A 144,179-nucleotide genomic window follows, 5' to 3' on the forward strand; every position below is an offset into this window, starting at 1 on the left:
CTGCACTTAGTCTAATATTAGGGCAATAGATGTTGTCTGAATCAAAATATAATTCATTATAAATAGGCGATGTTACCATAGTGGACAGTATAGTGGATATATATAGTAAGGAATAGATATGAAATAAGTTTGAATGTATGAGGTAATGTTTAGCTGATTTAAGAAATTAGGTTTGTGTATGTGTTTATATAGATATACTGTATATTTGTGTTTTACTGCAAGATGGTAAAAAAATAGTGTAGGGAACAGGTTTATTCTGCTCTAGTCATAAATAAGGCCAGAGAGGTTACAGTAAGATCAAGAGTCATTGTAGAGAAAAGGTATTAGGCCATAAATGATAATAGGTATGTGACAGAGCTCTGTTGGTCATTGGAATTCACAGGTGTGCTTACAGTAGATCAGAATTTACTGGTTTGTCTATTGTCCAGTGAAGGTTAAAAGCTAGGGAGTATAAATTAACTACTATGAAAAGAGATCACATCCATTGATAAAACATTGTGTAACCGACCCCAGGAAAACTTGTCAATACAACAGAACTTTGGATGAAAAGACATTCCAGATTTTACAATACTATACTTGCTTAAGGCAGTGTGGACACCACACTTTTATGACACCATGCCTCCGTGAACAGGACACGACAGCCCAGTTCAATGTTTGTTTTATTACACCTTGGAATCTGACAAACCTATAATTACCAATTCCATTGGAAACTATGAGAATATGATAGTTTGAATTGGTAAAATATGAGATAAAAGGACCAGACTTGTAGTTAGGAGAAGAAGGAAGAGGGAGAGGGAGAAGAAGAAGGAGAAGGAAGGAAGTCAGTCAGGAGGAGAAGTCATGGAGAACATGCAGAAGGAATGATTCTTGGGATGGCAATCTTTAACTTGCAAGTATAAATATGATAATAATTGAAACTGTTTGTGAAACTTATGTCATGTTGTTTTATGTTATGTAACGAAGGAAACATAGCATAGCTTAATATAATTATAATTAGTATATATATCACTACTGTGTATATCTTATTCTGTACGATTTGATCTGCCTGTAAATAAAGAATCATATAAAAAGAGCGGTAATATTCAAGCTTGAACTCTCTTTAAGGAATCTTAACTTCATAATTTCACAAGTCATATATATATATAAGGACTGCATATATTTATCAGCCACTTAGTAAGCCTGACATAATATATTTGCAGATATATATGATAAACGCATATTAATTAAAATATATCCATATATTAAATACCATATATGATATAATAAATATTAATATTCATAAATATGATTCCATAAAGCAATACCACTTCCTGTCAATCACACTCCGATCACCAGAACGAAGAAAAAACCTCGTAATGCCGTGAGTAAAATACCTAACTGCATAGCAAATTTACTTGGCGCAGTCGCACTGCGGACATTGCGCATGAGCGACTAATCGCTCCGTTGCGAGAAAAAAATAACGAGCGAACAACTCGGAATGACCCCCTATATCATTAACACAGTTACTTCAAATGTATATAGCAACACAGATGTATCCGGTTTCACACAAACCTATAAATGACCATTATAACCTATGGCAACAATATGTGGGATGGAAACAAAGTATGGGTACGCTGTGTGCGCCTTTACGCAAGGTTACATGTGCAAAAGAAAAAAAAGAAAAAACTTTTAAATGGCTTTTTTCCCCCTTTGTCCTTGCGGTTCACGCCAGCATCCCTATCCAATGCAGTACAGGCGCGGTTCAGCAGCACAAGATAGCTCAACACAATATAATAATGCTAATCCACCCTTTGCTGCTGGCAAGCGCCTGTAATGTTGTGCAAAAGCCGGGTATGAGATGAGCCAGACGATGCCCTCAACTGAGAAGTTCAATAGACTTCTTGGAAAGCAGCCACTAACCCCTATTGCACACTGTAACTGAAGCCGCTGCGGCCGCTGTAATAAATCCTTTACCTACGTACTCTGTCCCCAGTTAGCGTACACAGTCCCGTACTGTGCACGCACTTTGCGTACACACGCCGGAATAGCCGTGCAGCTTACACTCAGTGCATACACACAGACCGACACGCTGAGAGCACGAGGCAGCTCTAGGTGTGGCAATTACACTATACAAACGCTCAACAGAAACTGAATGCGACACCAGTATTTGATTGTATGTTGTGGTCCAAAGCAGCAACAAGTAATAATATATTTGTAAAAGGGGATTACAATAAGTTAAAATATAAATGGTACAACACAATACAATTCAATCACAGAGAGTCACACCCAATGATACATACGTTTGTTCGCCTGTGCAACCCGGATCCGGTCCTCTAGTCGATCTGGCAAGATGACCTTAGAGCAAGAGAGAGAGAGTGACCGGCCCAGGAGCAAGGTTTATATACCCTTGCCCAAAATACAATACAATGGGGTTGTATGCTCTCCACCGATTGGTTGGAGGGATGGTCGTTTACAGTACAGGAGAGGTCATTGGTCGGTTTGAAGAGATGGGCGATGCCTTGATCCAGGGGTGTGTACTGCTGGTTAGCTCTGGATTCCCACCGCATACCAAGTACATAATAAACACAAATATACCTTTAATCTGCCTTTGCGAATAACTATTCGCAACGACATGTGATCTTCTCCAAACCAACACCGGATTATTACTCATAATTATCCGAACACGTAGATACCATGCATGATGCTCTGATCAGTTACTGTCCACTCGCATACTGTAAAGGTGTATAATTCCCTTGTTGTGCCTTGTAAATAAGTAAAAGTTGCATGAGGGGAAAGGGGAGACTGTGTAATGTGTGTACTAAGTTTGGGAAATATGTAATGTGTGACATATATTTCCATGTTCATTAGGTTACTTTGTTATGTTATCTCCAAGCAACATGATCCTACACATGAAATGACCAACCATTCTCAAGATACACACAAATAAATATATATATATATATATAATTCCAAGAGTTTTGACTATAAATGTTATACCTCTGATCTATAAATGTAAGTTGTCAGCTGTTATTGATTTGTATCAGCAAGGCTTGTGTTCTTTGTATAGTATATTTGTCTCCTATTGTCCTGGTTTCTATTAAACAATGACAGTCTGGTTTTGGTTGTCATCAGTATACACTCTGAAACAATAAGGATAACTAGAGATATTTACTTTCCTCACAGATCAGGGTGCCTGTTTCTTTGCGTAAACAAGACATGTCTTGATATATTCAAGACATTGTTTTAGAAGAATGTGTATGTGTGGTTTGATTAGCGTGTGTGTGAACAGTAACTTGCCTTTGAAGATTACACAGTCTGTACAAATTCTGTACTATAAGGATAGAATATGGAACATGGCTTTGGGGGCCTTTCTATGCGATTGCGTATGTCACCGTATTTACCCATACCCCACGCTAATACGCAGGGCTTCACGAGCCAATGTATGCAGCGTCCGGGTTTGCGCACGCACGGCTAATATGCAACCGCACAGAAGCCACTCTGAATGGTGTCTGTATGTGTAGTGCGGGTTTGTAATATTTTCCGACTTCGACACCGGCAACCCAATAGCCGGGACGCCGGCTTAGTACTCACCACTCTTCTATCTTCTGGCTCTGTTAGGGGTGGTGGCGTGCTGCGGGAATGTCCGCTCGCCTTGGTGGGGCTTGCGAATAGTTCCCACAGGAGCGTAGTGTCCTGTCAGCGGGAAACTGGACCATTAACCCTTCATAAGGTTGGCCACCCCCCTCCCCCCCCAAGTCCCACGAAGCAGGCAGGCTGGTGCCATCCAGACCTGCCTGAAAATAACAAACAGAAAAAATAGGATTTTAATACCTACCGGTAAATCCTTTTCTCCTAGTCCGTAGAGGATGCTGGGGTCCACTTCAGTACCATGGCGTATAGATGGTTCCGCAGGAGCCATGGGCACTTTAAGACTCTTCAAGGGTGTGCACTGGCTCCTCCCTCTATGCCCCTAATCCAGACCTCAGTATAGGAACTGTGCCCAGGGAGACGGACGTTTCAAGGAAAGGATTCACTTTTAAACTAATGGTGAGATTCATACCAGCTCACACCTCAACCATGCCGCACAACATGGCATACAACTTAACACATACCAACGGGTATGAACAATTTCAGCAACATGCTGAAAATAATCGTAACACACACTCGTGTAACTACAAAACTAACAACTGCAGGTAAAGTGCCCAGCATCCTCTATGGACTAGGAGAAAAGGATTTACCGGTAGGTATTAAAATCCTAATTTCTCATACGTCCTGGAGGATGCTGGGGTCCACTTCAGTACCATGGGGTTATACCAAAGCTCCAGTACGGGCGGGAGAGCGGGGATGACCCTGCAGCACCGATTGACCTAACTTGAGGTGCTCATCGGCCAAGGTGTCAAACTTGTAAAACTTTGCAAACGTGTTTGCCCCTGACCAAGTAGCTGCTCGGCAAAGTTGTAGCGCCGAGACCCCCCGGGCAGCCGCCCAGGATGAGCCCACCTTCCTAGTAGAATGGGCATTTACCGAGTTCGGTATCGGCAATCCTGCCGTGGAATGAGCGTGCTGAATCGTCCCTCTCATCCAGCGTGCAATGGTCTGCTTAGAAGCAGGACACCCAATCTTGTTGGGAGCATACAGGATAAACAGAGCCTCTGTTTTCCGAAACCTGGCTGTTGTGTGACGTACATTTTCAAAGCCCTAACCACATCAAGAGACTTTGATGCAGCGAAGATGTCAGTAGCCACTGGCACCACAATGGGCTGGTTTATATGGAAAGATGAAACCACCTTCGGAAGAAATTGTTGGTGAGTTCTCAACTCTGCCCTATCTTCATGGAAGATCAGGTAAGGGCTCTTGTGAGACAAGGCCCCCAACTCCGATACCCTCCTTGCGGAAGCCAAGGCCAATAGCATGACCACTTTCCAAGTGAGAAACTTCAATTCTATCTCTTGTAGAAGTTCAAACCAATCCGATTGAAGGAATTGCAACACCACATTAAGGTCCCATGGTGCCACCGGAGACACAAAAGGAGGTTGGATGTGCAGCACCCCTTTCACGAACGTCTGAACTTCTGGAAGAGAGGCCAATTGTTTTCGAAAGAAAACCGATGAGGTCGAAATCTGTACCTTGATTGAACCCAATCTCAGGCCCGCATCCACACCTGCCTGCAGGAAATGGAGAAAACGTCCCAAGTGAAACTCTTCCATAGGTGCCTTCTTGGATTCACACCAAGACACATATTTTCTCCAAATACGGTGATAATGTCTAGACGTTACTCCTTTCCTGGCCTGAATAAGAGTGGGGAATACTTACTTGGGAATACCCTTACGGGCTAGGATCTGGCGCTCAACAGCCATACCGTCAAACATAGTTGTGGTAAGTCTTGATACACACACGGCCCCTGCAGCAGCAGGTCCTCACGCAGAGGAAGAGGCCGAGGATCTTCTACGAGCAACTCCTGAAGATCTGGATACCACGCCCTCCTTGGCCAGTCTGGGACAATGAGGATCGCTCGAACCCTTGTTCTTCTTATGAGCTTGAGAACTTTTGGTATCAGTGGAAGTGGAGGGAAAAAAGTTTTTTTTGGTGGGGATGCGCTACACCCCTAGCAAATATTTAGCTTTGTTTATTAGTAAAAACAAAATTATATATATGTATAAATATCACTATATATATATGAAGAAGATATATAAAAAACTCCACCAAAGTCAGCGCATTTGTTTGTTTGTGTGAAGTGGAGGGAAGACATACACCGACCGAAAAACCCACTGTGACACCAGTGCATCCACTGCTATTGCTTGAGGGTCTCTCGACTTGGAACAATATCTCTGAAGCTTCTTGTTGAGTCGAGATGCCATCATGACTACTTGAGGAACTCCCCAAAGAGCTGTCACCTCTGCAAAGACTTCTTGGTGGAGGCCCCAATCTCCTGAATGGAAATCGTGTCTGCTGAGGAAGTCTGCTTCCCAGTTGTCCACTCCCGGGATGAAAATTGCCGACAGAGCTCTTGCATGTCTTTCTGCCCAGAGGAGGATCTTTGTCACCTTTGCCATTGCCGCTCTGCTTTTCGTTCCGCCCTGATGGTTTATGTACGCGACTGCTGTTACATTGTCCGACTGGATCTGCACGGGTTGATCTTGAAGAATATGCCCTGCTTGTAGAAGGCCGTTGTAAATGGTTCTCAATTCCAGAACGTTTATGTGAAGACAGGATTCCTGACTTGACCATTTTCCTTGGAAGCTTTTTCCCTGTGTGACTGCTCCCCAGCCTCGAAGACTTGCATCCGTGGTTACTAGGACCCAGTCTTGATTCCTAACCTGCGTCCCTCTAATAGGTGAGAACTGTGCAGCCACCACAGGAGCGAAATCTTGGTTTTGGATGACAGGATTATCTTCTGGTGCATGTGTAGATGGGATCTGGATCACTTGTCCAACAGGTCCCACTGGCATAATCTGGCATGGAATCGGCCAAACTGTATGGCCTCGTAGGCCGCTACCATCTTTCCCAACAACCGAATGCATTGATGGATCGACACTCTTATTGGTTTCAAAACCTGTTTGACCATTCTCTGGATTTCCAGAGCCTTTTCCACCGGAAGAAAAACCCTCTGTACTTCCATGTCCAGTATCATCCCCAGAAAGGACAATCTTGTCGTTGGTTCCAACTGCGACTTTGGAAAATTCATGATCCAACCATGTTGTTGGAGTACTGACAGGGAGAATGCAATGCTCTGTACCAACCGTTCCCTGGATTTCGCTTTTATCAGGAGATCGTCTAGGTAAGCAATTATATTGACTCCTTGTTGTCGAAGGAGGACCATCATCTCTGCCATCACCTTGGTGAATACCCTCGGTGCCGTGGAGAGTCCGAACGGCAACGTCTGGAACTGGTAATGGCAATCCTGTACTGCGAATCTCAGATACGCTTGATGAGGAGGATAAATGGGAACATGCAAGTAAGCATCTTTTATGTCTACTGACACCATGAAGTCCCCTTCCTCCAGACTGGAAATCACTGCTCTCAGAGATTCCATCTTGAACTTGAATCTTTTTAGGTAGAGATTTAGAGATTTCAGGTTTAAAATTGATCTGACCGAGCCGTCCGGCTTCGGAACTATGAAGAGGCTTGAATAAAACCCTTCTCCCTGTTGTGACAAGGGTACTAGGACAATGACCTGATCCTGACATAATTTTTGAATTGCATCTGTTACTACTTCTCTGTCTGGAAGAGAAGCTGGTAAGGTCGATTTGAAAAATCGGCATGGGGGGACGTCTTGAAACTCCAGTTTGTATCCATGGGACACTACTTGCAAGGGTATCCGGACTCCAGGTCGACAACAACAAGGTCGACACACCTTAGGTCGACGCCAATTGGTCGACACACCTTAGGTCGACATGGACAAAAGGTCGACAGGAACAAGGTCGACATGGAAAAAGGTCGACATGAGTTTTTCACGATTTTTTTATTTTTTGGAACCTTTTCATACTTAACGATCCACGTGGACTACGATTGGAACGGTAATCTGTGCCGAGCGAAGCGAAGGCACCATGCCCGAAGCATGGCGAGCGAAGCGAGCCTTGCGAGGGGACGCGGTGCACTAATTGGGGTTCCCGGTCACTCTACGAAGAAAACGACACAAACCCCCCCATAAAAAACTCATGTCGACCTTTTTCCATGTCGACATTGTTCCTGTCGACCTTTTGTCCACGTCGACCTAAGGTGTGTCGACCAATTGCCATTGACCTAAGGTGTGTCGACCTTGTTGTTGTCGACCCTGAGTCCCAGACCCACTTGCAAGACCCATGGGTCCAGGCCAGATTGAACCCAGATCTGACTGAAAAGTTTCAGACGTGCTCCCACCTGAGCGGACTCCCGCACGGGAGTCCCAGCGTCATGATGCAGACTTGGCAGAAGCAGGGGTTGATTTCTGCTCCTGCGTTCTTGGAGACGCTGTGGGCTTTTTTCCTCTTCCCCTCCCTCTACCTGCAAAGAAAGGGGAACCTTTACCCTTTTTGTACTTGTTGGGCCGAAAGGACTGCATCTGAGAGTGATGCGTCTTTTTTGTCGGTGTAGGAGCATAAGGCAAGAATGTCGACTTACCTGCGGTAGCCGCAGAGACCAAAGCATCCAGCCCATCTCCAAACAAGGCCTCACCTTTATACAGGAGAGCCTCCATATTTCTTTTGGAATCTGCGTCAGCATTCCATTGGCGAATCCACAACGCCCTCCGAGCTGAGACCGCCGCGGCTTTTGAACCCAAAAGGCCAATATCCTTCATGGCTTCCAACATTTATGCAGCAGCATCTTTAATATGACCTAAAGTTAGGAGTATCTCATCTCTATCTAACGTGTTAATTTGAGATGACAAGTTGTCTGACCATTTTTCGATAGCCCTACTCACCCACGCACAAGCAATGGTGGGCCTGATTAGCGTACCATTGGCCACATAAATAGATTTTAACGTAGTCTCTAACTTGCGGTCTGCCGGCTCCTTTAGTGAAGCCGTCCCAGGCGCAGGGAGAATCACCTTTTTAGTTAAAAGTGACAGGGCACTGTCTAGAACGGGGGGTGATTCCGATCTTCTCCTGTCCTCTGCCGGGAAAGGATAAGCAACCTGAATTATTTTGGGAATTTGACATTTCTTTTCAGGGTTTGCCTAATTTCCCTCAAAGAGAGTATTTAGCTCATGAGATGGAGGGAAAGTTACATTTAATTTCTTTTTCTTATAAAAAATAAGCCTTCTCCTGAGATAAAGGAGGGGCTTCCGTAACTTCTAAGACCTCCTTTATAGCAACAATCATGTATTGAATGCTTTTTGCCAATTTAGGATCTATTTCCCTGGACTCACTAGTGTCGACACAAGAATCAGAGTCCGTGTCGGTATCAGTTTGTACTATTTGTGCAAATGACCTCTTATGTGAACCAGAGAGATTCCCTGTGGGTGATAAGGCAGAGCTATGAAAAATCAAATCTTCCACTGATTTTCTCCAGTTTTCTGCATGAGACTCTGACTTATCTAATCTCTTACTGATATGATTTACACTATCACGTAATTCTTTCACCCATTCAGGCTCTTGGTGTGCCGACAGCGCCACCACAGTACAAATCTGTCCCTAAAATGGCTCCCTCAGGGGAAGAGCTCCCTGCCTCAGACATGTCACACACGTGCACAACCACACCACAGACACTCCAGGACTTATAGGGGACAGACCCACAGTAAAATCTGTCAGAAGGACACAGATAGGATTTGCCAGTTCACAACCCAGCACCAGTGATAAGATTTCTGTGTAACACAAAATGCCCACAGAACAGTAGCGCTTTTATAATGTTAAATACACAATATAGCACCGAATTACACTGTGCCCCCCCCCCCCCCCCCCCCCCCGTTTTGCACCCTGATACTTGTTTCAGAAGTGGAGGACCAGTGTTCTTCTCTGCAGTTTGCAAGGAGATAAAATGGCGCTGAGCAGTGTGCTGGCTTTCTGAGGAGGAAGCCCCGCCCGTGTAATGGAGCGTTTCCCCTCATAGATTACAATAATAATTTTTATACTGGCGGGGGTAGGACTGTGCCTCCACAACTTATGTCCCCTTTTCAGCCAGTTATATTAGGTCTCATGCTGCCCAGGGCGCCCCCCCCCCCCCCGCACCCTGCTGTGCCTGTGTTTGATGGGCAGTATGGCGCGCATCGTTCCCGCCCGCCGCGCGCTACTTTTTCAGCCGTCACAATGAAGATCGTCTTCTTCTCTACACTCACCTGTCTTCTGACTTCTGGCTCTGCAAGGGGGGTGACGGCGTGCTGTGGGAGTAAGCACATAGCCGCAGCTAGCGTTTAGTACCATTCAGAAGCTAATGTCCTGTCAGCCAGAAGCAGAGCCATGGAACTGTTTAGGAAGTTGGTTCCTACTTCTGCCCCCTAAGTCCCACGAAGCAGGGAGACTGTTGCCAGCAGTCCTCCCTGAAAATAAAAAACCTAACATTAAAGTCTTTCAGAGAAACTCAGTAGAGCTCCCCTGGAGTGCATCCAGTCTGCCTGGGCACATTTTCTAAATTGAGGTCTGGAGGAGGTTCATAGAGGGAGGAGCCAGTTCACACCCTTGAAAAGTCTTAAAGTGCCCATGGCTCCTGTGGAACCGTCTATACCCCATGGTACTGAAGTGGACCCCAGCATCCTCTAGGACGTATGAGAAATAAATGCAGAAAACTCTTCAGGAGCTTCCATAAGCGCGACCGGCTCCTCCGAGCACATTTTCTAAACTGAGTCTGGTAGGAGGGGCATAGAGGGAGGAGCCAGCCCACACTATCAAATTCTTAAAGTGCCCATGGCTCCTAGTGGACCCCATGGTACTAAATGGGGGTGGTCTTCAGTATGCCGGCTGTCGGGATCCCGGCGCACAGTATATCGGCGCCGGGATCCCGACAGCCGGCATGCCGACACTCATTTGCGCTCACCACACTGTCGGTATGCCGGCGGTCGGGCTCCCGGCGCCGGTATGGTGGTCGCCGGGAGCCCGACCGCCAGCATACCATACTACACCCCTAAATGGAATTCCAGTATCCTCTAGGACGTAAGAGAAATTAATGATTTTAGGAAAATTTAGACTTGCTCCGGGGGTGCGTGTACAAAGACCAGGGGGTAAATTTACTAAGGTGGGACTTCTATTCAAGATGGGATGTTGCCTATAGCAACCAATCAGATTCTACTTCTTATTTATCTAACACCTTCTAGAAAATAATACCTGGAATCTGATTGGTTGCTATTGGCAACATCACATCTTAAATAGAACTCCCATCTTAATAAATTTATCCCCATGTGATTACGATAGAAATCACTGCGTCTCATTTTCAGTCCTGCAATTGCATAGCAAAACCCTGCGGCTTCAGGAAATTTCCTACTGCCAATTTAATCTACCCCTATCTATGGCTGATATTAACCTTTCTCTGACGTCCTAAGTGGATGCTGGGACTCCGTAAGGACCATGGGGATTAGCGGCTCCGCAGGAGACTGGGCACAACTAAAGAAAGCTTTAGGATTACCTGGTGTGCACTGGCTCCTCCCACTAAGACCCTCCTCCAGACCTCAGTTAGATTCTTGTGCCCGGCTGAGCTGGATGCACACTAGGGGCTCTCCTGAGCTCCTAGAAAGAAAGTATATTTAGGTTTTTTATTTTACAGTGAGATCTGCTGGCAACAGACTCACTGCAGCGAGGGACTAAGGGGAGAAGAAGCGAACCTACCTAACAGGTGGTAGTTTGGGCTTCTTAGGCTACTGGACACCATTAGCTCCAGAGGGATCGACCGCAGGACCCGACCTTGGTGTTCGTTCCCGAAGCCGCGCCGCCGTCCCCATTACAGAGCCAGAAGCATGAAGAGTCCGGAAAATCGGCGGCAGAAGACTTCGGTCTTCACCAAGGTAGCGCACAGCACTGCAGCTGTGCGCCATTGCTCCTCATGTACACATCACACTCCGGTCACGGATGGGTGCAGGGCGCTGGGGGGGGGCGCCCTGAGGGCAATATAAGACACCTTGGCTGGCAAAATCATCACAATATATAGTCCCAGGGCTATATATGTGATAAATTACCCCTGCCAGATTCCATAAAAAAGCGGGAGGAAAGTCAGCTGAGAAAGGGGCGGAGCTTCTCCGTCAGCACACTGGCGCCATTTTTTCTTCACAGTGCAGCTGGAAGACAGCTCCCCAGGCTCTCCCCTGTAGTTTTCAGGCTCAAAGGGTTAAAAAGAGAGGGGGGGGGGCACTAAATTTAGGCGCAATATATGTATACAAGCAGCTATTGGGGGAAAAATCACTCAGTTATAGTGTTAATCCCTGCATTATATAGCGCTCTGGTGTGTGCTGGCATACTCTCTCTCTGTCTCCCCAAAGGACTTTGTGGGGTCCTGTCCTCAGTCAGAGCATTCCCTGTGTGTGTGCGGTGTGTCGGTACGGCTGTGTCGACATGTTGGATGAGGAAGGTACGTGGAGGCGGAGCAGAGGCCGATAAATGGGATGTCGCCCCCTGTGGGGCCGACACCAGAGTGGATGGATAGGTGGAAGGTATTAACCGACAATGTCAACTCCTTACATAAAAGGCTGGATGACATAACAGCTGTGGGACAGCCGGCTTCTCAGCCCGCGCCTGCCCAGGCGTCTCAAAGGCCATCAGGGGCTCAAAAAACGCCCATTACCTCAGATGGCAGACACAGATGTCGACACGGAGTCTGACTCCAGTGTCGACGAGGTTGAGATATACACAATCCACTAGGAACATCCGTTACATGATCTCGGCAATGAAAAATGTGTTACGCATTTCTGACATGAACCCAAGTACCACATAAAAGGGGTTTTATTTTTGGGGAGAAAAAGCAGCCAGTGTTTTGTTCCCCCATCAGATGAATGAATGAAGTGTGTAAAGAAGCGTGGGTTCCCCCGATAAGAAACTTGTAATTTCTAAAAAGTTACTGATGGCGTACCCTTTCCCGCCAGAGGATAGGTCACGTTGGGAGATATCCCTTAGGGTAGATAAGGCGCTCACACGTTTGTCAAAAAAGGTGGCACTGCCGTCTTAGGATACGGCCACCTTGAAAGAGCCTGCTGATAAAAAGCAGGAAGCTATCCTGAAGTCTGTGTATACACACTCAGGTTATATACTGAGACCTGCAATTGCCTCAGCATAAATAGTGCTGTGCAGCGTGGTCTGATACCCTGTCAAATAATACTCTAAGACAGGGAGAATATTTTGCTAACATAAAGCATATTAAAGACGTAGTCTTATATATAAAGGATGCACAGAGGGATATTTGCCGGCTGGCATCCAGAATTAATGCAATGTCCATTCTGCCAGGAGGGTATTAGAAACCCGGCAGTGGACAGGTGATGCTGCCTGTAAAAGGCACATGGAGATTCTGCCTTATAAGGGTGAGGAATTGTTTGGGGATGGTCTCTGGGACCTCGTATCCACAGCAAAAGCTGGAAAGAAATTTTTTTACCTCAGGTTTCCTCACAGCCTAAGAAAGCACCGTATTTTCAGGTACAGTCCTTTCGGCTTCAGAAAAGCAAGCGGGTCAAAGGCGCTTCCTTTCTGCACAGAGACAAGGGAAGAAGGAAAAAGCTGCACCAGCAGCCAGTTCCCAGAATCAAAAATCTTCCCCCGCTTCCTCTGAGTCCACCGCATGACGCTGGGGCTCCACAGGTGGAGACAGGTGCGGTAGGGGCGCGTCTCGGGAACTTCAGGGACCAGTGGGCTTGCCCACAGGTGGATCCCTAGGTTCTGCAAATAGTATCACAGGGATACAGGCTGGATTTCGAGGCGACTCCCCCTCGCCGTTACCTCACAACAGCCTTGCCTGCTGCCCTCGGAGAAAGGTAGTACTGGCGGCAATTCACAAGCTGTACTTCCAGCAGGTGAAATCAAGGTACCCCTCCTTCAACAAGGCCGGGGTTACTATTCCAAAATGTTGTGGTACCGAAACCAGACGGTTCGGTAAGACCCATTCTAAAATTGAAAGCCTTGAACACTTATATACGAAGGTTCAAGTTCAAAATGGAATCGCTCAGGGCGATTATTGCAAGCCTGGAGAATTTCATGGAATCACTGGACATCAAGGATGCTTACCTGCATGTCCCTATTTACCCTCTTCACCAGGAGTACCTCAAAATTGTGGTACAGGATTGTCATTACCAATTCCAGCCGTTGCCGTTGGTCTGTCCCCGACACCGAGGTATTTACCAAGGTAATGGCCGAAATAATTATCCCGTACTTGGACGATCTACTTATAAAGGCGAGGTCCAGGGAGCAGTTGTTCGTTGGAGTAGCACTATCTCGGGAAGTGCTACAACAGCACGGCTGGATTCTGAATATTCCAAAGTCGCAGCTGGTTCCTACGACGCGTCTACTGTTCCTGGGTATGGTTCTGGACACAGAACAGGATAAAGTCTAAGGAGTTGTCGTCTCTAGACAGAGACCTCCTAATACGTATACAGGTGTCGGTGCATCAATGCACGCGAGCCCTGGGAAAGATGGTAGCTTCTTACGAAGAAATTCCTTTCGCAAGGTCCCATGCAAGGATTTTCCAGTGGGATCTGTTGGACAAGTGGTCCGGGTCGCATCTTCAGATGCATCGGCAGATAACCCTGTCTCCAAGGGCCAGGGTGTCACTGTTGTGGTGGCTGCAGAGTGCTCATCTTCTAGGGGGCCGCAGATTCGGCATACAGGACTGGGTCCTGGTGACCACGGATGCCAGCCTTCGAGGCTGGGGGGCAGTCACACAGGGAAGAAACTTCCAGGGCTATGGAAAAGTCAGGAGACTTCCCTACACATAAATATTCTGGAACTAAGGGCCATTTACAATGCCCTAAGTCAGGCTAGACCCCTGCTTCAACACCGGCCGGTGCTGATTCAGTCAGACAACATCACGGCGGTCGTTCATGTAAACTGACAGGGCGGCACAAGAAGCAGGATGGCGATGGCAGAAGCCACAAGGATTCTCCGATGGGCGGAAAATCATGTGTTAACACTGTCAGCAGTGTTCATTCCCGTAGTAGACAACTGAGAAGCAGACTTTCTCAGAAGACACGACCTCCACCCGGGAGAGTGGGGACTTCATCCAGAAGTCTTCCAAATGATTGTACACCGTTGGGAAAGGCCACAGGTGGACATGATGGCGTCCCGCCTCAACTAAAAGTTACAAAGATATGGCGCCAGGTCAATGACCCTCAGGCGATAGCTGTGGACGCTCTGGTAACACCGTGGGTGTACCAGTCGGTATATGTGTTCCCTTCTCTGCCTCTCTTACCCAGGGTAATGAGAATAATAAGAAGGAGAGGAGTAAGAACTATACTCATTGTTCCGGGTTGGCCAAGAAGAGCTTGGTAACCAGAACTCCAAGAAATGATCTCAGAGGACCCATGGCCTCTGCCGCTCAGACAGGACCTGCTGCAGCAGGGGGCCTGTCTGTTCCAAGACGTACCGCGGCTGCGTTTGACGGCATGGCAGTTGAACGCCGGATCCTGAAGGAAAAGGGAATTCCGGAGGAAGTTATCCCTACGCTATTTAAAGCTAGGAAAGAAGTGAACGCAAACCATTATCACCGCATATGGCGGAAATATGTTGCGTACTGTGAGGCCAGGAAGGCCCCAAAGGAGAAATTTAAGCTAGGTCGATTTCTGCACTTCCTACAGTCAGAGGTGACTATGGGCCTAAAATTGGGTTCCATTAAGGTCCAGATTTCGGCTCTATCGATTTTCTTCCAAAATTGAACTGGCTTCACTGCCTGAAGTTCAGTCTTTTGTTAAGGGAGTGCTGCATAGTCAGCCCCCGTTTGTGCCTCCAGTGGCACCGTGGGATTTCAACGTGGTGTTGGATTTCATGAAGTCGCATTGGGTTGAGCCACTTAAATCCGTGGAGCTATAATACCTCACGTGGAAAGTGGTCATTCTGTGGGCCTTGGCGTCGGCCAGGCGTGTATCAGAATTGGCGGCTTTGTCATACAAAAGCCCTTATCTGTATTTTATATGGATAAGGCGGAATTGAGGACTCGTTCCCAATTCCTTCCTAAGGTGGTATCAGTTTTTCATGTGAACCAACGTATTGTGGTGCCTGCGGCTACTTGGGACTTGGAGGATTCCAAGTTAGTGGACGTAGTCAGGGCCCTGAAAAGTATATGTTTCCAGGACAACTGGAGTCAGGAAAACTGACTCGCTATTTCTCCTGTATGCACCCAACAAGCTGGGTGCTCCTGCTTCTAAGCAGACGATTGCTCGCTGGATCTGTAGCACGATTCAACTTGCACATTCTGCGGCTGGACTGCCGCACCCTAAATCTGTAAAAGCCCATTCCACGAGGAAAGTGGGCTCTTCTTGGGCGGCTGCCCGAGGGGTCTCGGCTTTACAACTTTGCCGAGCTGTTACTTGGTCGGGTTAAAACATTTTTGTAAGAGTCTACAAGTTTGATACCCTGGCTGAGGAGGACCTAGAGTTTTCTCATTCGGTGCTGCAGAGTCATCCGCACTCTCCCGCCCGTTTGGGAGCTTTGGTATAATCCCCATGGTCCTTACGGAGTCCCAGCATCCACTTAGGACGTCAGAGAAAATAAGATTTTACTCGTAGTCCGTAGTGGATGCTGGGCGCCCATCCCAAGTGCGGATTGTCTGCAATACTTGTTTATAGTTATTGCCTAACTAAAGGGTTATTGTTGAGCCATCTGTTGAGAGGCTCAGTTATATTTCATACTGTTAACTGGGTATAGTATCACGAGTTATACGGTGTGATTGGTGTGGCTGGTATGAGTCTTACCCGGGATTCAAAATCCTTCCTTATTGTGTCAGCTCTTCCGGGCACAGTATCCTGAGGTCTGGAGGAGGGTCTTAGTGGGAGGAGCCAGTGCACACCAGGTAGTCCTAAAGCTTTCTTTAGTTGTGCCCAGTCTCCTGCGGAGCCGCTAATCCCCATGGTCCTTACGGAGTCCCAGCATCCACTACGGACTACGAGAAATAGATTTACCGGTGAGTAAAATCTTATTTAAATCCAAATAATGGTGTCTGAGAAAAACTCACCGTCCAGTTTCACGATATGAAGGTCAGAATTCATCAAAATATAAATTCTTTATTCCATGAAGTAAAACACATCCCACACAAATGATATTGAGTATATATCAGCTGCGGAAACAATGCTGATGATGATCTCCTCATGGTGGGGGTAATTCTGAGTTGATCGCAGCAGGATTTTTGTTAGCAGTTGGGCAAAACCATGTGCACTGCAGGGGAGGCAGATTTAACATGTGCAGAGAGAGTTAGATTTGGGTGGGGTGTGTTCAATCTGCAATCTAATTTGCAGTGTAAAAATAAAGCAGCCAGTATTTACCCTGCACAGAAACAAAATAACCCACCCAAATCTAACTCTCTCTGCACAAGTTATATCTGCCCCCCCTGCAGTGCACATGGTTTTTCCCAACTGCTAAAAACTTTCCTGCTGCGATCAACTTGGAATTACCCCCGTTGTACACTCAACAGGTAAAAACAAAAAAGAACATTTACAGAAGGGGAACTAGCTGGCTCAATTATGAATAATTCAGTTCCCCTTCAGAAAATGTACCGGGTACATTAAAAGAAGGGGATGTATACACAACACTCCGGCACTGACACAGGACCTTCCCCTCAACCCCCCCACCCGCAGGTCCCGTACCAGCAGCTGCGCCGCCGGAAGTGTCGTAAAAGCAAGGCGGAAGCGCTGCGTCCTGACTGCCGGCGGCACCCTCCCTTTACGGCCGGGGGTGAGCGGAGCTCGGGAGACGGGCCGGGCTGGGGCTGAGTGATGCGGGACCGGGCTGCGTGTGCATAACGCGGCCGTGTCTCTCCTCTCAGGATGGCTGACGCACCGTCGGGGCCTAGCGTGCTCTCCCACTACCCCGGGGCCGGCCTCGCCCTGCCGGGAGACGAGCAACAGGAGGACGGGGAGGAAGAGGAGGAAGGTCGGTATGACACGCCGCCGCCAAGGAGCGAGGCGTCCGAGGGCCCGAAGGGCCACCGCCGCCACCACCACCGTCACCACCACCAGCAGCTCAACGGCCTGATCGGGCCCGACCTGCGGCACCTCAAGGCCCTGAAGGGCAAGCTCCCCCCGCACGATGGCCGGACTGCCGCCCCCAACGGGCTGGAGCGCGTGCCGAGCTCGGCCGAGGACGCCCTGCCCTCCCGCATGGCCGGCTGCACGCTGCGGGGGGACGGCGACGACGGCACCATACGATACGTCCGCTATGAGTCCGAGCTCCAGATGCCCGATATCATGAGACTGATCACCAAGGATCTGTCCGAGCCCTACTCCATATACACCTACAGATACTTCATCCACAACTGGCCGCAGCTCTGCTTCCTGGTGAGTGCGGGGCCCCCCTATATGTACTGTACATGTGCGCCTCCGTCATCTCTGGCCTCTTAGGGGGTGCACCCCTGCTCCCATCCCACTGGCAGTGCCAGGAGGCCTACACTAGTAGCTGGGTGCCCGCACTGTATGTCACAGATATGCAGATAATTGTGTGTGTGTGTGTGTGTATATATATATATATATATATATATATATATATATATATATATATATTCCGCAGCGCTTTATAAAGAATATTTGGGCTTTCATATCATTCCTTGCCCCATTGGAGTTTACGATCTCAATCTGTAGTCCCATGTGTTATATACATACTTGGATCGCTACATACTCTTATTGGTATGTACATTAGCTCTCCATCACTTGTGGAACTACAAATCATATAATGCCTTGTCAGCAATTGCTCTGACAGCTACTAGGATCCACTCCGTAATTTTGACTGCAGGAAGTGACACTTCACAGTTGCTGTAATTTAGACATGAATATAATGAGCATTGTAATCTGTGTGTGTGTGTATATATATATATATATATATATATATATATATATATATATATATATATATTCTCTCTCTCTCTCTCTCTCTCTCTCTCTCTCTCTCTCTCTCTCTCTCTCTCTCTCTCTCTCTCTCCAAGGCAGTCGGCGCTCTAGTAAATAGGCAGCGGCTCCAGGTGCACTTCCTCAATAACGAATATTTCTCCAAATAAAAAGGCACTCGAGACTTCATAAGTGGGTTAAGCAGCTTGTATTGGTAGACAATGGTCAAACTTTTTCGGGGTCACAGCCCCTTCCTCAGGACAACACCAACATACACAATAACCTTTGCAACACACTTAAATACCCCCCAGAGGATCATACTCGCCTAGGTGTGCATTTTCACAGCATGCATTTAACTTTGTTCAAATCTTCATTGTAAAATGGTGAACTTCACTAATATTGGTATTTGTTCTTCAGAATTTAGCTTTAAACAACACTCGGATATCCGCTTTCAATTTTATTTTAATGACATTTGGTCGTGAACTTGCTCTGGAAACACACGGTACTACAGCGAGTGTGTGTATATCTACAGTGTGTTAGAGATTTCATTAGCTGGGTGCCTACATTTACTGTATATGTACAATTTCTCCTTCATCTGCTAGGGGACACTGGAGTATGTACGACAGGCTGATGAGTGGGGAAAATCATCAGTCTCCTGAATTACAGCTCTCACCATATTCATGTCTGAGTTACAGCAACCATGAGGTGTCTGCTCCTGCAGTCAGCATACCAGTTACTCCCAGCAACTGTCAGAGCAAATGCTGACAAGACATTATATGATTTGTAGTTCCACAAGTGATGGAGAGCCAATTTACGTACCAATAAGGGTATGTAGAGATCGAAGTATGTATAGGACACAAAGATAAAGGCACACAGGTTATCTTGTATTTGCACAGTCTGCATGTATATGGCTGCATATGTACTGTATGTATGTTCTTTTATATATAGTACGTAATAGCTGGAGACAGCCACTGCGTTACAAATGACACATTATTCACGATGCAGTTGTGTGAGAATACAAGTTCTCACATAAATTCAGGTTCCTTTCATGATAGGTAATCTTCAGTTTATTGTCTACTGAAGTACAGTCTTGTGGTATGACTATTACTGAAATGATCCTTGACTTGTAAAGGTATTTATAGAGCAAATAAGGCCACAGTTTGCCATTTGTGTAGTGAGTTACTAAGCTGAGGAGTGTACATGAAATCCTTGGAGGGAATTAAATTGGGATGGGCACATTGCACCTGCCAGCATCACTAGTTTCCATGGGGTCAATTCAATTTGCTGACAGTTGAATAGCGCCGGGAATTAGCTCCCGCCGCTATTCAATTCTTCTCAAGTGAAGTCAGCCATGTGACACTTAATTGTAGGGAATTCCTCTCGCACTCCTGGGGGGGGTGCGAGCAGAAATCCGGCAAAAGTGCTGGTGCGAGGCTGATTCTGTCGGGAATCGGCATTGCGCCGTGCAGTTAAGTCGGAGAATGCCTGTTCTCCTTACAAATCAACCTGTTAAGTCCGGGAGAACGGACATTCGCCGACTTAACATGAGCAGAATTGAAAAGCGACGGGTGCGAATTCCCGGCGCTATTCAACTGTCGGCAAATTGAATTGACCACCTTGTTTCTGATTAATAGATGTCCATCCTTTGTCTCCTCTATTTTCCTTCTTTATCCAATTTCTTGATAGAATATATCTCAATATCCAAATGGCACATAAGAAAAAAGTAAGAAGCAGTGTGTAGTATTGTTTCATATAGTTCTTTCTTTATGTTAAGACACTTCAAAATATGACACTGTTAACCAACCAGCCCCGTTCTAGCCACATAACACCCATCCTCTACTCCCTTCACTGGCTGCCTGTAAGATGGCGAATCATCTTCAAGATTGGCTTACTGAGTTTCAAAGCATTACATGACCAGGGCCCAAGGTACCTGAAATGCTTCTGACCCCATACTGCCCCACTCGATTACTGCAATCTGTAGATGAAGGACTTTTAGCAGTACCTAGAATCTCCCGTAATTCATCTGGGGGTCGAGCTTTTAGTCATGCGGCTCCGACTCTATGGAACTCACTTCCCCGCACAGTGCGAGAGGCACAACTATAGAATCCTTCAAAAGTAGACTCAAGACTTTCCTGTTTACTCAAGCATTTCCATAATGTCCCTTTTAGTATCTTCATGCTTCTGTATTTTATGAAAATGTACTTCATTATTTTCTGTACTATATTATGCTATGTATCTGTTAAGCGCCTTGAGTCCTATTGGAGAAAGAGCGCTATATAAATAAAATTATTATTTATTATTATTATAAAATACCCACACGTCTCTAGTCACTAAAGAGTGGATAGACACAATCCAGCCAGAGAGAAAGCGTACCCCAACTCAGTGGAACCCCGAAAGAAATTTATGTGTGTGTATATCTATCTATCCTTTCTCTCTTTTTTATCCTTTTAGTCACCGTTTGTGGCCTTCACCGAATAGATCAGGTGGTGCATAGCTAACTTACTTAAAAAGCAGATGGGTGAAACATATAAAGATATCTTTTCCTTTTATGTGATGGCTCTGATGTAATATGTGTACCACACTCATGGATTTTCTGGAGAAATTGCTCCTATATGGGTTTCTTTGTGTTCCACTGTTGTTTAACTGCCCCTTCAAATGATGTAATGGGTATATTTCCGAATTAAACCAACCAATATATAAAAATAAAAAAAATAAAAAAAGTTTTTATTCAAACAAACCCCATAGTTGGGGTATCCACGAACAAAACAAAAAACAGTACAAGAATAAAAATCCTTAAAACCATAATTTAAAAATCTAAGTCCATAAACCCATTGAAGGCCTAAATATATTAACTATTGGATATAGTCTTTTGTGGACTTGGATTTTTAATTTATGTTTTAATTTATGGCCATATTCTGCATAAATGTTGCCGTGTGGACTGATTTCATTCATACGTAAGGGAGTGGTCAGTTCTGTCACAGTAGAATTCTTACCTGTCATTCCACTGCAGCACTTACAAAAAATAGTGAACAATCTATTTTAGCTTTGTTTGAATGTTAGGGTTTAGTAGTTTAGGGCGAAGTTTCTCCTAATGTATGTGATATTGAAGATTTTGGATTCGACAACTTGCGCAATGAGTTAATTCCAATTCTTGGGGAAAAAACAAAACCTCTTTTTCAGTGTTCGAGATTTTTCTTCAGTCTCTGGAGGTAATCTGCATCTGGTTTCTAAAAGCTGGAATAAATATAATTCACAGTGTAGTTAAAGTTGCCCTCTGGATAGTTCTAGTGAGTTTCCTCTGCTCACCACCTCTTAATAGAGAGAGAGGTGAAATTGAGGACCAATCACAAGTCAGTATTTCCATGTTTTCATGGAGTCTTTGAGGTTGATTCAATTCAGCGACAGTTGAATAGCGCCGGGAATTAGCTCCGACGCTATTCAATTCAGCTAAAGTTAAGTCGGCGAATGCCCGTTCTCGCGGACTTAACAGGTTGTTTTGTCGGGAGAACGGGCATTCTCCGACTTAACTACCTGCGGCGATGCTGATTCCCGACAGAATCAGCCTCGCACCGGCCGCGCGGCAGCCCTTTTGTCGGTTTTCTTCTCTCATCCCCCGGGGGTGAGAGAAGAATTTCCGACAATTGAGGGTAACTAGTCGCTGTATTGAATAGTGCCGGGAGCTAATGCCCGGCGCTATTCAACTGTTGCTAAATTGAATCGACCCCTTTGGGGGCTATTCAATTCCGCATGGTATGAATAGTAACAGGAAGGAAATCCCCAGTGCTTTTCAGAAATCCCTAGAGGAATTCTGCTGACAACCCTGTTGAAATGCGCAAATCCGACAACACTAGTGCCATTATGCTGTTTTCTGCCTTAGCGTGTGCGCAGACAGCTTTGCGGCCGCACTTAAGTCAGAGAATTCCGGTTACTGCAACTAACACCAGGCTCAAGGAGCGGTAACCGGCATCTCCAGACTTAGTGCAGGGCGTGATGTGGACAGTTGAATAACTCTGGGACCTTTTTCTCAGTACTTATTCATATCGCACTGAGCTGAATCCTCCCCTACGGCTTCTATTTGGTCCTTTTTATGCCCCGTTCACACCGCACAAATAACCCGGTATCGACCCAGTATTTTGGCAGGTCGTCACGGGTCGCTGTGCGGTGTGAACGGGTCACCGCCAAATTCCCGGGTCGCATGACCCGGTAATTCAACCCTGGAATAAAGAAGGGTTATTACTGGGTCAGGCGCAGTGTGTACTGGTTACTTCGGACGATGTGTCCTGGTACCCGTTCACAGCATAGGGAGACTCAGAGCAGAGATGATCTCATCTCCAGTGCCGCCTCGGCACCCGCTTCCTATGCTGGCTCCATCCCCGCCCCTGATGGCAACACGACCCTGCATATTGCCGGGTCGAGAATAATGTTCTCCGGGTCCAATGCCGGGTCGCACCGGGGAAGGACCCGTATCCAATTCCGGGGTGCAACCGGGCAATTGTAATCTGAACGGACTATGACTCGCACAATCCTTTCTGCCTGATTCTGGTTGTATGGGTACAGGTAATTTTGTATATTTGCGGTGGTTTTATTATTATAACCTCTGGTAGTAATACAGAAAATTGCGGACAGTGATATTCCTCCCCCGCGATGTTACTAGGTTGGTGTTGCTGAATAAAAACACTGTTTTGCATTTTTGTGAGCGTGTACAATAATGCATCATTTATCTAGGCAGATAAATCGTTTTAACAGCTTCAATAATTAATGGACGCCTGACATAGCAATTCATTTTTTCTGGATGCTCGTTAATTATCGTGTTTGTCGTGCCCAAAGATACTGGGTTGCGCATAGCTGCTAAACCCAATTTAAAGTACTTGTTGTACTGCAAACACTAAGTTTTCACACATTTCTGCAAATGCGTCCCTGCACAGCACTTGCGCCCAACAGAGCAGTTAATGAATTTATCCTTCAATCACCATCTAGTGGCAGCTGCGGTGCCAAACCGTTAAATCCACCACCCCCCATGACTGATAAATTGGAGGTGTTTTAGTTACAATACTACACGCCTATTAAATTAACCAAATAGTGCATTATATGCCACTAGTTACCAGCGCATCAAAATGACAGATCAACATAACAGTAATGTCAGCGCCGGCGGCTGTGCACGCCTGACTGGAGCAACACTTGAATTTCTCTGTGGGGCGCCATCTAGTTGCACCGGTCCACAAAACATTTGAATTTCCCCCACAGAGGTGAGGAGCAGAGTTAGTCTTATGTTATATAGGATAAGTGGCTTCCCCACACTGTTGTATCAAGGAAATATAGCTTTAAATAATTAGGATAATTATATTTCTCTGACGTCCTAGTGGATGCTGGGAACTCCGTAAGGACCATGGGGAATAGCGGCTCCGCAGGAGACTGGGCACATCTAAAGAAAGCTTTAGGACTATCTGGTGTGCACTGGCTCCTCCCCCTATGACACTCCTCCAAGCCTCAGTTAGATTTTTGTGCCCGACCGAGCAGGGTGCAATCTAGAAGGCTCTCCTGAGCTTCTTAGAAAAAGTTAGTTTTAGGTTTTTTATTTCAGTGAGACCTGCTGGCAACAGGCTCACTGCATCGAGGGACTAAGGGGAGAAGAAGCGAACCTGCCTGCTTGCAGCCAGCTTGGGCTTCTTAGGCTACTGGACACCATTAGCTCCAGAGGGACCGAACACAGGCCCAGCCTCGGAGTACGGTCCCAGAGCCGCGCCGCCGGCCCCCTTACAGAGCCAGAAGCAAGAAGAGGTCCGGAAAATCGGCGGCAGAAGACATCCGTCTTCACCAAGGTAGCGCACAGCACTGCAGCTGTGCGCCATTGCTCCTCATGCACACCACACACTCCGGTCACTGAGGGTGCAGGGCGCTGGGGGGGGGCGCCCTGAGCAGCAATATAAACACCTTGGCTGGCAAAAATACATCACATATAACCCCCAGGGCTATATGGATGTATATTAACCCCTGCCAGATTCCATAAAAATGCGGGAGAAAAGTCAGCGAAAAAGGGGCGGAGCTATCTCCTTCAGCACACTGGCGCCATTTTTCCCTCACAGCTCCGTTGGAGGGAAGCTCCCTGGCTCTCCCCTGCAGTTAATACACTACAGAAAGGGTTAAAAAGAGAGGGGGGGCACAATTTAGGCGCAGTATACAATATATATGCAGCTATAAGGGAAAACACTTTTTTATAGGTGCTATTCCTGTGGTATATAGCGCCCTGGTGTGTGCTGGCATACTCTCCCTCTGTCTCCCCAAAGGGCTTTGTGGGGTCCTGTCCTCTATCAGAGCATTCCCTGTGTGTGTGCTGTGTGTCGGTACGGCTGTGTCGACAGGTATGTGGAGGATAATGAGGTGGAGGCGGAGCGAATGCCTGTAAATATGTTGTCACCCCCTGCGGGGTCGACACCGGTGTGGTTGAACTTATGGAAGGATTACGTGAAAGTGTCAACTCCTTACATAAAAGGTCGACGACACGGAACAGCCGGCTACTCAGCTTGTGCCTGTTCCAGCGTCTCAGATGTCATGGGGGGCTCTAAAATCGCCCGCTACCTCAGATAACAGACACAGATGTCGACACGGATACTGACTCCAGTGTCGACATCGATGAGACTGGTGTACCCTCCAAATAGGTCCACCCGTTACAGGATTGAGACAATGAAAAATGTATTACACATTTATGATTATACCCCAGGTACCACATAAAAGGGTATTGTGTTTGGTGAGAGAGAACTATTAGTAGTTTTCCTGCGTCTGAGAAATTAAATGAGGTGTGTGAGGAAGAGTGGTCTTCCCCCGGTAAGAAATTGATAATTTCTACAACTGTTATTGGCAGCGTACCCTTTCCCGCCAGAGGATAGGTCACGCGGGGAAACACCCCATAGGGGTAGATACAGCGCTTACACGCTTATCAGAAACGGTGGCACTACCGTCTCCGGGTACGGCCGCCCTGAAGGAAACTGCTGATAGAAAGCAGGAGTTTACCCTATAAGATATGGTCACACACTAGGGCATTATATTGCGACCAGCCGTTGCTTCGGCATGGATGTGCAGTGCTCCCGCTGCGTGGTCAGATTCCCTGTCGGAAAATAACTATGGATAGGGACAATATTTTGCTGAAAATAGAGCATATAAAAGACGTGGTCTTATACATGCGTGATGCACAGAGGGATATTTGCCGGCTGGCATCAAAAATAAGCGCTAGGTCCATTGCCGCCAGACGGGGGTTATGGACTTGGCAATGGTCAGGCGATGCCGACTCGAATCGGCACATGGAAGTTGCCTTATAAGGGGGTAAAACTGTTTGGGGATAGTTTTTCAGACCTCGTTTCCACAGCTACTGCTGGGAAATTAATTTTGTTGCCACAGGCTACCCCACAACAAAAGAAAGCACCGTATCATCAAGTACAGTCCTTTCGGCCCCAGAAAAGCAAGAGGGCTAGAGGCTCATCCTTTCTGCCAAGAGGCAAAGGTAGAGGAAAAAGCTGCAACACACAGCTAGTTCCCAAGAGCAGAAGTCCTCCCTGCGTCCGGTAGGTCCACAGCATGGTGCTGGGGCTGCTCAGGCGGACCCGGGTACGGTGGGGGCCCGTCTCAGATATTTCAGCGGACAGTGGGCTCTCTCACATGGATCCCTGGGTCCTTCAAGTAGTATCTCCGGGGTACAGGCTGGAGTTCGAGACGTTCTTCCCCCCGCCGTTTCCTAAAATCGGCCTTACCGGCACCTCCCTCTGCCAGGGAGACGGCGTTGGTGGATATTCAACACTATAATCACAACAAGTGATTGTCAAGGTGCCCCTCCTTCAGCAGGGAAGGGGTTACTATTCCACAGTGGTTGTGGTACCGCAACGGTTCGGTGAGACCCATCTTGAAATTAAAATACTTGAACTTTTATATCAGAAGATTCAAGTTCAAGATGAAATCGCTCAGGGCGGTTATTACGAGCCTGGACGAGGGGGATTACAGGGTCTCCCTGGACATCAAGGATGCGTACCTGCATGTCCCCATTTACCCCCCTCACCAGGAGTACCTCAGATATGTGGTACAGGACTGTCACTATCCGTTCCAGACGCGGCCGTTGGAGTTGTCCACGGCACCGAAGGTCTTTACCTAGGTAATGGCCGAAGTGATGATACTCCTTCGCAAGAAGGAAGTTTTTATTATCCCGTACTTGGACGATCTCCTGATAAAGGCGAGGTCCAAAGAACAGTTGGGAGTGGGGGTAGCACTCTCTCGGGAAGTGCTACAACAGCACGACTGGATTCTCAATATTCCAAAGTCACAGCTGGTCCCGACGACACGTCTTCTGTTCCTGGGAATGTTGCTGAACGCAGACCAGAAAAGAGTGTTTCCTCCAGTGGAAAAAGCCGAGGAGTTGTCATCTCTAGTCAGAGACATCCTAAAACCAGGACAGGTGTCGGTACATCAATGCACACGAGTCCTGGGAAAAATGGTAGCTTCGTACGAAGTATAATTCCATTCGGAAGACTCCACGCAAGGACGTTCCAGTGGGACCTGTGGGACTAATGGTCCGGGTCCCATGTTACAGATACAACAGCGGATAACCCTGTCGGCAAGAAACAGGGTGTCGCTGCTGTGGTGGCTGCAGAGGGCTCATCTACTAGTGGGCCGCAGATTCGGAATACAGGACTGGGTCCTGGTGACCACGGATGCCAGCCTTCGGGGCTGGGGTGCAGTCACACAGGGAAGAAATTTCCAAGGAGATTTCGCTTCACATAAATATTCTGCAGCTAAGGGCCATTTACAATGCCCTAAGCCAAGCAAGGCCCCTGCTTCAGAACCAGCCGGTACTGATCCAATCAGACGACATCACGGCGGTCGCCCATGTAAACAGACAGGGCGGCACAAGAAGCAGGATGGCGATGGCAGAAGCCACAAGGATTCTCCGATGGGCAACCTACACCCAGGAGAATGGGGACTTCATCCAGAAGTTTTCCAAATGCGGGTAAACCGTTGGGAATGACCACGGGTGGACATGATGGCGTCCCGCCTCAACAAGAAGTTGAAAAGATATTGCGCCAGGTCAAGGGACCCTCAGGCGATCGCTGGGGACGCTCTAGTGACACCGTGGGTGTACCAGTCGGTTTATGTGTCTCCTCCTCTACCTCTCATACCCAAGGTACTGAGAATAATAAGAAGGCGAGGAGTGAAAACCATACTCGGGGTTCCGGATTGGCCATGAAGAGCTTGGTACCCGGAACTTCAAGAGATGCTGGCAGAGGACCCTTGGCCTCTGCCGCTCAGACAAGACCTGCTGCAGCAGGGACCCGGTCTGTTCCAAGACTTACAGCGGCTGCGTTTGACGGCATGGCGGTAGAACACCGGATCCTAAAGGAAAAGGGTATTCCGAAGGAAGTCATCCCTACCCTGATCATAGCCAGGAAGGATGTCACCGCAAGACATTATCGCCGCGTTTGGCGAAAATTTGTTGCTTGGTGGGAGGCCATGAAGGCCCCGATGGAGGAATTTCAACTATGTCGATTCCTGCACTTCCTGCAAGCAGGGGTGACGTTTGGGCCTCAAATTGGGGTCCATCAAGGTCCAGATTTCGGCTCTGTCGTTTTTCTTCGAGAAAGAACTGGCTTCACTGCCTGAAGTTCAGACTTTGGTTAAAGGAGTACTACATATTCAGCCTCCTTTTGTGCCTCCTGTGGCACTTTTTGGATCTCAACATGGTGTTGGATTTCCTAAAGTCGCATTGGTTGAGCCACTTAAAACCATGGAGCTAAAGTATCTCGCGTGGAAAGTGGTCATGCTGTTGGCCTTGGCCAGGCGTGTGTCAGAATTGGCGGCTTTGTCATGTAAAAGGCCTTATCTGATTTTCTGTATGGATAGGGCAGAGTTGAGGACTCGTCCTCAGTTTCTCCCGAAGGTGGTCTCAGGTTTTCACTTGAACCAACCTATTGTGGTGCCTGCGGCTACTGGGGACTTGGAGGATTCCAAGTTGCTGGACGTAGTCAGGGCCCTGAAAATTTTATTTTTCCATGACGGCTGGAGTCAGGAAAACTGACTCGCTGTTTATCCTGATGGCACCCAACAAGCTGGGTGCTCCTGCTTCTAAGCAGTCTATTGCGCGCTGGATTTGTAGCACTATTCAGCTGGCGCATTCTGTGGTAGGATTACCGCAGCCTAAATCAATAAAAGCCCATTCCACAAGGACGGTGGGCTCATCTTGGGCGGCTGCCCGAGGGGTCTCGGCTTTACAACTTTGCCGAGCAGCTACTTGGTCAGGGGCAAACACGTTTGCAAAATTCTACGAATTTGATACCCTGGCTGAGGAGGACCTGGAGTTCTCTCATTCGGTGCTGCAGAGTCATCAGCACTCTCCCGCCCGTTTGGGAGCTTTGGTATAATCCCCATGGTCCTTACGGAGTTCCCAGCATCCACTAGGACGTCAGAGAAAATAAGAATTTACTTACCGATAATTCTATTTCTCGTAGTCCGTAGTGGATGCTGGGCGCCCATCCCAAGTGCGGTTTGTCTGCAATACTTGTACATAGTTATTGTTAACTAATCGGGTTCTTGTTGTGAGCCATCTCTTCAGAGGCTCCTCTGTTATCATGCTGTTAACTGGGTTTCATATCACAAGTTGTACGGTGTGATTGGTGTGGCTGGTATGAGTCTTACCCGGGGATTCAAAATCCTTCCTTATTGTGTACGCTCGTCCGGGCACAGTATCCTAACTGAGGCTTGGAGGAGGGTCATAGGGGGAGGAGCCAGTGCACACCAGATAGTCCTAAAGCTTTCTTTAGATGTGCCCAGTCTCCTGCGGAGCCGCTATTCTCATGGTCCTTACGGAGTTCCCAGCATCCACTACGGACTACGAGAAATAGAATTATCGGTAAGTAAATTCTTATTTTAAGAGAGACTGCATAGAAACATAGAATTTGTCGGCAGATAAGAACCACTTGGCCCATCTAGTCTGCCCCTTATTTTAATTATTTTTCTCTAACGTCCTAAGTGGATGCTGGGGACTCCGTCAGGACCATGGGGAATAGCGGCTCCGCAGGAGACAGGGCACAAAAATAAAGCTTTAGGATCAGGTGGTGTGTACTGGCTCCTCCCCCTATGACCCTCCTCCAAGCCTCAGTTAGGTTTTTGTGCCCGTCCGAGCAGGGTGCAATCTAGGTGGCTCTCTTAAAGAGCTGCTTAGAAAAAGTTTTTTAGGTTTTTTATTTTCAGTGAGTCCTGCTGGCAACAGGCTCACTGCATCGAGGGACTTAGGGGAGAGAATTTCAACTCACCTGCGTGCAGGATGGATTGGATTCTTAGGCTACTGGACACCATTAGCTCCAGAGGGAGTCGGAACACAGGTCTCGCCCTGGGGTTCGTCCCGGAGCCGCGCCGCCGACCCCCCTTACAGATGCTGAAGATTGAAGGTCCGGAAACAGGCGGCAGAAGGCTTTTCAGTCTTCATGAAGGTAGCGCACAGCACTGCAGCTGTGCGCCATTGTTGTCACACACTTCACACCAAGCGGTCACGGAGGGTGCAGGGCGCTGCTGGGGGCGCCCTGGGCAGCAATATTTTATTACCTTAAGGCAAAAGAATACATCACATATAGCCATTAAGGCTATATGTATGTATTTAACCCATGCCACTTATCTAAATCCACGGGAGGAAAGCCCGCCGAAATAGGGGGCGGGGCTTATTCTCCTCAGCACACAGCGCCATTTTCCTGCTCAGCTCCGCTGTGAGGAAGGCTCCCAGGACTCTCCCCTGCACTGCACTACAGAAACAGGGTAAAACAGAGAGGGGGGGCATTTTTTGGCGATATACTGGATATATTTAAGCTGCTATAAGGAACAACACTTATATAGGGTTGTTCCCATATATATTATAGCGCTTGGGTGTGTGCTGGCAAACTCTCCCTCTGTCTCCCCAAAGGGCTAGTGGGGTCCTGTCTTCGATAAGAGCATTCCCTGTGTGTCTGCTGTGTGTCGGTACGTGTGTGTCGACATGTATGAGGACGATGTTGGCGTGGAGGCAGAGCAATTGCCGATAATGGTGATGTCACCCCCCAGGGAGTCGACACCGGAATGGATGGCTTTGTTTATGGAATTACGTGATAATGTCAGCACATTACAAAAATCAGTTGACGACATGAGACGGCCGGCAAACCAGTTAGTACCTGCCCAGGCGTCTCAGACACCGTCAGGGGCTGTAAAACGCCCTTTACCTCAGTCGGTCGACACAGACCCAGACACAGACACTGAATCTAGTGTCGACGGTGATGAAACAAACGTATTTTCAAGTAGGGCCACACGTTATATGATCACGGCAATGAAGGAGGCTTTGCATATCTCTGATGCTGCAAGTACCACAAAAAGGGGTATTATGTGGGGGGTGAAAAAACTACCTGTAGTTTTTCCTGAATCAGAGGAATTAAATGATGTATGTGATGAAGCGTGGTTTAACCCAGATAGAAAAATGCTAATTTCAAAAAAGTTATTAGCATTATACCCTTTCCCGCCAGAGGTTAGGGCGCGCTGGGAAACACCCCCTAGGGTGGATAAGGCGCTCGCACGCTTATCAAAACAAATGGCGTTACCGTCTCCGGATACGGCCGCCCTCAAGGATCCAGCAGATAGGAGACTGGAAACTACCCTAAAAAGTATATACACACATACTGGTGTTATACTGCGACCGGCCATCGCCTCAGCCTGGATGTGCAGTGCTGGGGTCGTCTGGTTGGATTCCCTGACTGAAAATATTGATACCCTGGATAGGGACAGTATTTTATTGACTATAGAGCAATTAAAGGATGCTTTCCTTTATATGCGAGATGCGCAGAGAGATATTTGCACTCTGGCATCGAGAGTAAATGCGATGTCCATATCTGCCAGAAGGAGTTTATGGACGCGACAGTGGTCAGGTGATGCGGATTCAAAACGACATATGGAAGTATTGCCGTATAAAGGGGAGGAATTATTTGGCGTCGGTCTATCGGATCTGGTGGCCACGGCAACTGACGGAAAATCCACCTTTTTGCCTCAGACCCCCTCCCAACAGAAAAAGACACCGTCTTTTCAGCCGCAGTCCTTTCGGTCCTATAAGAACAAGCGGACAAAAGGACAGTCATATCTGCCTAGGGGCAGAGGAAGGGGTAAGAGAGGGCAGCAAGCAGCCCCTGCCCAGGAACAGAAGCCCTCCCAGGGTTCTGCAAAGCCCTCAGCATGACGCTGGGGCCTTACAAGCGGACTCAGGAACGGTGGGGGGTCGACTCAAGAATTTCAGCGCACAGTGGGCTTGCTCACAGGTGGACCCCTGGATTCTGCAGGTAGTATCTCAGGGTTACAGGTTGGAATTCGAGAAGTCTCCCCCTCGCCGGTTCCTAAAGTCTGCTTTGCCAACGTCTCCCTCAGACAGGGAGACGGTATTGGAAGCCATTCACAAGCTGTTTGCTCAGCAGGTGATAGTCAAGGTACCCCTCCTACAACAGGGAAAGGGGTATTACTCCACGCTATTTGTGGTACCGAAGCCGGACGGCTCGGTAAGACCTATTCTAAATCTGAAATCTTTGAACCTGTACATACAAAAATTCAAGTTCAAGATGGAGTCACTCAGAGCAGTGATAGCGAATCTGGAAGAAGGGGACTTTATGGTGTCCCTGGACATAAAGGATGCTTACCTGCATGTCCCAATTTGCCCTTCACATCAAGGGTACCTCAGGTTCGTGGTGCAAAACTGTCATTATCCGTTTCAGACGCTGCCGTTTGGATTGTCCACGGCACCTCGGGTCTTTACCAAGGTAATGGCCGAAATGATGATTCTTCTGCGATGAAGAGGCGTATTAATTATCCCTTACTTGGACGATCTCCTGATAAGGGCAAGGTCCAGAGAACAGCTGGAGGACGGAGTAGCACTAACCCAAGTAGTGCTGCAACAACACGGGTGGATTCTGAATTTTCCAAAATCTCAGTTGACCCCGACAACACGTCTGCTGTTCCTGGGAATGATTCTGGACACTGTTCAAAAAAAAGGTGTTTCTTCCGGAGGAGAAAGCCAGGGAGTTATCCGAACTTGTCAGGAACCTCCTAAAACCAGGGACGGTGTCTGTACATCAATGCACAAGAGTCCTGGGAAAGATGGTGGCTTCTTACGAAGCGATTCCATTCGGCAGATTCCACGCACGAACTTTTCAGTGGGATCTGCTGGACAAATGGTCCGGATCGCATCTGCAGATGCATCAGCGGATAACCTTATCGCCACGGACAAGGGTGTCTCTTCTGTGGTGGTTGCAGAGTGCTCATCTGTTAGAGGGCCGCAGATTCGGCATACAGGACTGGGTCCTGGTGACCACGGATGCCAGTCTGAGAGGCTGGGGAGCGGTCACACAAGGAAGAAACTTCCAGGGAGTATGGTCAAGCCTGGAGATGTCTCTTCACATAAATATACTGGAGCTAAGAGCGATTTACAATGCTCTAAGTCTGGCAAAACCCCTGCTTCAGGGTCAGCCGGTGTTGATCCAGTCGGACAACATCACGGCAGTCGCCCACGTAAACAGACAGGGCGGCACAAGAAGCAGGACAGCAATGGCAGAAGCTGCAAGGATTCTTCGCTGGGCGGAAGATCATGTGATAGCACTGTCAGCAGTATTCATTCCGGGAGTGGACAACTGGGAAGCAGACTTCCTCAGCAGACACGATCTACACCCGGGAGAGTGGGGACTTCATCCAGAAGTCTTCCACATGATTGTGAACCGTTGGGAAAAACCAATGGTGGATATGATGGCGTCCCGCCTCAACAAAAAACTGGACAGGTATTGCGCCAGATCAAGAGATCCTCAGGCAATAGCTGTGGACGCTCTGGTAACACCGTGGGTGTTCCAGTCAGTGTATGTGTTCCCTCCTCTGCCTCTCATACCAAAAGTACTGAGAATTATACGGCAGAAGGGAGTAAGAACGATACTAGTGGCTCCGGATTGGCCAAGAAGAACTTGGTACCCGGAACTTCAAGAGATGCTCACGGAGGATCCGTGGCCTCTACCTCTAAGACGGGACCTGCTTCAGCAGGGACCGTGTCTATTCCAAGACTTACCGCGGCTGCGTTTGACAGCATGGCGGTTGAACGCCGAATTCTAAAGGAAAAAGGCATTCCGGAAGAGGTCATTCCTACACTGGTAAAAGCCAGGAAGGAGGTGACTGCACAACATTATCACCGCATTTGGAGAAAATATGTTGCGTGGTGTGAGGCCAGGAAGGCCCCCACGGAGGAATTTCAACTGGGTCGATTCCTACATTTCCTGCAAACAGGATTGTCTATGGGCCTCAAATTGGGGTCCATAAAGGTTCAAATTTCGGCCCTGTCGATTTTCTTCCAGAAAGAATTGGCTTCAGTTCCTGAAGTCCAGACTTTTGTAAAAGGAGTACTACATATACAGCCCCCGGTTGTGCCCCCAGTGGCACCGTGGGATCTTAATGTAGTCTTGGATTTTCTCAAATCCCATTGGTTTGAGCCGCTCAAATCGGTGGAGCTGAAGTATCTCACATGGAAAGTAACCATGCTACTGGTCCTGGCTTCAGCCAGGAGAGTATCAGAATTGGCGGCTTTATCATATAAGAGCCCATATCTGATTTTCCATACGGACAGGGCAGAACTGCGGACGCGTCCTCATTTTCTGCCTAAGGTGGTGTCAGCGTTTCACCTGAACCAGCCTATTGTGGTGCCTGCGGCTACTAACGAGTTGGAGGATTCCAAGTTGTTGGACGTGGTCCGGGCATTGAAAATATATATTTCAAGAATGGCGGGAGTCAGAAAGTCTGACTCACTGCTTATATTGTATGCACCCAACAAGATGGGTGCTCCTGCTTCTAAGCAGACGATTGCTCGTTGGATTTGTAGCACAATTCAACTTGCACATTCTGTGGCAGGCTTGCCACAACCTAAATCTGTCAAGGCCCATTCCACAAGGAAAGTGGGCTCATCCTGGGCGGCTGCCCGGGGAGTCTCGGCATTACAACTCTGCCGAGCTGCTACTTGGTCAGGGGCAAATACGTTTGCAAAATTCTACAAATTTGATACCCTGGCTGAGGAGGTCCTTGAGTTCTCTCATTCGGTGCTGCAGAGTCATCCGCACTCTCCCGCCCGTTTGGGAGCTTTGGTATAATCCCCATGGTCCTGACGGAGTCCCCAGCATCCACTTAGGACGTTAGAGAAAATAAGAATTTACTTACCGATAATTCTATTTCTCGTAGTCCGTAGTGGATGCTGGGCGCCCATCCCAAGTGCGGATTGTCTGCAATACTTGTACATAGTTATTGTTACAAAAAAATCGGGTTGTTATTTGTTGTGAGCCGTCTGTTCAGAGGCTCCTACGTTTGTCATACTGTTAACTGGGTTCAGATCACAAGTTATACGGTGTGATTGGTGTGGCTGGTATGAGTCTTACCCGGGGTTCAATATCCTTCCTTATTGTGTACGCTCGTCCGGGCACAGTATCCTAACTGAGGCTTGGAGGAGGGTCATAGGGGGAGGAGCCAGTACACACCACCTGATCCTAAAGCTTTATTTTTGTGCCCTGTCTCCTGCGGAGCCGCTATTCCCCATGGTCCTGACGGAGTCCCCAGCATCCACTACGGACTACGAGAAATAGAATTATCGGTAAGTAAATTCTTATTTCTCTAACGTCCTAGTGGATGCTGGGAACTCCGTAAGGACCATGGGGAATAGCGGGCTCCGAAGGAGGCTGGGCACTCTAGAAAGATCTTAGACTACCTGGTGTGCACTGGCTCCTCCCACTATGACCCTCCTCCAAGCCTCAGTTAGATTTCGTGCCCGGCCGAGGTTGGATGCACACTAGGGGCTCTCCTGAGCTCTTAGAAAGTTATAGTCTTAGAATTTGTTCTTTTCAGTGAGACCTGCTGGCAACAGGCTCACTGCAGCGAGGGACTAAGGGGAGAAGAAGCGAACTCGCCTGCTTGCAGCCGGATTGGGCTTCTTAGGCTACTGGACACCATTAGCTCCAGAGGGATCGACCGCAGGCCCAGCCTTGATGTTCGGTCCCGGAGCCGCGCCGCCGTCCCCCTTACAGAGCCAGAAGCAAGAAGATGGTCCGTAAAATCGGCGGAATGAAGACTCAGTCTTCACCAAGGTAGCGCACAGCACTGCAGCTGTGCGCCATTGCTCCTCTCACACACTTCATACTCCGGTCACTGAGGGTGCAGGGCGCTGGGGGGGGGCGCCCTGAGGCAGCAATAAAAACACCTTGGCTGGCAAAAATACCTCAATATATAGCCCCAGGGGCTATATATGAGGTAAATACCCCTGCCAGAAGTCCATAAAAAACGGGAGAATAGGCCGCGAAAAAGGGGCGGAGCCTATCTCCTCAGCACACTGGCGCCATTTTCCCTCACAGCTCCGTTGGAGGGAAGCTCCCTGGCTCTCCCCTGCAGTCTACAAGGGTTAAAAAAAGAGAGAGGGGGCACTAAATTTAGGCGCAGTATACATTATATATATATATAGATATAAAGCTATAGGGGACATAACTCAGTTAGTCCCTGCAGTATAATGCGCTCTGGTGTGTGCTGGCATACTCTCACTCTGTCCCCCCAAAGGCTTTTGTGGGTCCTGTCCTCGTTTAGAGCATTCCCTGTGTGTCTGCGGTGTGTCGGTACGGCTGTGTCGACATGTTGAATGAGGAGGCTTATATGGTGACGGAACAGAGGCCGATATATGTGATGTCGCCCCCTGTGGGGCCGACACCAGAGTGGATAGAGAGGTAAAAGGTATTAACCGACAGTGTCAACTCCTTACATAAAAGGGTGGATGACGTAACAGCTGTGGGACAGCCGGCTTCGCAGCCCGCGCCTGCCCAGGCGTCTCAAAGGCCATCAGGGGCTCAAAAACGCCCGCTCTCTCAGATGGCAGACACAGATGTCGACACGGAGTCTGACTCCAGTGTCGACAAGGTGGAGACATATACACAATCCAATCCGTGACTTGATCCCGGCAATAAAAAATGTGTTATACATTTCTGACTTTAACCTCTATAAATGGGTTTTAGGTTTGGGGAGAAAAAACAGGCAGTGTTTTGTTCCCCCATCAGATGAATAAATGAAGTGTGTGAAAAGCGTGGATTCCCCCGTTAAGAAACTGGTAATTTATAAAAAGTTACTGATGGCGTACCCTTTCCCGCCAGGAGGATAAGTTACGCTGGGAGATATCCCCTAGGGTGGATAAGGCGCTCACACGTTTGTCAAAAAAGGTGGCACTGCCGTCTTAGGATACGGCCACTTTAATAGGTACCTGTTGATAAAAAAAACAGGAGGCTATCCTGAAGTCTGTATTTACACACTCAGGTACTAGACTGAGACCTGCAGATAGTGCTGCTGCAGCGTGGTTGGTGACCCTGTCAAACAGGGATAATAGTTGGCAAACATAAAAACATATTAAAGACGTTGTCTTATATATGGGGGATGCACAGAGGGATATTTTGCCGGCTGGCATCCAAAATAAATGTAATGTCCATTCTGTCAGGAGGGTATTAGAGACCTGTCACTGGACAGGTGATGCTGACTTAAAAAGCGCATAGAGAGCCTTATAAGAGTGAGGAATTATTTGGGGATGGTCTCTGGGACCTCGTATCCACAGCAACTGCTGGGAAGAAATAATGTTACCTCAGGTTTCCTCACAGAAAAAGGTACAGTCCTTTCGGCTTCAGAAAAGGAAGCGGGTCAAATGGCGCTTCCTTTCTGTACAGAGACAAGGGTAGAGGGAAAAAGCTGCACCAGTCAGCCTGTTCCCAGAATCAAGATTCTTCCCCCGCCTCCTGTGAGTACACACCATGACGCGGGTGCTCCACAGGTGTAGCCACGGTACGGTGGGGGGCCGCCTCAAAAATTTCAGCAATTAGTGGGCTCGCTCACAGGTGGATCCCTGTTTCTTCCAAGTAGTATTTCAGGGGTACAAGCTGGAATTAGAGATGTCTCCCCCCAGCCGTTTCCTAAAATATGCCTTGCTGACAACTCCCTCAAGCAGGGAGGCTGTGCTAGAGGCAATTAATAAGCGGTATTCCCAGCAGGTAACACTCAAGGTGCCCCTACTTCAACAAGGACGGGGTTACTATTCCACACGGGTTGGGGTACCGAAACCGCATGGTTCGGTGTGACCCATTTTATATTTAAAATCCTTGAACATAAAAAAATTCAAGTTCAAGATGGAATCGCTCAGGGCGGTTATTGCAAGCCTGGACGAGGGGGATTACATGGTATCCCGGGACATCAAGGATGCTTACCTGCATGTCCCCATTTACCATCCTCGCCAGGAGTACCTCAGATTTGTGGTACAGGATTACCATTACCAAGTCCAGACACTGCCGTTTGGACTGTACATGGCACCGAGGGTGTTTTATCAAGGTAATGGCCGAAATGATGATACTCCTTCAAAAAAAGGGAGTTGTAATATCCCGTAATTGGACAATCTCGTTATAAGGGCGAGGTCCAAGGAGCAGTTGGTAGTCGGGGTAGCACTATTTTGGAAAGTGCTACAACAGCATAGGTGGATTCTAAACAGTCCAAAGTCACAGCTGGTTCCTATGACACGTCTGCTGTTCCTGGGGATGGTTCTGGACATAAACCAGAAATAGTGTTTCTCCCGGAGGAGAAAGCCAAGGAGTTGTCATCTCTAGTCAGAGACCTCCTGAAACCAAAATAGGTAGCGGTGCATCATTGCACGCGAGTCCTGGGAAAAATGGTAGCTTCTTACGAAGCAATCCCATTAGGCAGGTTCCATACAAGAACTTTTCAGAGGGACCTGTTGGACAAGTGGTCCGGATCGCATCTTCCGATGCATAGGCTGATAACCCTGTCTCCAAGGACCAGGGTATCTCTACTGTGGTGGCTGCAGAGTGCCCATCTTCAAGAGGGCCGCAGGTTCGGCATACAGGACTAGGTCCTAGTGACCATGGATTCCAGCCTTTGAGGCTGGGGGGCAGTCGCATAGGGAAGAAACTTCCAGGGACTTTGGTCAAGTCAGGTTATTTCCCTACACATAAATATTCTGGATCTGAGGGCCATTTACAATGCCCTGAGGCCAGCAAGGCCTCTGCTTCAAAACCAGTCGGTACTGATCCAATCAGACAACATCACGGCAGTCGCCCATGTAATCAACAGGGCGGCACAAAAAGCAGGATGGCGATGGCAGAAGCCACAAGGATTCTCCGATAGGCGGAAAATCATGTGTTAGCACTGTCAGCAGTGTTCATTCCCGGAGTGGACAACTGGGAAGCAGATCTTCTCAACAGACACGACCTCCACCCGGGAGAATGGGGACTTCCTCCAGAAGTCTTCCAATAGGATTGTACACCATTGGGAAAGGCCACAGGTGGACATGATGGCGTCCCGCCTTAACAAAAAGCTAAAAAAGATATTGCTCCAGGTCAAGGGACCCTCAGGCGATAGCTATGGACGCTCTGGTAACACCGTGGGTGTACCAGTCGGTTTAGGTGTTCTCCCCTCTGCCTCTCATACCAAAGGTACTGAGAATAATAAGAAGGCGAGGAGTAAGAACGATACTCGTGGATGGCCAAGAAGAGCTTGGTACCCAGAACTTCAAGAATTTATATCAGAGGACCAATGGCCTCTGCCACTCAGTCAGGACCTGCGGCAGCAGGGGCCCTGTCTGTTCCAAGACTTACCGTGGCTGCGTTTGACGGCATGGCGGTTGAACGCCGGATCCTGAAGGAAAAGGGTATTCCGGAGGAAGTAATTCCTACGCTTACTAAAGCCAGGAAAGTGGTTACAGCAACTCATTATCAACGCATATGGCGAAAATATGTTGCATGGTGTGAGGCCGAAAGGGCCCCAACAGAGGAATTTCAACTAGGTCGATTTTCTGCATTTCCTGCAAGCAGGAGTGACTATGGGCCTTAAATTGGGTTCCATTAAGGTACAGATCTCGGCTCTGTCGATTTTCTTTCAAAAAAGAACTAGCTTCAGTACCTGAAGTTCAGACATTTATAAAAGGAGTGCTGCATAGTCAGCCCCCGTTTGTGCCTCCTGTGGCACCTTGGGATCTCAACGTGGTGTTGAGTTTTCTTAAAATCACTTTGGTTTGAACCACTAAAAACCGTGGATCTGAAATATCTCACATGGAAGGTGGTTATGTTATTGGCCTTGGCTTCTGCCAGGCGAGTATCAGAATTGGCGGCTTTGTCTTGTAAAAGCCCTTATTTGATTTTCCATATGGATAGGGCAGAATTGAGGACTCGTCCCCAGTTTCTCCCTAAGGTGGTGTCAGCGTTTCACCTGAACCAGCCTATTGTGGTGCCTGCGGCTACTAAGGATTTGGAGGACTCCAAGTTGCTAGACGTTGTCAGGGCCCTGAAAATATGTTTCCAGGACGGCTGGAGTCAGAAAATCTGACTCGCTGTTTATCCTATATGCACCCAACAAGCTGGGTGCTCCTGCTTCTAAGCAGACTATTGCTCGTTGGATTTGTAGTACAATTCAGCTTGCACATACTGTGGCAGGCCTGCCACAGCCAAAATCTGTCAATGCCCATTCCACAAGGAAGGTGGGCTCATCTTGGGCGGCTGCCCGAGGGGTCTCGGCTTTACAACTTTGCCGAGCAGCTACTTGGTCAGGGGCAAACACGTTTGCAAAATTCTACAAATTTGATACCCTGGCTGAGGAGGACCTGGAGTTCTCTCATTCGGTGCTGCAGAGTCATCCGCACTCTCCCGCCCGTTTGGGAGCTTTGGTATAATCCCCATGGTCCTTACGGAGTTCCCAGCATCCACTAGGACGTTAGAGAAAATAAGAATTTACTCACCGGTAATTCTATTTCTCGTAGTCCGTAGTGGATGCTGGGCGCCCATCCCAAGTGCGGTTTATCTGCATTACTTGTACATAGTTATTGTTAACTAAATCGGGTTATTGTTAAGCCATCTGTTGAGAGGCTCTATTGTTTCATACTGTTAACTGTTTCATATCACGAGTTGTACGGTGTGATTGGTGTGGCTGGTATGAGTCTTACCCGGGATTCAAAATCCTTCCTTATTGTGTACGCTCGTCCGGGCACAGTACCTAACTGAGGCTTGGAGGAGGGTCATAGTGGGAGGAGCCAGTGCACACCAGGTAGTCTAAGATCTTTCTAGAGTGCCCAGCCTCCTTCGGAGCCCGCTATTCCCCATGGTCCTTACGGAGTTCCCAGCATCCACTACGGACTACGAGAAATAGAATTACCGGTGAGTAAATTCTTATTTTTTTTTTTATATTATTTTTTATCACTAACCTTATTTGATCCTTATTTCTTTGTAAGGATATCCTTATGTCCCATGCATGTTTAAATTGCTCTACTGTCTTAGCCTCTACCACCTCTGATGGGAGGCTATTCCACTTGTCCACTACCCTTTCTGTGAAATAATTTTTCCGCAAATTTCCCCTGAACCCCCCTCCAGTCTCGGTGCATGTCCTCGTGTCCTATTGCTTCTCTTCATTTGGAGAATGTTTCCCTCCTGGACTTTGTTAAAACCCTTCATATATTTGAAAGTTTCTATCATGTCTCCCCTTTCCCTTCTCTGCTCCAAACTATACATATTGAGATTTCTTAGTCTTTCTGGGTATGTTTTGTGATGTAGGCCATGCACCATTTTAGTTGCCCTCCTTTGTACAGTTTCTAATGTATTAATATCCTTTTGAAGATATGGCCTCCAGAACTGAATACAGTATTCTAGATGAGGCCGTACCAATGACCTATACAGTGGCATTATTACTTCTTTCTTTCTGCTGCTGATTCCTCTCCCAATGCAGCCAAGCATCTGACTAGCCTTCCTCATTGCCTTGTTACATTGCTTACCTGCTTTTAAGTCATCTGAAATAGTGACTCCTAGATCCCTTTCCTCCTCAGTAGTTTCCAGTATAGTGCCATTAATACTGTATTTAGCTTTAGGATTTTTGAGACCCAAGTGCATGATTTTGCATTTTTTGGCATTAAAATGTAATTGCCAGACTCTTGACCATTCCTCTAGTCTACCTAGATCCTCAATCATTTGTTTTACCCCACCTGGTGTGTCTACCCTGTTGCATAACTTTGTGTCATCTGCAAAAAGGCATACTTTCCCTTTAATGCCATTTGCAATGTCACCAATAAAGATATTAAAAAGCACTGGTCCAAGTACAGATCCCTGGGGTACTCCACTGGTAACATTTCCCTCCTGTGAATGCACTCCATTTACCACAACTCTCTGTTTTCTATCCTTCAACCAAGATCTTATCCATTCAATAATCCTAATATCCAATCCCAAACTTTCAAGTTTATTTAGCAGTCTGCGATGTGGAACTGTGTCAAAAGCCTTACTAAAGTCTAGATAAGCTATATCCATGGCTCCACCTTTATCCATCACTTTAGTCACACAATCAAAAAAGTCAATAAGATTTGTTTGACATGATCTCCCCCCAGTGAATCCATGCTGTTTGGGATCCTGTAAATTGCCGGATTTGAGATAATCTACAACTCTTTCTTTTAAGAGTGTTTCCATCAATTTCCCTACTACTGATGTAAGACTCACTGGTCTGTAGTTGTTTGCCTCTTCCTTGCTTCCACTTTTGTGCAGTGGGACTACGTTTGCTCTTTTCCAGTCCCCTGGAATTTCTCCTGTAGCTAATGACTGGTTGAATAATTCTGTCAATGGTGCTACCAGCACCTCTTTAAGTTCTTTTAGTATCCTTGGATGTATCCCATCTGGCCCCATAGATTTGTCCACTTTCAGCTTTGAGAGTTCTGTTAGGATCTTCTCCTCTGTAAATGTACTTGTTTCATTTTCCTGAATATCCCTGCAACTTAACTGTGGCCCCTTTCCCTCTCTTTCAGTAGTAAATACTGAGCAAAAATAATCATTAAGATGATCTGCTATTAAATTGTCTCCTTCAACAAGACTCCCAGTGTCCGTCTTTAGTTTTATAATTCCGCCTTTTGTTTTTCTCTTTTCGCTTATATACCTAAAAAAAAGTTTTGCCTCCTTTACCCACTGACTGGGCCATTTTCTCCTCAGCTTGTGCCTTTGCACATCTGATTACCTTCTTTGTCTCCTTCTGTCTAACAAGATATATCTTTTTGTCTTCATTATTTTGTGTCTGCTTATATTTCCTAAAAGCCATCTTTTTTGCTCTCACAATATTTGCTACTTCTTTTGCAAACCACACTGGCTTCCTTTTCCTTGTGTTTTTCCTAACAGTTTTGATACAAAGGTCTGTTGCCTTCAATATTGCACATTTGAATGTTTCCCACCTCTCCTGCACTGTTTCCAAGTTCCTCCACTCTGCCAAAGAATCACTTACACATTTTCCCATCCCTACAAAATCAGCCTTCCTAAAATCCAACACCTTTGTTTTTGTATGGGACGAGTCAGTCTCTGTCTTAATGCTGAACCATACTGCTTGATGATCACTGGATCCCAGGTTTTCACCCACTTTTACGTCCGATAATCTGTCTCCATTTGTAAGTATTAAGTCTAATATTGCGTCTTTCCGAGTGGGCTCCCTCACCAATTGGTGGAGGGATGCTCCCTGAAGGGAATTTAAAATGTTCCTACTTCTAGTGGAACTAGCAACAGACACCTCCCAGTTTACATCAGGAAGATTAAAGTCTCCCATGATTATTACCTCTCCTTTTAATGCCATTTTAGTTATGTCCTGCAATAGGTTCTTGTCAAGATCCTCTTCCTGACCTGGTGGCCTGTATATCACGCCAATACGAATAATCAACTTTTCCCCTGTTTCTATGGTCACCCAAAGGGCCTCAGTTTTTTCTTCAATACTTTGTATTAATGTAGTATTTATGGCATTTTTACATACATTGCTACCCCTCCTCCGATTTTTCCAATTCTGTCCTTCCTAAATAAAGTATATCCCGGTATAGCTATGTCCCAGTCATGATTTTCATTGTACAATGACTCTGTAATTGCCACAATGTCTAGATCATCCCTTGTCATTATTGCAGTTAGTTCTGGGATTTTATTTCCTAAGCTCCTAGCATTTGCACACATAGCTTTTAGAGTTTTGTTTGTGCTTTTTCTGTTCCTAGCTATGTTCTTCTCTCTGCCTATTTTTATTTGGTTTTGATCTGAATTATCTTCTGTTGCTGTGGATATGCTTCCTATTCCCTTTGCCTGCAGAAACAATACCTCTGTGTTGGGGGAGCAGATTTCTTTATTCCTATTTAGCTCACTGCCCCCCTTTGTTAGTTTAAATAGTTCTTTATGAAGCATCCAAACTGTTCAGTTAGTATTCTCGTTCCCCTTGAAGATGGGTGCAGGCCGTCACTTTTGTATAAGCTCCTATCTTGCCAGATGGTGTGACTGGCCTATGAATCCAAATCTCTCCTCATTGCACCATGTCCTTAGCCAAATATTGAAGTTTCTGATGCAATGAGTTCTGTCTTCCCCTCTGTGTACTGGCAATACTTCTGAAAAAGATACAGTGGTTGCCACCTGCTTCAGAGCAGTCCCCAACTTCCTAAATTCATCTTTTACAGCCATGAGTTCAGCATTTGCCAGGTCATTTGTCCCTAGGTGGACAATGACATCCACCTCCCCATCTTTTCTTGCTGCCTTCACAATTCTTAGCATGCGCTCTTTATCCCTTGGAGCTGTGGCTCCAGGTAAGCACCTTACTTGTTTCTCTACTTCATTTGCATTTCCCAGATGTATTCCTCTAATAATGGAATCTCCCAAGAGAAGTGCAGTCCTTTTTGGAGATGCAATTTTCCTGTTCCATTTCCTGTTCCTATAGTTGGTAGATGTCCCCATATCCTCCTGTTCTGTAGTGCCTCTATTAGTTGTATCTTCCAGCCCTGCAAGAGTAGCATACGAGTTTTGCAGTGTCACCGCTTGCGGGAGGTGTCTGTGTCCCTCTGGAAATCTCTGCCCTTGAGAGCCCACAGTAGTCCAGGCAGAATGTCTTCTGGTGGCTCTCTGAGGCAGTGGAGGCTTCAAAGACACAGACATCCTACAAATCTCAGCATGCAGTTTTGCTATCTCCTCCTTCAGCAGAGAAAATTGCTCACAGATTGGACAGCAGCTGAGTCTCCACGCTGCCTCTTTCCAAACAAATGCTTTACATACATTGCACTGCACAAGGCCAAACATTGTATCAGATGTGAATGGTATTGGAAATTTGTGTGTTACTTGGTGTATTTTAAAACTCACCTGTTGCTGTTTTAAACTCACTTAATAAGCCAAGCCTCACTTTATAATGCACGCCTCTCACAAAGATGTAGCTATAGGTGTATTTTAATGGACAATTGATGTTCAGTAATGTTCACATGATACGAGAACTTTTATCCCACCGCGGAGAGTGAGACAAGTGTGAGGGCGCTATGGGGATGTGTGGGGGAGGGAGACCCATAGGGTGCATGCAGGAAGATGTATTATAGTGACACTTATCGCGCAGTGGCTTGTCCTTCATCCACTCTTATTAACCACTTAACTGACCATTATTCTGGCGAAAAACAGCTCAGAAATTGACGTTTTTTTGTTTTTTAAATTTAAAAAAGCTTAAGTATTTTTAATAAAATAAATAAATATTTTATGCATAAAAGAATACACCCTCCATCCCTCCGTGTCCATAGGCCCTCATTGTAAAATCACTAACCACCCCCTATCAGAAATAGCCCCTCCAGTGGCAAAAGATCCCCAGCTTTACCCACCCCCACCCCTCCCTGTGTGTCCCTATGTGTGTAATATTGTTTATTTTTTATTATATAACCCCCCTCCTCCCCAGCTAGTGAAAGGTATTTTGGGGGCCTCCCATACCCCACAACTTCATTTCGCCGGAGCCATCCATCCCTACATGCCCCCACTGTGAGCGCACACCCGGCGGGGTCATCCATCGCTGTCCGCCCCCACTGTGGCGTCTCTCCGCTCACAGAGGGGGCGGACAGCGATGGATGACCCCGGTGGCATTGGAGACATGTAGGGATGGATGGCCCCGACGGCTGCGGCTCTCACTCACACTGGGGGCAGACAACGCTGGATGATCCCGGTGGCTATGGATCTTTGCAGCCGCCGGGCGTGCACTCACACTGGGGGAAGACAGCGATGGATGGTCCCGGTGGCTATGGATCTCTGCAGCCGCCGGGCGTGCACTCACACTAGGTGCAGACAGCGCTTGGATGGTCCCGGTGGCTGCAGATCTCTTCAACCGCCAGGTGAAGGTGGGAAAGGCTTGCCATGGACAGCCCGAACACTGCGGGAAGCAGTGATCAGGATACTGTGGGAGGATCCGAGGGTGTAGGGGGACCAGGAGGACTCTCTGAGCTTGGCGGATGTGGGAATGTTATCTTCCCACAGCTGCTCAGTAGGCGTTACTAACTGGTCGCATCAGATGTGACCATGCCAGGGAAAGCCCAGGCAAGTTGTTAAGTAGGGGTAGTAAGCAATAATGGCGCAATGTATTAACGTCTCAGCTGGCAGAGTGGAGACACCGGTGATGCACATTGCGGCAAATAATGCTGCTGGTACATGAAGTTTAAATGAGCGCTTATCGACTTTTTGTAAAATCTGAGTGATTTCCGTCATGAAAATTGATGATTGCAGATATCGTAAAGAAAAGTGATTTTCTCGGTTATCTACTTTCATATATTAGGATGTTCAATGTAATTGTCAAATAGCACTGGATATAGCGCATTTGACACATCAGTTTTTTGTACGTCTCTTCCATTGTTTTATCGCGCCCGATGTGCCATCTAAAGTGACCAAAACTGGTCACTTTAAGCACACTTCAGTTTCTCCACCCTTGATTCGTGCCCGACCTGAGCAATCCAGTTTTTCAATCTGTTGGGCGTAAACAGCTGCTGGTGCTGGCATTTCAGCTCGCACCCCCAGGCTCCCAGCAGCTATCGGTGCCACGATAAACAATTGAATCTTGCCCAGGGTTGTCCATCTTGGAAAAGCAGAACTTCCGAGCTCAAAAAGATCGAGCCCAGTATGAGCATACATTATTTAATAGTGCAGGAAAAGCACCACAAATCCAAAGCATCTCCTTATGTGCCATTCCAAGCTGTTATCCATTGAGCTCCCATCATGCTACAGTCTCTGTAGATCACAAACCTGTGATGGCATATACATATTTGAACTACTCTAATCCGTCCATAAATACCTTTTATACTGTATTCAGTGCAACTACCCAGCGTAAGATGTACTCTATTATACAAATGGATTCATGCATCACTCGTTACATATTACATTTATCGTACTTGACAATGACTAAGCATTTTACTTCTTGAAAATCAAATTAACAGCCGTGCCCAATATGTTACATTAGCAGTGCCAAACATTTGCTAACATTAGTGGAAGGTGTATATGAGATGTACCCGGCACGCTATGCCAGTAGGAATAAACATGCTATTCCCAATATATACCCGTACCAGCTCTAAAGCTCTACATAGTGATCTGGCACTATTTAAATTGGATTTCATGTGATCCAATGTTATTGGTAGTGTTGCCTCTATGTGCTGATCAGGGCACATTCTAATTTTGAAGGGAAACATGTAGGATTCATCACTAAAGCTGATGTACAGTTATGTATACATCAGTTATTTAATATTTCTCTTACGTCCTAGAGGATGCTGGGGACTCCAAAAGGACCATGGGATATAGACGGGATCTGCAGGAGACATGGGTACACTATAAGACTGAATGGATGTGAACTGGCTCCTCCCTCTATGCCCCTCCTCCAGACCTCAGTTAGATTCTGTGCCCAGGAGAGACTGGACACACACTAGGGGAGCTCTACTGAGTTTCTCTGGAAAGACTTTGTTAGGCTTTTTTATTTTCAGGGAGACCTGCTGGCTACAGGCTCACTGCTTCGTGGGACTGAGGGGAGAGAAGTCAGACTTACTTCTTCTGAGTTAAGGGCTCTGCTTCTTAGGCTACTGGACACCATTAGCTCCAGAGGGTTCGATCACTTGGTGCGCCTAGCTGCTTGTTCCCGGAGCCGCGCCGTCACCCCCTCAAAGAAGCCAAAGAAAGAAACCGGGTGAGTATTAGAAGAACAGAAGACTTCAGTAACGGAGGTACAGTGCAGCGGTCGCGCTGCGCTCCATGCTCCCACACACCAACGGCACTCACAGGGTGCAGGGCGCTGGGGGGGAGCGCCCTGGGCAGCAGGTTACTGGAGCCTTTTTCCACTAGCAAAAATACATATTAGGGGTGCCTGGGCACTGTATATGTAACTCCCGCCAGTATAATATTTTACATTTTTAGCGGGACTGTAGCGCGCCGGGAAGGGGCGGGGCTTAGCCGCACGGCTTACCAGCGCCATTTTATCTACTTCACAATGCATGCAGAGACGCTGGCCCGGACCTCCGCTCTCCTTACAAGTACAGGGAGCAAAACGGGGGGGGGGGGGAGGGGCACAGGCAATTGGTGCTATATATTTACAGCGCAGACATCCTATATTATTTATTTAGTAGTATATGGGCGCTGGGGTGTGAGCTGGCATACTCCCTCTGTGTTCTCTCTACAGGCTTCTCTGTGGGTCTGTCCCCTTTGGCCAGTGTGAGTATGTGTGTGTGTCGGTACCGTGTGTCTGCATGTCTGAGGCTGAGTGTTCCTCCCCGGAGGGAGTTACTGGGGGCGCGGAGAAAGATTTGGGAGTGACTCCTGTCGGCACAGCCGACTGCTGATTGGGTAAATATGTTGAGTACATTGAATGCAAATGTGGCGTTATTGTCTAAGGCTGGATAAATCTGATTCTCAGACACAAACGTGGAGAAAATCCATGGAGGACGCTTTGTCTCAGGTACAGGCCCCCTCAGGGTCACAAAAACGTTCATTTACCCAGATGGCAGATACGGATACCGACACAGACTCTGATTCCAGTGTCGACTTCAGTGAGGCCAGTTTACATCCGAAATTGGTTAAGAGTATTCAGTACATGATTGTGGCTATTAAAGATGTTTTACATATATCTGAAGTACCTGCTGTTCCAGATACGAGGGTTTGTTTGTATAAGGGAAAAAAAGCCTGAGGTGACGTTTCCCCCGTCTCATGAACTGAACGCCCTTTGTGAAAAGGCTTGGGAGTCGCCTGACAAAAGGTGGCAGATTCCCAAGAGAATTTTTATGGCATATCCTTTCCCCTCTGACGACAGGGAGAAATGGGAGTCGTCTCCCAATGTGGACAAGGCTCTGTCCAGACTGTCCAAAAAGGTGGCACTTCCGTCTCCTGACACGGCTGACCTCAAGGATCCTGCGGATCGCAGGCAGGAAACGACATTGAAGGCCATTTACGTCACTACGGGTGCACTCCTCAGGCCTGCCGTGGCGTCGGCATGGGTGAGTAGTGCTATTGCAAAGTGGGCTGATAATTTGGCATCTGACATGGATACCCTTGATAAGGATAACAGTCTTTTGACTCTTGGTTATATCGGAGACGCTGCAGCTTACCTAAAGGATGCGGCGAGGGATATTGGCCTCTTGGGATCAATGCCATGGCGGTCTCGGCCAGGAGGGTGCTGTGGATTCATCAATGAAATGCTGATGCCGACTCCAAGAAAGCTACTGAAGCTCTCCCTTTTTAAAGGTAGTGTCTTGTTTGGTGACGGCCTTGCTGACCTGGTGTCTACCGCTACTGCGGGTAAGTCATCTTTTCTTCCTTAAGTTCCCGCACAACAGAAAAAAACGCCCCATTATCAGATGCAGTCCTTTCGGCCTAATAAATACAAAAAAGGAAGGGGCTCATCCTTCCTCGCTTCAAAAGGTAGAGGAAGGGGAAAAAGGTCACCTGCTGGGTCTGGCGCCCAGAACCAAAGGTCCTCCCCCGCCTGTACCAAGTCCACCGCATGACGCTGGGGCCCCCCACCGCATGACGCCGGTGGGGGGCCGTCTCCGAATCTTCAGTCAGGTCTGGTTTCAATCGGGCCTAGATCCTTGGGTCTTAGACATAGTGTCCCTGGGGTACAAACTGGAGTTTCAGGAGATGCCGCCCCCCCCCCCCCCGACGATTTTTCAAATCAGCCTTGCCAGTTTCTATTCCAGAAAGAGAAGTAGTAAATGCTGCGATACAAAAGTTGTGTCAACAGAGGGTCATTGTCCCGGTTCCCCCGTCCCAACGGGGGGGAAGGGTTCTATTCAAGCCTCTTTGTCGTGCCAATGCCGGACGGCTCGGTCAGACCGATCCTGAACCTAAAATCCCTCAATCCGTACTTGAAAACTTTCAAGTTCAAGATGGAATCTCTTCGAGCTGTGATTTCCAGCCTAGAAGGGGGGGATTTTATGGCGTCAGTCGACATAAAAGATGCCTACTTACACGTCCCGATATATCCTCCTCATCGGGCCTTCCTGAGATTTGCGGTGCAGGATTGTCATTACCAATTTCAGACATTGCCGTTTGGGCTTTCCACGGCCCCGAGGGTCTTCACCAAAGTGATGGCGGAAATGATGGTACTCTTATGCAAGCAGGGTGTCACAATTATCCCGTACTTGGACGATCTCCTGATAAAGGCGAGATCAAAAGAGCAGTTGCTAAGAAATATGGAACTCTCCCTGACGGTTCTGCAACATCATGGTTGGATTCTAAATTTGCCAAAGTCTCAGTTGGTACCGACAACTCGGCTGCCCTTCTTGGGCATGATCCTAGACACGGAACTACAGAGTGTTTCTTATGGCGGAAAAAGCTCTGGAAATCCAGACCATGGTCAAGGAGATTCTGAAACCGGCAAGAGTGTCGATTCATCAATGCACTAGAGTGCTAGGGAAGATGGTTGTGGCTTACGAAGCCATTCCGTTTGGCAGGTTTCATGCCCGGGTGTTTCAGTGGGAACTGCTGTACAAATGGTCCGGGTCTCACCTGCACATGCACCAGAAAATAAGTCTATCTTCCAGGACCAGAATTTCTCTCCTGTGGTGGCTGCAAAGTTCTCACCTTCTAGAGGGACGCAGGTTCGGAATCCAGGATTGGGTCCTGCTGACCACAGATGCAAGTCTCCGAGGCTGGGGTGCAGTCACACAAGGGAGAAGTTTCCAGGGAAAATGGTCAAGCCAGGAATCTTGTCTCCACATAAATGTTCTGGAGTTAAGAGCCATTTACAACGGCCTTCTGCAAGCGAAAAACCTTCTTCAAGGTCTACCTGTCCTGATTCAGTCGGACAACATAACAGCGGTGGCGTACGTAAACCGCCAGGGCGGAACAAAGAGCAGAGCGGCAATGGCGGAGGTCACAAGAGTTCTCCGCTGGGCGGAACAGCACGTGAGCGCTCTGTCAGCAGTCTTCCTTCCGGGCGTGGACAACTGGGAAGCAGACTTCCTCAGCAGACATGATCTCCATCCAGGAGAGTGGGCCCTTCATCAAGAGGTATTTGCAGAAATGACAAGGCGTTGGCGATTTCCTCAAATAGACATGATGGCGTCTCTCCTCAACAAGAAGTTTCCGAGGTATTTTTCCAGGTCACGGGACCCCCAAGCCAGTGCAGTGGACGCCCTGGTAACTCCGTGGGTGTTTCATGCGGTGTATGTGTTCCCTCCACTTCCTCTCATTCCAAGAGTGTTGAGGATCATAAGACGAACAAGGGTTCAGGCAATACTCGTCGTTCCAGATTGGCCACGGAGGGCCTGGTATCCGGATCTTCAGGAATTGCTCATAGAAGATCCTTGGCCGCTTCCTCTCATAGAGGAGCTGTTACTGCAGGGGCCATGCGTGTTTCCGGACTTACCGCGGCTGCGTTTGACGGCGTGGAGGTTGAACGCCAAATTCTAGCTCGTAAAGGTATTCCCGGGGAAGTCATTCCCACTCTCCTTAACGCTAGAAAGGAGGTCACGGCGAAGCATTATCACCGTATTTGGAGAAAATGTGTCGTGGTGTGAAGCCAAAGAAGCTCCTGCGGAGGAGTTTCACCTGGGTCGTTTCCTCCATTATTTGCAGGCAGGCGTGGATGCAGGCCTGATATTGGGTTCCATGAAAGTGCAGATTTTGGCTTTATCTATTTTCTTTCAAAAAGAATTGCCCGCTCTTCCTGAAGTTCAGACTTTCGTGAAGGGAGTGCTGCATATCCATCCTCCGTTTGTGCCACCCGTGGCACCATGGGATCTTGAAGTGGTGTTACAGTTTCTTATGTCTCACTGGTTTGAACCTTTGCGAACGGTTGAGTTAAAATTTCTCACTTGGAAAGTGGTCATGCTTTTGGCCCTAGCGTCCGCCAAATGGGTGTCAGAATTGGCGGCTTTGTCTCACAAGAGCCCATATTTGATTTTCCATGTGGATAGAGCGGAATTGAGTACTTGTCAACAATTTTTGCCTAAGGTGGTTTCTTCGTTTCACATAAACCAACCTATTGTGGTGCCTGTGGCTACCGATGCTGTGGCAGTGCCAAAATCTCTTGATGTCGTGAGAGCTTTGAAGATTTATGTCGCCAGAACGGCTCTTGTTAGGAAAACTGAGGCTCTGTTTGTCCTGTATGCTTCCAACAAGATTGGAAATCCTGCTTCCAAGCAGACTATTGCACGCTGGATTTGTAATACGATTCAGCACGGTCATTCTACGGCTGGGTTGCCGTTGCCGAAGACGGTAAAGGCCCATTCTACCAGGAAGGCTGCCCGAGGGGTCTCGGCACTTCAGCTGTGCCGAGCAGCTACGTGGTCGGGTTCAAACACTTTTGCCAAGTTCTACCAGTACGATACCCTGGCTGATGAGGACCTCATGTTTGCTCAATCGGTGCTGCCGAGTTGTCCGCACTCTCCCGCCCGGTCTGGAGCTTTGGTATAGACCCCATGGTCCTTTTGGAGTCCCCAGCATCCTTTAGGACGTAAGAGAAAATAGGATTTTAATACCTACTGGTAAATCCTTTTCTCCTAGTCCGTAGAGGATGCTGGGCGCCCATTCCCGTGCGTACTGTTACTTGCCGTTGTATTGTTGGTTGTTGGTTTCGGTTACACGAAGGTTGTGTATCGGTTATGTTCAGCTTATTGCTGTTTTTCGTTCATACTGTTATCTGGTATTCCTGCTAATCCAGTTGTACGGTGTGTTTGTGGTGTGAGCTGGTATGTATCTCACCCTTAGTTAACAAAAATCCTTTTCCTCGAAATGTCAGTCTCCCCTGGGCACAGTTCCTATAACGGAGATCTGGAGGAGGGGCATAGAGGGAGGAGCCAGTTCACACCCAGTAAAAGTCTTATAGTGTGCCCATGTCTCCTGCGGATCCCGTCTATACCCCATGGTCCTTTTGGAGTCCCCAGCATCCTCTACGGACTATGAGAAAAGGATTTACCGGTAGGTATTAAAATCCTATTAAAACCAATGTTACATTATGTGTACTATAATGTAATGCCCTTCAATTCACATTATGCCACACAATAGTGGCTCCCCTGTTTACATTATGCCACACAATAGTGGCTCCCCTGTTCACATTATGCCACACAATAGTGCCCCTAATTTGGTTCTGTGTAGATATTGCAGAATGGTATCTGTAAAATAAAATCTTCCCCTTTTTAAGCTTCGCTCCCCCAATTAGTCACATCAGAGTTCTTGGATTGGTATGTTATATATGTGTATTCAATAAAATTAAATGGTGTAGCTCGTGGCTTGTTCTGTTTGTATATTATATTAAACTGCCATATGGCAAATGAGGACATAACCAATTAAAATAACGCGGAGGGGGGGGGGGGGGGGGGGGGGGGTTGCATCCATGTAAACGCAAATAAGCGGATGCATCAGATAAGAGTTCAGAGGTTAAGAAAGTACATTTAATTTGTTGGTAAAGAACCAGTCAATAGTATCCAGTGCTTGCATGCTGTTGTAGGATAAACCGGTTATTGTGCTACACAGGTTACAAATGCTCCAGTGCTTGAATGCTGCTGGAAATAGTAGTCAGGAGTTGTGGCTGGATGGTCTACTCTCCCGTACCCACCAGTTATACTAGCTTACCCTTCTGATGTCACCAAGGGGTGATCGTCCTTGTGTGATCCCTGGTGCACCAGAAGGACATCAGAACATCCGTGGTGACATCAGAAGGGTAAGCTGGTGGGTACGGGACACCGGCCATCCAGCCACAATTCCCGACTACAATTTCCAGCAGCATGCAAGCACTGGAGCATTTCTAACCTGTCTAGCACAATAACTGGTTTATCCTACAACAGCATGCAAGCGCTGGATACTATTGACTGGTTCTTTACCAACAAATTAAACTTACTTTCTTAACCTTGGAACTTATCATCTGATGCATCTGCTCATTTGCGTTTACGCTGAAGCAACACTGTGCATTGTATAAACACTATGTACCTATGTGTGCATACCACTGTACTTTCCTTTTCAGCTTGTGAATTGATTTTATTGTAATGTACAAATAAAATTATTTAATCCATACACATAATGTCAATCTCCATATACACAATCATACACACAAGGTGAGCGCTGAAACCCCTCCTTCCTCGCTGTTTGCCTGGCTGCAACCTGGACATCCGTACATACGTTTGTCAAATTTAACGTAATTTTTTTTCTTTTTTCCTTCATACTTTTTCGTTCACGGAAGCCAGATGCTTTAGGCGTCCACAGTGTGCTCCCTCTCATGAGGACTCCTGCTTTGGGACATCCCTATTGTAACTCCAGTGTCCCCCAGTGAATGATGTACTTACCAGTAAAATCCCTGGTGAACACTGGAATCCCTTCCTGAGCTGCTGTGTGTGTGTGTGTGTGTGTGTGTGTGTGTGTGTCTGGTTGTGCTGCTTGTTGTCCAGTGTTGGGACCTATAGTCCTCTAGTTAGGGACCTTTTTCTTCCTTCAGTTGGTGTTTTTCCTGGTCATTGCATGTGCTTGGTTAATCTTAATTTAGTCTGGTGGGGTTTAGTGGATTGAGGAGGCTGTTTCAGGTCTTCAGATGTAAAGAGCCAGGCTCTACTCTTCACCGACTATACCACAGTGTAACTCCGTTGTACCCTTTGAATTCAGGATTTTACTGGTAAATCTAAAAATCCTGTTTTTAGAATTTTTTTAATTCCAGGTTAATTCACTCAAAAACTACTGTATTTGAGGAAGCCTCTGCTGTTCTATTTGGTATAACTCATGGAATAGAATAGTCCATGTATCATTGCACCCACACTCCAGGAGGGTAAATGGTAAACATATAACTTAATTGTACACATGGCTTTGTGACTGCCAGTCTGTGTAAAGCTGCAGGTCACGCTGGCAACTCCAGTGAATGAACAACAATGCGACCCTGTATATGTGCAAATTTGGGGATTCCTTAATACAACTAAAGTACCAGGGATTAAAAAAACTAAAAGTAGGCGGAAGCAACTTCATCGCCAGCAAAGCTGTGGGCAGCAGCTAGTTCCGAATAACTTTAACTACAGGTCCAAATGTTGGCAGAATATGTAAGGGACATGCAGTTCTACAGCTAGACAATTTAATATAGAGAAAATCCCTGCTTTAGGTAACGCATTGCATGTAATGCTTTCCCAATGAATACCACATATTCTGTGGTCGTGTTTATATTGTACTTTGTAATCTAAGGTGAATTCTGGAAATCATTTGTTTTAATGTCAAGGATTTATTTGTGTTCTTGCAGTACATGTGGATTTCCACCTCCTGAAAGATTTTAAGTTATTTCTTGGCAATGTCATTCCAGAATGTGGCCACTGGGTGGAGCCAGCCTATTAAAGTATTTGCATCTTAGTATTCTAATCATAGTAAAGCAGAAATCCCATAAAAGTGGGGGGTTTTGTTTGTTTTTTACAGCAGATTTTAGGGGGGGGGGCGGGTATATTAGGTTGTAAGTTTCCCCTTCGACATTCATCACGTTGTCACCGATTACCTGATGGAATGTCGACCTATGTCACTGACGGCGCACTGGGATTGCAGCCGCTCCAGTGTCGTATTCCTGGTTCTAGTGCAGGCGTCTGACGTGCAGTGTTCTGGCTAGTATTTTCTCGACGCTGTTCCTAATCCCGAACCCTGCCTCTGGTCCCTAACCATCGGCTTCCTCAGAATGTCTTTGACGAACGTCAACATTCTGAATGTCGGCGTGGTCACTGTTGACCATGTGACCGGATACCATTTTTAAGTTTTATTTCAAACGTGCAACTGAATTATCTTAGCTGTTCATTTTACAGCTCTTTTAAGGGAAAACAAGTATGGATGTCGGCAGTGATCAGCGGTTTCAAAGCCTCTCTGCTCAGTCATGTCTCAGTATGTGCTAGATTTTACCCTTTTAATTCCTTAATGGTTATAGATTTGTATGTATGTGTGTGTACCCTGATCAGCCATAACATTAAACAGTCTGCCAAAACAGCGCTGAGCCATTGTGGCATGGACTCCACAAGGCCCCTGAAAGTGGTCTGCGCTATCTTGCACCAAGACATCAGCAGACCCGCGTAAGTTGCGAGGTGGGACCTCCATTGCTTGGGCTGGTTTTTCCAGCACCTCCCACATATATTCAATCAGACTGAGACCTGGGGAATTTGGATACCAAGTCACTATCATTGCCATGAAAGGGCGTGCTTAGTCTGCAGAAATGTTTTGGTAGGTGGTATGTGTCAAAGTAATAGCCACATGAATGGCAGTCTGGCCACTCTCCGTCTTACTACTCTTTGTTCCCCCCTTTACAGTGCTACATAGTACCCCGACTCTATATAAATTTCATTTGGTAAGAGTGCTTGCACTTTGAGAGAGGGACAAACAAGACTATTGTTGAAAGGAACTTGCATTAAATATCGCCTGTAGCTGAGGTGCACATACTGATTGGAACCAGAATCTTCCAACCAGTATGTGCTTTATAGCAAAGATCCTGGTGTCTGAAGTGCTAGGTTGATCTCTCTCTGGTGTACCCCTGACAGCGTATTATCACAGTAACACTATCCCTATAGCAATGCGTGGGACAGGAGCATATTGCTGTGGGGATGTCAGACTGTCAGGAGCAAGATAAATGCGTGTAGAAAAAAAAACACCTGCCAATTGTAAAGGTTCTAGTAATTGGGAAGAGATCTATATTCCAGCAGTACAATAAGACGAAGCAGACATCACACTGTAATAATTCATATGCAAAATATGTGCTTGAGTGATCCAGCCACTGTCCGTACCCTTACTGTCATAGTAAATAGCCCATACACAACAACAACAACAACAATAATGGACGATTATTGTTTCGGGTCAATAAATCGGATGGAAAGTGGCAAATCGGATGCGTTTTACATCCAATCCGATGCGCGGTCCCGTGAGCATCGGATCAGAGCCCCTAGGTCGTTAGTGCTGCACTCGTAATATGTCTGTTCCCGCAGGCATGGCTGGGATCGCATAAGATACATCCTAAGCAAAAGGACAGCATACGATGTATCCTATGCGATCCAGCCGGCTGGGCGGTTCAAGGAAAATCTTATGCGATATGAGGGTCTGACATGCAGCTGTAGTGTATGGGGCCCTTAACTGTGCCTGTAATTTTATCATGAGGAGGTGGGTGTAGATAATTCTAAAGGTTTCTCTATCGTCCTAGTGGATGCTGGGGTTCCTGAAAGGACCATGGGGAATAGCGGCTCCGCAGGAGACAGGGCACAAAAAGTAAAGCTTTACGATCAGGTGGTGTGTACTGGCTCCTCCCCCTATGACCCTCCTCCAAGCCTCAGTTAGATTTTTGTGCCCGGCCGAGAAGGGTGCAATCTAGGTGGCTCTCCTAAAGAGCTGCTTAGAAAAGTTTAGCTTAGTTTTTTTATTTTACAGTGAGTCCTGCTGGCAACAGGATCACTGCAACGAGGGACTTAGGGGAGAAGAAGTGAACTCACCTGTGTGCAGGATGGATTGGCTTCTTGGCTACTGGACATTAGCTCCAGAGGGACGATCACAGGTACAGCCTGGATGGTCACCGGAGCCTCGCCGCCGGCCCCCTTGCAGATGCTGAAACGAGAAGAGGTCCAGAATCGGCGGCAGAAGACTCCTCAGTCTTCTAAAGGTAGCGCACAGCACTGCAGCTGTGCGCCATTTTCCTCTCAGCACACTTCACACGGCAGTCACTGAGGGTGCAGGGCGCTGGGAGGGGGGCGCCCTGGGAGGCAAATGAAAACCTAATTTGGCTAAAAATACCTCACATATAGCCTCCGGGGGCTATATGGAGATATTTAACCCCTGCCAGAATCCACTAAAGAGCGGGAGACGAGCCCGCCGGAAAAGGGGCGGGGCCTATCTCCTCAGCACACAGCGCCATTTTCCTTACACAGCTCCGCTGGTCAGGACGGCTCCCAGGCTCTCCCCTGCACTGCACTACAGAAACAGGGTAAAAAAGAGAGGGGGGGGCAAAATTGTGGCAAAAATATATTATTAAAGCAGCTATACAGGGAGCACTTATTATAAGGCTATCCCTGTCATATATAGCGCTTTTGGTGTGTGCTGGCAAACTCTCCCTCTGTCTCCCCAAAGGGCTAGTGGGGTCCTGTCTTCGTTAAGAGCATTCCCTGTGTGTCTGCTGTGTGTCGGTACGTGTGTGTCGACATGTATGAGGACGATATTGGTGTGGAGGCGGAGCAATTGCCAAATATGGGGATGTCACCTCCTAGGGGGTCGACACCAGAATGGATGCCTTTATTTATGGAATTACGGGATAGTGTCAACACGCTAAAGCAGTCGTTTGACGACATGAGACGGCCGGACAATCAATTAGTGCCTGTCCAGGCGCCTCAGACACCGTCAGGGGCTGTAAAACGCCCTTTGCCTCAGTCGGTCGACACAGACCCAGACACAGGCACTGATTCTAGTGGTGACGGTGACGAATCAACCGTATTTTCCAGTAGGGCCACACGTTATATGATTTTGGCAATGAAGGAGGCGTTACATATAGCTGATACTACAGGTACCACTAAACAGGGTATTATGTGGGGTGTGAAAAAACTACCTATAGTTTTTCCTGAATCAGAAGAATTAAATGAGGTGTGTGATGAAGCGTGGGTTGCCCCCGATAAAAAAATGCTAATTTCAAAGAAGTTATTGGCTTTATACCCTTTCCCGCCAGAGGTTAGGGCGCGCTGGGAAACACCTCCTAGGGTGGACAAGGCGCTCACACGCTTATCAAAACAAGTGGCGTTACCCTCTCCTGAGACGGCCGCACTTAAAGATCCAGCAGATAGGAGGATGGAAAATATCCAAAAAAGTATATACACACATACAGGTGTAATACTACGACCAGCTATAGCGACAGCCTGGATGTGCAGTGCTGGGGTAGCTTGGTCAGAGTCCCTGATTGAAAATATTGATACCCTGGATAGGGACAATGTTTTACTGTCTTTAGAGCAAATAAAGGATGCATTTCTTTATATGCGTGATGCACAGAGGGATATCTGCACACTGGCATCACGGGTTCACTACGGCTGGCCGGCGGTCGGGCTCCCGGCGACCAGCATCCCGGCGCCGGGAGCCCGACCGCCGGCTTACCGACAGCTTGGCGAGCGCAAATGAGCCCCTTGCGGGCTCGCTGCGCTCGCCACGCTACGGGCACGGTGGCGCGCTACGCGCGCCACACTATTTTATTCTCCCTCTATGGGGGTCGTGGACCCCCACGAGGGAAAATAAGTGTCGGTATGCCGGCTGTCGGGCTCCCGGCGCCGGTATACTGAGCGCCGGGAGCCCGACCGCCGGCAAACAGAAGACCACCCGGCATCACGGGTAAGTGCTATGTCCATTTCGGCTAGAAGAAGTTTATGGACGCGACAGTGGTCAGGCGATGCGGACTCAAAACGACATATGGAAGTTTTGCCGTATAAAGGGGAGGAGTTATTTGGTGTCGGTCTATCGGATTTGGTGGCCACGGCTACAGCCGGGAAATCCACCTTTTTACCTCAAGTCACTCCCCAACAGAAAAAGACACCGACTTTTCAACCGCAGCCCTTTCGTTCCTTTAAAAACAAGAGAGCAAAGGGATATTCATATCTGCCACGAGGCAGAGGAAGGGGGAAGAGACGGCAACAGGCAGCTCCTTCCCAGGAACAGAAGCCCTCCCCCGCTTCTACAAAAGCCTCAGCATGACGCTGGGGCTTCTCAAGCGGACTCGGGGGCGGTGGGGGGTCGTCTCAAGAATTTCAGCGCGCAGTGGGCTCACTCGCAGGTAGATCCCTGGATCCTGCAGATAATATCTCAGGGGTACAGGTTGGAACTAGAGACGGATCCACCTCGCCGTTTCCTGAAGTCTGCTTTACCAACGTCCCCCTCCGACAGGGTGACGGTCTTGGAAGCCATTCACAAGCTGTACTCTCAGCAGGTGATAGTCAAGGTACCCCTTTTACAACAAGGAAAGGGGTATTATTCCACTCTATTTGTGGTACCGAAGCCGGATGGCTCGGTAAGACCTATTCTAAATCTGAAATCCTTGAACCTGTACATAAAGAAGTTCAAGTTCAAGATGGAGTCACTCAGAGCAGTGATAGCGAACCTGGAAGAAGGGGACTTTATGGTATCCTTGGACATCAAGGATGCGTATCTCCACGTTCCAATTTACCCCTCACACCAGGGGTACCTCAGGTTCGTCGTACAGAACTGTCACTATCAGTTTCAGACGCTGCCGTTCGGATTGTCCACGGCACCTCGGGTCTTTACCAAGGTAATGGCCGAGATGATGATTCTTCTTCGAAGAAAAGGCGTATTAATTATCCCATACTTGGACGATCTCCTAATAAGGGCAAGGTCCAGAGAACAGCTAGAGATGGGATTAGCACTGTCTCAAGAAGTGCTAAAACAGCACGGGTGGATTCTGAATATTCCAAAATCCCAGTTAATTCCGACAACACGTCTGCTGTTCCTAGGGATGATTCTGGACACGGTTCAGAAAAAGGTTTTTCTCCCGGAGGAAAAAGCCAAGGAGTTATCCGAGCTTGTCAGGAACCTCCTAAAACCAGGAAAGGTGTCTGTACATCAATGCACAAGAGTCCTGGGAAAAATGGTGGCTTCTTACGAAGCAATTCCATTCGGCAGATTCCACGCAAGAATTTTCCAGAGGGATCTGTTGGACAAATGGTCAGGGTCGCATCTTCAGATGCACCAGCGGATAACCCTGTCTCCAAGGACAAGGGTATCTCTTCTGTGGTGGTTGCAGAGTGCTCATCTATTGGAGGGCCGCAGATTCGGCATACAGGATTGGATCCTGGTGACCACGGACGCCAGCCTGAGGGGCTGGGGAGCAGTCACACAAGGAAGAAACTTCCAGGGCGTGTGGTCGAGCCTGGAAACGTCTCTTCACATAAACATTCTGGAACTAAGAGCAATCTACAATGCTCTAAGCCAGGCAGAACCTCTGCTTCAAGGAAAACCGGTGTTGATCCAGTCGGACAACATCACGGCAGTCGCCCATGTGAACAGACAGGGCGGCACAAGAAGCAGGAGTGCAATGGCAGAAGCTGCAAGGATTCTTCGCTGGAGAGAATCATGTGATAGCACTGTCAGCAGTGTTCATCCCGGGAGTGGACAACTGGGAAGCAGACTTCCTCAGCAGACACGACCTTCACCCGGGAGAGTGGGGACTTCATCCAGAAGTTTTCCATATGCTGGTAACCCGTTGGGAAAGACCAATGGTGGACATGATGGCGTCTCGCCTCAACAAAAAACTGGACAGATATTGCGCCAGGTCAAGAGATCCGCAGGCAATAGCTGTGGACGCGCTGGTAACGCCTTGGGTGTACCAGTCGGTGTATGTGTTTCCTCCTCTGCCTCTCATACCAAAAGTATTGAGAATTATACGGCAAAGAGGCGTAAGAACGATACTAGTGGTTCCGGATTGGCCAAGAAGGACTTGGTACCCGGAACTTCAAGAGATGATCACGGAAGATCCGTGGCCTCTACCTCTGAGAAGGGACTTGCTTCAGCAGGGTCCCTGTCTGTTTCAAGACTTACCGCGGCTGCGTTTGACGGCATGGCGGTTGAACGCCGGATCCTAAAGGAAAAAGGCATGCCGGAAGAAGTCATTCCTACTTTGATTAAAGCAAGGAAGGAAGTAACCGCGCAACATTATCACCGCATTTGGCGAAAATATGTTGCGTGGTGCGAGGATCGGAGTGCTCCGACGGAGGAATTTCAACTGGGTCGATTCCTACATTTCCTGCAATCAGGATTGTCTATGGGTCTCAAATTGGGATCTATTAAGGTTCAAATTTCGGCCCTGTCGATTTTCTTCCAAAAAGAATTGGCTTCAGTTCCTGAAGTCCAGACTTTTGTTAAGGGAGTGCTGCATATACAGCCCCCTGTGGTGCCTCCAGTGGCACCGTGGGATCTCAATGTTGTTTTGGACTTTCTCAAATCTCATTGGTTTGAACCACTAAAAACTGTGGATTTGAAATATCTCACATGGAAAGTGACCATGCTACTAGCCCTGGCTTCGGCCAGGAGAGTGTCAGAACTGGCAGCTTTATCTTACAAAAGCCCATATCTGATTTTCCATTCGGACAGGGCAGAACTGCGGACTCGTCCGCATTTTCTCCCTAAGGTGGTGTCAGCATTTCATCTGAACCAACCTATTGTAGTGCCTGCGGCTACAAGCGACTTGGAGGACTCCAAGTTGTTGGACGTTGTCAGAGCTTTAAAAATATACATTTCAAGGACAGCTGGAGTCAGGAAATCTGACTCGCTGTGTATACTATATGCTCCCAACAAGTTGGGCGCTCCTGCGTCTAAGCAGACTATTGCTCGCTGGATTTGTAGTACGATTCAGCTTGCACATTCTGTGGCAGGCCTGCCACAGCCAAAATCGGTAAAAGCCCACTCCACAAGGAAGGTGGGTTCTTCTTGGGCGGCTGCCCGAGGGGTCTCGGCATTACAACTCTGCCGAGCGGCTACGTGGTCGGGGGAGAACACGTTTGTAAAATTCTACAAATTTGATACCCTGGCTAAGGAGGACCTGGAGTTCTCTCATTCGGTGCTGCAGAGTCATCCGCACTCTCCCGCCCGTTTGGGAGCTTTGGTATAATCCCCATGGTCCTTTCAGGAACCCCAGCATCCACTAGGACGATAGAGAAAATAAGAATTTACTTACCGATAATTCTATTTCTCGGAGTCCGTAGTGGATGCTGGGCGCCCATCCCAAGTGCGGATTATCTGCATTACTTGTACATAGTTACAAAAATCGGGTTATTATTGTTGTGAGCCATCTTTTCAGAGGCTCCGCTGTTATCATACTGTTAACTGGGTTTAGATCACAGGTTGTACGGTGTGATTGGTGTGGCTGGTATGAGTCTTACCCGGGATTCATAAATCCTTCCTTATTGTGTACGCTCGTCCGGGCACAGTACCTAACTGAGGCTTGGAGGAGGGTCATAGGGGGAGGAGCCAGTACACACCACCTGATCGTAAAGCTTTACTTTTTGTGCCCTGTCTCCTGCGGAGCCGCTATTCCCCATGGTCCTTTCAGGAACCCCAGCATCCACTACGGACTCCGAGAAATAGAATTATCGGTAAGTAAATTCTTATTTTTTCTAGCGAGAATTGTTACTTTCTTCTGCTATTTTCTGATCTGTTATGGATTGTATGTGTTAATTGGAAGGCGTTTTCCATTATGTTTCTAATGCTCAGCTTCCCAGAATGTTAGACGCACAAGGAGGATGATCTGGGCAGCGAGGTCGGAGTGCATTGGTAAATGTTACAGTTTTAACCCCTTCACATGAACGTTTTCAGAGGTTTTTCCCCCGTGCCACTTTCAGGATGGGATATGCTGTCACGAAAATGCTATAAAATCAAAATACATAATCATGGAGGCTGCTACAATAACTTTGTACCATGCGCAGTGAAATTAAGCCAAACAGGTAAACATGCCATTAGAATAAATGCAGAGGCCCTATTCTGGGGACCATATATTGGAGGTCCCAGTACACATTACAGCTTGCTCACATGCAGTAATTCAGTGGGCTGCTGTCTTTCACTCGCTCTCCCCCCTAGTGAGGCAATTCTGTCTCTTCTCATTGGTTAAGCCTGCAGACTCCTGGTTCTCCGTGTAGTCTGGCAGAATAGGCAGCCCATGCAGAGGTAGTTATGAGGAAGTGATTTGAACTCCTTGGCTGCTTTTTGCTTTGGGTAGAGCGCTATGTTCTGTTACCTTCTGTGTACAGGCCATCTTTTCTAGAGTTTCCGCAATAACTGTTTTATACATGCGGTTTCCTTTTGTCATTTACTCTGTTAATATATGTATATGCATTTTGTTTTCCAGGCCGTGGTAGGAGAAGAGTGTGTGGGTGCCATTGTCTGCAAGCTGGATATGCACAAAAAGATGTTCCGAAGAGGTTATATAGCCATGTTAGCAGTGGATTCCAAGTACAGAAGAAAGGGCATTGGTAGGCTATTTGTGGGGTGATTCCTGTATAGTTTCCCACTTACACTTGGAGTGTCTGCAGCATATATGGCTAATGTAAGGGAGCGGAGGATTATGAACAGCGCTGCTTGTGCAGTCATATACTGTACCCATGCATGTTGTAAAGGATGATGCAGAAACTCCTTTTTTGTCGATTGTTTTTGAGACAATAACCTTTTTATATAATCCGTTTTAACACTGATTTGTTTTGTACTCCTATATTGGGTTGTGCTTTATCATGTGTTAAAAACAGTGCATACTTTGCCAGTAGTAACCCCACTCCCACTACACTACCACTTTGTTACTGGGTAGTACGGCTCTAGACGCTGTTTTAGGGTTTAATAGTTTCATCACTTTCTTGCCATAGTCTTACCACTACCTGTTGAGCCATTGTTAACGACTTTCATGTGGCTTATATTACAAGCATTTTATACTTAAAGCGTACAACCTTTGACATGTAACAAATTGGTTATGGAAATTTAACTAAACACAGCCAAAAGGGTCTTACAGTGAATCAGAATAGACCACCTTAGTACAGGCCTTTCACAATCGCATAAGCCCTAGGAGGTCTCCCTCCACACTACAGATCACCTTCTCCCATACTCTTTAACTGCGTAACAGCCTCCATACATACAGTACTGTGTGCACTCGTATACTATTTTTGTGGCTTTTCTTACTTATGCTGTATGTGTTGTGCTTGGGTGACAATCCCATGTTCAAGATGAAAATAACCAGCTCCTATATTGCGAAGTGGAGTCTGGAATCTTTCCATTCTATTTTACATTCAGGCTTTCCATGACATTTTGAAGGACAGCCACCATGCATACTTTTCCTGCACATAAGCTCCTCCCAAGTGCTAGCATGTCATGTCTTCAGGTTCTCCCATTGTCAGAACATGTGATAATTAGCAAATGGTGTTTAATTTACATGTACAATCGAGTCAACATTGTATGTCCTATAGAGCGTTCAAGAGGCAGATTCAATTAGATGCCAGTGCGCTCTCTAGTAATCTGCCCCTAAGCTTTTTACATGCAACGGTTATTAAACAGACGTCAGGATGTGACCATGGGAAGCAGCATCAGGCGTTACCAACCCGTAGCTCACCAGCTGTTGTGGAATTGGATATCCCAGGACGCTGTGCCGTAGTTTTAGCATTCTCTAATAGAAAAACTGTGACACGGTATGCTGGGACATGTAGTTTCACGACCGCTGGAGAGCCACAAGTTGGGCAGGCCTGCATTATATTAACCACTTGCCTGGCTGCGACCATGCCTGCAAGTGCTCTATCTGACCTGGGAGCACAGGATGCGACCAGTCAGATAGAGAGTGTTAGCAGCGGCTGGGAAGGGAAACTTCCCTCCGCTGCTGCTGTCAGAGGGACCGGACGGTCCCTCTGCCTCCCTGCACTCTCCCCTACTGATTGCCGTGCTGTTGTTCACTGCCATAAGGTGGAGTGATGGAGTTTACTGCAATGTAACCTAGCCAGGTCATACCCCGGGGCAATGAAAATAAGTGCAAAAGCAAACGCTATGTATTAGTAATTACTGCAGGAGGGCTTTGTACAAGAAAATAAAGCTTTCTAATAGCCTGTGTAAGAAGCTGTTGCAGACGGTTGTCAGTCTTGCGGTTTTAAGTTATTGGAGGAATGTTAAGGGGGGTACTCACGGAGAGATTGCTTAGATTTTAAGAACAGATCACTCGTGTGTAGCCCCCTCAGCGATAGCGATGCGCGGCCCCGCACATCGCTATCACCAGTGCTAAATTGGCCTGCTGGGTGAAATGAGCGGCCCCCCATCCTCCCCCGCATCGCTCAGCACACATCTCTCCCGTGTATATAGCCTTTTAGAAGTAAGTAATGTTGATTTTATGATCGCCACTTCAGTAAATGGACTGAAAAAATTGTGGTAGCATTTTTGTAGTTTTTTTTTTTTTTCTTCTGTTAAATGAAAGGGTCAATGTTCATATTTTATAATACCGCTACCTCTTGTTAATCTTCATTAGATTCTCTTAAGATTGTTTACACGACTAAATATTCTTTCCATCTAAATTGCAGGTACAAATTTGGTGAAGAAAGCTATTTATGCCATGGTTGAAGGGGATTGTGATGAGGTAAGAATTTCACAATTCACTGTAGCGCTTTGTTCGTTTTGCCAGGATAAAAGAATTATGAAATATATATTTTTAGTGCACAGAAGGATTTGTTTACCATAGTTGAGTGAAATATCCGTTAAATTCTATGTGTTATTGTACTTTTATAGACCCATTCACATGAGAAGATATGTCTACACTATCTCTAGATATTTATTTTCACCGTGGCTGGGTTTATACAGTAGGATTGGTTGTCAGTGGTATCCAGTCTCTGTAAGAGCGTCATCATACATCTTTACTGCAGTCGTGCCAAGCAGCCCCTCTTGGCACACCAGGTGACGTGAGAATCTTCTAGCGTAGGGCTTCTTTTTTGCAGAAAACAGCAGACTGTTAATAAATTTGATATGACGCTTGTAGATCTGTCTGTGAGTTCTCTAATCTGTACCCAAAGTGCAAATCTCCTCCCAACTCTAACACTTTCAGTTAGTCACTAACTATCAGGGTGATGCAAGAGAGCAGTAGTGATGTCACGTTTTACACTATCAATTAAAAACGTTGTAATAAAATACTGAGGTATAATTTGCATCTTATGTAACAAGGCAGTAGTTGGCACACGTCTTTGGCCCTTGAAGCATTCAATGTATTTTAAAAACTGATGACCATTCTACTGGTTATATACAGTACAGTCAGGTGCTCAAAAACTTGTATATTGGCATGTGATAATCTAAAGAAAACCCTGAACCCTTGGCATGTAGACCTGATGTACATCTTGGCGTAGCAGGATATAGTGGGAATTTTGTCCTTTCACCGTTATATATTATTATAGAATTTGTTTCAGGGACAGACATTGTCAGGAGCGAATAGCATAAGAGGGTAATGAGACTGCACTGTATACTGCCATACGGATGAAGAAAATGAATATCTTTAAAACATGAATTAGGGCACATTTAGAAATAAATATTTATTAAAAGTACAGATTATGAGTTTTCATTATAATAAACTATTAAGAACTTTCACAAGAACTGATGGAGTACGGCACTGTTTCAGCGGTATAGAAAGCATTGTATATGGCCAGAAATATTGAATATGCCCATCTTAAATAAAGCTAAATCTTCAACATTAGAACTTGTCAGCATTGCAGCATTTACAACTTGCAGCCCTCGAGCAGTGAATGAATTACTTACGGTCTTGTTTTAAAACAGGTTGTCCTGGAAACAGAAATCACAAACAAGTCTGCTTTGAAACTTTATGAAAACCTTGGCTTTGTGCGAGATAAACGCCTGTTCAGATACTATTTAAATGGAGTTGATGCACTGCGTCTTAAACTGTGGTTGCGTTAAGACAAGATGGTCGCACCGAGGAACAAATCCCCATTCGATGCTTGTTCAGGATCTCACTTCCATGCAGCTCTCCAATCAGTATCCCATTGCGTGTCGCACTATTTGTTGCACTATGGCATGGCGCGTATGTCCTGAATTCAAACGGATTCTTTCCTTGACATCAAGAAGACTTATTTGGTACCGGAGAGATGTGCCAGTTGCTAGCCAAGACCTATTCATTCATTTGCAAATCTACTGACTGTTTGTTATATTGAAAAAAAAAGATGGGGGAAAAAAAATATGAACATTTTATCAGAAAATGTGAGCGCTATAATCTTTGGTTCTCTGGGGAGGGGGGTGGGGTGGAATTACAGCAGCCAATGACAATTGTGAAATTCTGTACCTGTGCTAACATTACTACAAATCTTGCCATAGTTTTCTGAGGAAGGCATAAACTAAATTTTTTATTTTCTCTATATTGAATTTTCCATTCTTAAATCTTGGTACCTCAGTGAATAGTAAATTTAAAGAAAGAAAAGTGTTTTTTTTTGTTTTGTTTTTTTTGTTTATTTTTTAGGGTGGGCTGTATTAAGAAAGGAACAGTATTTGCGTTTGCCAGTGCCTGTACAAATAAGTATGTTTGTCTAGTAAAATGCATGCTTTCCTTTTATACCCCTTTCCATTGTATCATGAAAGGAAGTTCATCTGTGTTTTTATTTAAAATTCTGAAAGTAAATTATTTCAAATGGGCTTTATATATATATATATATATATATATATATATATATATATATAATTTTTTTTGTAATTGACACTTTTCTAGTTCTTATTGCATTTAATGGTGTAAGCTATCAAGGGAATTTAAACGAATCATTCAGCTGCTAAAAAAAAAAAAAAAAAAAAAAAAGTAAACAATACTATTGAATCTATGCTGGTTCTGGATGCACTTTTCTTTAGGAGCTTGGGATTTTAAATAAATTATTGTAAATTGGTATGGTTTTATTTAAAATGGATGTAGCTCTAAAGAACCGCTCTAGTATATATATATCCTTATTTTTTAATAAATTTCTTTTCTTGATTTGACTTGCGCTTTCAGCTACATGTTCTAAATTTTATTTAACTCCTCCATAGTACTTGACCTAGGAAATAAATAAAAATATAATATAATGCAGCTAAATGTATTTAATTTTACCATAGAGGGGGGATAACTTTACAGATACAGGGTTTATAGTAGGTTTGCATGAACAAATATTTACATAATTGTCACATTTTTACATTTGTCCATTTTTTTTTTCCCTAATTTTTTTTTTTTCGTAGTAAGAGTATTTTGATTTTTCCATATCGATTCTTCATCGTAAGAAAGAAAAGTATTTGTAGAATCCCTGCTGTTAATCTCTAGATTTATATTGGCCTTACTGCTGTATTACAGGTTTTTTGTTTTATGTGGTTAGCGTTAAAACCACTTCCCGATAACCGTTTTTCATTTTATTTGTGGTATTTAAATGTCTAAGACAAAACTGTTCCATACAATTATTATTTCAGCTGTAATACTAGCGAGCAATGATCAGGTCTGCTTACGTGGAGCTTATTTTGGTCTACAATAATTACTCATCTATTTCATTGGTTAGTCAACACAAAGGGGCAGATTCAATTAGCTGCTGGACTTACTGATCGGCTGCAGCTCTGCCTGGAACTATTCAGTTACTGTCACTACCCTGCGTGGTAAGCCTCAGAGGGTCAACTTAATGCAGATTTATTTTTTTTACGTAGCCTCAGGAGCTGCAAGAAAATAAATCGGCATTAAGTGCACCATCTGGTGCTTACCGTGTGGGGTAACTCTAAAGCTTCGGGCATTTAACTCGGGAGCTATGGGTTAACACACGTAAAAAAAATGTAACGTTTTTGGATAGCTCCCATGTTAAACCTGGAGCTGCAGCTATGCTGTAAGTCCTGCATGCAGGTAATTGAATCTCCCCCATAAAATGCATTTTTTTTCAGTCTTGTATTCTGCACATTTGTCTCTAATTTTCTGCAGTGTTTATAATCCATATTAAATAAGAGAGGTCTCCAGGGTATGTTTGACATCAAAAGGGTGTGTGTTTTTTTTTTTTTTTTTTTCTTCTGCTTTTTGTCCTGATTTCGTTGACCTGTCTCCAAACTAAGTTTGTATTATACGTTAGTGTTCTGATTAAATCCTGAAAACCAGTTAATTTCACACCTTGCTGAAAGAGTACAGTCACTATTCAGTACACATCTGCATACTTGGTAATACTGTAATGTCATTACATTTTAAGACTTGTGGTGACTCGCTGCACTTGAAATGCGTTAGGAAACTGGTCTGCAAAATATCATTTGTTTATCTCAATGTTGGACTGATAACTCGATTACACGATGTTGTGTTCTTTTCATCTGCCTTAATCCTTTTCAGTGCTGAATGACCACAAAGCGTCATGGAGCTCCTTTCAAGCACTGATGATTGGTTGATGACTTTAGTGCTATCGGAGGCTGCAGAACGCCGCGTCGCAATGTTTTACATGCCATATTTAGCACTGAAGCTTTAGATGAAACTTTAATTGGGGTTGTTAAATGTGTGAGCTGTAAAATAAAAATGGTTCTGTTTATGTATTGTGCTCTACATAAGCTTTATGTTCTGTGCTTGTTTTTTTGCTGTACACAGACCAAAATGTACAATAGCTACAACAATAACGTTGTTGTGACTCAACAATACTAACAACTGCAAATGGCTTTAACCACTTTTTTGGCATGGTTGCATCAGATGCGACCACACCAGCAAGTGCTTTATCTGACCTGGTCGCACAGGATGCGACGAGTCAGGTAGCATGTGCAGTTGCAGGGAAACATCCCTCTGCTGCCGCTCTCAGAAGGTCCGTGGGGTCCTTCTGCCTTCCCGTTCCCTCCCGCACCCTCCCCTCAGCACAGCAGGAGTCCCCAGACAATGGCAGCCGCTGGGGAAGTGTAAATTAACCCACCCACGCCCCCACCGTGTACCTGGCGGCTGTCAAAATGAAAGTCTCAATGTTTCCGATGGTGTCGACCGATGTTTTGTTTAAAGATTTTTTTTTTTTTTTTTTTTGTTTTTTTTTAGTAAAAATCATTTTGGATAAGATTAAACACGTTCTACACCTAATTTACTAAGAATTTTCTGTTAAGTGGTTAAAGAAAAACTACAGGTGCACGGATCACATGAGCATATTGCATTATTACAGCCGTAAAAAGTGACCATATTGGGTCTACGCAGCATTCTAGTAGTCTGCACCAATTATGGCTGCTCATAGATTTCCTTACATAAGCAGGCAGCAGCTGGTCCTAGTTTCTTAGTTTAGAAACTAGGACTGAAAGAGCTTTCGGGTACAAAAGTCTCAGACACAGATTATAGTACACTGCTCTTACCCCTTAGTGCACTATACACACAAATACACTGCACTCTCCTTTCCTAGTAATGGGGTGTACACCTGCACTCCATTCCCAGGTTGGGGTGCAGTGGCCTGTGACCACACTGCTTAAATAGAAAAACAGAGCTCATCACGAACTATAGTATATATTATATATTTTTCTTACTGTATGGCAGCCCCACTATGGGTTAATGACCCATTCTCCCACTGTAGACAGGTTTTTCTTGTAGGTCCCGCCCACCTTGGGGACATAACTGCTCCCCTCCTCTTCCTCCCTGTCTTTTTTTTTTTTTTTTTCCCTGTCTCCTAGGTTAGACAGTGGTAGGTTTTGTTATTTTCAGATAGGTCTTACCTCTGCGGAGCCGTGCTTTTGCTTGGGGTCAGGTTTCCTGGATGGGGCATGAGCTGGCAGTCACTGCCATGAGTTCTTATTTCCTGGTGATCACGTCTTTGACAGAAGAGGCGGTGAGCGGGCGGTCAGTTGCCGGGAGCTCACGGCGCCAGTGCGACTGGGAAGGTCACATGTGCGGCCAGTAGGGGGTTTGAGCCGGCGGTCACTGCATAGCTTTCCCATGTGGCCACGGCTGTCAGTTGCCGGGAGCTCACAGCGCCAGCGTGACTTCCGGGTTAGGTCGAATGATCCGGAGGTTGGATCACGGAAGTCGATGCGGCGTCCCACTGCACCTGTGCCCAGCCGAAGGGTCAAAGGGCTTTAAAATGTTGCTGCACACCGGCGTGGGGCAGCTCAGTATTGGCATTTGTGCAGTTTGGCAAGCACGATGGATGAGCCTTCTCCCCAAAAACCTGTGAAAGTCCAGCCGATATAAGTCCTCATGGAGGGCTGGTTATGTTCATTTCTTGGAGTTTAGTTAGGTTAGTAATTAGGTCTTAAATGTATTGCAGTGTGTCTGATCCATCTAAGAAGAAGCTTTACAAGAAAAATAATTTCTCGAGAAAATGTCCTTCATGTGATCAGCCATTTACAGGGAGTCAGGAAAACAGCCTGTGCAGTGATTGTGTTAAGAAGGCTACACCTCCAGTTAAATCATCTGATCAGTTTGTTGAGCTTATGGAATGGATGAAGAAGTCTTTTGCGTCCAAGAAAGAATTTATGCAGGCATTCAAGAGATCTAGATCTCAGTCCAGCTTGGATTATGAGTATGAAGTGTTATCCCCAGATTTTCTCCCACAAGAGGATTATGACGAGTTTTCTAATGCAGATTCAGGAGTGACAGATCTTTAAACACTGAACTGGTTGATGCTATGTTGAAAAATAATTTTACCAGACCATGAAGTATAAGGAAACATTTCAGGAAAATGAACAAGATTTGCTGCTTGAGGATAGGACCAGAAAAGCTAGGTCTCTTCCTGTGCATAAAGTGGTGAAAGACATTGTTCGTAAAGAATGGCAGCAATTGGATAAAGGGATTAGTAGTTTCAAGAGGATTAACTGTATGTATTACATTAATGACGAGGAATTCATTACCTGATGTAATATTCCTAAAGTGGACGCAGCAGTTGCAGAAGTGACAATTACAATACCATTAAAGACTGGTGCTATATTGAAAGATTCAATGGATAAAAAGATGGAGAATGCTTTAAAGAAGTTGCACATTTCTCCAGCAGGGTCCACAGGATAACAATGGGATATGATGAAGTGACAGCGGATTTGCACCAATCTGTTAAAGCTTTCCGGTCTCCCAGCATGCAATGGGCCCGTCCATATATCCTCACCTCCTGGCTCAGGCAAATCAGTTTTTTGTTTGGTGTGGCAGGAGCTGGACCATGGTCAGAGGGCCGCTGGTTTTTAGCAGCCCTAAGCTTTCTTATTTTATTTTTATAGTCTTACTATTTTTCTGAGCAATCTTGCTAAACAGCGTCTTCTACGTACCTTAAAGAGTCTCTCCAACAACTCTCCGCCGGGTTGCGACAACGCTTACCCACGAGTACAGTGCTGTTTCGGCGGGCGTCTGTCGGATATACTAGCAGGTCCAGCGGACGCTATCAGGCTGTGCCCGGAACACGGGGAGAAGGTAAGGCATCGGTTCTGCTTAGAAAGGGAATACGGACACAGGCGCACTGTTTTGGGAGGAGACTACCAAACAGTCGCTGATGCGGCTGCGACCTTGGGTGCACCAGCGCTAGGCCTTAGGGATCATAGGCTCCAGGAATAGTATGAGGCCGTGATCCCTAGGGTTGATGTCAGCAGTGGGGAAGTCAGACGCTCTCCTAGTCGCCCTTCCCTCCGGTTCATGACCAGTTTCCTCCGAGTCTCCCGCCATGAACAGTTTCCGCTTCCGTCTCAGACACTGTACATGAAGGGAACCCAGTCGCAGCATAGGCGTCTGTGTGACTGGTGCGTCTGTGTTCACTATAGGTTCGTGGAGCGGCAGTGTACACTAGTAGCGTCTGGATCCATTCAGCGTTCACTAAAGGAATTGATTGGTCCTGGAAGCGAGGGCAGTCTCCATGTATCCCACTCTGAGTACGGGTAATAGAGCACTAAGTCTCTACCTTTTGAATAGTTAGATAAGTGCCTATTGCATATGAGTCTGTATGCATTTACTGTTGTTCCTTTCGCAATGCGTCTGAATATGGTAGATCTGTTTAAACAAGATTCAGTAATATGTTCTCCTACATACTTGAAATGTAGTTGATGATGTGCTCATATTGCTTATTATACTAATGTATAACGTGACTGACTGCTAGTGTGATTGTTGACTTTACTATATTCTGTTAGTTTTGTTCTATTCCGATCTTCAATGCTGGTGCATGGGTAGGGTCGGATTGTATGTCACTTTAAAAAGCTTAAAGTGATTACAGTCACCAATTTGTGTAGTACACTGTGGAAGTGTTGATTTATTTATCATGTTTAAGAGCGGCAAAGGTGAGGAAGATACACTCACAGCAACACCAACACTCATATCATGTTTGTCTTGCTAAGCTGTGTTATTCTCTCAGGATCTGGTTCAGGATGAATTGTGTGCAAATTGTTTTAGCTTTCACCAGATCCACCTTGGGCTATGTTTGCACAGACTTTATCCAGTATGGCTGAAAGGATAATTCCTCCAAACTCCTGTACCGGGTATAGGTTATACGATTTAACCCTTACATGCAGCTTCCCACCTGTGGTGTATCACTTCCAGCAGCTGCCTCAAAAGAAACATGCTGATAATCCGGTGGTAAGTAAATCTTCATCCTCACAAGCTACACATGGTTCAGATGAGGATTCATTGGAGGATGAAAGGTCAATTAATTCTACTTCGGCATACGAAGAGGAGGAAGGTCTCAGCCCAGTGGATATAGCTGAGTTAATTAAAGCAATGATAGTCATTCTATCCTTAGAGAATTCAGCGGAGCCTGTGTTAAAAACAAAGGCACCTGTGTTTAAATGTCCCAAAACAGTTAAGACTAAGTTTCCAGGGCCAGATCAGCTGACAGAAATTATGGAAGAGGCTTGAACTACGCCTAATAAGTTTAGAATTCCTAAGAAATGGAATTCCAATTATCCTCTTCCAGCTGGGGATTGTTTAAAAAGGGAGGTGTCTACTTCGCATGTGATTCGATTAGTGCGAAAATCTAAATTACCTTTGCCTTCAACATCATTAGATGATGTCATGGATAGGAGAGTGGATGGTTTTCTAAAAACCATTTTTTCCCCCTGTCTGGGACAGTCATAAAGCCAGCCATGGCTTCAGCTTGGATGGCAAAGGCAGTGGCTGTCTGGGCTGATGCATTGGAGGGGGATTTTTCAATAGCATCTAGAGAGCAAAAATCCCATATAGCACATATGAAACAGGCTGCAATGTTCTTGGTTGAAGCAGCATTGGATATGGGTACTATTGCCTCCAGGGCATCAGCTTCAACAGTAGCTGCTCGTAGTGCAGCTTGGCTATGTACGTGGAAAGCTGATTCAGAATCTAAGGAGGTTTTGGAAACTTTGCCCTTTTCTGGAGCTATTCTTTTTGGTAGAGAATTGACATATTTTGGAGTCAAAAGCAGACTCCAAGAAAGTAAAGTTTCCTTCCACATACAATTTCAAACATAAAGTTCTGGCTTTTCATCCCTTTCGGTCTAAAGGAAAAGCTAAAGGTAAAAGTGATAGCAGGCAGTCCGAATACAAGTCTGGTAAAACTAAAAAGCATTGGACTACCAGAGGACCGGTTGGTAAAACAGATAAGCCATCAGCCTGATGGTGTGGGCCTCCACCTGGGGCCGTCTTCTTCAGTTTGTACAGATCTGGCATCAGTCTACAACAGATGCCTGTGTGCACCCTCCTCAAAGGTTTTTTTTGTACCAGCCCATCTTGGGTAGAGATGAAGGCCAGGGCTTTGCAAGAGGCAGTTCAGAAATTGCTTCAGTCAGGAGTAGTCATTCCAGTTCCTCCTGCACAACGAGGACAGGGGTTTTACTCCAACCTGTTTTTAGTTCAGAAGCCAAATGGGTCATTTCTGCCCATTATCAATCTCAAAATACTGAACAAATACATTTGGGTACCTCGGTTTCACATGGAGACTTTACGTTCCATCATTTTGGTCATGGAGCCAGGGGATTATATGGTATCCCTGTATATACAGGATGCTTACCTACATTTTCCTATAGCACTGTCCCTCCCATCCAGTGCTATCTCAGATTCGATATCCTCCAACAGCATTTGCAGTTCCAGGCCCTACCTTTCGGGTTAGCCACAGCCCCCAGAGTATTCACCAAGGTTATGGTGGTAATGGCAGCTTATCTCTGCCAGCATAGAATAAGAATTTTTCCATACCTCGACTATCTTTTAATCCTGGCGCAGTCGCAGGAATTGCTCCTATGTCATCTGCAACAGACAACAACGTGTCTGCAGAAGCACAGGTGGCTCATAAATTGGGCAAAATAGTCTCTGGATGACTCAGTTGGGGGCTGTACTGGATTCAAGTCCTCAGAGAGTAATGTTACCTCTGAACAAGATATCCAAAGTTCAGTCAAGGATTCAGGACTTGCTACGCAGTCAAAAGGTATCTATTCACGCAGCAATGCGTGTGATGGGTTTGATGGTGTCAACATTCGATATGGTGGAGTATGCACAATTCCACTCAAGGCCTCTGCAGCATCTGATTCTTACCACATGGAATGGGTTGCATCAGACTATAAAAACACAGTCTCTGGTTCTTACCATAGAAGTAAGAAGGTCAATAGCCTGGTGGCTACAGACATCCCATCTGGACAAGGGGAGACCCTTTTGGATATCAGATTGGGAAATTCTGATGCTAGATGCCAGTCTCCTGGGCTGGGGAGCAGTGTCAGGAGTTGTGTTTCCAGGGGCAATGGACCAAGGAAGAAGGGTGCCTGACAATAAATATATTGGATCTTCGGGTGATATACATGGCACTGATTCAGGCAGAGGACATTCTTCGGGGAAAACCAGTCCAGATCCGCTTGGACAATGCGACGGCAGTAGCGTATCTCAACCATTAGGGAGGAACTCGCAGCAATGAAAAAGGTAAGTCACATACTAAAGTGGGCAGAACTTCATCATCCAGCCTTGTCCACAGTGTTCGTTCCGGGAGTCCTAAACTGGGAAGCAGACTTTCTCAGTCGACACGCCATTCAGGCAAGCAAATGGGCTCTACACCCGGAGGTCTTTCAGACTCTAGTAGACAAATGGGGGTTGCCAGAGAGAGATCTCATGGCGTCCCGTCTGAACAACAAAGTGCCCGCATACGGGTCAAGAACAAAGGATCCCAGAGCAATCTTTGTGGATGCCTTGTTGGTGAGATGGGACTTTCATCTGGCTTATCAGTTTCCTCCGATCACCCTATTACCCAGGGTGGTGAGGAAAATAAAGCAAGCAAAGGGTGCCATGATTCTAATAGCTCCGGCTTGGCCCAGAAGACATTGGTACACAGATCTGCAGAGAATGTCGATGGATGCTCCATTTCTGCTCCCTCAACGTCCAGATCTACTGACGCAGGGTCCTTGCTATCACGAACATCTGAATCGGCTGTCTTTGCCGGCGTGGCTCTTGAAACCTCCTGAAGTCAAGAGGATTTTCACAACGGATAATTCAAACAATGCTCAGAGCAAGGAAACCCTCCTCAGCTCGTATTTATCACAGAATATGGCAAGCCTATATTCATTGGTGCAGTGAAAGAAATGTGGACCCGAAATCTTTCAGAGTTTCCAGGGTCTTAGCATTCCTTCAGGCAGGAATTGATAAAGGTTTGAAGGTGGCTTTCTTGAGAGTGCAAGTATCAACATTGACTGTATGGTTCCAAAAGAAAATTGCCAATTTACAGGATGTGCGTACTTTTTTCCAGGGAATGCTGCACATTCAACCTCCTTTTGTTCTGCCTACAGTACCGTGGGACTTATGTTTAGTCCTGAAAGCCCTTCAAATTGCCCCATTTGAACCACTTAATAAAGTGGATCTTAAATGGTTGACAGCTAAAGTGCTCTTTCTACTGACTATGGCATCAGCTAGAAGAGTATCAGATTTAGGGGCGCTGTCATGTCGTTCACCATTTCTGATGTTTTATCCAGATAAAGCAGTTCTCAGAACTAGGTCTGGGTATCTTCCTAAGGTGATGTCTAAATTTTACCTTAATGAAGAAATTGTAGTCCCGGTTTTTCAGGTATTGGGACATTCTGCGGGAGATGCATCGCTGGACGTGGTCTGTGCATTAAGGATCGACGTGGATCGTACCAGTTCCATCAGAAAGACAGATTCTCTCTTCATTCTCTACGGATTTCACAAGAGCGGATGGCCTGCTACTAAACAAACGCTGGGCAGTACAGGGGATCCCACTAGATCACCAGGGCATGGGTGAAGGTCAGGTTTTCTCTTAAAACCTTTTTGTATGTAGCCCATAGTACCAGGTGGTTTTGCCAGCAGAGGGGATAATGCTTAGACCTGGAGCCCCTCCCCTAGCCCCAGGGCGCCATTTCCAGTAAATGTTCCCGCCCTGGAGCTGCATATCTATCTCTCCCTCACTCCCTGTCCGTGTTTGGGCGCCATTTCTCAGCTACACTGTTCCTGGGACTGCTTGGGCAAATCCTCCTTTGTAAAGCCGCCTGGTTGTCAGCGCTGTGACTTTACATGACACTTAAGTATTCTACATGTCAATTAGTCAGTGTTAGTTAAGAAAGAGTGCATTTAGTCAGGGTTCTCTGGTACAAGTACCCTGTGATATACATCCAGTTCTTACTGTGCAGTGTTAAATCTATTGACTACATAGATATATATATATATATATATATATATATATATATATACTGGTCCAGTGCAGTATTATTGTTAGTAATAACCTCTGCATTGTATAACTGTGACTATATGTGTGTGCATTAGCTTGCTGAATGGTTTCCATTTCGTGTCTCTCACTCAACTTGCTATCCCTATATTCTATAACCTGAGGGGGCTTGGTGCGTCAGGTGTTATAATTATATAGGATTTTCACAAGATATACCTTAATACGTATTTTTCTCTGTGATTTTAGTCACCATATCTCTCCTGTATCTCTGCTTGTGTTGACTACACTGTGCAGGGGTTTGGGCAAGAGGTATTGTGCTGTTGACAATTGTACTGTGTTACCTGATACTGCAAGTTATATCATGTCTGCTTCTGAAGGTAACGGTTCTGGGGCTGAACACACTGCCGGTGTTGCTGAAGCCACAGATTCCTATGAGGAGACTATAGCAGCTGTGGGCTCTGGTTCTGGGGGCTCCTTGCCCCCCCAGTGGGACTGTGGCAACGGGGGTACATAATGACCCACCGTGGGCTACTTTCTCCACGCTTCTACATACGCTAGTTACTAAACTAACACCCCCTATGGGACCTCCTATGCCGGTGCAACCGTATGTGGTCCCCGCAGCTAACCCGCCGTGGGCGGATAATTTATCTGCTCAATTGAAGAAGTTGAACCAGTCCTTGACTACTAAAAAGTCTGACCCTCGCTCGCCTAAGACCAAGGGGTGGACACACACTAGGGGAGCTCTACTGAGTTTCTCTGGAAAGACTTTGTTAGGCTTTTTTATTTTCAGGGAGACCTGCTGGCTACAGGCTCACTGCTTCGTGGGACTGAGGGGAGAGAAGTCAGACTTACTTCTTCTGAGTTAAGGGCTCTGCTTCTTAGGCTACTGGACACCATTAGCTCCAGAGGGTTCGATCACTTGGTGCGCCTAGCTGCTTGTTCCCGGAGCCGCGCCGTCACCCCCTCAAAGAAGCCAAAGAAAGAAACCGGGTGAGTATTAGAAGAACCGAAGACTTCAGTAACGGAGGTACAGTGCAGCGGTCGCGCTGCGCTCCATGCTCCCACACACCAACGGCACTCACAGGGTGCAGGGCGCTGGGGGGGAGCGCCCTGGGCAGCAGGTTACTGGAGCCTTTTTCCACTAGCAAAAATACATATTAGGGGTGCCTGGGCACTGTATATGTAACTCCCGCCAGTATAATATTTTACATTTTTAGCGGGACTGTAGCGCGCCGGGAAGGGGCGGGGCTTAGCCGCACGGCTTACCAGCGCCATTTTATCTACTTCACAATGCATGCAGAGACGCTGGCCCGGACCTCCGCTCTCCTTACAAGTACAGGGAGCAAAACGGGGGGGGGGGGGAGGGGCACAGGCAATTGGTGCTATATATTTACAGCGCAGACATCCTATATTATTTATTTAGTAGTATATGGGCGCTGGGGTGTGAGCTGGCATACTCCCTCTGTGTTCTCTCTACAGGCTTCTCTGTGGGTCTGTCCCCTTTGGCCAGTGTGAGTATGTGTGTGTGTCGGTACCGTGTGTCTGCATGTCTGAGGCTGAGTGTTCCTCCCCGGAGGGAGTTACTGGGGGCGCGGAGAAAGATTTGGGAGTGACTCCTGTCGGCACAGCCGACTGCTGATTGGGTAAATATGTTGAGTACATTGAATGCAAATGTGGCGTTATTGTCTAAGGCTGGATAAATCTGATTCTCAGACACAAACGTGGAGAAAATCCATGGAGGACGCTTTGTCTCAGGTACAGGCCCCCTCAGGGTCACAAAAACGTTCATTTACCCAGATGGCAGATACGGATACCGACACAGACTCTGATTCCAGTGTCGACTTCAGTGAGGCCAGTTTACATCCGAAATTGGTTAAGAGTATTCAGTACATGATTGTGGCTATTAAAGATGTTTTACATATATCTGAAGTACCTGCTGTTCCAGATACGAGGGTTTGTTTGTATAAGGGAAAAAAAGCCTGAGGTGACGTTTCCCCCGTCTCATGAACTGAACGCCCTTTGTGAAAAGGCTTGGGAGTCGCCTGACAAAAGGTGGCAGATTCCCAAGAGAATTTTTATGGCATATCCTTTCCCCTCTGACGACAGGGAGAAATGGGAGTCGTCTCCCAATGTGGACAAGGCTCTGTCCAGACTGTCCAAAAAGGTGGCACTTCCGTCTCCTGACACGGCTGACCTCAAGGATCCTGCGGATCGCAGGCAGGAAACGACATTGAAGGCCATTTACGTCACTACGGGTGCACTCCTCAGGCCTGCCGTGGCGTCGGCATGGGTGAGTAGTGCTATTGCAAAGTGGGCTGATAATTTGGCATCTGACATGGATACCCTTGATAAGGATAACAGTCTTTTGACTCTTGGTTATATCGGAGACGCTGCAGCTTACCTAAAGGATGCGGCGAGGGATATTGGCCTCTTGGGATCAATGCCATGGCGGTCTCGGCCAGGAGGGTGCTGTGGATTCATCAATGAAATGCTGATGCCGACTCCAAGAAAGCTACTGAAGCTCTCCCTTTTTAAAGGTAGTGTCTTGTTTGGTGACGGCCTTGCTGACCTGGTGTCTACCGCTACTGCGGGTAAGTCATCTTTTCTTCCTTAAGTTCCCGCACAACAGAAAAAAACGCCCCATTATCAGATGCAGTCCTTTCGGCCTAATAAATACAAAAAAGGAAGGGGCTCATCCTTCCTCGCTTCAAAAGGTAGAGGAAGGGGAAAAAGGTCACCTGCTGGGTCTGGCGCCCAGAACCAAAGGTCCTCCCCCGCCTGTACCAAGTCCACCGCATGACGCTGGGGCCCCCCACCGCATGACGCCGGTGGGGGGCCGTCTCCGAATCTTCAGTCAGGTCTGGTTTCAATCGGGCCTAGATCCTTGGGTCTTAGACATAGTGTCCCTGGGGTACAAACTGGAGTTTCAGGAGATGCCGCCCCCCCCCCCCGACGATTTTTCAAATCAGCCTTGCCAGTTTCTATTCCAGAAAGAGAAGTAGTAAATGCTGCGATACAAAAGTTGTGTCAACAGAGGGTCATTGTCCCGGTTCCCCCGTCCCAACGGGGGGGAAGGGTTCTATTCAAGCCTCTTTGTCGTGCCAATGCCGGACGGCTCGGTCAGACCGATCCTGAACCTAAAATCCCTCAATCCGTACTTGAAAACTTTCAAGTTCAAGATGGAATCTCTTCGAGCTGTGATTTCCAGCCTAGAAGGGGGGGATTTTATGGCGTCAGTCGACATAAAAGATGCCTACTTACACGTCCCGATATATCCTCCTCATCGGGCCTTCCTGAGATTTGCGGTGCAGGATTGTCATTACCAATTTCAGACATTGCCGTTTGGGCTTTCCACGGCCCCGAGGGTCTTCACCAAAGTGATGGCGGAAATGATGGTACTCTTATGCAAGCAGGGTGTCACAATTATCCCGTACTTGGACGATCTCCTGATAAAGGCGAGATCAAAAGAGCAGTTGCTAAGAAATATGGAACTCTCCCTGACGGTTCTGCAACATCATGGTTGGATTCTAAATTTGCCAAAGTCTCAGTTGGTACCGACAACTCGGCTGCCCTTCTTGGGCATGATCCTAGACACGGAACTACAGAGTGTTTCTTATGGCGGAAAAAGCTCTGGAAATCCAGACCATGGTCAAGGAGATTCTGAAACCGGCAAGAGTGTCGATTCATCAATGCACTAGAGTGCTAGGGAAGATGGTTGTGGCTTACGAAGCCATTCCGTTTGGCAGGTTTCATGCCCGGGTGTTTCAGTGGGAACTGCTGTACAAATGGTCCGGGTCTCACCTGCACATGCACCAGAAAATAAGTCTATCTTCCAGGACCAGAATTTCTCTCCTGTGGTGGCTGCAAAGTTCTCACCTTCTAGAGGGACGCAGGTTCGGAATCCAGGATTGGGTCCTGCTGACCACAGATGCAAGTCTCCGAGGCTGGGGTGCAGTCACACAAGGGAGAAGTTTCCAGGGAAAATGGTCAAGCCAGGAATCTTGTCTCCACATAAATGTTCTGGAGTTAAGAGCCATTTACAACGGCCTTCTGCAAGCGAAAAACCTTCTTCAAGGTCTACCTGTCCTGATTCAGTCGGACAACATAACAGCGGTGGCGTACGTAAACCGCCAGGGCGGAACAAAGAGCAGAGCGGCAATGGCGGAGGTCACAAGAGTTCTCCGCTGGGCGGAACAGCACGTGAGCGCTCTGTCAGCAGTCTTCCTTCCGGGCGTGGACAACTGGGAAGCAGACTTCCTCAGCAGACATGATCTCCATCCAGGAGAGTGGGCCCTTCATCAAGAGGTATTTGCAGAAATGACAAGGCGTTGGCGATTTCCTCAAATAGACATGATGGCGTCTCTCCTCAACAAGAAGTTTCCGAGGTATTTTTCCAGGTCACGGGACCCCCAAGCCAGTGCAGTGGACGCCCTGGTAACTCCGTGGGTGTTTCATGCGGTGTATGTGTTCCCTCCACTTCCTCTCATTCCAAGAGTGTTGAGGATCATAAGACGAACAAGGGTTCAGGCAATACTCGTCGTTCCAGATTGGCCACGGAGGGCCTGGTATCCGGATCTTCAGGAATTGCTCATAGAAGATCCTTGGCCGCTTCCTCTCATAGAGGAGCTGTTACTGCAGGGGCCATGCGTGTTTCCGGACTTACCGCGGCTGCGTTTGACGGCGTGGAGGTTGAACGCCAAATTCTAGCTCGTAAAGGTATTCCCGGGGAAGTCATTCCCACTCTCCTTAACGCTAGAAAGGAGGTCACGGCGAAGCATTATCACCGTATTTGGAGAAAATGTGTCGTGGTGTGAAGCCAAAGAAGCTCCTGCGGAGGAGTTTCACCTGGGTCGTTTCCTCCATTATTTGCAGGCAGGCGTGGATGCAGGCCTGATATTGGGTTCCATGAAAGTGCAGATTTTGGCTTTATCTATTTTCTTTCAAAAAGAATTGCCCGCTCTTCCTGAAGTTCAGACTTTCGTGAAGGGAGTGCTGCATATCCATCCTCCGTTTGTGCCACCCGTGGCACCATGGGATCTTGAAGTGGTGTTACAGTTTCTTATGTCTCACTGGTTTGAACCTTTGCGAACGGTTGAGTTAAAATTTCTCACTTGGAAAGTGGTCATGCTTTTGGCCCTAGCGTCCGCCAAATGGGTGTCAGAATTGGCGGCTTTGTCTCACAAGAGCCCATATTTGATTTTCCATGTGGATAGAGCGGAATTGAGTACTTGTCAACAATTTTTGCCTAAGGTGGTTTCACACAATAAGGAAGGATTTATGAATCCCGGGTAAGACTCATACCAGCCACACCAATCACACCGTACAACCTGTGATCTAAACCCAGTTAACAGTATGATAACAGCGGAGCCTCTGAAAAGATGGCTCACAACAATAATAACCCGATTTTTGTAACTATGTACAAGTAATGCAGATAATCCGCACTTGGGATGGGCGCCCAGCATCCACTACGGACTCCGAGAAATAGAATTATCGGTAAGTAAATTCTTATTTTCTCTATCGTCCTAGTGGATGCTGGGGTTCCTGAAAGGACCATGGGGATTATACCAAAGCTCCCAAACGGGCGGAAGAGTGCGGATGACTCTGCAGCACCGAATGAGAGAACTCCAGGTCCTCCTTAGCCAGGGTATCAAATTTGTAGAATTTTACAAACGTGTTCTCCCCCGACCACGTAGCCGCTCGGCAGAGTTGTAATGCCGAGACCCCTCGGGCAGCCGCCCAAGAAGAACCCACCTTCCTTGTGGAGTGGGCTTTTACCGATTTTGGCTGTGGCAGGCCTGCCACAGAATGTGCAAGCTGAATCGTACTACAAATCCAGCGAGCAATAGTCTGCTTAGACGCAGGAGCGCCCAACTTGTTGGGAGCATATAGTATACACAGCGAGTCAGATTTCCTGACTCCAGCTGTCCTTGAAATGTATATTTTTAAAGCTCTGACAACGTCCAACAACTTGGAGTCCTCCAAGTCGCTTGTAGCCGCAGGCACTACAATAGGTTGGTTCAGATGAAATGCTGACACCACCTTAGGGAGAAAATGCGGACGAGTCCGCAGTTCTGCCCTGTCCGAATGGAAAATCAGATATGGGCTTTTGTAAGATAAAGCTGCCAGTTCTGACACTCTCCTGGCCGAAGCCAGGGCTAGTAGCATGGTCACTTTCCATGTGAGATATTTCAAATCCACAGTTTTTAGTGGTTCAAACCAATGAGATTTGAGAAAGTCCAAAACAACATTGAGATCCCACGGTGCCACTGGAGGCACCACAGGGGGCTGTATATGCAGCACTCCCTTAACAAAAGTCTGGACTTCAGGAACTGAAGCCAATTCTTTTTGGAAGAAAATCGACAGGGCCGAAATTTGAACCTTAATAGATCCCAATTTGAGACCCATAGACAATCCTGATTGCAGGAAATGTAGGAATCGACCCAGTTGAAATTCCTCCGTCGGAGCACTCCGATCCTCGCACCACGCAACATATTTTCGCCAAATGCGGTGATAATGTTGCGCGGTTACTTCCTTCCTTGCTTTAATCAAAGTAGGAATGACTTCTTCCGGCATGCCTTTTTCCTTTAGGATCCGGCGTTCAACCGCCATGCCGTCAAACGCAGCCGCGGTAAGTCTTGAAACAGACAGGGACCCTGCTGAAGCAAGTCCCTTCTCAGAGGTAGAGGCCACGGATCTTCCGTGATCATCTCTTGAAGTTCCGGGTACCAAGTCCTTCTTGGCCAATCCGGAACCACTAGTATCGTTCTTACGCCTCTTTGCCGTATAATTCTCAATACTTTTGGTATGAGAGGCAGAGGAGGAAACACATACACCGACTGGTACACCCAAGGCGTTACCAGCGCGTCCACAGCTATTGCCTGCGGATCTCTTGACCTGGCGCAATATCTGTCCAGTTTTTTGTTGAGGCGAGACGCCATCATGTCCACCATTGGTCTTTCCCAACGGGTTACCAGCATATGGAAAACTTCTGGATGAAGTCCCCACTCTCCCGGGTGAAGGTCGTGTCTGCTGAGGAAGTCTGCTTCCCAGTTGTCCACTCCCGGGATGAACACTGCTGACAGTGCTATCACATGATTCTCTCCAGCGAAGAATCCTTGCAGCTTCTGCCATTGCACTCCTGCTTCTTGTGCCGCCCTGTCTGTTCACATGGGCGACTGCCGTGATGTTGTCCGACTGGATCAACACCGGTTTTCCTTGAAGCAGAGGTTCTGCCTGGCTTAGAGCATTGTAGATTGCTCTTAGTTCCAGAATGTTTATGTGAAGAGACGTTTCCAGGCTCGACCACACGCCCTGGAAGTTTCTTCCTTGTGTGACTGCTCCCCAGCCCCTCAGGCTGGCGTCCGTGGTCACCAGGATCCAATCCTGTATGCCGAATCTGCGGCCCTCCAATAGATGAGCACTCTGCAACCACCACAGAAGAGATACCCTTGTCCTTGGAGACAGGGTTATCCGCTGGTGCATCTGAAGATGCGACCCTGACCATTTGTCCAACAGATCCCTCTGGAAAATTCTTGCGTGGAATCTGCCGAATGGAATTGCTTCGTAAGAAGCCACCATTTTTCCCAGGACTCTTGTGCATTGATGTACAGACACCTTTCCTGGTTTTAGGAGGTTCCTGACAAGCTCGGATAACTCCTTGGCTTTTTCCTCCGGGAGAAAAACCTTTTTCTGAACCGTGTCCAGAATCATCCCTAGGAACAGCAGACGTGTTGTCGGAATTAACTGGGATTTTGGAATATTCAGAATCCACCCGTGCTGTTTTAGCACTTCTTGAGACAGTGCTAATCCCATCTCTAGCTGTTCTCTGGACCTTGCCCTTATTAGGAGATCGTCCAAGTATGGGATAATTAATACGCCTTTTCTTCGAAGAAGAATCATCATCTCGGCCATTACCTTGGTAAAGACCCGAGGTGCCGTGGACAATCCGAACGGCAGCGTCTGAAACTGATAGTGACAGTTCTGTACGACGAACCTGAGGTACCCCTGGTGTGAGGGGTAAATTGGAACGTGGAGATACGCATCCTTGATGTCCAAGGATACCATAAAGTCCCCTTCTTCCAGGTTCGCTATCACTGCTCTGAGTGACTCCATCTTGAACTTGAACTTCTTTATGTACAGGTTCAAGGATTTCAGATTTAGAATAGGTCTTACCGAGCCATCCGGCTTCGGTACCACAAATAGAGTGGAATAATACCCCTTTCCTTGTTGTAAAAGGGGTACCTTGACTATCACCTGCTGAGAGTACAGCTTGTGAATGGCTTCCAAGACCGTCACCCTGTCGGAGGGGGACGTTGGTAAAGCAGACTTCAGGAAACGGCGAGGTGGATCCGTCTCTAGTTCCAACCTGTACCCCTGAGATATTATCTGCAGGATCCAGGGATCTACCTGCGAGTGAGCCCACTGCGCGCTGAAATTCTTGAGACGACCCCCCACCGCCCCCGAGTCCGCTTGAGAAGCCCCAGCGTCATGCTGAGGCTTTTGTAGAAGCGGGGGAGGGCTTCTGTTCCTGGGAAGGAGCTGCCTGTTGCTGTCTCTTCCCCCTTCCTCTGCCTCGTGGCAGATATGAATATCCCTTTGCTCTCTTGTTTTTAAAGGAACGAAAGGGCTGCGGTTGAAAAGTCGGTGTCTTTTTCTGTTGGGGAGTGACTTGAGGTAAAAAGGTGGATTTCCCGGCTGTAGCCGTGGCCACCAAATCCGATAGACCGACACCAAATAACTCCTCCCCTTTATACGGCAAAACTTCCATATGTCGTTTTGAGTCCGCATCGCCTGACCACTGTCGCGTCCATAAACTTCTTCTAGCCGAAATGGACATAGCACTTACCCGTGATGCCGGGTGGTCTTCTGTTTGCCGGCGGTCGGGCTCCCGGCGCTCAGTATACCGGCGCCGGGAGCCCGACAGCCGGCATACCGACACTTATTTTCCCTCGTGGGGGTCCACGACCCCCATAGAGGGAGAATAAAATAGTGTGGCGCGCGTAGCGCGCCACCGTGCCCGTAGCGTGGCGAGCGCAGCGAGCCCGCAAGGGGCTCATTTGCGCTCGCCAAGCTGTCGGTAAGCCGGCGGTCGGGCTCCCGGCGCCGGGATGCTGGTCGCCGGGAGCCCGACCGCCGGCCAGCCGTAGTGAACCCGTGATGCCAGTGTGCAGATATCCCTCTGTGCATCACGCATATAAAGAAATGCATCCTTTATTTGCTCTAAAGACAGTAAAACATTGTCCCTATCCAGGGTATCAATATTTTCAATCAGGGACTCTGACCAAGCTACCCCAGCACTGCACATCCAGGCTGTCGCTATAGCTGGTCGTAGTATTACACCTGTATGTGTGTATATACTTTTTTGGATATTTTCCATCCTCCTATCTGCTGGATCTTTAAGTGCGGCCGTCTCAGGAGAGGGTAACGCCACTTGTTTTGATAAGCGTGTGAGCGCCTTGTCCACCCTAGGAGGTGTTTCCCAGCGCGCCCTAACCTCTGGCGGGAAAGGGTATAAAGCCAATAACTTCTTTGAAATTAGCATTTTTTTATCGGGGGCAACCCACGCTTCATCACACACCTCATTTAATTCTTCTGATTCAGGAAAAACTATAGGTAGTTTTTTCACACCCCACATAATACCCTGTTTAGTGGTACCTGTAGTATCAGCTATATGTAACGCCTCCTTCATTGCCAAAATCATATAACGTGTGGCCCTACTGGAAAATACGGTTGATTCGTCACCGTCACCACTAGAATCAGTGCCTGTGTCTGGGTCTGTGTCGACCGACTGAGGCAAAGGGCGTTTTACAGCCCCTGACGGTGTCTGAGGCGCCTGGACAGGCACTAATTGATTGTCCGGCCGTCTCATGTCGTCAAACGACTGCTTTAGCGTGTTGACACTATCCCGTAATTCCATAAATAAAGGCATCCATTCTGGTGTCGACCCCCTAGGAGGTGACATCCCCATATTTGGCAATTGCTCCGCCTCCACACCAATATCGTCCTCATACATGTCGACACACACGTACCGACACACAGCAGACACACAGGGAATGCTCTTAACGAAGACAGGACCCCACTAGCCCTTTGGGGAGACAGAGGGAGAGTTTGCCAGCACACACCAAAAGCGCTATATATGACAGGGATAGCCTTATAATAAGTGCTCCCTGTATAGCTGCTTTAATAATATATTTTTGCCACAATTTTGCCCCCCCCTCTCTTTTTTACCCTGTTTCTGTAGTGCAGTGCAGGGGAGAGCCTGGGAGCCGTCCTGACCAGCGGAGCTGTGTAAGGAAAATGGCGCTGTGTGCTGAGGAGATAGGCCCCGCCCCTTTTCCGGCGGGCTCGTCTCCCGCTCTTTAGTGGATTCTGGCAGGGGTTAAATATCTCCATATAGCCCCCGGAGGCTATATGTGAGGTATTTTTAGCCAAATTAGGTTTTCATTTGCCTCCCAGGGCGCCCCCCTCCCAGCGCCCTGCACCCTCAGTGACTGCCGTGTGAAGTGTGCTGAGAGGAAAATGGCGCACAGCTGCAGTGCTGTGCGCTACCTTTAGAAGACTGAGGAGTCTTCTGCCGCCGATTCTGGACCTCTTCTCGTTTCAGCATCTGCAAGGGGGCCGGCGGCGAGGCTCCGGTGACCATCCAGGCTGTACCTGTGATCGTCCCTCTGGAGCTAATGTCCAGTAGCCAAGAAGCCAATCCATCCTGCACACAGGTGAGTTCACTTCTTCTCCCCTAAGTCCCTCGTTGCAGTGATCCTGTTGCCAGCAGGACTCACTGTAAAATAAAAAAACTAAGCTAAACTTTTCTAAGCAGCTCTTTAGGAGAGCCACCTAGATTGCACCCTTCTCGGCCGGGCACAAAAATCTAACTGAGGCTTGGAGGAGGGTCATAGGGGGAGGAGCCAGTACACACCACCTGATCGTAAAGCTTTACTTTTTGTGCCCTGTCTCCTGCGGAGCCGCTATTCCCCATGGTCCTTTCAGGAACCCCAGCATCCACTACGGACTCCGAGAAATAGAATTATCGGTAAGTAAATTCTTATTTTTTCTAGCGAGAATTGTTACTTTCTTCTGCTATTTTCTGATCTGTTATGGATTGTATGTGTTAATTGGAAGGCGTTTTCCATTATGTTTCTAATGCTCAGCTTCCCAGAATGTTAGACGCACAAGGAGGATGATCTGGGCAGCGAGGTCGGAGTGCATTGGTAAATGTTACAGTTTTAACCCCTTCACATGAACGTTTTCAGAGGTTTTTCCCCCGTGCCACTTTCAGGATGGGATATGCTGTCACGAAAATGCTATAAAATCAAAATACATAATCATGGAGGCTGCTACAATAACTTTGTACCATGCGCAGTGAAATTAAGCCAAACAGGTAAACATGCCATTAGAATAAATGCAGAGGCCCTATTCTGGGGACCATATATTGGAGGTTCCAGTACACATTACAGCTTGCTCACATGCAGTAATTCAGTGGGCTGCTGTCTTTCACTCGCTCTCCCCCCTAGTGAGGCAATTCTGTCTCTTCTCATTGGTTAAGCCTGCAGACTCCTGGTTCTCCGTGTAGTCTGGCAGAATAGGCAGCCCATGCAGAGGTAGTTATGAGGAAGTGATTTGAACTCCTTGGCTGCTTTTTGCTTTGGGTAGAGCGCTATGTTCTGTTACCTTCTGTGTACAGGCCATCTTTTCTAGAGTTTCCGCAATAACTGTTTTATACATGCGGTTTCCTTTTGTCATTTACTCTGTTAATATATGTATATGCATTTTGTTTTCCAGGCCGTGGTAGGAGAAGAGTGTGTGGGTGCCATTGTCTGCAAGCTGGATATGCACAAAAAGATGTTCCGAAGAGGTTATATAGCCATGTTAGCAGTGGATTCCAAGTACAGAAGAAAGGGCATTGGTAGGCTATTTGTGGGGTGATTCCTGTATAGTTTCCCACTTACACTTGGAGTGTCTGCAGCATATATGGCTAATGTAAGGGAGCGGAGGATTATGAACAGCGCTGCTTGTGCAGTCATATACTGTACCCATGCATGTTGTAAAGGATGATGCAGAAACTCCTTTTTTGTCGATTGTTTTTGAGACAATAACCTTTTTATATAATCCGTTTTAACACTGATTTGTTTTGTACTCCTATATTGGGTTGTGCTTTATCATGTGTTAAAAACAGTGCATACTTTGCCAGTAGTAACCCCACTCCCACTACACTACCACTTTGTTACTGGGTAGTACGGCTCTAGACGCTGTTTTAGGGTTTAATAGTTTCATCACTTTCTTGCCATAGTCTTACCACTACCTGTTGAGCCATTGTTAACGACTTTCATGTGGCTTATATTACAAGCATTTTATACTTAAAGCGTACAACCTTTGACATGTAACAAATTGGTTATGGAAATTTAACTAAACACAGCCAAAAGGGTCTTACAGTGAATCAGAATAGACCACCTTAGTACAGGCCTTTCACAATCGCATAAGCCCTAGGAGGTCTCCCTCCACACTACAGATCACCTTCTCCCATACTCTTTAACTGCGTAACAGCCTCCATACATACAGTACTGTGTGCACTCGTATACTATTTTTGTGGCTTTTCTTACTTATGCTGTATGTGTTGTGCTTGGGTGACAATCCCATGTTCAAGATGAAAATAACCAGCTCCTATATTGCGAAGTGGAGTCTGGAATCTTTCCATTCTATTTTACATTCAGGCTTTCCATGACATTTTGAAGGACAGCCACCATGCATACTTTTCCTGCACATAAGCTCCTCCCAAGTGCTAGCATGTCATGTCTTCAGGTTCTCCCATTGTCAGAACATGTGATAATTAGCAAATGGTGTTTAATTTACATGTACAATCGAGTCAACATTGTATGTCCTATAGAGCGTTCAAGAGGCAGATTCAATTAGATGCCAGTGCGCTCTCTAGTAATCTGCCCCTAAGCTTTTTACATGCAACGGTTATTAAACAGACGTCAGGATGTGACCATGGGAAGCAGCATCAGGCGTTACCAACCCGTAGCTCACCAGCTGTTGTGGAATTGGATATCCCAGGACGCTGTGCCGTAGTTTTAGCATTCTCTAATAGAAAAACTGTGACACGGTATGCTGGGACATGTAGTTTCACGACCGCTGGAGAGCCACAAGTTGGGCAGGCCTGCATTATATTAACCACTTGCCTGGCTGCGACCATGCCTGCAAGTGCTCTATCTGACCTGGGAGCACAGGATGCGACCAGTCAGATAGAGAGTGTTAGCAGCGGCTGGGAAGGGAAACTTCCCTCCGCTGCTGCTGTCAGAGGGACCGGACGGTCCCTCTGCCTCCCTGCACTCTCCCCTACTGATTGCCGTGCTGTTGTTCACTGCCATAAGGTGGAGTGATGGAGTTTACTGCAATGTAACCTAGCCAGGTCATACCCCGGGGCAATGAAAATAAGTGCAAAAGCAAACGCTATGTATTAGTAATTACTGCAGGAGGGCTTTGTACAAGAAAATAAAGCTTTCTAATAGCCTGTGTAAGAAGCTGTTGCAGACGGTTGTCAGTCTTGCGGTTTTAAGTTATTGGAGGAATGTTAAGGGGGGTACTCACGGAGAGATTGCTTAGATTTTAAGAACAGATCACTCGTGTGTAGCCCCCTCAGCGATAGCGATGCGCGGCCCCGCACATCGCTATCACCAGTGCTAAATTGGCCTGCTGGGTGAAATGAGCGGCCCCCCATCCTCCCCCGCATCGCTCAGCACACATCTCTCCCGTGTATATAGCCTTTTAGAAGTAAGTAATGTTGATTTTATGATCGCCACTTCAGTAAATGGACTGAAAAAATTGTGGTAGCATTTTTGTAGTTTTTTTTTTTTTCTTCTGTTAAATGAAAGGGTCAATGTTCATATTTTATAATACCGCTACCTCTTGTTAATCTTCATTAGATTCTCTTAAGATTGTTTACACGACTAAATATTCTTTCCATCTAAATTGCAGGTACAAATTTGGTGAAGAAAGCTATTTATGCCATGGTTGAAGGGGATTGTGATGAGGTAAGAATTTCACAATTCACTGTAGCGCTTTGTTCGTTTTGCCAGGATAAAAGAATTATGAAATATATATTTTTAGTGCACAGAAGGATTTGTTTACCATAGTTGAGTGAAATATCCGTTAAATTCTATGTGTTATTGTACTTTTATAGACCCATTCACATGAGAAGATATGTCTACACTATCTCTAGATATTTATTTTCACCGTGGCTGGGTTTATACAGTAGGATTGGTTGTCAGTGGTATCCAGTCTCTGTAAGAGCGTCATCATACATCTTTACTGCAGTCGTGCCAAGCAGCCCCTCTTGGCACACCAGGTGACGTGAGAATCTTCTAGCGTAGGGCTTCTTTTTTGCAGAAAACAGCAGACTGTTAATAAATTTGATATGACGCTTGTAGATCTGTCTGTGAGTTCTCTAATCTGTACCCAAAGTGCAAATCTCCTCCCAACTCTAACACTTTCAGTTAGTCACTAACTATCAGGGTGATGCAAGAGAGCAGTAGTGATGTCACGTTTTACACTATCAATTAAAAACGTTGTAATAAAATACTGAGGTATAATTTGCATCTTATGTAACAAGGCAGTAGTTGGCACACGTCTTTGGCCCTTGAAGCATTCAATGTATTTTAAAAACTGATGACCATTCTACTGGTTATATACAGTACAGTCAGGTGCTCAAAAACTTGTATATTGGCATGTGATAATCTAAAGAAAACCCTGAACCCTTGGCATGTAGACCTGATGTACATCTTGGCGTAGCAGGATATAGTGGGAATTTTGTCCTTTCACCGTTATATATTATTATAGAATTTGTTTCAGGGACAGACATTGTCAGGAGCGAATAGCATAAGAGGGTAATGAGACTGCACTGTATACTGCCATACGGATGAAGAAAATGAATATCTTTAAAACATGAATTAGGGCACATTTAGAAATAAATATTTATTAAAAGTACAGATTATGAGTTTTCATTATAATAAACTATTAAGAACTTTCACAAGAACTGATGGAGTACGGCACTGTTTCAGCGGTATAGAAAGCATTGTATATGGCCAGAAATATTGAATATGCCCATCTTAAATAAAGCTAAATCTTCAACATTAGAACTTGTCAGCATTGCAGCATTTACAACTTGCAGCCCTCGAGCAGTGAATGAATTACTTACGGTCTTGTTTTAAAACAGGTTGTCCTGGAAACAGAAATCACAAACAAGTCTGCTTTGAAACTTTATGAAAACCTTGGCTTTGTGCGAGATAAACGCCTGTTCAGATACTATTTAAATGGAGTTGATGCACTGCGTCTTAAACTGTGGTTGCGTTAAGACAAGATGGTCGCACCGAGGAACAAATCCCCATTCGATGCTTGTTCAGGATCTCACTTCCATGCAGCTCTCCAATCAGTATCCCATTGCGTGTCGCACTATTTGTTGCACTATGGCATGGCGCGTATGTCCTGAATTCAAACGGATTCTTTCCTTGACATCAAGAAGACTTATTTGGTACCGGAGAGATGTGCCAGTTGCTAGCCAAGACCTATTCATTCATTTGCAAATCTACTGACTGTTTGTTATATTGAAAAAAAAAGATGGGGGAAAAAAAATATGAACATTTTATCAGAAAATGTGAGCGCTATAATCTTTGGTTCTCTGGGGAGGGGGGTGGGGTGGAATTACAGCAGCCAATGACAATTGTGAAATTCTGTACCTGTGCTAACATTACTACAAATCTTGCCATAGTTTTCTGAGGAAGGCATAAACTAAATTTTTTATTTTCTCTATATTGAATTTTCCATTCTTAAATCTTGGTACCTCAGTGAATAGTAAATTTAAAGAAAGAAAAGTGTTTTTTTTTGTTTTGTTTTTTTTGTTTATTTTTTAGGGTGGGCTGTATTAAGAAAGGAACAGTATTTGCGTTTGCCAGTGCCTGTACAAATAAGTATGTTTGTCTAGTAAAATGCATGCTTTCCTTTTATACCCCTTTCCATTGTATCATGAAAGGAAGTTCATCTGTGTTTTTATTTAAAATTCTGAAAGTAAATTATTTCAAATGGGCTTTATATATATATATATATATATATATAATTTTTTTTGTAATTGACACTTTTCTAGTTCTTATTGCATTTAATGGTGTAAGCTATCAAGGGAATTTAAACGAATCATTCAGCTGCTAAAAAAAAAAAAAAAAAGTAAACAATACTATTGAATCTATGCTGGTTCTGGATGCACTTTTCTTTAGGAGCTTGGGATTTTAAATAAATTATTGTAAATTGGTATGGTTTTATTTAAAATGGATGTAGCTCTAAAGAACCGCTCTAGTATATATATATCCTTATTTTTTAATAAATTTCTTTTCTTGATTTGACTTGCGCTTTCAGCTACATGTTCTAAATTTTATTTAACTCCTCCATAGTACTTGACCTAGGAAATAAATAAAAATATAATATAATGCAGCTAAATGTATTTAATTTTACCATAGAGGGGGGATAACTTTACAGATACAGGGTTTATAGTAGGTTTGCATGAACAAATATTTACATAATTGTCACATTTTTACATTTGTCCATTTTTTTTTTCCCTAATTTTTTTTTTTTCGTAGTAAGAGTATTTTGATTTTTCCATATCGATTCTTCATCGTAAGAAAGAAAAGTATTTGTAGAATCCCTGCTGTTAATCTCTAGATTTATATTGGCCTTACTGCTGTATTACAGGTTTTTTGTTTTATGTGGTTAGCGTTAAAACCACTTCCCGATAACCGTTTTTCATTTTATTTGTGGTATTTAAATGTCTAAGACAAAACTGTTCCATACAATTATTATTTCAGCTGTAATACTAGCGAGCAATGATCAGGTCTGCTTACGTGGAGCTTATTTTGGTCTACAATAATTACTCATCTATTTCATTGGTTAGTCAACACAAAGGGGCAGATTCAATTAGCTGCTGGACTTACTGATCGGCTGCAGCTCTGCCTGGAACTATTCAGTTACTGTCACTACCCTGCGTGGTAAGCCTCAGAGGGTCAACTTAATGCAGATTTATTTTTTTTACGTAGCCTCAGGAGCTGCAAGAAAATAAATCGGCATTAAGTGCACCATCTGGTGCTTACCGTGTGGGGTAACTCTAAAGCTTCGGGCATTTAACTCGGGAGCTATGGGTTAACACACGTAAAAAAAATGTAACGTTTTTGGATAGCTCCCATGTTAAACCTGGAGCTGCAGCTATGCTGTAAGTCCTGCATGCAGGTAATTGAATCTCCCCCATAAAATGCATTTTTTTTCAGTCTTGTATTCTGCACATTTGTCTCTAATTTTCTGCAGTGTTTATAATCCATATTAAATAAGAGAGGTCTCCAGGGTATGTTTGACATCAAAAGGGTGTGTGTTTTTTTTTTTTTTTTTTCTTCTGCTTTTTGTCCTGATTTCGTTGACCTGTCTCCAAACTAAGTTTGTATTATACGTTAGTGTTCTGATTAAATCCTGAAAACCAGTTAATTTCACACCTTGCTGAAAGAGTACAGTCACTGTAGTCACTATTCAGTACACATCTGCATACTTGGTAATACTGTAATGTCATTACATTTTAAGACTTGTGGTGACTCGCTGCACTTGAAATGCGTTAGGAAACTGGTCTGCAAAATATCATTTGTTTATCTCAATGTTGGACTGATAACTCGATTACACGATGTTGTGTTCTTTTCATCTGCCTTAATCCTTTTCAGTGCTGAATGACCACAAAGCGTCATGGAGCTCCTTTCAAGCACTGATGATTGGTTGATGACTTTAGTGCTATCGGAGGCTGCAGAACGCCGCGTCGCAATGTTTTACATGCCATATTTAGCACTGAAGCTTTAGATGAAACTTTAATTGGGGTTGTTAAATGTGTGAGCTGTAAAATAAAAATGGTTCTGTTTATGTATTGTGCTCTACATAAGCTTTATGTTCTGTGCTTGTTTTTTTGCTGTACACAGACCAAAATGTACAATAGCTACAACAATAACGTTGTTGTGACTCAACAATACTAACAACTGCAAATGGCTTTAACCACTTTTTTGGCATGGTTGCATCAGATGCGACCACACCAGCAAGTGCTTTATCTGACCTGGTCGCACAGGATGCGACGAGTCAGGTAGCATGTGCAGTTGCAGGGAAACATCCCTCTGCTGCCGCTCTCAGAAGGTCCGTGGGGTCCTTCTGCCTTCCCGTTCCCTCCCGCACCCTCCCCTCAGCACAGCAGGAGTCCCCAGACAATGGCAGCCGCTGGGGAAGTGTAAATTAACCCACCCACGCCCCCACCGTGTACCTGGCGGCTGTCAAAATGAAAGTCTCAATGTTTCCGATGGTGTCGACCGATGTTTTGTTTAAAGATTTTTTTTTTTTTTTTTTTTTTAGTAAAAATCATTTTGGATAAGATTAAACACGTTCTACACCTAATTTACTAAGAATTTTCTGTTAAGTGGTTAAAGAAAAACTACAGGTGCACGGATCACATGAGCATATTGCATTATTACAGCCGTAAAAAGTGACCATATTGGGTCTACGCAGCATTCTAGTAGTCTGCACCAATTATGGCTGCTCATAGATTTCCTTACATAAGCAGGCAGCAGCTGGTCCTAGTTTCTTAGTTTAGAAACTAGGACTGAAAGAGCTTTCGGGTACAAAAGTCTCAGACACAGATTATAGTACACTGCTCTTACCCCTTAGTGCACTATACACACAAATACACTGCACTCTCCTTTCCTAGTAATGGGGTGTACACCTGCACTCCATTCCCAGGTTGGGGTGCAGTGGCCTGTGACCACACTGCTTAAATAGAAAAACAGAGCTCATCACGAACTATAGTATATATTATATATTTTTCTTACTGTATGGCAGCCCCACTATGGGTTAATGACCCATTCTCCCACTGTAGACAGGTTTTTCTTGTAGGTCCCGCCCACCTTGGGGACATAACTGCTCCCCTCCTCTTCCTCCCTGTCTTTTTTTTTTTTTTTCCCCTGTCTCCTAGGTTAGACAGTGGTAGGTTTTGTTATTTTCAGATAGGTCTTACCTCTGCGGAGCCGTGCTTTTGCTTGGGGTCAGGTTTCCTGGATGGGGCATGAGCTGGCAGTCACTGCCATGAGTTCTTATTTCCTGGTGATCACGTCTTTGACAGAAGAGGCGGTGAGCGGGCGGTCAGTTGCCGGGAGCTCACGGCGCCAGTGCGACTGGGAAGGTCACATGTGCGGCCAGTAGGGGGTTTGAGCCGGCGGTCACTGCATAGCTTTCCCATGTGGCCACGGCTGTCAGTTGCCGGGAGCTCACAGCGCCAGCGTGACTTCCGGGTTAGGTCGAATGATCCGGAGGTTGGATCACGGAAGTCGATGCGGCGTCCCACTGCACCTGTGCCCAGCCGAAGGGTCAAAGGGCTTTAAAATGTTGCTGCACACCGGCGTGGGGCAGCTCAGTATTGGCATTTGTGCAGTTTGGCAAGCACGATGGATGAGCCTTCTCCCCAAAAACCTGTGAAAGTCCAGCCGATATAAGTCCTCATGGAGGGCTGGTTATGTTCATTTCTTGGAGTTTAGTTAGGTTAGTAATTAGGTCTTAAATGTATTGCAGTGTGTCTGATCCATCTAAGAAGAAGCTTTACAAGAAAAATAATTTCTCGAGAAAATGTCCTTCATGTGATCAGCCATTTACAGGGAGTCAGGAAAACAGCCTGTGCAGTGATTGTGTTAAGAAGGCTACACCTCCAGTTAAATCATCTGATCAGTTTGTTGAGCTTATGGAATGGATGAAGAAGTCTTTTGCGTCCAAGAAAGAATTTATGCAGGCATTCAAGAGATCTAGATCTCAGTCCAGCTTGGATTATGAGTATGAAGTGTTATCCCCAGATTTTCTCCCACAAGAGGATTATGACGAGTTTTCTAATGCAGATTCAGGAGTGACAGATCTTTAAACACTGAACTGGTTGATGCTATGTTGAAAAATAATTTTACCAGACCATGAAGTATAAGGAAACATTTCAGGAAAATGAACAAGATTTGCTGCTTGAGGATAGGACCAGAAAAGCTAGGTCTCTTCCTGTGCATAAAGTGGTGAAAGACATTGTTCGTAAAGAATGGCAGCAATTGGATAAAGGGATTAGTAGTTTCAAGAGGATTAACTGTATGTATTACATTAATGACGAGGAATTCATTACCTGATGTAATATTCCTAAAGTGGACGCAGCAGTTGCAGAAGTGACAATTACAATACCATTAAAGACTGGTGCTATATTGAAAGATTCAATGGATAAAAAGATGGAGAATGCTTTAAAGAAGTTGCACATTTCTCCAGCAGGGTCCACAGGATAACAATGGGATATGATGAAGTGACAGCGGATTTGCACCAATCTGTTAAAGCTTTCCGGTCTCCCAGCATGCAATGGGCCCGTCCATATATCCTCACCTCCTGGCTCAGGCAAATCAGTTTTTTGTTTGGTGTGGCAGGAGCTGGACCATGGTCAGAGGGCCGCTGGTTTTTAGCAGCCCTAAGCTTTCTTATTTTATTTTTATAGTCTTACTATTTTTCTGAGCAATCTTGCTAAACAGCGTCTTCTACGTACCTTAAAGAGTCTCTCCAACAACTCTCCGCCGGGTTGCGACAACGCTTACCCACGAGTACAGTGCTGTTTCGGCGGGCGTCTGTCGGATATACTAGCAGGTCCAGCGGACGCTATCAGGCTGTGCCCGGAACACGGGGAGAAGGTAAGGCATCGGTTCTGCTTAGAAAGGGAATACGGACACAGGCGCACTGTTTTGGGAGGAGACTACCAAACAGTCGCTGATGCGGCTGCGACCTTGGGTGCACCAGCGCTAGGCCTTAGGGATCATAGGCTCCAGGAATAGTATGAGGCCGTGATCCCTAGGGTTGATGTCAGCAGTGGGGAAGTCAGACGCTCTCCTAGTCGCCCTTCCCTCCGGTTCATGACCAGTTTCCTCCGAGTCTCCCGCCATGAACAGTTTCCGCTTCCGTCTCAGACACTGTACATGAAGGGAACCCAGTCGCAGCATAGGCGTCTGTGTGACTGGTGCGTCTGTGTTCACTATAGGTTCGTGGAGCGGCAGTGTACACTAGTAGCGTCTGGATCCATTCAGCGTTCACTAAAGGAATTGATTGGTCCTGGAAGCGAGGGCAGTCTCCATGTATCCCACTCTGAGTACGGGTAATAGAGCACTAAGTCTCTACCTTTTGAATAGTTAGATAAGTGCCTATTGCATATGAGTCTGTATGCATTTACTGTTGTTCCTTTCGCAATGCGTCTGAATATGGTAGATCTGTTTAAACAAGATTCAGTAATATGTTCTCCTACATACTTGAAATGTAGTTGATGATGTGCTCATATTGCTTATTATACTAATGTATAACGTGACTGACTGCTAGTGTGATTGTTGACTTTACTATATTCTGTTAGTTTTGTTCTATTCCGATCTTCAATGCTGGTGCATGGGTAGGGTCGGATTGTATGTCACTTTAAAAAGCTTAAAGTGATTACAGTCACCAATTTGTGTAGTACACTGTGGAAGTGTTGATTTATTTATCATGTTTAAGAGCGGCAAAGGTGAGGAAGATACACTCACAGCAACACCAACACTCATATCATGTTTGTCTTGCTAAGCTGTGTTATTCTCTCAGGATCTGGTTCAGGATGAATTGTGTGCAAATTGTTTTAGCTTTCACCAGATCCACCTTGGGCTATGTTTGCACAGACTTTATCCAGTATGGCTGAAAGGATAATTCCTCCAAACTCCTGTACCGGGTATAGGTTATACGATTTAACCCTTACATGCAGCTTCCCACCTGTGGTGTATCACTTCCAGCAGCTGCCTCAAAAGAAACATGCTGATAATCCGGTGGTAAGTAAATCTTCATCCTCACAAGCTACACATGGTTCAGATGAGGATTCATTGGAGGATGAAAGGTCAATTAATTCTACTTCGGCATACGAAGAGGAGGAAGGTCTCAGCCCAGTGGATATAGCTGAGTTAATTAAAGCAATGATAGTCATTCTATCCTTAGAGAATTCAGCGGAGCCTGTGTTAAAAACAAAGGCACCTGTGTTTAAATGTCCCAAAACAGTTAAGACTAAGTTTCCAGGGCCAGATCAGCTGACAGAAATTATGGAAGAGGCTTGAACTACGCCTAATAAGTTTAGAATTCCTAAGAAATGGAATTCCAATTATCCTCTTCCAGCTGGGGATTGTTTAAAAAGGGAGGTGTCTACTTCGCATGTGATTCGATTAGTGCGAAAATCTAAATTACCTTTGCCTTCAACATCATTAGATGATGTCATGGATAGGAGAGTGGATGGTTTTCTAAAAACCATTTTTTCCCCCTGTCTGGGACAGTCATAAAGCCAGCCATGGCTTCAGCTTGGATGGCAAAGGCAGTGGCTGTCTGGGCTGATGCATTGGAGGGGGATTTTTCAATAGCATCTAGAGAGCAAAAATCCCATATAGCACATATGAAACAGGCTGCAATGTTCTTGGTTGAAGCAGCATTGGATATGGGTACTATTGCCTCCAGGGCATCAGCTTCAACAGTAGCTGCTCGTAGTGCAGCTTGGCTATGTACGTGGAAAGCTGATTCAGAATCTAAGGAGGTTTTGGAAACTTTGCCCTTTTCTGGAGCTATTCTTTTTGGTAGAGAATTGACATATTTTGGAGTCAAAAGCAGACTCCAAGAAAGTAAAGTTTCCTTCCACATACAATTTCAAACATAAAGTTCTGGCTTTTCATCCCTTTCGGTCTAAAGGAAAAGCTAAAGGTAAAAGTGATAGCAGGCAGTCCGAATACAAGTCTGGTAAAACTAAAAAGCATTGGACTACCAGAGGACCGGTTGGTAAAACAGATAAGCCATCAGCCTGATGGTGTGGGCCTCCACCTGGGGCCGTCTTCTTCAGTTTGTACAGATCTGGCATCAGTCTACAACAGATGCCTGTGTGCACCCTCCTCAAAGGTTTTTTTTGTACCAGCCCATCTTGGGTAGAGATGAAGGCCAGGGCTTTGCAAGAGGCAGTTCAGAAATTGCTTCAGTCAGGAGTAGTCATTCCAGTTCCTCCTGCACAACGAGGACAGGGGTTTTACTCCAACCTGTTTTTAGTTCAGAAGCCAAATGGGTCATTTCTGCCCATTATCAATCTCAAAATACTGAACAAATACATTTGGGTACCTCGGTTTCACATGGAGACTTTACGTTCCATCATTTTGGTCATGGAGCCAGGGGATTATATGGTATCCCTGTATATACAGGATGCTTACCTACATTTTCCTATAGCACTGTCCCTCCCATCCAGTGCTATCTCAGATTCGATATCCTCCAACAGCATTTGCAGTTCCAGGCCCTACCTTTCGGGTTAGCCACAGCCCCCAGAGTATTCACCAAGGTTATGGTGGTAATGGCAGCTTATCTCTGCCAGCATAGAATAAGAATTTTTCCATACCTCGACTATCTTTTAATCCTGGCGCAGTCGCAGGAATTGCTCCTATGTCATCTGCAACAGACAACAACGTGTCTGCAGAAGCACAGGTGGCTCATAAATTGGGCAAAATAGTCTCTGGATGACTCAGTTGGGGGCTGTACTGGATTCAAGTCCTCAGAGAGTAATGTTACCTCTGAACAAGATATCCAAAGTTCAGTCAAGGATTCAGGACTTGCTACGCAGTCAAAAGGTATCTATTCACGCAGCAATGCGTGTGATGGGTTTGATGGTGTCAACATTCGATATGGTGGAGTATGCACAATTCCACTCAAGGCCTCTGCAGCATCTGATTCTTACCACATGGAATGGGTTGCATCAGACTATAAAAACACAGTCTCTGGTTCTTACCATAGAAGTAAGAAGGTCAATAGCCTGGTGGCTACAGACATCCCATCTGGACAAGGGGAGACCCTTTTGGATATCAGATTGGGAAATTCTGATGCTAGATGCCAGTCTCCTGGGCTGGGGAGCAGTGTCAGGAGTTGTGTTTCCAGGGGCAATGGACCAAGGAAGAAGGGTGCCTGACAATAAATATATTGGATCTTCGGGTGATATACATGGCACTGATTCAGGCAGAGGACATTCTTCGGGGAAAACCAGTCCAGATCCGCTTGGACAATGCGACGGCAGTAGCGTATCTCAACCATTAGGGAGGAACTCGCAGCAATGAAAAAGGTAAGTCACATACTAAAGTGGGCAGAACTTCATCATCCAGCCTTGTCCACAGTGTTCGTTCCGGGAGTCCTAAACTGGGAAGCAGACTTTCTCAGTCGACACGCCATTCAGGCAAGCAAATGGGCTCTACACCCGGAGGTCTTTCAGACTCTAGTAGACAAATGGGGGTTGCCAGAGAGAGATCTCATGGCGTCCCGTCTGAACAACAAAGTGCCCGCATACGGGTCAAGAACAAAGGATCCCAGAGCAATCTTTGTGGATGCCTTGTTGGTGAGATGGGACTTTCATCTGGCTTATCAGTTTCCTCCGATCACCCTATTACCCAGGGTGGTGAGGAAAATAAAGCAAGCAAAGGGTGCCATGATTCTAATAGCTCCGGCTTGGCCCAGAAGACATTGGTACACAGATCTGCAGAGAATGTCGATGGATGCTCCATTTCTGCTCCCTCAACGTCCAGATCTACTGACGCAGGGTCCTTGCTATCACGAACATCTGAATCGGCTGTCTTTGCCGGCGTGGCTCTTGAAACCTCCTGAAGTCAAGAGGATTTTCACAACGGATAATTCAAACAATGCTCAGAGCAAGGAAACCCTCCTCAGCTCGTATTTATCACAGAATATGGCAAGCCTATATTCATTGGTGCAGTGAAAGAAATGTGGACCCGAAATCTTTCAGAGTTTCCAGGGTCTTAGCATTCCTTCAGGCAGGAATTGATAAAGGTTTGAAGGTGGCTTTCTTGAGAGTGCAAGTATCAACATTGACTGTATGGTTCCAAAAGAAAATTGCCAATTTACAGGATGTGCGTACTTTTTTCCAGGGAATGCTGCACATTCAACCTCCTTTTGTTCTGCCTACAGTACCGTGGGACTTATGTTTAGTCCTGAAAGCCCTTCAAATTGCCCCATTTGAACCACTTAATAAAGTGGATCTTAAATGGTTGACAGCTAAAGTGCTCTTTCTACTGACTATGGCATCAGCTAGAAGAGTATCAGATTTAGGGGCGCTGTCATGTCGTTCACCATTTCTGATGTTTTATCCAGATAAAGCAGTTCTCAGAACTAGGTCTGGGTATCTTCCTAAGGTGATGTCTAAATTTTACCTTAATGAAGAAATTGTAGTCCCGGTTTTTCAGGTATTGGGACATTCTGCGGGAGATGCATCGCTGGACGTGGTCTGTGCATTAAGGATCGACGTGGATCGTACCAGTTCCATCAGAAAGACAGATTCTCTCTTCATTCTCTACGGATTTCACAAGAGCGGATGGCCTGCTACTAAACAAACGCTGGGCAGTACAGGGGATCCCACTAGATCACCAGGGCATGGGTGAAGGTCAGGTTTTCTCTTAAAACCTTTTTGTATGTAGCCCATAGTACCAGGTGGTTTTGCCAGCAGAGGGGATAATGCTTAGACCTGGAGCCCCTCCCCTAGCCCCAGGGCGCCATTTCCAGTAAATGTTCCCGCCCTGGAGCTGCATATCTATCTCTCCCTCACTCCCTGTCCGTGTTTGGGCGCCATTTCTCAGCTACACTGTTCCTGGGACTGCTTGGGCAAATCCTCCTTTGTAAAGCCGCCTGGTTGTCAGCGCTGTGACTTTACATGACACTTAAGTATTCTACATGTCAATTAGTCAGTGTTAGTTAAGAAAGAGTGCATTTAGTCAGGGTTCTCTGGTACAAGTACCCTGTGATATACATCCAGTTCTTACTGTGCAGTGTTAAATCTATTGACTACATAGATATATATATATATATATATATACTGGTCCAGTGCAGTATTATTGTTAGTAATAACCTCTGCATTGTATAACTGTGACTATATGTGTGTGCATTAGCTTGCTGAATGGTTTCCATTTCGTGTCTCTCACTCAACTTGCTATCCCTATATTCTATAACCTGAGGGGGCTTGGTGCGTCAGGTGTTATAATTATATAGGATTTTCACAAGATATACCTTAATACGTATTTTTCTCTGTGATTTTAGTCACCATATCTCTCCTGTATCTCTGCTTGTGTTGACTACACTGTGCAGGGGTTTGGGCAAGAGGTATTGTGCTGTTGACAATTGTACTGTGTTACCTGATACTGCAAGTTATATCATGTCTGCTTCTGAAGGTAACGGTTCTGGGGCTGAACACACTGCCGGTGTTGCTGAAGCCACAGATTCCTATGAGGAGACTATAGCAGCTGTGGGCTCTGGTTCTGGGGGCTCCTTGCCCCCCCAGTGGGACTGTGGCAACGGGGGTACATAATGACCCACCGTGGGCTACTTTCTCCACGCTTCTACATACGCTAGTTACTAAACTAACACCCCCTATGGGACCTCCTATGCCGGTGCAACCGTATGTGGTCCCCGCAGCTAACCCGCCGTGGGCGGATAATTTATCTGCTCAATTGAAGAAGTTGAACCAGTCCTTGACTACTAAAAAGTCTGACCCTCGCTCGCCTAAGACCAAGGGGTCCTCTAAGCGAGCTCTTGTCGCCTCACAATCCACTGCTGTCACTGACACCTCGTCTGATGAAGATGGCGCTTACACTGACCCCACAGATTCTGACACAGATACTGCTGATGGGGAGGGTAGTTCACATGTGGATGTGCCTGATCTTTTGGAGGCTATTAAGTTGATTTTACAGATTACGGATGATCCCGAGCCATCCGTCCCTCCTAAGAAACCAGATCGGTTCAAGCGTCAGAAGGTGGTTAAACAAGTTTTCTCTTACGTCCTAGAGGATGCTGGGGACTCCGTAAGGACCATGGGGATAGACGGGCTCTGCAGGAGACATGGGCACTGAAAAGAGCTTTAGATATGGGAGTGCACTGGCTCCTCCCTCTATGCCCCTCCTCCAGACCTCAGCTTGATACTGTGCCCAGAGGAGACTGGGTGCATTAAAGGGAGCCCTGCTGGCAAAAGGCTCCCTGCATCGTGGGACTGGGGAGAGAGAAGCAGACCTACTTAAATGCTAGGCTCTGCTTCTTAGGCTACTGGACACCATTAGCTCCAGAGGGAGTCTGAACGCAGGTTTCCCCTCGCAGTTTGTCCCGGAGCCGCGCCGCCGTCCTCCTCACAGAGCCGGAAGATAGAAGCCGGGTGAGTATGAGAAGATTAAAGACTTCAGAGGCGGCAGAAGACTTCAGATCTTCTCTAAGGTAACCGCTGCGCGCCATTGCTCCCACACACAGCACACATGGCAGGCACTGATGGGTGAAGGGCGCAGGGGGGGCGCCCTGGGCAGCAATTTTAAACCTCTACGACTGGCCAAAATATATGTATAGGCTCTGCGGGCTGTATATAGGAAATCCCCTGCCAGTTTTTAAAGAAATCGAGCGGGACCGAAGCCTGCCGCTGAGGGGGTGGAGCTTGATCCCTCAGCACTCACCAGCGCCATTTTCTCCACAGCACACCGCTGAGAAGCTGGCTCCCCGGACTCTCCCCTGCTGAACACGGTGACAGAGGGTTTTAAAGAAGGGGGGGCACATAATTTGGCGCAGTGAATATATATATGTCACCACTTTTGAAGTAAGTGTCCTGTTGATCTCGTCGCACGGAGTGCCGCACCCGCTGTTGGTTTTATATATATATATATATATATATATAAGCACTATATCTATCTGGGAATTTTTTTTCCAGGGTCATTTGGCGCTGGGTGTGTGCTGGCATACTCTCTCTCTGTCTCTCCTAAGGGCCTTGTGGGGGAACTGTCTCCAGATTAGAGAATTCCCTGAGTGTGTGGGGTGTCTGAAGCGGAAGGCTCTTATAGGGAGGAGGTGGAACAAATGAGTGTGGTGTCTCCGTCGGTAACGCCGACACCTGACTGGTTGGATATGTGGAATGTTTTAAATGCAATTGTGAATTTATTACACAAAAGGTTGGACAAAGCAGAGTCCAGGGAATGTACAGGGAGTCAAGCCCTGCCTTTCACTATGTCGCAGGGACCTTCTGGGTCTCAAAAGTGCCCACTATCCCAAGTAGTGGACACTGATACCAACACGGATTCTGACTTCAGTGTCGACTACGATGATGCGAAGTTGCAGCCAAAATTGGCTAAAAGTATTCATTATATGATTTTCTCTAGCGTCCTAGTGGATGCTGGGGACTCCGTAAGGACCATGGGGAATAGACGGGCTCCGCAGGAGACACGGGCACTTCAAGAAAGAATTTAGATTCTGGTGTGCTCTGGCTCCTCCCTCTATGTCCCTCCTCCAGTTTGAATCTGCCCGGACGAGCTGGGTGCTGTTCAGTGAGCTCTCCTGAGCTTGCTGTAAGAAAGTATTTTGTTAGGTTTTTTATTTTCAGGGTGCTCTGCTGGCAACAGACTCCCTGCATCGTGGGACTGAGGGGAGAGAAGCAGCCCTACTCTCTGCAGATAGGTCCTGCTTCTTAGGCTACTGGACACCATTAGCTCCAGAGGGATCGTACACAGGATCTCACCCTCGTCGTCCGATCCCAGAGCCGCGCCGCCGTCCCCCTCGCAGAGCCGGAAGACAGATGCCGGGTGAGCATAAGAAGCAAGAAGACTTCAAAATCGGCGGCAGAAGACTCCAGTCTTCACTGAGGTAGCGCACAGCACTGCAGCTGTGCGCCATTGCTCCCCCCCCCCCCCACATACTCTGGTCACTGTAAGGGTGCAGGGCGCAGGGGGGGCGCCCTGGGCAGCAATTGGGACCTCCATGGCAAAAGTTTTGCATATATACAGTTGGGCACTGTATATATGTATGAGCCCCTGCCAAAAATTGTACATTGAAGCGGGACAGAAGCCCGCCGCTGAGGGGGCGGGGCTTCTTCCTCAGCACTCACCAGCGCCATTTTGTCTCCACAGCTCCGCTGAGAGGAAGCTCCCCAGGCTCTCCCCTGCAGATACACGGTAGAAGAGGGTAAAAAGAGAGGGGGGGGCACATAATTAGGCGCAAAAATCAATATAACAGCGGCTACTGGGTTAACATTAAGTTACTGTGTTATTCCTGGGTTATATAGCGCTGGGGTGTGTGCTGGCATACTCTCTCTCTGTCTCTCCAAAGGGCCTTGTGGGGGAACTGTCTTCAAAAAGAGCATTCCCTGTGTGCGTGGTGTGTCGGTACGCTTGTGTCGACATGTTTGACGAGGAAGGCTATGTGGAAACAGCGGGAGCAAATGAATGTGGTGTCTCCGCCGACGGCGCCGACACCTGATTGGATGGATATGTGTAAGGTTTTAAATGATAATGTTAATTCCTTGCATAAAAGGTTGGTTAAAGCGGAAGCCTTAGGACAGTCAGGGTCTCAGCCCGTGCCTGATCCTATTTCGCAGAGGCCGTCAGGGTCTCAGAAGCGCCCACTATCCCAAATTGTTGACACAGATACCGACATGGATTCTGACTCCAGTGTCGATTACGATGATGCAAAGTTACAGCCTAAATTGGCTAAATCCATCCGTTATATGATTATAGCAATTAAGGATGTGTTGCACATCACAGAGGAAACCCCAGTCCCTGACAAGAGGGTTCATATGTATGGGGAAAAAAGGCAGGTGGTGACCTTTCCCCCTTCACACGAGCTAAATGAGTTATGTGTAAAGGCTTGGGAATCTCCAGATAAAAAACTGCAGATTTCCAAACGGATGCTTATGGCGTATCCTTTCCCGCCAACGGACAGGTTGCGCTGGGAATCCTCCCCTAGGGTGGACAAAGCTTTAACATGCTTATCCAAGAGGGTAGCCCTGCCGTCACAGGATACGGCCACCCTAAAAGATGCTGCGGATAGAAAGCAAGAGGGTACCCTGAAGTCCATTTATACACATTCAGGTACCTTACTGAGGCCAGCGATCGCTCGGCCTGGGTGTGTAGTGCTGTAGCAGCATGGACGGACACCCTGTCTGAGGAACTTGATACCTTAGACAAGGATACTATATTAATGACCCTGGGGCATATAAAAGACCCTGTCCTATATATGAGAGATGCTCAAAGAGACATTAGTCTACTGGGCTCTAGAATAAATGCTGTGTCGATTTCTGCCAGAAGGGTCCTGTGGACTCGGCAATGGACAGGTGATGCCGACTCAAAAAGGCACATGGAGGTTTTACCTTACAAGGGTGAGGAATTGTTTGGGGAGGGTCTCTCGGACCTGGTCTCCACAGCTACTGCTGGAAAGTCAAATTTTTTTGCCATATGTTTCCTCACAACCTAAGAAAGCACCGTATTACCAAATGCAGTCCTTTCGATCACAAAAAGGCAAGAGAGTACGAGGTGCGTCCTTTCTTGCCAGAGGCAGGGGCAGAGGAAGGAAGCTGCACAACGCAGCTAGTTCCCAGGAACAGAAGTCCTCCCCGGCTTCCACTAAGTCCACCGCATGACGCTGGGGCTCCACAGGCGGAGCTAGGCCCGGTGGGGGCGCGTCTCCGAAATTTCAGCTACAAGTGGGTTCACTCCCAGTTGGATCCCTGGGCAATAGAGATTGTGTCTCAGGGATACAAGCTGGAATTCGAAGAGAGGCCCCCTCACCGATACCTCAAATCGGCCCTGCCAGCTTCCCCCTTAGAGAGGGAAATAGTGTTAACTGCAATTCACAAATTGTATCTTCAGCAGGTGGTGGTCAAGGTTCCCCTTCAACAAGGAAAGGGTTATTATTCGACCATGTTTGTGGTACCGAAACCGGACGGTTCGGTCAGACCCATATTGAATTTAAAATCCCTGAACATTTACCTGAAAAGGTTCGAGTTCAAGATGGAATCGCTCAGAGCGGTCATCGCAAGCCTGGAAGGGGGGGATTTTATGGTGTCTCTGGACATAAAGGATGTCAGGCGTACCTCAGATTTGTGGTACAGGATTGTCATTACCAATTTCAGACGTTGCCGTTTGGTCTCTCCACGGCACCGAGAATATTTACCAAGGTAATGGCGGAAATGATGGTACTCCTGCGGAAGCAAGGGGTCACAATTATCCCATACTTGGACGATCTCCTCATAAAAGCGAGGTCAAGAGAGCAGTTGCTGATCAGCGTAGCACGCTCTCTGGAAGTGTTACGACAACACGGCTGGATTCTAAATATTCCAAAGTCGCAGTTGATTTCTACGACTCGTCTGCCTTTCCTGGGCATGATTCTGGACACAGACCAGAAGAGGGTTTATCTCCCGATGGAGAAGGCTCAGGAACTCATGACACTGGTCAGGAACCTATTAAAACCAAAACAGGTGTCGGTGCATCACTGCACGCGAGTCCTGGGAAAGATAGTGGCATCATACGAGGCCATTCCCTTCGGCAGGTTCCATGCGAGGACCTTTCGATGGGATCTACTGGACAAATGGTTCGGATCACATCTTCAGATGCATCGGTTAATCACCCTATCCCCCAGGGCCAGGGTGTCTCTCCTGTGGTGGCTGCAGAGTGCTCACCTTCTGGAGGACTGCAGATTAGGCATTCAGGACTGGGTCCTTGGACCACGGATGCAAGCCTCCGAGGGTGGGGGGCAGTCACACAGGGAAGAAATTTCCAAGGTCTGTGGTCAAGTCAGGAGACTTGCCTTCACATCAACATCCTGGAACTAAGGGCCATATACAACGCCCTACGTCAAGCGGAGTCCCTGCTTCGCGACCAACCGGTTCTGATTCAGTCAGACAACATCACCGCAGTGGCTCATGTAAACCGCCAAGGCTACACAAGGAGCACGGTGGCGATGGTAGAAGCCACCAGAATTCTTCGCTGGGCGGAGAATCACGTAAGCGCACTGTCAGCAGTGTTCATTCCGGGAGTGTACAACTGGGAAGCAGACTTCCTCAGCAGGCACGACCTCCACCCGGGAGAGTGGGGACTTCATCAAGAACTCTTCACGCAGATTGCAAGTCGGTGGGAACTGCCACTGGTGGACATGATGGCATCCCGCCTCAACAAAAAGCTACAGAGGTATTGCGCCAGGTCAAGAGACCCTCAGGCGATAGCTGTGGACGCACTGGCGACGCCGTGGGTGTTCCAGTCGGTCTATGTATTCCCTTCTCTTCCTCTCATACCCAAGGTGCTGAGAATCATAAGAAAAAGAGGAGTGAGAACAATACTCATTGTTCCGGATTGGCCAAGAAGGACTTACCGCGGCTGCGTTTGACGGCATGGCGGTTGAACGCCGGGTCCTAGCAGAAAAAGGCATTCCGGATGAGGTCATTCCTACGCTGATAAAGGCTAGGAAGGATCTGACGGCTCAACATTATCACCGTATATGGCGAAAAGATGTTGCTTGGTGTGAGGCCAGGAATGCCCCTACGGATGAATTCCAGCTGGGCCGTTTCCTTCACTTCCTACAGTCGGGAGTGACTTTGGGCCTAAAATTGGGTTCCATTAGGGTCCAGATTTCGTCCCTATCCATTTTCTTTCAAAAAGAACTGGCTTCTCTGCCTGAAGTTCAGACGTTTGTAAAGGGAGTGCTGCATATTCAGCCCCCTTTTTTGCCTCCAGTGGCACCATGGGATCTTAACGTGGTGTTGAGTTTCCTGAAATCACACTGGTTTGAGCCACTCAAAACGGTGGAATTGAAATATCTCACGTGGAAGGTGGTTATGCTACTAGCCTTGGCTTCGGCTAGGCGTGTGTCAGAATTGGCGGCTTTGTCACATAAAAGCCGTTATCTGGTTTTCCATGCGGATAGAGCAGAATTGCGGACCCGTCCACAATTTCTGCCAAAAGTGGTGTCATCCTTTCATATGAACCAACCTATTGTGGTGCCTGTGGCTACTCGTGACTTGGAGGATTCCGAGTTGCTTGATGTGGTCAGGGCTTTGAAGGTTTATGTAGCCAGAATGGCTAGGGTCATGAAAAAAGAATCTTTGTTTATCCTGTATGCTTCCAACAAGCTTGGGGCGCCTGCTTCAAAGCAAACTATTGCTCGCTGGATCTGTAACACGATTCAGCAGGCTCATTCTGCGGCTGGATTGCCGCTGCCTAAATCGGTTAAGGCCCATTCCACAAGGAAGGTGGGCTCTTCTTGGGCGGCTGCCCGAGAGGTTTCGGCATTACAGCTTTGCCGAGCGGCTACTTGGTCAGGTTCAAACACTTTTGCAAAGTTCTACAAGTTTGATACCCTGGCTGAGGAGGACCTTGTGTTTGCATCAATCGGTGCTGCAGAGTCATCCGCACTCTCCCGCCCGTTTGGGAGCTTTGGTATAATCCCCATGGTCCTTACGGAGTCCCCAACATCCACTAGGACGTTAGAGAAAATAAGATTTTACTTACCGGTAAATCTATTTCTCGTAGTCCGTAGTGGATGCTGGCCGCCCGTCCCAAGTGCGGACTTCTTCTGCAATGCTTGTTTATAGTTATTGCTTACATAAGGGTTATGTTATAGTTGCATCAGGGTTGGACCTGATGCTCTGTTGTTCATTCTGTTAACTGGGTAAGTTATCACAAGATATACGGTGTGATTGGTGTGGCTGGTATGAGTCTTGCCCTGGATTTCCAAAATCCTTTCCTTGTACTGTCAGCTCTTCCGGGCACAGTTTCTCTAACTGAGGGCTGGAGGAGGGACATAGAGGGAGGAGCCAGAGCACACCAGAATCTAAATTCTTTCTTGAAGTGCCCGTGTCTCCTGCGGAGCCCGTCTATTCCCCATGGTCCTTACGGAGTCCCCAGCATCCACTATGAACTACGAGAAATAGATTTACCGGTAAGTAAAATCTTATTATTGCAATAAAAGATGTGTTGCATATCACAGATGACCCCTCTGTACCGGACACGAGGGTCCACATGTTTAAAGAAAAGAAGGCTGAGGTTACTTTTCCCCCTTCACATGAGCTAAATGAGTTATTTGAAAGGGCTTGGGAAACTCCAGACAAGAAACTGCAGATTCCCAAAAGGATTCTTATGGCGTATCCTTTCCCGGCTAAGGACAGGATACGGTTGGAATACTCCCCAAGGGTGGACAAAGCGTTGACACGCTTATCCAAAAAGATAGCGCTGCCATCTCAAGATACCGCAACCCTCAAAGATCCTGCTGATCGCAGGCAGGAGACTACCTTGAAGTCAATTTACACACATACTGGTACATTACTCAGACCGGCAATAGCGTCGGCTTGGGTTTGTAGCGCTGTAGCAGCGTGGACAGATACCTTATCTGCTGATATTGATACGCTGGATAAGGAAACCATTTTATTGACCTTGGGTCATATTAAGGATGCTGTCCTTTATATGAGGGATGCTCAGAGAGACGTGGGCCTACTGGGTTCCAGAGCCAACGCTATGGCGATTTCTGCTAGGCGAGCCCTATGGACCCGACAATGGACGGGTGATGCCGACTCGAAGAGGCATATGGAGGGTGAGGAATTGTTTGGGGAAGGTCTCACGGACCTGGTTTCCACAGCTTCTGCAGGTAAATCAACTTTTTTGCCTTATGTTTCCTCACAGCCTAAGAAAACGCCACATTATCAGATGCAGTCCTTTCGGTATGGGGATCTTCCTTTCTTGCCAGAGGTAAGGGCAAGGGGAAAAAGCTGCCAACTACAGCTAGTATCCAGGAGCAGAAGTCCTCCCCGGCTTCTACAAAATCCACCGCATGACGCTGGGGCTCCGCTGAGGGAGTCCGCCCCAGTGGGGGCACGTCTTCAACTTTTCATCCATGTCTGGGTTCAATCACAGGTGGATCCCTGGGCAAAAGACATTGTTTCTCAGGGTTACAGGCTGGAATTCGAAGAAGTGCCTCCTCGTCGGTTTTTCAAATCGGCCCTACCGGCTTCTTCCCCAGAGAGGGAGGTAGTTTTAAATGCGATTCAAAAATTGTCTCTTCAACAAGTGGTGGTCAAAGTTCCCCTGCTTCAGCAGGGGATGGGGTATTACTCAACCCTGTTTGTGGTCCCGAAACCGGACGGTTCGGTCAGACCCATTCTGAATTTAAAATCCTTAAACCTATACTTAAAAAGGTTCAAGTTCAAGATGGAATCGCTCAGAGCGGTCATCTCCAGCCTGGAGGTGGAGGATTATATGGTGTCCCTGGATATAAAGGATGCATACCTTCATGTCCCCATATATCCTCCTCATCAGGCGTTTCTGAGATTTGCTGTACAGGATTGTCATTACCAATTTCAGACGTTGCCGTTTGGGCTTTCCACGGCCCCGAGGGTTTTCATCAAGGTAATGGCGGAAATGATGGTGCTCCTGCGCAGGCAGGGAGTCACAATTATCCCGTACTTGGACGATCTCCTGATAAAAGCGAGATCAAGAGAGCAGTTGCTGAACAGCGTATCACTCTCCCTGAGGGTGTTGCAGCAGCACGGCTGGATTCTCAATCTACCAAAGTCACAGTTGGTTCCAACGAACCGGTTGCCTTTCTTAGCCATGATTCTGGATACAGAACAGAAAAGCATTTTTCTCCCGATGGAAAAGGCCCAGGAACTCCAGAGCTTGGTCAGGGACCTGTTGAAGCCGAAAAGGGTGTCGGTGCATCAATGCACTCTAGTTCTGGGAAAGATGGTGGCGTCTTACAAGGCCATTCCATTCGGCAGGTTCCATGCGAGGACTTTTCAGTGGGACCTTCTGGACAAGTGGTCCGGGTCACATCTACATATGCATCAGATGATCAGCCTGTCCCCAAGGGCCAAGGTATCTCTCCTGTGGTGGCTGCAAAGTGCTCACCTTCTAGAGGGTCGCAGGTTCGGCATTCAGGACTGGGTTCTGGTAACCACGGACGCGAGCCTCCGAGGATGGGGAGCAGTCACACAGGGAAGAAACTTCCAAGGTCTTCGGACAAGCCAGGAGGCTTGTCTACACATCAACGTACTGGAATTAAGGGCCATATACAACGGCCTTCGTCAAGCGGAGAATTTGCTTCGCGATTTACCGGTTCTGATTCAGTCAGACAACATCACTGCAGTGGCTCATGTAAACCGCCAAGGCGGAACAAAGAGCAGAGTGGCAATGGCAGAAGCCACCAGGATTCTTCGCTGGGCGGAAAATCATGTAAGCGCTCTGACAGCAGTCTTCATTCCGGGAGTGGACAACTGGGAAGCAGACTTCCTCAGCAGACACGATCTACATCCCGGAGAGTGGGGACTTCATCTGGAAGTCTTTGCAGAGATTACAAGTCAGTGGGGGCTGCCTCAAATAGACATGATGGCGTCACGCCTCAACAAGAAGCTTCCGAGATATTACGCCAGGTCAAGGGACCCTCAGGCGATAGCAGTAGATGCCCTGGTGACACCGTGGATGTTCCAGTCGGTCTATGTGTTCCCTCCTCTTCCTCTCATCTCAAAGATATTGAGAATCATAAGACGAAGAGGAGTACAGACAATTCTCATTGTCCCAGATTGGCCTCGAAGGGCCTGGTATCCGGATCTGCAGGAAATGCTCACAGAAGATCTGTGGCCTCTTCCTCTCAGAGAAGACCTGTTGCAACAGGGGCCCTGTCTATTCCAAGACTTACCGCGGCTGCATTTGACGGCTTGGCGGTTGAACGCCGGATCCTAGCTGAAAAGGGCATTCCGGATGAGGTCATTCCTACTCTGATAAAGGCTAGGAAGGAGGTGACAGCAAAGCATTATCACCGTATTTGGAGGAAGTATGTGTCTTGGTGTGAGTCCAAGACTGCTCTTCCGGAAGAATTCCATCTGAGCCGTTTTCTTCACTTCCTCCAGACTGGAGTGAATTTGGGCCTAAAATTAGGCTCCATTAAAGTTCAGATTTTGGCACTATCCATTTTCTTTCAGAAGGAATTGGCTTCTCTCCCAGAAGTCCAGACTTTTGTGAAGGGAGTGTTGCATATCCAGCCTCCTTTTGTGCCTCCAGTGGCACCATGGGACCTTAACGTGGTGTTACGGTTCCTTAAGTCTCACTGGTTAGAGCCGCTTCAAACGGTGGAATTAAAGTATCTCACTTGGAATGTGGTCATGTTGTTGGCCTTGGCGTCTGCTAGGAGAGTATCTGAATTAGCGGCTTTGTCTCACAAAAGCCCCTATCTGATCTTCCATGTGGATAGAGCTGAGTTGCAGACTCGTCCTCAATTTTTGCCTAAGGTGGTTTCCTCTTTTCATATGAACCAACCTATTGTGGTGCCTGTGGCTACGCGGGACTTGGAGGATTCCGAGTCCCTTGATGTTTTCAGGGCATTGAAAATTTATGTAGCCAGAACGGCTCAGGTTAGGAAAACAGAGGCACTGTTTGTCCTGTATGCAGCCAACAAGGTTGGCGCTCCTGCTTCTAAGCAGACTATTGCTCGCTGGATCTGTAATACGACTCAGCAAGCTCATTCTACGGCTGGATTGCCGTTACCAAATTCGGTAAAGGCCCATTCCACTAGGGAGGTGGGCTCTTCTTGGGCGGCTGCCCGAGGCATCTCGGCTTTACAGCTTTGCCGAGCAGCTACTTGGTCGGGTTCAAACACTTTTGCTAAATTCTACAAGTTTGATACCCTGGCTGATGAGGACCTCATGTTTGCTCAATCGGTGCTGCAGAGTCATCCGCACTCTCCCGCCCGGTTTGGAGCTTTGGTATAATCCCCATGGTCCTTACGGAGTCCCCAGCATCCTCTAGGACGTAAGAGAAAATAAGATTTTAAACCTACCAGTAAATCTTTTTCTCCTAGTCCGTAGAGGAAGCTGGGCGCCCGTGCGGACATCTGCATGACTTGTATATAGTTCTTGCTTACATAAGGGTTATGTTTCAGTTAAGATCAGTCGTTGACTGATACTGTTTTGTTCCTACTGTTAACTGGTTGCGTATATTCCAGGTTATACGGTGTGGATGGTGTGGGCTGGTATGAATCTTGCCCTTAGATTACCAAAATCCTTTCCTCGTACTGTCCGTCTCCTCTGGGCACAGTTTCTCTAACTGAGGTCTGGAGGAGGGGCATAGAGGGAGCCAGTCAGTGCACACCCATATCTAAAGTTCTTTTTAGTGCCCATGTCTCCTGCGGAGCCGTCTATCCCCATGGTCCTTACGGAGTCCCCAGCATCCTCTACGGACTAGGAGAAAAAGATTTACCGGTAGGTTATACGGACTAGGAGAAAAAGATTTACCGGTAGGTTAAAAATCTTATTTTACCTCACTCTGAACACTTAGTGGATATACGTCAGGAACCCTGGGGAAACCCGGGAAAGAAGTTTGTGCCTCAAAAGAAGATGCTGGCTCGCTATCCCCTCGCGCCATAGCTGTCTAAAAATTGGGAAACGCCTCCTCCAGTAGACTCACATGTGGCTAGGATGGTGGTTTCCTCAGCTCTACCTGTCACTACTGTCACGTCTCTAAAAGAGCCTACGGATAAACGTGTGGAGGGTTGTCTGAAAGCGATTTACACCCTCACGGGTGCTGCACATAGGCCCACTATTGCAGCAACATGGGCTGCAGAGGCTATTGAAGCATGGGCCCTAGAGTTGGAAGCTGAAATCTCTTCTGACCATGCTAGACAATGCTTGTCATATATTGTCACAGCTTCTCACTATATTAAAGAGGCGGCTTCTGATGCCGGTATTCTAGCAGCCAAGGCCTCTACTACATCAGTCCTGGCTCGCCAGATATTGTGGCTGAGATCCTGGTCTGTGGATCTGGACTCTAGAAAAACCCTGGAGGTTCTCCCTTTCAAGGGAGATATTCTGTTTGGGGAGGACTTAAATAAGATAGTGGCTGACTTGGCTACTGCCAAAACTGCCTGTCTGCCAAGTACTGCTCCTTCTGTGTTGAAGGCTAAAGGTACTTCCTTTCGTCCTTCAGGTAAAGCAAAAGGTCAGGCGTACAACAAGCAGGCCCGCACTTCCAAACTTGGTAAGCCGAAGCCCAAAAGAGCCTGGGCTGCCCGTCAGCAAGCTTCCAAGACGGATAAGCCTGCCGCATGATGGGGCGGGCCTCCCCCTGGGGGATCCCAGGGTGGGGAGCCGGCTTCTAGGGAATACCCAGGAATAGTTGAAGACCACTTCAGATGCCTGGGTACGGGAAGTCGTCACTCGAGGTTACACCATAGCCTTCAAAAACCGTCCCCCTCATCGATTTTGCCTAACAGACGGGACTGTATATACACTGTATAGGGACCCCCGTTGGTATACATGAGGTTATATTTTTTGCGGGCTGGAGCGCGCCGGGAGGGGCGGGGCTTAGCCTTCACTTTACCATACAGCGCCATTTTCTGATTGTCCCCGCCAAGAAGCAGTAAGCAGGCAATCAACAGGGGGGCTACTCCTGCAGCCCATATAATAAGCTAATTTCAGAAGAAAGAAGAAATCTGAAGACTTCAATGGCTGCAGCTGTACTGGATGTCAGTCAGACATCCCCTGCTGCAGCTCCATCACTCCCCCAGCGACGCTGTATACTCCCGCGCCCTGGTTGCCAGGTAACTACAGCGGAGGCACCGGTGTCTTTCTTGGTGAGTCACACACTCGCCGCTGCCCTCTGGGATCATGTGGCCGCAGGTACAAGGGGAGGTAAGGGATCTCTTTGGCCCGCTGTTATCGCGATCCGGAGCGGCCGTGGACACTGTAAACGGCAGCCGCTCCACTAGCCATTGGGACACATGGCACAGGTGGGGGTTTTCTCTATAAAACCCATTTTTTATTTTAGCCCGCAGTGCCTGGTGGGAAGCCAGCAGGGAATAAGGCCTAACCTGTAGCCCCTCCCCCAGCCCCAGGGCGCCATTTGGGTAAATGTTCCCGCCCTGGAGCTGCATATCTCTTCCTCACTCCCTGTCAGCCGCCATTACACGGAGCTGCGCTGTTCCTGGGACTGCTTGGGCAAATCCTCCTCTGTAAAGCCGCCTGCTCGCCAGCGCTGTGCATTTTACAGGACACTTAAGTATTCTACCTGTCAAGGGACAGTGTTAGTTAAGAAAGAGTGCATACATTCAGGGTTGTGGGGTACAAACACCCTGTGATATACATCCAGTACCTACTGTGTTTTGTTATATCTACTGTTTACATATAGCTATACTGAGTATTACTTTGTATTGCTAGTCCAGTGCAGTTTTATTGTCTGTTATAATTTCTGCATTGTAGAATTGTGACTATATGTGTGTGTGCATGTAGCTGCTGCGTGGCTGCCATCTCATGTATTTCACTCAGCTTGCTACTCCTATATTCTTTAACCTGAAGGGGCTAAGTGCGTCAGGTTTGTGAACTGATATAGGTATTTCACAAGATATACTTAGTGTATTTTTCTTTGTGATTTCTAGTCACCATATATCTCTTGGATTCCCGGTTTGTGCTGACAGGAAAGTCACGCTACACTGGGAGTTCTTGCTAGGTATATCGCTGCTAAAATTGTACTAGGTCGCCTGATATTGTGCATTTCATTATGTCAGCTACACGGGGCAACGGAACTGGGGCTTCTCCCACATTACGTGGTGGTGATGCTGCAGTCACTTTTGAGGGAAACATGGCAGTGGAGAGTTCAGGTTGAGGGGGTTCCTTACCCCCCCAGTGGGTCGGTAGCACCGGGGGTTACTAATGACCCACCTTGGGCTACCTTCTCCACGTTGTTAAATACTCTGGTAACAAAACTTACGCCCCCTGAGGGACCTCCTATGCCAGTGCAGCAATTTATGGTCCATACAGTCAATCCGCCGTGGGCGGATCAAATCTCAACACAGTTATAGCACTTGAACCGATCGCTGACTAAAAATAGGTCTCACTCTTGCCCACCTAAGACTAAGGCGTCTTCTAAACGGGCCGCTACTTCCTCACAATCCACCGCTGTTCCGGACACATCCTCTGAGGAGGATAGTGCATATACTGACCCCACAGACACTGACTCTGATGCTTCTGATGGGGAAGGGAAGTCACTGGTGGATGTCCCTGATTTGATTGAGGCTATCAGGATCATTCTTCAGGTCTCTGATGAACCTGAGCCTGCGGCTGTCTCTATAAACCCGGACAGATTTAAACGTAAGAAGGTGGTTATACAAGTTTTACCTCATTCTCAACACCTGGCTGACATACGTCAGGAATCCTGGGAAAATCCAAGGACAAAATTCACACCGCATAAGAGACTGTTGGCTTGCTATCCTCTCTCTGCGGAGCTATGAAAAAATTGGGAAACTCCACCGCTTGTAGATTCTCATGTGGCACGTATGGTAGTTTCCTCCTATTGCAGTGTCTCATCAGCAGTACCTGAGGTTTGCGGTGGGCAACCTTCATTACCAATTTTGGGCGTTACCCTTTGGTTTGACAACAGCTCCCCGCGTTTTCACCAAAGTAATGGCGGTCATGACGGCTACACGCCGCTGTCAAGGGGTCAGGATCCTACCGTACCTGGACGATTTGTTGATTCTGGCAAATTCCCCAGAAATTCTCCTGTGTCATCTAGATCTGACTATCCAGTTCATGACGGCCCATGGGTGGCTAGTCAACTGGAAGAAATCATCCCTGGTTTCTGCTTGGAGCATGGTGCACCTGGGAGCGTTATTGGACACTCACAACCAGTGGTTGTTCTTGTCTCATTAGAAAGTCCTGAAACTTCAGGACAGGATTCGATGCTTCCTATCTCGTCCGCAAGTGTCGATTCATTCGGCAATGCAAGTGCTAGGTCTCATGGTGTCGGTTTTCGACATGGTGGAGGGTGCTCAATTCCATTCTCGCCCTCTGCAGAAGTTAATTCTTGCCAAGTGGGACGGCCTGCCTCAACGGATCAGATCTCATATGATCTCCTTGTCTCCGGAGGTCCGCATGTCACTCAGCTGGTGGCTTCAGGACCATCGATTGAGCAGGGGTCGTCCCTTCTGGATATCCAACTGGGTCCTGCTGACGACGGATGCCAGTCTGAGAGGTTGGGGAGCGGTGTTGGAACAACACTCCCTTCAGGGTCGGTGGACCGAGGAGGAGTCTCTACTCCCGATAAACATTCTGGAACTGCGGGCAGTATTCAATGCACTGAACCTGGCCCAGCATTTGATACAGAACAGACCCGTTCAAGTACAGTCGGACAACGCCACCACGGTGGCCTACATCAATCATCAAGGCGGCACTCGGAGTTGCATGGCAATGAGGGAAGTATCACGGATTCTTCAGTGGGCAGAACGCCATCTGCCGGCCATATCCACAGTGTTCATTCCGGGGGTCCTAAACTGGGAAGTGGACTTTCTCAGTCGTCAGGACTTACACGCCGGAAAATGGAGCCTCCATCCAGAGGTGTTTCAGCTTCTCGTGGACAAGTGGGGCCTTCCAGATGTGGACCTGATGGCGTCTCGACACAATCACAAGGTCCCGGTCTTTGGAGCAAGGACAAGGGATCCTCGAGCAGCGTTCGTGGACGCTCTGGCAATTCCATGGAACTTTCGGCTGCCGTACGTGTTCCCTCCGGTGTCACTCCTGCCCAGAGTAATACGGAAATTCAAGCAAGAAGGAGCAAACCTACTTCTAATCACTCCAGCGTGGCCCAGGTGGCACTGGTTCTCCGATCTACAGGGCCTCTCGCTGGATTGTCCCCTTCTACTTCCTCAATGACCAGACCTCCTCGTTCAGGGCCCTTGTGTTTACCAGGACTTGGCCTGTCTGGCTTTGACGGCGTGGCTTTTGAAGCTTCCATCTTGAGGGCCAAGGGTTTTTCTGAGGCGGTCATTAAAACTTTGTTGAAGGCCCGTAAGCCGGCTTCTGGTCGGATTTACCATACGGTCTGGAATTCTTACTTTACTTGGTGCGCGTCTCATAATCATGACGTTTTCAAGTTTAGTACGGCCAAACTGTTGGTCTTCCTACAACAGGGCCTGGACTTAGGCCTGCGCCTGGCCTCCCTCAAGGTTCACATTTCTGCCTTGTCGGTTTGGTTTCAGAGAAAGATTGCTGCCCTATCTGATGTTCATACCTTCACCCAGGGCGTGTTGCGGATTCAGCCTCCTTATTTACCACCTGTGGCCCATTGGGATCTGTCGGTGATTCTGGAGGCCTTGCAAGAGTCTCCGTTTGAACCTCTTGCGTCTGCAGACCTTAAGTGGCTTTCCCTTAAGGTTTTGTTTTTGCTGGCTATCGCTTCAGCTAGAAGGGTCTCGGACTTGGGTACCTTATCCTGTAAGTCCCCCTATCTGATTTTTCACAGTGACCGGGCGGTTCTTAGAACGCGTCCGGGTTATTTACCCAAGGTGGTGTCTTCCTTCCACCTTAATCAAGAGATTGTGGTTCCGACCTTTAATTCTCCTGAGGCGTCATCTAAAGAGCGGTTGTGGTACGGGCTCTCCGTATCTATGTGAAGAGAACCTCCTCCATTCAGAATTCTGATTCTCTTTTTGTACTGTTTGGTTTTCACAAACGTGGCTGGTCTGCTAACAAGCAGACCTTGGCTAGATGGATTAGAATGGTGATTGCACATGCTTATGTACAGGCTGGCCTTCCAGCTCCTGCTACCATTAAAGCTCATTCTACTCGGTCGGTAGGACCTTCTTGGGCGGCCCGCCGTGGTGCGACCCTTGAACAATTGTGCAAGGCAGCTACGTGGTCCTCAGTGAACATGGTCATAAGGTTCTATGCCTTCGATACTTCCGCCTCCCACGATGCTTTCTTTGGACGCCGGGTTCTTGTGCCCGCTACAGTGCGTCCCCTCCCATAAGGAACTGCTTTAGGACATCCCCGATGTTAAATCTTGTGGAGCCCAGTGTACCCCACAACAGAAAACGAGATTTATGGTAAGAACTTACTGTTGTTAAATCTCTTTCTGCAAGGTACACTGGGCTCCACAAGGCGCCCACCCTGACGCACTTAGCTTCTTTGGGTTAGTATGGCATTAGCCGCTGACAACCTCTCCTGTGGTATGTGTGTGGTGTATGTGGCTACTCATGATTGTCATCTCTGGTACCTGCTACTGCATTGGACTGGTTAACGAAACTGAGCTCCTGTGCACGGAGGTGGGTTTATAGAGGAGGCGGCGCTGTGCATTTTGGGAACAGTCAAAGCTTTGAGCCTAAAACGATAAAACAATTGGTGAGTGCGCTTGTCAACGGCAGCCTGTATAGGGATGGTTAGTCCCTGAAAAGGTAAATACAGGACGAAAGAAAATACTGGCGCCGGCTGGATTTCAAATAATGAGCGGATGCAAGTTTAACAATAAAAAGTTATTCATACATTTATTAAAATTAAACTAAAAATTATTACAACAAATCTAATTGTCAAAAGGGTAATCTATTGGATAAGGAATTGAGAGTCTCTCAAATTATCATGTGACCACTTATATTTCCACTCAGGCAATGTGCACTGGTATTCTGGTTAGGACTCAGTCCTCCAAGGTATCCTCAGTAAATTTTAGATATGGATATTACCATGCTCTCAGGATCGGCTTCTGTGAAAGTACATCGCGCGTGTGCATTGAACCGCATGCGCATAAGTGATGATTTTTAGCCTGATCGCTGCGCTACGAACACCGGCAGCTAGCGATCAACTCGGAATGAGGGCCATAGTGCAATACATAATAGACACACCAACATTTAAAACAACATTAATAGTGAACTACTTTCTCCAGCAGAATATTGTCATAAATATGAGACGTACTATATATAAATGCATTCATATCCATTACTAATGTAAACCGGTATGAATAAACCTGTATAGTGTTTAAAGCTAAAGCGGACCAGAATAGCACAACAGAATGTATATATTATAAACATCCCCAGCTATGTTGTTGGTCTATAGTTATGTTATCTATTTAATATAACATATCATTAGGTGTGCATAAATATAACTATAAAGAGAACCTTAAAGGAAAACATTCAGATTTAATTGTTCGTTGAGACTCCTGGGTCTCACAGTATCAAGTGTATGTATCCACTTGGCCTCCAATTGTAAAAGTCTCTTATGCCTATCTCCACGTCTTCCGTCATCCACTACATGATCAATGACCATGTGTTTCAAACTCCAGATGTTATATCTTAAATCGGCGAAATGTCTGGCCACTGGTTGGTTGGTTTTCTTCCCACTAAGTGCCGCTCTAATTGACGTCCTATGTAAGGCCATCCGTTCTTTGAAACATCGTATTGTCTTGCCGACATAACATAATCCACATGGACATTAAATCAGGTACTGAAGCATGATAGAGGATGATGAATATCATATCTGTGACCATTATGCGGGTGATAAAAATATCGACCTTCTTCATCTATATTGTGCAGAAATATATAAACAATTATCCACGGCTTCTGTTTATCAAATATTTTCTAAAGAACCCACTGACGTTTATAAAGCAGAGGTTGATGCCATATTGGATAGATCCTATGGGATCATTGACATGGATACATGTGCTTATTTAAAGATTGAATTCCTTAGGATTCCGATCTTATACACACTCCCCAAAAGACCTACAGATCCACCCGGGAGACCCATCATATCCGCTCGTGAATCTCTCTTCAGCAACATTTCCACCTACCTTGATTACTACTTACAGCCATGTGTACATGCCGGTGACACCTACTTCAAGGACTCTACTGATCTTTTGTTACAGTTGGCTAACCTTGGAGATCTCCCACCTAATGCATGGCTATGCACATTGGATATAACTAGTTTATATACGAACAGTCCACATAATGGGGGCATAGCGGGCATTAAAATTCTTATTGAAAACAACTTGTTGTATACAGGTCCAGATGTAACATTCTTCCTCCATCTTCTAAAACTGGGTTTGGAACGGAATTATTTCTTTTTTAATGGGCAGTATTATGTACAAGTCTCTGGTTGTGCGATGGGGTAACCGGTAGCTCCGACTTATGCCAATGCCTACATGGCACAACTGGAGAAGGAGTTTTTCTTCATAAGAGATACTCGGGATAAATTGATCTATTACACCAGGTACATAGATGATGTACTTTTATTGTGGAGAGGTAACTTTGGCGAGTTTAATTCTCTGATGGAGGACGTTAATGCTTGGGACACTCCAATAAAGTTCACGTTTAATCTTGGCTTGGACAAAATTTCATTTTTGGATGTGACCATCAAAATTGTGGGAAACAAAATTGTTACTAAATTGTTCACCAAACCCACGGATCGGAACACTCTGCTAAGGGCAGATAGTTTTCATCCTTAAGCAACCATTAACAGCTTACCATTTTCCCAGATGTTACGTGTGAAAAGAATCACAAGCAATGAGGATGATTTGATAAGTATGGACATTATGGAACAGTGGCGTAACTAGAAATTTATCTCCCCCAAGCCAAAAAATTCTTCGGCGCCCCCCCCCCCATAATTGGGAGCAATAAAGAGCTAAATATGCGAGCGCCGAAGGCGCGCGCAGCAAAAAAAGGGTGTGTGGCTTCATTGGAATGGGCGTGGCTTCATTGGAATGGGCGTGGCATTGCAGGAAAAGACTACCTTATACCCCAGTTTTGCAACCTGCACGCCCAGACGTTGGCCACCACAGGAAAGAAAAATAATCCTGATTCATGCCCCTTACATTATTTGTCATTTTTCCTCCTTATAGTAATGCCCAGTATACATTATGTCACATACTGCAATGGCCCTTAGTCGTTATGCCACACACAATAATGCACATGACACAGTATGCACACACCATAATGCCCCCGACACATTATGCCACACACCATAATGCCTGTGACACATTATGACAGGAATCACAATGCCCGTTATACATTATGCTACACACTGCAATGCCCCTGATACATTATAGCACATACAATGTCTGTGACACATTATGACACACACTGCAATGTCCGTGATACATTATACCACACACTGCAATGCCCGATACATTATAGCACATACAATGACTGTGACACATTATGCCACACACTGCAATGACCTTGAGACATTATACCACACACTGCAATGCCCGATACATTATAGCACATACAATGCCTGTGACACATTATGCCACACACTGCAATGACCTTGAGACATTATACCACAATGCCCGTGATATAGTATACCATACACCGTAATGCCTGTGACACATATCGCAATGCCCGTTATACCCTATGCCACACACCGCAATGCCCGTTATATATTATGCCACACTGCAATGACCCTGAGACATTATACCACATACCACAATGCCCGTGATATAGTATACCACACACCTTAAAGCCTGACACATTATGACACACACCGTAATGTCCGTGATACATTATGCCACACACTGCAATGACCCTGAGACATTATACCACATATCACAATGCCCGCGATATAGTATACCATACACCGTAATGCCTGTGACACATTATGACACACATCGCAATGTCCGTGATACATTATGCCACACACCGTAATGCCCATTACACATTAAGTCCTACAGTAAGGCTTCTAATTACTTTTCAATTACCTGCTCGTTGTCAGGGGTTTCATGCACTGGGTGTCATGCTCGTTGCCAGGTGTTTCATGCTCTTGGTTCCATGCACGGTGCCAGGGGTTTTCATGCTTGGGGTGTCATGCTCGTTGCCAGGGGTTTCATGCACTGGGTGTCATGCTCGTTGCCAGGTGTTTCATGCACTGGGTGTCATGCTCGTTGCCAGGGGTTTCATGCACTGGGTGTCATGCTCGCTGCCAGGGGTTTCATGCACTGGGTGTCATGCTCGTTGCCAGGGGTTTCATGCACTGGGTGTCATGCTCGTTGCTAGGAGGTAGTCCTTGTTGCTAGGGCTGTGCTCCCAGTGCCAGATATTCCCCCACGGTGCCAGGTACTCACATGCCCCCAGTGCCAAATATAGCCCCCCCCCCATGTGCCAGGTACACATATACCCCCCCAGTGCCACATATGCCCCCAGTACCAGATATTCCCCCACAGTGCCACATATGCCCCCAGTGCCAGATATCCCCCCCCCAGTGCCATATATGCCCCCAGTGCCAGATATTCCCCCCCCCCCAGTGCCACATATGCCCCCAGTGCCAGATATCCCCCCCCCAGTGCCATATATGCCCCCAGTGCCAGATATTCCCCCCCAGTGCCATATATGCCCCCAGTGCCAGATATTCCCCCCAGTGCCATATATGTCCCCAGTGCCAGATATTATCTCCCCCCCCTGTGCCAAATATGCCCCCAGTGCCATATATCCCCCCCCAGTGCCAGATATTCCCCCCAGTGCCATATATGTCCCCAGTGCCAGATATTCTCTCCCCCCCCCTTCCCACATATGTCCCCAGTGCCAGATATGCCCCCTCAGTGCGTCGTTCCCCCCCTTCCTCCGCCGCCGCTCCTCTGCTGTTAGGAGGGACACGGAGGGCACAGTGCACGCCTCCCTGTGTCCCTCCTGGGTCTCCGCCGCGAGTCACTGTAATAAAGGAAGTGCTCACGAACGGCACTTCCTTTATTAGACCCGCGGCCGCCGGAGACCCAGGAGGGACACAGGAGAGGCGCGCACTGTGCCCTCCGTGTCCCTCCTAACAGCAGCGGAGGGAGAGGAGACCGCAGACTGACATGCGGACGCTCATCCGCATGTCAGTCTGCACTAAATCAGTGGCGCCCCCGCAGCCCCTCGCCCCCAAGCCACCGCGAGGACTGCGGGGGCAGTAGTTACGCCACTGTTATGGAAACTAAATTTAAGGAGAGAGGTTATGGCGATAGGATATTTGAAAGGTGCACGTGCTAAAGTAGATGCCCTTTCACGAGAACAACTATTAAAACATAAGGATAAGATTCCGCATCATGATGTATTGCATTGGGTTCAGAAATATAATACTGCACACAAGATCATACGCAATACTACTTGTGATCTCTGGCCTATGATACAAAACGACAAAGATATAACAAACATGAAGAGATCCAGGATCATGCCCTTCTACAGAAGGGGTAAGAACATTAGAGACTGGACGGTCCACACGGATGTAACCAAACAGATGCCACATGCCATGGGTATCTTGACGAAAAGGAATGGTTGCTTTCAGTGCCCCAACTGGGTGGTCTTCAGTATGCCGGCGGTCGGGCTCCCGGCGACCAGCATACCGGCGCCGGGAGCCCGACAGCCGGCATACCGACACTTATTCTCCCTCGTGGGGGTCCACGACCCCCCTGGAGGGAGAATAAAATAGTGTAGCGCGCCATCGTGCCCGTAGCGTGGCGAGCGCAGCGAGCCCGCAAGGGGCTCATTTGCGCTCGCCACACTGTCGGTAAGCCGGCGGTCGGGCTCCCGGCGCCGGTATGCTGGTCGCCGGGAGCTCGACCGCCGGCATATCGTAGTGAACCCCCCCAACTGCACGACATGCAGACACATGATCACAGGTCGATTTTTTTTATCACTCGCATAATGGTCACAGATATGATATTCGTCATCCTCTATCATACTCAAGTACCTTCGTTGTCTACCTGATTAAATGTCCATGTGGATTATGTTATGTCGGCAAGACAATATGATGCTTCAAAGAACGGATGTCCTTACATAGGACGTCAATTAGAGCGGCACTTATTGGGAAGAAAACCACCCAACCAGACATTTCGCCGATTTAAGACATAACATATCGAGTTTGAAACACATCGTCATTGATCATGTAGTGGATGATGGAAGACGTGGAGATAGACATAAGAGACTCTTACAATTGGAGGCCAAGTGGATACATACACTTGATACTGTGGGACCCAGGGGTCTCAACGAACAATGAAATCTGAATGTATTCCTTTAAGGTTCTCTTTATAGTTAGATTTATGCGGTTCCGGTATGAATGGTCGACCATGTTATGGTCGACAGTCATTAGGTCAACCACTATTGGTCGACATTGACATGGTCGACATGGACACATGAAAATGGTCGACACATGAAAAGGTCGACATGAGTTTTTTTACTTTTTTTGGTGCCGTTTTTTGCGTAAAGTGACAGGGAACCCCAACTAGTGCACCGCGTCCCCTCGCATGGCTCGCTTCGCTCGCCATGCTTCTGGCAAGGTGCCTCACTCTGCTACCGCTGCGCTCGGCACAGATTACCATTCCAATCGTAGTCTACGTGGATCGGAAAGTATGGAAAAGTTCCACAAAAGAAAAAAATTTTGAAAAACTCATGTCAACCTTTTCATGTGTCGACCTTTCATGTGTCGACCATGTTAATGTCGCCCAATAGTGGTCGACCTAATGACTGTCGACCATAACATGGTCGACCATCTGAACGGATACCGATTTCTGCACACCTAATGATGGGGGTAATTCCAAGTTGATTGCAGCAGGAAATTTTTTAGCAGTTGGGCAAAACCATGTGCACTGCAGGGGAGGCAGATATAACATGTGCAGAGAGAGTTAGATTTGGGTGGGTTATTTTGTTTCTGTGCACGGTAAATACTGGCTGCTTTATTTTTACACTGCAATTTAGATTGCAGATTGAACTAACCACACCCAAATCTATCTCTCTCTGCACAAGTTATATCTGCCTCCCCTGCAGTGCACATGGTTTTGCCCAACTGCTAAAAAAATTCCTGCTGCGATCAACTTGGAATTACCCCCGATATGTTATATTAAATAGATAACATAACTATAGACCAACATAGGATATTGTTGTGTATGTTTATAATATATACATTCTGTTGTGCTATTCTGGTCCGCTTTCGCTTTAAACACTATACAGGTTTATTCCTACCGGTTTACATTAGTAATGGATATGAATGCATTTATATATAGTACGTCTCATATTTATGATAATAGTCTGCTGGAGAAAGTAGTTCACTATTAATGTTGTTTTAAATGTTGGTGTGTCTATTATGTATTGCACTATGTTTTGTTACATAGAAACATAGAATTTGACGGCAGATAAGAACCACTTGGCCCATCTAGTCTGCCCCTTTTTTATTTTATCCTTTAGGCAATCTCAACCCTTTTTTAACCTTAATTCTTTGTAAGGATATTAATTTGCCTGTCCCAAGCATGTTTAAATTGCTCTCTAAGGGTGTGTACACACGGTGAGATCCCTGTTATGTTCGATTTTGACTATGCGATTTCCCTTGAACTCCCCCAGAGCCCAGATAGCACAGATAGGACAGATTTTGACTATCTGTGCTTGAGATTTTGTCTATGTACGATTTTGACTAAGTGCCAATTTTGACTATACTTTATACTAGATAGTACACTAGATAGTCAAGATTGACTTGCCTGCACAGTCTATCTAGCCTTACGATACCGACCCCACGGGAGCGCGCATCGGGATCGAATCTGTATCGCAAGCTGCCTAGCACCATGAGATATGCACTAACTTTTCAGAAGATTTTGACTATATAGTCAAAATCTTACAGATTTATCTCACCGTGTGTACACACCCTAGCCTCTACCGCCTCTGATGGGAGGCTATTCCACTTATCCACTACCCTTTCTGTGAAGTAATTTTTCCTTAAATTTCCCCTGAACCTCCCCCCCCCCTCCAGTCTCAATGTATGCCCTTGATTTCTAATACTTATTTTCCTTTGAAGAATATTTCCCTCCTGAACTTTGTTAAGACCCTTGATATATTTGAAAGTTTCTATCATGTCCCCCCTTTCCCTTGTCTCCTCCAAACTATACATGTTAAGATCTTTTAGCCTTTCCGGGTAAGTTTTGTGATGTAGGCCATGCACCATTTTAGTTCCCCTTCTTTGTACACTCTCTAATGTATTTATATCCTTCTGGAGATAGGGTCTCCAGAACTGGACACAGTATTCCAGATGGGGCCGTACCAATGACCTATACAGTGGCATTATCACTTCTTTTTTCCTGCTACTGATTCCTCTCCCTATGCAACCAAGCATCTGACTTGCCTTTCTCATTGCTTTGTTGCATTGCTTTCCTGCCTTCAAGTCACTTGAAATAGTGACTCCTAAATCTCTTTCCTCCTCAGTAGTTTCCATTATAGTACCCTTGATACTATATTTAGCCTTTGGGTTTTTGAGACCCAAGTGCATGATTTTGCATTTTTTAGCATTAAACTGCAGTTGCCACGTTCTTGACCATTTCTCAAGCCTACCTAGGTCATTAATCATTTGTTTTACCCCTCCCGGTGTGTCTACCCTGTTGCATATCTTTGTATCATCTGCAAAAAGGCATATCTTCCCTTCAATACCATCTGCAATGTCACCAACAAAGATATTAAAGAGAACTGGACCAAGTACAGATCCCTTGGGTACTCCACTGGTAACATTTCCCTCCATAGATTGCACTCCATTAACTATGACTGTCTGTTTCCTATCCCGCAACCAGGTTCTTATCCATTTAACTGATTTATAATCCACCCCCAGGCTTTCAAGTTTATTTAGCAGTCTGCGATGTGGGACAGTGTCAAATGCCTTACTAAAGTCTAGATATGCTACATCTACAGCTCCCCCTTGATCTATTATTTTCGTCACAGAGTCAAAAAAGTCAATAAGATTTGTTTGGCATGATCTCCCACCAGTAAATCCATGCTGTTTTGGATCCTGTAAATTGTTTGATTTAAGATATTCCACTACTCTTTCTTTTAATAGTTTTTCCATTACTTTCCCTACTACTGATGTAAGGCTTACTGGTCTGTAGTTACTTGCTTCTTCCTAGCTTCCACTTTTGTGCAGTGGAACTACATTTGCTCTTTTCCAGTCCTCTGGAATAGCACCTGTATTTAGTGACTGGTTAAATAATTCTGTTAAAGGTGTAACCAGCACATCTTTTAGCTCTTTGAGTATCCTTGGGTGTATCCCATCTGGTCCCATTGATTTATCAACTTTTAGTTGTGAAAGTTCTGTTAGGACCTTCTCCTCTGTAAATATATTTTCATTTACCTTATTTTTATGAATGTCCTTGCAACTTAACTGTGGCCCCATCCCTTCTTCTGTAGTAAATACTGAGCAAAAATAATTATTTAGGTGATCTGCTATTGCCTTGTCTCCCTCCACCAAATGCTCACTCTCTGTCTTAAGTCTTATTTCTCTGACGTCCTAGTGGATGCTGGGAACTCCGTAAGGACCATGGGGAATAGCGGCTCCGCAGGAGACAGGGCACATCTAAAGAAAGCTTTAGGATCACCTGGTGTGCACTGGCTCCTCCCCCTATGACCCTCCTCCAAGCCTCAGTTAGATTTTCTGTGCCCGACGAGAAGGGTGCACACTAGGGGCTCTCCTGAGCTCTTTGTGAAAGTTTTAGTTTAGGTTTATTATTTTCAGTGAGACCTGCTGGCAACAGGCTCACTGCATCGAGGGACTAAGGGGAGAAGAAGCGAACTCACCTGCGTGCAGAGTGGATTGGGCTTCTAGGCTACTGGACATTAGCTCCAGAGGGACGATCACAGGTTCAGCCTGGATGGGTCACCGGAGCCGCGCCGCCGGCCCCCTTACAGAGCCAGAAGAGCGAAGAGGTCCGGAAAAATCGGCGGCAGAAGACTTTCCTGTCTTCAGATAAAGGTAGGCGCACAGCACCGCAGCTGTGCGCCATTGCTCTCAGCACACTTCACACTCCGGTCACTGAGGGTGCAGGGCGCTGGGGGGGCAGCGCCCTGAGACGCAATAAATCGATAGAAAACCTTTTATGGCTAAAATAAATGCATCACATATAACTCCTGGGCTATATGGATGCATTTAACCCCTGCCAAAACATGCAAGAAAACGGATGATAAGGACGCCGAGAAAGGGGCGGAGCCTATCTCCTCAGCACACTGGCGCCATTTTCCCTCACAGCTCAGTTGGAGGGAAGCTCCCTGGCTCTCCCCTGCAGTCACTACACTACAGAAAGGGGTTAAAAAAGAGAGGGGGGCACAAATTAGGCGCAGTATAAACAATACAGCAGCTATAAAGGGAAAAACACTTATATAAGGTTATCCCTGTATATATATAGCGCTCTGGTGTGTGCTGGCAAACTCTCCCTCTGTCTCCCCAAAGGGCTAGTGGGGTCCTGTCCTCTATCAGAGCATTCCCTGTGTGTGTGCTGTGTGTCGGTACGTTTGTGTCACATGTATGAGGAGAAAAATGATGAGGAGACGGAGTAGAGTGTCTGTAATAGTGTTGTCACCCCCTGGGGGGTCGACACCTGAGTGGATGTACTGTTGAAATTGCGTGACAGTGTCAGCTTTGTATAAAAGACAGTGGTTGACATGAGACAGCCGGCTACTCAGCTTGTGCATGTCCAGACGTCTCATACAGGGGCTCTAAAGCGCCCGTTACCTCAGATACAGACGCCGACACGGATACTGACTCCTGTGTCGACGGTGAAGAGACAACCGTGATTTCCAATAGGGCCACACATTGCATGATTGAGGCAATGGAAAAAGTTTACACTCTTCTGATAATATAAATACCACCAAAAAAAAGGGGTATTATGTTTGGTGAGGAAAAACTTCCTGTAGTTTTCCTGAATCTGAGAAATAAAATGAGGTGTGTGATGATGCGTGGGTTTCCCCCCGATAACAATTGATAATTTCTAAAAAGTTATTGGCAGTATACCTTTTCCCGCCAGAGGTTAGGGTGCGTTGGGAAACACCCCCTAGGGGGGATAAGGCGCTCACACGCTTGTAAGAACAAGGGCTCTACCCTCTCTGGAGATGGCCGCCCTTAGGGATCCTGCTGATAGAAAGCAGGAGGGTATCCTAAAATGTATTTACACACATACTGGTGTTATACTGCGACCAGCAATCGCCTCAGCCTGGATGTGCAGTGCTGGGTTGGCGTGGTCGGATTCCCTGACTGGAAATTTGATATCCTAGATAAGGACAGTATATTATTGCCTATAGAGCAATTAAAAGATGCATTTCTATATATGCATGATGCACAGCGGAATATTTGCCGACTGGCATCAAGTATAAGTGCGTTGTCCAATTATACCAGTAAAGTTGTCAGGTGATGCGGATTCCAAACGGCATTTGGAAGTATTGCCTTAACAAAAAAGGGGATGTACCCCAGGTCGCCTCTCAAAATAAGACGCCGTATCATCAGGCGCAGTCCTGGTTGGCAAGCGGACAAAAGGGTTCCTCTTTTCTGCTCGTGACAGAGGGAGAGGAAAATGGCTGCAGAGATCAGCCAGTTCCAAGGAACAGAAACTCTTTTCCGCCTCTGCCAAGCCCTCAGTATGACGCTAGGGCTTTACAAGTTCAGGCACGGTGGGGTCCCGTTCTCAATGAATTTCAGTGCGCAGTGGGCTCACTCGCAAGTAGACCCCTGGATCCTTCAGGTAATATTTCAGGGGTACAAATTGGAATTCGAGACGTATCCCCCTCGCCGTTTCCAAAGGTCTGTTTTACCGACGTCTCCCGCTGACAGGGAGGCAGTTTTGGAAACCATTCACAAGCTGTATTCCCAGCAGGTGATAATCAAGATACCCCTCCTGCAACAGGGAACGGGGTATTATTCCACACTATTGTGGTACCGAAGCCAGACGGCTCGGTGAGACCGATTTTAAAATCTAAAATCTTTGAACACTTGCATACAGAGGTTCAAATTCAAAATTGAGTCACTCAGAGCAGTGATTGCAAACCTGGAAGAAGGGGACTACATGATGTCTCGGGACATCAAGGATGCTTACCTTCATGTCAAAATTTACCCTTCTCACCAAGGGTATTTCAGGTTATGGTACAGAACTGTCACTATCAGTTCGGACGCTGCCGTAGGGATGGTCCACGGCACCCCGGGTCTTTACCAAGGTAATGGCCGAAATGATATCCCTTCGAAGGAAGGAAATTTTAGTTATCCCTTACTTGGACGATTCCCTGATAAGGGTAAGATCCAGGGAACACTTGGAAGTCGGTGTAGCACTATCTCAGGTAGTGTTGCGGCAGCACGATTGGATTCTCAATATTCCAAAATCGCAGCTGGTTCCGACGACTTGTCTTCTGTTCCTAGGGATGATCCTGGACACAGTCCAGAAAGAAGGTGTTTCTCCCGGAGGAGAAAGCCAGGGAGTTATCCGAGCTAGTCAGGAACCTCCTAAAACCGAACCAAGTCTCAGTGCATCAATGCACAAGGGTTCTGGGTAAAAATGGTGGCTTCCTACGAAGCAATCCCATTCGGCAGATTCCACGCAAGACTTTCCAGTGGAACCTACTGGACAAATGGTCCGGGTCGCATCTTCAGATGCTTCAGCGGATAACCCTGTCACCGGGGACAAGGGTATCCCTCCTGTGGTGGTTGCAGAGTGCTCATCTTCTAGAGGGCCGCAGATTCGGCATTCGGGACTGGGTCCTGGTGGCCACGGATGCCAGCCTGCGAGGCTGGGGAGCAGTCACACAGGGAAGGAATTTCCAGGGCTTATGGTCAAGCCTGGAGACATCTCTTCATATAAACATTCTGGAACTAAGGGCCATTTACAATGCCCTAAGTCAAGCGAAACCCCTGCTTCAAGGTCAGGCGGTATTGATCCAATCGGACAACATCACGTCAGTCGCCCACGTAAACAGACAGGGCGGCACGGGAAGCAGGGGGGCAATGGCAGAAGCTGCAAGGATTCTTCGCTGGGCGGAAGATCATGTGATAGCACTGTCAGCAGTGTTCATTCCGGGAGTGGACAACTGGGAAGCAGACTTCCTCAGCAGACACGATCTACACCCGGGAGAGTGGGGACTTCATCCAGAAGTCTTCCACATGATTGTGAACCGTTGGGAAAAACCAAAGGTGGATATGATGGCGTCCCGCCTCAACAAAAAACTGGACAGGTATTGCGCCATGTCAAGAGACCCTCAGGCAATAGCTGTGGACGCTCTGGTAACACCGTGGGTGTTCCAGTCAGTGTATGTGTTCCCTCCTCTGCCTCTCATACCAAAAGTACTGAGAATTATACGGCAAAGGGGAGTAAGAACGATACTCGTGGCTCCGGATTGGCCAAGAAGAACTTGGTATCCGGAACTTCAAGAGATGCTCACGGACGAACCGTGGCCTCTACTTCTAAGAAAGGACCTGCTCCAGCAGGGGCCTTGTTTGTTCCAAGACTTACCGCGGCTGTGTTTGACGGCTTGGTGGTTGAACGCCGGATCCTGAAGGAAAAAGGCATTCCAGATGAAGTCATCCCTACCCTGGTCAAGGCCAGGAAGGACGTAACCGCAAAACATTATCACCGCATTTGGCGAAAATATGTTGCGTGGTGGGAGGCCAAGAAGGCCCCTACAGAGAAATTTCAACTGGGTCGTTTCCTCCATTTCCTGCAAACAGGACTGTCTATGGGCCTAAAATTAGGGTCCATTAAGGTTCAATTTTCGGCCCTGTCGATTTTCTTCCAAAAGGAACTGGCTTCAGTGCCTGAAGTTCAGACATTTGTAAAAGGGGTACTGCATATACAGCCTCCTTTTGTGCCTCCAGTGGCACCTTGGGATCTCAATGTTGTGTTGAGTTTCCTAAAGTCACATTGGTTTGAACCACTCACCACTGTGGACTTAAAATATCTCACATGGAAGGTGACGATGCTGTTAGCCCTGGCTTCAGCCAGGCGTGTGTCAGAATTGGCAGCTTTATCATATAAAAGCCCTTATTTAATATTTTATTCTGACAGGGCAGAATTGAGGACTTGTCCTCAATTTCTACCTAAGGTGGTTTCTGCATTTCACATGAAGCAACCTATTGTGGTACCTGCGGCTACTAAGGACTTGGAGGATTCCAAGTTGCTTGACGTGGTCAGGGCCCTGTAAATATATGTTTCCAGGACGGCTGGAGTCAGAAAATCTGACTCGCTGTTTATCCTGTATGCACCCAACAAACTGGGTGCTCCTGCTTCTAAGCAGACGATTGCTCGTTGGATTTGTAGTACAATTCAGCTTGCACATTCTGTGGCAGGCCTGCCACAGCCAAAAATCTTAAAATGCCCACTCCACAAGGAAGGTGGGCTCATCTTGGGCAGCTGCCCGAGGGGTCTCGGCTTTACAACTTTGCCGAGCAGTTACTTGGTCAGGAGCAAATACGTTTGTAAAATTCTACAAATTTGATACCCTGGCTGAGGAGGACCTGGAGTTCTCTCATTCGGTGCTGCAGAGTCATCCGCACTCTCCCGCCCGTTTGGGAGCTTTGGTATAATCCCCATGGTCCTTACGGAGTTCCCAGCATCCACTAGGACGTCAGAGAAAATAAGAATTTACTTACCGATAATTCTATTTCTCGTAGTCCGTAGTGGATGCTGGGCGCCCATCCCAAGTGCGGATTGTCTGCAATACTGGTACATAATTATTGTTACCAAAAAATTCGGGTTATTGTTGTAGTGAGCCATCTTTTATAGAGGCTTCTCTATTATCATGCTGTTAACTGGGTTCAGATCACAAGTTGTACAGTGTGATTGGTGTGGCTGGTATGAGTCTTACCCGGGATTCAAAATCCTTCCTTATTGTGTACGCTCGTCCGGGCACAGTATCCTAACTGAGGCTTGGAGGAGGGTCATAGGGGGAGGAGCCAGTGCACACCAGGTGATCCTAAAGCTTTCTTTAGATGTGCCCTGTCTCCTGCGGAGCCGCTATTCCCCATGGTCCTTACGGAGTTCCCAGCATCCACTACGGACTACGAGAAATAGAATTATCGGTAAGTAAATTCTTATTTATTCCTCCATTTGATTTTCTCCTTTCACTTATATACTTAAAAAAAAGTTTTGCCCCCTTTATCTACTGACTGGGCCATTTTCTCCTCAGCTTCTGCCTTTGCACGTCTGATCACTTTCTTAGCATCATTCCGTCTGTCCAGATACACCTCTTTGTCGTTATTATTTTGAGTCTGTTTGTATTTCCTAAAAGCCATCTTTTTTGCTTTCACACTAGTTGATACTTCTTTTGTGAACCACACTGGCTTCCTTTTCCTGGTGCTTTTCCTAACCATTTTGATACAAAGGTCTGTTGCACTTAGTATTGCACTTTTCAGTTTTTTCCACCTCTCCTGCACTCCTTCCAAGTCCCTCCAGTCCGCCAATGAATCACTTAAACATCTCCCCATTTTTGCAAAGTCAGCATTTCTAAAATCCAACACCTTTGTTTTTGTGTGACAGGAGTTGGATCCTGTCTTTATACTAAACCATACTGCTTGATGATCACTGGATCCCAGGTGCTCACCCACATATATATCAGATATCCTATCACCATTTGTAAGAATTAGATCTAATATTGAGTCTTTGCGAGTGGGCTCCCTCACCAATTGCTTGAGAGATGCTCCCTGTAAGGAATGTAGAAATTTGCCACTTGTAGCTGAACTTGCAAAGACCCCTCCCAATTTACATCAGGTAAATTAAAGTCTCCCATGATTATGACTTCTCCCTTTAAAGCCATTTTAGAGATGTCAAACAATAGGTTCCTGTCCAAATCTTGCCCCTGGCCTGGTTGTCTATAGATCACCTCAATGCGAATAATGTCCTTCTTCCCAGTTTTTATGGTGACCCAAAGGGCCTCAGTTTTGGCTTCAATATTTTGTATTAAAGTAGCATTTATGCTTTTTTTTCACATACATTGCTACCCCTCCTCCTATTCTTCCTATTCTATCCTTCCTAAATAAATTGTATCCTGGTATAGCTATGTCCCAGTCATGATTCTCATTGCACCAAGACTCTGTAATTGCCACAAAATCCAGGTTATCCCTTGTCATTATCGCAATTAGCTCTGGAATTTTGTCTCCTAAGCTCCTAGCATTTGCAGACATAGCTTTAAGAATTTTGTCTGTGCATTTGTTATTAGTAGCCATGTCCAGAGCGTACAAAATAAATGACAAGTTTAAATTTGAAATTACCTGTTTGGGGATGTTGCTCAGTATTTGTTTTCTTTTACTAATCAGTAATAATACTCTGTCCTTTACACCATGACTACACCTTACTAAATATAAAGATATAGTACACCTGACCACAATAGGTAAATGTTCAAAGGAGGTAAATACCAGTCAGTATGCAATAATAAACTGTTTCACCGAGCAACTTCCCCAAACATGCAATGACAATTACAAGAAATCATTACATCAAGAAACATACATGAGTTTGCATAAGAGAGAACTGTAGTGAGCAGATTGGGGATGCCTTTTCATAGGTTTTAAAAAACAGATAATATGCATAAGATGAATAAGATATGCTTAATATGCATAAGATGAATTACATACTTTTGAGGCATTAAGGCAGACCATTTGTGGTAGTGTTGGTGTGTTGTTGTTTCCCTTCTGTTTTCCTTCGGTTTAATGCAGGTATAACGCTATTTATATAATAACACTTTTATGTCAGCACTTCTATGGAAGCACTACCAGCCGATGGCTATCCAGCCGTATACTAGACTTTAAATAGGAACAATAGCCATGTGAATGCAATGATTGCAAACTCCAACCAATACAATCCCCCTTTAAGCTAAGGCCGTAAATTAGCTTAGAAAAACAGGCATTACATACCAATAAGTCAGCCAACTATATCTTTACAAAGGGGAAAAAAAAATACACAAAACAAAAAAAAACTCCCTTTTTCAATATACCTAAACTATTCAATCATGATATTCATTTGAGATAATCAGCAAATGCAGTACAACTTGCTGGGATGTGCAGTTCCACGAATCATACCTAAACTATTCAATCATGATATTCATTTGAGATAATCAGCAAATGCAGTACAACTTGCTGGGATGTGCAGTTCCACGAATCATACCTAAACTATTCAATCATGATATTCATTTGAGATAATGTTGTCTCGCCAGCCGGCGCAGGTCTCCATGGCAACCCTGATGCCAGTGTTGACCAGAAGCAGCGGACTTCCCGAACTTCCGGTCCTGACAGCGGGTGAGCATGGCAGGCGGACAGCGGGAGAACTAAAGGTATTTTTAGATGTTATCTGTCATGTATGTCTTGATATGTATGCTGCCTGATGACGGGTAATAAATACCCGATACGTTGCAAACTAATGGATGTATTTTGTTGATTCTTATATGGAAATCCACTGAGTGCCGCTGATTCATTTTATATACACCTATTATATGGCTTCTGGCACCATGGCTATTGTTGCACAGTGAGTGGGAGTGCCTACCGACTCGGACTATATACACTGCTCAAAAAAATAAAGGGAACACTTAAACAACACAATGTAACTCCAAGTCAATCACACTTCTGTGAAATCAAACTGTCCACTTAGGAAGCAACACTGATTGACAATCAATTTCACATGCTGTTGTGCAAATGGAATAGACAACAGGTGGAAATTATAGGCAATTAGCAAGACACCCCCAATAAAGGAGTTGTTCTGCAGGTGGTGACCACAGACCACTTCTCAGCTCCTATGCTTTCTGGCTGATGTTTTGGTCACTTTTGAAAGCTGGTGGTGCTTTCACTCTAGTGGTAGCATGAGACGGAGTCTACAACCCACACAAGTGGCTCAGGTAGTGCAGCTCATCCAGGATGGCACATCTAGCGAGCTGTGGCAAGAAGGTTTGCTGTGTCTGTCAGCGTAGTGTCCAGAGCATAGAGGCACTACCAGGAGACATGCCAGTATATCAGGAGACGTGGAGGAGGCCGTAGGAGGGCAACAACCCAGCAGCAGGACCGCTACCTCCGCCTTTGTGCAAGGAGGAACAGGAGGAGCACTGCCAGAGCCCTGCAAAATGACCTCCAGCAAGCTACAAATGTGCATGTGTCTACTCAAACGATCAGAAACAGACTCCATGAGGGTGGTATGAGGGCCCGACATCCACAGGTGGGGGTTGTGCTTACAGCCCAACACCGTGCAGGACATTTGGCATTTGCCAGAGAACACCAAGATTAGCAAATTTGCCACTGGCATCCTGTGCTCTTCACAGATGAAAGCAGGTTCTCACTGAGCACATGTGACAGACGTAACAGAGTCTAGAGACGCCAAGGAGAACGTTCTGCTGCCTGCAAAATCCTCCAGCATGACTGGTTTGGCAGTGGGTCAGTAATGGTGTGGGGTGGCATTTCTTTGGGGGTGTCGCACAGCCCTCCATGTGCTCGCCAGAGGTAGCCTGACTGCCATTAGGTACCGAGATGAGATCCTCAGACCCCTTGTGAGACCATATGCTGGTGCGGTTGGCCCTGAGTTCCTCCTAATGCAAGACAATGCTAGACCTCATGTGGCTGGAGTGTGTCAGCAGTTCCTGCAAGACAAAGGCATTGATGCTATGGACTGGCCCGCCCGTTCCCCAGACCTGAATCTAATTGAGCACATCTGGGACATCATGTCTCGCTCCATCCACCAACGCCACGTTGCACCACAGACTGTCCAGGAGTTAGTGGATGCTTTAGTCCAGGTCTGGGAGGAGATCCCTCAGGAGACCATCCGCCACCTCATCGGGAGCATGCCCAGGCGTTATAGGGAGGTCATACAGGCACGTGGAGGCCACACACACTACTGAGCCTCATTTTGACTTGTTTTAAGGACATTACATCAAAGTTGGATCAGCCTGTAGTGTGTTTTTCCACTTTAATTTTGAGTGTGACTCCAAATCCAGACCTCCATGGGTTAATAAATTTGATTTCCATTGATAATTTTTGTGTGATTTTGTTGTCAGCACATTCAACTATGTAAAGAACAAAACATTTAATAAGAATATTTCATTCATTCAGATCTAGGATGTGTTGTTTAAGTGTTCCCTTTATTTTTTTGAGCAGTGTGTATGTATATATATATATATATATATATATATATATAGAGAGAGAGAGAGAGAGAGAAACAAAAAGTTCAGCACTCACCAAAATGAGCTCACTTATCCTCACAACATCAATGAATAAATGATGGGGGTTTAGTTAGTGAATTGGCCAATGCACGGAAGCCTGCATACCGCTCGCCAAGGTACCCCACCTTCATGCAGGTCCTACACTATCACAAAATCATAAAAATTAAAACCTGGCAACTGTATCACATAATATAACTGCAAATATGCCCACTTGGTGTAAGGTGTACCTGCCATGAACTGCATGGCTTTTAAAAGGTACACTAGTCACCTGACACTGGCTGATAAATTACTAAAGGGCAGCTGACACAGGTTTAAGATAATTGGGGTGCATGAACAAAGTTTGTGGCCACAGTTAATGAGTTAACCAAGGATTAACCCTGAAATATACCAGCAAATAGAAAACCACAGCACTCGCCACCCCAGAAGCGGGGTGCAGTATCCGCACTCGCCACTAATAGGGTGGGGTGCACGCAGTCTTAGCAGAGGCTAAGTCAGTTACAATCTTATTAAGATCTTCTCCAAAAAGGATGTCTCCCTTAAAAGGGAGCACCTCCAGAGTCTTCTTGGAATTTAGGTCCACCTTCCAGGACCGCAACCACAGAATCCGGCGAGCCAAAATCAACGTAGTGGACGCTTTGGACGCCATAATACCTGCCTCAGAGGACGCCTCTTCAGTATAATGGGAGGCGGTGGTAATATGAGACAGACACTATTTGGCAATGTCAGAAATAACCTAAGGTAGCTTTTCCTCCAGTACCTGGACCCACGCATCAATAGCTTTTGCAGCCCAGGAGGCCGCAATAGTGGGCCTGTGAATTGCCCCAGTTAGGGAATAAATACACTTCAGGCATCCCTCCACGCGCCTATCTGTAGTCTCCTTCAGGGAGGTGACAGTGGTGACAGGCAGAGAAGAGGAAACCATGATCCATGCGACGTGCAAGTCGACCGGCGGTGGAGTTTCCCACTTGTTAGTCAACTCCGCAGGGATAGGAAAACGAGCCAACATCTTCTTGGATAGGGCAAACGTCTTTCCTGGGGAGACCTATGCCTCTTGACGTATGTCAATTAAAAGGTCAGAGTGAGGAAAAACTACCTTTGCCACCTTCTGACCCTTGAATTTATCAGGCTTTTTTGATGCAGTAGTGGGATCAGCTTCATCATCAATCTGGAGAACCATTTTGATAGCTTCCACTAATTCAGGGACATCAACCTGTGGTACCTGCTCCCCATCAGAGTCCACTGAGTCAGAATCAGTCGGATCAGTATAGGCTCCATCTTCATCAGAAGAAGTATTTGAAACATGAGTGGATTGAGAGGAGGAAACCACACGTTTAGAGGGCCCCTTAGCCCCAGAGGACTGAGGTGTAGACTTCTGTTTAACCAAGGATTTATTCAAAACCTGTATCTGGTTAGATAGTGTGTCCGCCCAAGGTGAACTAGCTACTGGAACAATTTGTGGCTGTAATGGCACAGGCAGTTCCACATCGGGCATGAGACGTGTTACCAAAGTACAGGTGGAGTGGAAGATGTAAGGGACCCAGTATCCACATCCCCAGCAGCAGGTTCCCCTCCCGGTAAATCTGTGGGAACAGCACTGCCTGATTCAGGAGTGTCCATGGAATTTCCACCCTGTGCGGCAGACATTATGAGGAATGTAGCCGTGGGGCACACAGTACAATATAGCCAAACAATAGTAATACCGTAATCCCCTGGTTTATGTGCTAATAAAAGCAGGACACAGAGAAATGAATCGGTATGGGGTGACTGAAATACACAGAAAAAATACACTGAGATGTATAGACTGTGTAGCACTATATATATATTTATAGACAAATAAATGTGGACCCTGACGCACTTATCCTCACAGGGGGGGTAATTCAGAGTTGATCACAGCAGCAAATCTTTTAGCAGTTGGGCAAAACCATGTGCACTGCAGGTGGGACAGATATAACATGTGCAGAGAGAGTTAGATTTGGGTGGGTTATATTGTTTCTGTGCAGGGTAAATTCTGGCTGCTTTATTTTTACACTGCAAATTAGATTTCAGTTTGAACACACCACACCCAAATCTAACTCTCTCTGCACATGTTAGATCTGACCCCCCTACAGTGCACATGGTTTTGCCCATCTGCTAACAAATTTCCTGCTGTGATCAACTCTGAATTAGGCCCAGGGTTCAGAATATAGGGGGTTAAATTTGTTAGCAGTTGGGCAAAACCATGGGGGTCATTCTGACCCGATCGCACGCTGCAGTTTTTCGCAGCATAGCGATCGGGTCAGAACTGCGCCGGCGCCGCAGTGCACCGGCGCATGGCCGCCCGTCGCTGTGCTACGGGCCGAAGGGAGGGAGGGGCCTAAACGGCCACCGTTTTGTGGGCGCGGTTCGGCCAATGCAGGCGTGGCCGGACTGTGCGGGGAGTGGCCCGCAGCGGCTGCGTGACATCACACACAGCCACTGCGGGCCGGAGAGCAATGAGTAGCTCTCGGACAGCACGCTAAAGCTGCACTGGCCGGGAGCTACTCTTGAAGTGCAAAGGCATCGCTGCTGTGCGATGCCTTTGCACTTCTGCAGGGGGGGGGGGGGTGCGGCACTGACATGCGGGGCGGACTAGCCCTGTGCTGCGCGTCCCCCCGCATGTCTGAGCCAGGCTTGCCTACCCTCCCGCATTCAGCGAGAGGCTCCCGATTTTTAACTGACCCTCCCACTGCCCCGCAAACATTGCCAGCCCTCCCGGTTTTTAACAGTTCCTCCTTGCAAATCCGGACTGCGCATGCGCGAGTCCGGAAATGTGGGGGGCGGGACTCTTACACTGGAACAGTCACTTGTCCTTGCGGTCGGCCACAGCTGGGTTGAGAGTAGCGGTGGCGTCAGACTTTCTGAGACCCGGGAGGTGTCTGCGCAGCAGCAGCGTGGGAATAATGTGCAGAGCAGCCACCCGTACAGTGAAGCCCATAACCCGGCAGCCAGGGCTATGCTTCTTCACTCTGGCTGGCCCCGCCCACCACACTCACAGTGGGCTGTGTGTATCAGCCCGGCCTTCCTGCTCCTGCTGCTCCTGGAAGTGGCTTCCCTGGCCTGCATACTGTCCCGGGGCCGGCTCCCTGCTCTTTACAGGAGGAAGCAACAAACCAGGTGGGTGCTGTATATAATGAGGGGGTTATATGGGGGAAGGGGAGGTGTAATATGTAGTGTGCTACTGGGTGTAATATGGGGAGGGGGGCTGTGTAATATGCAGTGTAATGTGCACTGGGTGTAATATGATGGGGCTGTGTAATATGCTATTTGGTGTAATATGGAGGAGGCAGTGTAATATGGGGGGCTGTGTAATATGCTACTGGGTGTAATATGGAGGAGGCAGTGTAATATGGGGGGCTGTATAAAATGTAATGTGCTATTGGGTGTAATATGGGAGGGTATATGCTGTGCATAATGCAATGTAATAGGTACTGGGTGGAATACGAGGGGAGGGGGGCAGTGTAAAAGGTAATGTAATGTAGTACTGGGTGTAATATGGGGGGGTCTATGTAAAGTGTAATGCATTGTGCTATTGGGCGTAATATGGGAGGGTATATGCTGTGCATAATGCAATATAATAGGTACTGGGTGGAATACGAGGGGAGGGGGGCTGTGTAAAAGGTAATGTAATGTAGTACTGGGTGTAATATGGGGGAGGCTGTGTATAATGTCATGTGATATGGTGCTGTGTATACTGGGTGCATTATGAGGGATGTGGGCTGTGCATAATGTAATATATTATGGTGCTATGTGCAGGGCCGTAACTACCCCTATTGTCCGTATGCATAGTTGTTGACAGCTGCAGCGCTGTCTGAGGTGTATTTACAGCAGGCAGCAGTGCTGCTGAAGATGTGGAGCGGTGGGTCCCGGGGCAGCTCATAGAAGAGGGTGATACGTGGAGCTGCGG

General features: G+C 46.8%; 2 protein-coding genes across 2 annotated transcripts; both read left to right on the forward strand.

Moving 5' to 3' along the window:
- The first annotated feature begins 17,144 nt into the window (after positions 1–17,144).
- NAA30 (N-alpha-acetyltransferase 30, NatC catalytic subunit) lies at positions 17,145–69,711 on the forward strand. The gene is made up of 4 exons (XM_063947982.1): positions 17,145–17,845; positions 63,524–63,647; positions 65,718–65,773; positions 66,955–69,711. Exons 1-4 carry the CDS (start codon positions 17,336–17,338, stop codon positions 67,090–67,092), a joined length of 828 nt encoding a protein of 275 aa, XP_063804052.1. The 5' UTR covers positions 17,145–17,335; the 3' UTR covers positions 67,093–69,711.
- Positions 69,712–88,848: 19,137 nt separating this feature from the next.
- LOC134980941 (N-alpha-acetyltransferase 30) lies at positions 88,849–95,663 on the forward strand. Its single transcript, XM_063947983.1, has 4 exons — positions 88,849–88,920; positions 89,492–89,615; positions 91,685–91,740; positions 92,922–95,663. Exons 2-4 carry the CDS (start codon positions 89,540–89,542, stop codon positions 93,057–93,059), a joined length of 270 nt encoding a protein of 89 aa, XP_063804053.1. The 5' UTR covers positions 88,849–88,920; positions 89,492–89,539; the 3' UTR covers positions 93,060–95,663.
- The last annotated feature ends 48,516 nt before the right edge of the window (positions 95,664–144,179 follow it).

Source organism: Pseudophryne corroboree, chromosome 12, assembly GCF_028390025.1.
Source record: "Pseudophryne corroboree isolate aPseCor3 chromosome 12, aPseCor3.hap2, whole genome shotgun sequence".
In the NCBI taxonomy this organism is placed as follows: domain Eukaryota; kingdom Metazoa; phylum Chordata; class Amphibia; order Anura; family Myobatrachidae; genus Pseudophryne; species Pseudophryne corroboree.

Excerpts from the sequence above, each read along its gene's own strand:
- NAA30 (XM_063947982.1), top strand. The coding sequence starts at position 17,336 with ATGGCTGACGCACCGTCGGGGCCTAGCGTGCTCTCCCACTACCCCGGG. Across the intron at positions 17,846-63,523 it reads GGCCGCAGCTCTGCTTCCTG|GCCGTGGTAGGAGAAGAGTG; the intron begins GTGAGTGCGGGG and ends TTTGTTTTCCAG. Across the intron at positions 65,774-66,954 it reads TTGAAGGGGATTGTGATGAG|GTTGTCCTGGAAACAGAAAT; the intron begins GTAAGAATTTCA and ends GTTTTAAAACAG.
- LOC134980941 (XM_063947983.1), top strand. The coding sequence starts at position 89,540 with ATGCACAAAAAGATGTTCCGAAGAGGTTATATAGCCATGTTAGCAGTG. Across the intron at positions 89,616-91,684 it reads GTACAGAAGAAAGGGCATTG|GTACAAATTTGGTGAAGAAA; the intron begins GTAGGCTATTTG and ends TCTAAATTGCAG. Across the intron at positions 91,741-92,921 it reads TTGAAGGGGATTGTGATGAG|GTTGTCCTGGAAACAGAAAT; the intron begins GTAAGAATTTCA and ends GTTTTAAAACAG.